Source organism: Littorina saxatilis, linkage group LG10, assembly GCF_037325665.1.
Source record: "Littorina saxatilis isolate snail1 linkage group LG10, US_GU_Lsax_2.0, whole genome shotgun sequence".
NCBI lineage: Eukaryota > Metazoa > Mollusca > Gastropoda > Littorinimorpha > Littorinidae > Littorina > Littorina saxatilis.
In genome coordinates this window covers 14370952-14483451 of record NC_090254.1, presented here as the reverse complement: position 1 = coordinate 14483451, position 112500 = coordinate 14370952, and the positions used below count along the sequence as shown (strand labels likewise).

The 112500-nt window shown below is 43.9% G+C and overlaps 2 protein-coding genes across 3 annotated transcripts; one reads left to right on the top strand and one right to left on the bottom strand.

Annotated features, from left to right (window-relative positions):
- Window positions 1–15979: 15979 nt before the first annotated feature.
- On the bottom strand, window positions 15980–93204 carry LOC138978223 (serine/threonine-protein kinase mTOR-like). 2 transcript variants are annotated; one of them, XM_070350885.1, is made up of 56 exons: window positions 93081–93204; window positions 91265–91534; window positions 90038–90273; window positions 83146–83247; window positions 81072–81170; window positions 79896–80030; window positions 79360–79422; window positions 78562–78750; window positions 77720–77832; window positions 76759–76938; window positions 75717–75845; window positions 75169–75314; window positions 74676–74750; window positions 72349–72467; window positions 70948–71044; window positions 65637–65842; window positions 63983–64105; window positions 63413–63589; window positions 62122–62256; window positions 60829–60949; window positions 60290–60540; window positions 58526–58612; window positions 56827–56994; window positions 56337–56449; window positions 53331–53586; window positions 52935–53084; window positions 52134–52276; window positions 49198–49360; window positions 47866–47999; window positions 46811–46889; window positions 45944–46083; window positions 45614–45714; window positions 43772–43887; window positions 42119–42304; window positions 41444–41569; window positions 39364–39510; window positions 37367–37500; window positions 36589–36706; window positions 35586–35750; window positions 35197–35294; window positions 34492–34588; window positions 33878–33976; window positions 32830–32952; window positions 30993–31175; window positions 30152–30286; window positions 29422–29596; window positions 27969–28104; window positions 26494–26641; window positions 25802–25924; window positions 25372–25454; window positions 24608–24755; window positions 23950–24085; window positions 22118–22177; window positions 21738–21812; window positions 20537–20720; window positions 15980–19905 (listed from the first exon to the last, which is right to left on the bottom strand). In XM_070350885.1, exons 2-56 carry the CDS (start codon window positions 91491–91493, stop codon window positions 19890–19892), a joined length of 7470 nt encoding a protein of 2489 aa, XP_070206986.1. In that variant the 5' UTR covers window positions 91494–91534; window positions 93081–93204; the 3' UTR covers window positions 15980–19889. The 2 variants fall into 2 exon arrangements, with proteins under 2 accessions (XP_070206986.1, XP_070206987.1); XM_070350886.1 differs by having other exon boundaries at window positions 78562–78732.
- A 201-nt stretch (window positions 93205–93405) lies between these two features.
- LOC138978222 (ubiA prenyltransferase domain-containing protein 1-like) lies at window positions 93406–95582 on the top strand. Its single transcript, XM_070350884.1, has one exon. The coding sequence runs from the start codon at window positions 93520–93522 to the stop codon at window positions 94594–94596; it is 1077 nt and encodes a 358-aa protein (XP_070206985.1). The 5' UTR covers window positions 93406–93519; the 3' UTR covers window positions 94597–95582.
- Window positions 95583–112500: the final 16918 nt, after the last annotated feature.

Here is a 112500-nt window from a genome sequence, read left to right as displayed (position 1 = left end):
CTCGGGAGACGTTCGACAGAGTAATCGTAGAAAATATCCTCCAGCGTCGATCGTTATTGATTGATGAATCCCTCCAAAGGTCACAGACGGTGTCCGTATCTTTTGAGCTATCGACGGGAGAATATAATGTTTTTGGATGGCGTCCGTCCATTGACATTGTTGGTCCGTCTGCACCAATAATCTCGTATTGTTGATTACGTAGGTCCGAGCGTAAAGATATCCTTTCTACGTGCACCATCTTGATCACTGCCACAGCAGTGTCCAGTCTTTCACATGATTTTTATTTGTGTGTGCATTTGAAGTCAACATTACGTTACTGAATAGGATCATGGGTTGATTTTGGCGTGTCTTAACTACGTTTTCACGGGCGGCACTTTTGCGTGCTAGAACATCAGTCAGTACAACGTACGGCCGTGACAAATTTTAACTTTCATTCACTATATAGCTGCTGTTTTTCTTTCATTCTTTCTTTCATTCTTTCTTTCTTTCTTTCTTTCTTTCTTTCTTTCTTGCTTTCTCCTTTTCTTTTTCTTTCCTGTTTTTTATATTTAGTCAAGTTTTGACTAAATATTTTAACATCGAGGGGGAATCGAAACGAGGGTCGTGGTGTATGTGCGTCTGTCTGTCTGTGTGTGTGTGTGTGTGTGTGTAGAGCGATTCAGACTAAACTACTGGACCGATCTTTATGAAATTTGACATGAGAGTTCCTGGGTATGAAATCCCCGAACGTTTTTTTCATTTTTTGGATAAATGTCTTTGATGACGTCATATCCGGCTTTTCGTGAAAGTTGAGGCGGCACTGTCACGCCCTCATTTTTCAACCAAATTGGTTCAAATTTTGGTCAAGTAATCTTCGACGAAGCCCGGGGTTCGGTATTGCATTTCAGCTTGGTGGCTTAAAAATTAATTAATGACTTTGGTCATTAAAAATCTGAAAATTGTAAAAAAAAATAAAAATTTTCAAAACGATCCAAATTTACGTTTATCTTATTCTCCATCATTTGCTGATTCCAAAAACATATAAATATGTTATATTCGGATTAAAAACAAGCTCTGAAAATTAAATATATAAAAATTATTATCAAAATTAAATTGTCCAAATCAATTTAAAAACACTTTCATCTTATTCCTTGTCGGTTCCTGATTCCAAAAACATATAGATATGATATGTTTGGATTAAAAACACGCTCAGAAAGTTAAAACAAAGAGAGGTACAGAAAAGCGTGCTATCCTTCTTAGCGCAACTGCTACCCCGCTCTTCTTGTCAATTTCACTGCCTTTGCCATGAGCGGTGGACTGACGATGCTACGAGTCTACGGTCTTGCTGAAAAATGGCATTGCGTTCAGTTTCATTCTGTGAGTTCGACAGCTACTTGACTAAATATTGTATTTTCGCCTTACGCGACTTGTTTTTCTTTCTTACTTCCTTCATGCTAACACCACCTCTCTCTCTCTCTCTCTCTCTCTCTCTCTCTCTCTCTCTCTCTCTCTCTCTCTCTCTCTCTCTCTCTCTTTCTCTCTCTCTCTCTCTCTCTCTTCTCTTAAAGGGCCCAAGGCCTACTCATTAAAACATTCAGACTTCAGACTTCAGACTTCTCTCTCTCTTCTCCCTGCCCTTCCAGTTCGATGTTCTATCTTGCGGCTCCTTTTTATATTTAGTCAAGTTTTGACTAAATATTTTAACATCGAGGGGGAATCGAAACGAGGGTCGTGGTGTATGTGCGTCTGTCTGTGTGTGTGTGTGTGTGTGTAGAGCGATTCAGACTAAACTACTGGACCGATCTTTATGAAATTTGACATGAGAGTTCCTGGGTATGAAATCCCCGAACGTTTTTTTCATTTTTTTGATAAATGTCTTTGATGACGTCATATCCGGCTTTTCGTGAAAGTTGAGGCGGCACTGTCACGCCCTCATTTTTCAACCAAATTGGTTGAAATTTTGGTCAAGTACTCTTCGACGAAGCCCGGGGTTCGGTATTGCATTTCAGCTTGGTGGCTTAAAAATTAATTAATGACTTTGGTCATTAAAAATCTGAAAATTGTAAAAAAAAATAAAAATTTATAAAACGATCCAAATTTACGTTTATCTTATTCTCCATCATTTGCTAATTCCAAAAACATATAAATATGTTATATTCGGATTAAAAACAAGCTCTGAAAATTAAATATATAAAAATTATTATCCAATTTTTTTTTTCGAAATCAATTTAAAAACACTTTCATCTTATTCCTTGTCGGTTCCTGATTCCAAAAATATATAAATATGATATGTTTGGATTAAAAACACGCTCAGAAAGTTAAAACGAAGAGAGGTACAGAAAAGCGTGCTATCCTTCTCAGCGCAACGAATACCCCGCTCTTCTTGTCAATTCCACGAGCACTGCCTTTGCCACGGGCGGTGGAGTGACGATGCTACGAGTATACGGTCTTGCTGCGTTGCGTTGCGTTCAGTTTCATTCTGTGAGTTCGACAGCTACTTGACTAAATATTGTATTTTCGCCTTACGCGACTTGTTATATTTAGTCAAGTTTTGACTAAATATTTTAACATCGAGGGGGAATCGAAACGAGGGTCGTGGTGTATGTGCGTGCGTGCGTGTGTGCGTGCGTGTGTGTGTGTGTGTGTGTAGAGCGATTCAGACTAAACTACTGGACCGATCTTTATGAAATTTGACATGAGAGTTCCTGGGTATGAAATCCCCGAACGTTTTTTTCATTTTTTGGATAAATGTCTTTGATGACGTCATATCCGGCTTTTCGTGAAAGTTGAGGCGGCACTGTCACGCCCTCATTTTTCAACCAAATTGGTTCAAATTTTGGTCAAGTAATCTTCGACGAAGCCCGGGGTTCGGTATTGCATTTCAGCTTGGTGGCTTAAAAATTAATTAATGACTTTGGTCATTAAAAATCTGAAAATTGTAAAAAAAAAATAAAAATTTATAAAACGATCCAAATTTACGTTTATCTTATTCTCCATCATTTGCTGATTCCAAAAACATATAAATATGTTATATTCGGATTAAAAACAAGCTCTAAAAATTAAATATCTAAAAATTATTATCAAAATTAAATTGTCCAAATCAATTTAAAAACACTTTCATCTTATTCCTTGTCGGTTCCTGATTCCAAAAACATATAGATATGATATGTTTGGATTAAAAACACGCTCAGAAAGTTAAAACAAAGAGAGGTACAGAAAAGCGTGCTATCCTTCTTAGCTCAACTACTACCCCGCTCTTCTTGTCAATTTCACTGCCTTTGCCATGAGCGGTGGCCTGACGATGCTACGAGTAAAATGGCATTGCGTTCAGTTTCATTCTGTGAGTTCGACAGCTACTTGACTAAATATTGTATTTTCGCCTTACGCGACTTGTTTTTTATATTTAGTCAAGTTTTGACTAAATATTTTAACATCGAGGGGGAATCGAAACGAGGGTGTGGTGTATGTGTGTGTGTCTGTGCGTGTGTGTGTGTGTGTGTGTGTGTGTGTGTGTGTAGAGCGATTCAGACTAAACTACTGGACCGATCTTTATGAAATTTGACATGAGAGTTCCTGGGTATGAAATCCCCGAACATTTTTTTCATTTTTTTGATAAATGTCTTTGATGACGTCATATCCGGCTTTTCGTGAAAGTTGAGGCGGCACTGTCACGCCCTCATTTTTCAACCAAATTGGTTCAAATTTTGGTCAAGTAATCTTCGACGAAGCCCGGACTTCGGTATTGCATTTCAGCTTGGTGGCTTAAAAATTAATTAATGACTTTGGTCATTAAAAATCTGAAAATTGTAAAAAAAAATAAAAATTTATAAAACGATCCAAATTTACGTTTATCTTATTCTCCATCATTTGCTGATTCCAAAAACATATAAATATGTTATATTCGGATTAAAAACAAGCTCTGAAAATTAAATATATAAAAATTATTATCAAAATTAAATTGTCGAAATCAATTTAAAAACACTTTCATCTTATTCCTTGTCGGTTCCTGATTCCAAAAACATATACATATGATATGTTTAGATTAAAAACACGCTCAGAAAGTTAAAACAAAGAGAGGTACAGAAAAGCGTGCTATCCTTCTTAGCACAACTACTACCCCGCTCTTCTTGTCAATTTCACTGCCTTTGCCATGAGCGGTGGACTGACGATGCTACGAGTATACGGTCTTGCTGAAAAATGGCATTGCGTTCAGTTTCATTCTGTGAGTTCGACAGCTACTTGACTAAATATTGTATTTTCGCCTTACGCGACTTGTTAATACTTGCGTGCAGTTACTGATCTTTTCTGAAAATCCCCATCCTGCGATTTGATAAAACCTATTGTGAAGCAAGTTTCCAGAAACACAATTTGCAGGCAGATTCTCCCCCCCCCCCCTTTACTTTGGAAGATTAAAAAGTGTTCTCTGTACTGAGGTGGTGTCAAATGTAATGATATGAATGTCGCTGAGCCCCAGGCATGCGAGCAGACGATGTCCCCATAGAGTCCGCGATGTTTTTTATTATGCAGTTTTATGAACAATGGTTTGAACAAGGCGAAAAGAAAAGCCCAGTGATGTGATGTTGTTAGTGTGTTAATCATCGCAAATGATCGAGCTTTTTGCGGAGTCTCATATAACTGAGTAATAGTGGTGTTGCACAGGTGTGGATTGTTAATGATTCTCATAACTCTCTCTCTCTCTCTCTCTCTTTATTTTTTTCTCTCTCTCTCGCTCTCTCTCCCTCTCACTCTCTCTCACTCTCTCTCTCCTCTTTCTCTCCTCTCTCTCTCTCTCTCTCTCTCTCTCTCCCCCCTCTCGAAGTCTCTCTCTCCCCCCTCCTATCTCTGCCTCTCTCTCTTTGCCTCTCTCTCTCTCTGTCTGTGTGTGTGTCTCTCTCTCTCTCTTGCTCTCTCTGTTTCTGTCTCTCTCTCTCTCTGTCTCTCTCTCTCTCTCTCTCTCTCTCTCTATCTCTCTCTATCTCTCTCTACCCTCTCTCTCTCTCTCTCTCTCTCTCTCTCTCTTGAACAAAAATGAACGGTTCTCGTGTGTTGTTGGTGTTGCTATTGTTGTTGTTGTTGTTGTTGTTGTTGTTGTTGTTGTTGTTGTTGTTGTTGTTGCTGCAACACTGTCAATGAGACACAGTCCTTCAACTTCTTTAAACGTAGCAGTTGCCGTAGGAAAACGCCGAATAAGGCTCCTTGTGCAGAACTGTTGCGTATTGACCTGCGTAAAGACGTGTCAAAGTTAACATCACACGTAGATTGCAAATGTCTTGAAATATAGTCCCAACATTCATTGTATGTATATCTATGTAGTTCGTGTGTTGACCTGCGTAAAGACGTGTCAATGTTAAAGGCACAGTCAGCCTCCCGTAAACCATCACTGACACTGTCAGGCTTTTACACACAGTTTGTTTGCTTAACGCCCAGCCGACCACGAAGGGCCATATCAGGGCGGTGCTGCTTTGACATATAACGTGCGCCACACACAAGACAGAAGTCGCAGCACAGGCTTCATGTCTCACCCAGTCATATTATTCTGACACCGGACCAACCAGTCCTAGCACTAACCCCATAATGCCAGACGCCAGGCGGAGCAGCCACTAGATTGCCAATTTTAAAGTCTTAGGTATGACCCGGCCGGGGTTCGAACCCACGACCTCCCGATCACGGGGCGGACGCCTTACCACCAGGTCAACCGTGCCGGTTTTACACACAGTACAAACACCCTTTCATTTAAACAATCACCGCTTGAGAACATCCCAGGTGCCCTCCGTAAATAAACGATTTTATCAAAAAATAACGTAAAGAGTGAGAAATTTTCAAAGAATTTATTTTTGCGTGGTTTATCGTACCCCTGAGCCATCGTGAACCCGTGTGATCCAGTTTCCTTTTTTTCACAATTTAGTCGTCAGTTTGTGATTTCAATGCGACTCGTTTATCTGCAATAGCACGTCATTGTGTACCTCTGAATCTGAAACGCAACAAACGGCTGCGAGTCACACGAACCAGAGCGGTGGCGGTTGCTGGGTGGCCGAGAGCTGGGTGGCCGAGTGGTAACGCACTTGCGCTCGGAAGCGAGAGGTTTCGAGTTCGACCCTGGGTCAGGGCGTTAGCAATTTTCTCCCCCCTTTCCTAACCTAGGTGGTGGGTTCAAGTGCTAGTCTTTCGGATGAGACGAAAAACCGAGGTCCCTTCGTGTACACTACATTGGGGTGTGCACGTTAAAGATCCCACGATTGACAAAAGGGTCTTTCCTGGCAAAATTGTATAGGCATAGATAAAAATGTCCACCAAAATACCCGTGTGACTTGGAATAATAGGCCGTGAAAAGTAGGATATGCGCCGAAATGGCTGCGATCTGCTGGCCGATGTGAATGCGTGATGTATTGTGTAAAAATGTTTTTATCTCACACGGCATAAATAAATCCCTGCGCCTTGAATATGTGCGCGATATAAATTGCATTAAAAAAAAATTAAAAAAATAAAAAAAATCCCTGCGCTTAGAACTGTACCCACGGAATACGCGCGATATAAGCCTCATATTGATTGATTGATTGATTGCCGTTCAGAGGAACTGGCGCTATGCAGAACCGTCGTCTGCTACGAGAATAACGTTTTGCGTGACACGTTTCCGGGCTTTTCTTTTTTCAAACTTTCAAAACTTCGAATTGTACTGATCTTGTCTTGATGAAAAAAGAATTCTTTTATGATGTAAGAATGTTTGTGTAACAAGCTGTCAATTTATTATTTAGATTTTAAAAGTAAGGTCTAGCGCCAAAACGAGGCGTCCGATTGTGATACTGAACAATCCGGATGGCCACGCAAAAAATAATTCTTTGAAAATTGCTCGCTCTTTACGTAGGCCACCTAGGATGTTCTCAAGCGGTGAGTGTTTAAACGAAAGGGTGTTTGTACTGTGTGTAAAAGCCTGACAGTATCTGTGATGGTTTACGGGAGGCTTAGTGTGTCTTTAACATTACACGTAGATTGCAAATGTCTTGAGATATATATTCACAACATTCATTGTCCATATCTGTGTAGTTTTGTTTTTAAAAGGCTGATTCAGTTTGTTGTGTCTCTGTCATTCAGTAATATGGAAGATCATATCAGGCTTGTTGAATCTGAAGGTGGTTGTCCGCTCATCGTTATTTCTCTTACGCACAAGTGAAAGGCTCAGTCCTTTAGCTTGCCGGAAAAAAACCCAGTTGGGCTCACCGTCTCAGTTGTGGCCAGGCTTTTACATGGGGTAAGAAGTCCCCTCCACTTGGACACATACCAAAGTTTGTTTGTTTGTTTGTTTGTTTGCTTAAAGCCCAGCCGACCACGAAGGGCCATATCAGGGCGGTGCTGTTTTGACATATAACGTGCGCCACACACAAGACAGAAGTCGCAGCACAGGCTTCATGTCTCACCCAGTCACATTATTCTGACACCGGACCAACCAGTCCTAGCACTAACCCCATAATGCCAGACGCCAGGCGGAGCAGCCACTAGATTGCCAATTTTAAAGTTTTAGGTATGACCCGGCCGGGGTTCGAACCCACGACCTCCCGATCACTGGGCGGACGCCTTACCACTAGGCCAACCGTGCCGGTGACATACCAAAGTGGCTTTTGAGAAAGGGATTCATGAAATTCCGCTCTGCACGAGAAGTAGTCAGGATGCTGATTTTTGGTATATACCCAAGCAGGGGCGGATCCAGGGGGGGGGGGGGGGGTCCGGGATTTCCGGAAACACCCCCTAGCCTAATAAAAAAAATTATAAACAGAATAAATAAATTTGAAAATAAAGAAAAACTGATTGCACCAGATTGCTCCATTTTTCTTGATTTTTATCCAAATGTTCCGGGGGGGGGGGGGGGGGGGCATGCCCCCGGATCCCCCTAGGTGCCGGCCTTTGTCTTCCGATTATGGAAGATAGTTTTGTAATTCGCTGGCTTAGGTTTCCTTGTTTTGGTCCAAATTTGTCTTTTTAAATTTACTTTTTTGAAGGTGTATTACTATTAGGGGATGTTTCTGGGCTAAGATTGCACCAGCTTGCTCCATTTTTGCACCCTAAAATAAACGCATCGCATCGTCGAATTTTCCCTGAAAGAAATTTGAACCCCCCCCCCCCCCCCCCCCTTAAAAATGATGTGATCCGCCCCTGCCAAGCGGAGAGGGTGGTCTTATCTCAGTTAAAAGCCTGGCTAGATCTGGCATGGTGAACCGAATCGCTCACACGGGAAGGACTGTGCCTTTAAAATTGTGACCCTCCACCACGGAATGAGTCGCATGTCACCTTTGCATGATTTTCATATTTTTACATTTTCTTAAAGAGTTTTTTATTCTCTATCCAGTGGTGAAAACCGTTTTAGAAAAGAGTGAACACTTTTCGAGTTATAAGCCTGTGACTATGGTGACCCTCACACTGTTACTAGATACCCCCCGGACTTATATTATGCCTAGCGCAGAACCGCGTGAGGTGACATGCGACTCATTTCGTGGTGGAGGGTCACAATTGTTCATTGACCGGTTGATATGATACATGTTGGGTGAGGTTGACCACCTACTGTTGGAACCTGAGGGAGAAGAAATAATAATTATGTGATTGTTCAACAAGGAGGAATTAGTTACTCGTTTGAATATTTTGATAACTTTTGTAATTTTATATTCTTCGTAGTGTGTGCATAAGAGAGTAAAACGATTGTCATATTCTGTGTTTGGTGTTTGTGATACTTGATCCGATAATTCACCTATGTTGACTGCACTTTGTATATTGTACTACCGGTACTGTCTCGTAATTGAAGTTTCTAAAATTGTTGATATTTTTGACGTAGCAAGTGTACTGCGTTTACGTTCGTCTTGATCGCTTGGGTCAAAGCCGGGGCCGAAACATAAACGCTATTAGTGGGTGCATGTACAAAGATATTGTGTTATCATTCACACGCGTGACATTTCACAGTTGATATGTCTGGATATTTGTTTTCGATTTCTTTTTCTTACTGAAATAAGTATAACCTTCTGTAGTTTGAACTGTATATAACACGATAGAGACCAAAGATGATCGTTGTGGGTTTTTTTCCACAGAAGTTTTGAAGCGATCGTTTTATTTGTTTGATTGTTTTCTTCTAGATACACGTATTAATTGTCGTTGTGAGCAGGAATCGACACAGTTTCTTCTACAGCTGTTATTTAACCGTCAATAGTTGTATCGCTTCAGCTTACAAGCTTTTGGTATAGGCTAAGGCCAAACAAAAATATATGTTGGTTTAGGGTAACCCGACAGACCCTATTTTTTCCCGCCGACCCAAAAACTTCTTTTTCATTTCTCAAAACACAAAAACTTTTGGCACATTTTGCGAAGTAACCTCCTTTAAAATCTACTAAATTAAAAAATTTTAAAAAGCCGACCTATCTTTTTTGGTCACGTTACCCTAAACCAACATATATTTTTGTTTGGCCTAACATTATTGTATTGACGTACAAAGTCAGTATTGCCGTAGTGGCAGCTAGTCTATGATCAAAGTTCGAGCAACGTTTTTAAGCAACAATCGGAGAGCCGCCGATAACGTCATTTGCTGTTAGATTATTGTTTTGTCTTCTATATATATATATGTATAGCAATGTGAATTTTGTACTGGAATTATGTATGAATTTTTATGCTGTTATTTCTATTTGTAACTGTTATTTTTATTTTAAGTGTAAGTCACCTTAAAGGTTGTACGCGCAATTTGGTTTTCAGCTAAAGCATGATTTGTTTAAATACGACGGTCTTTGGACTTCTTGTCGTATTGGTTTCTTATTTCAACAGTCCATGCCATTTTCTGTTCACATTGGCCATTGTGCTTCAAGAGTATGCTGTACATACAAACCAAGTCCCGTGTCGTTGCTGTAAATAATATGCTGGTTATATGTGACTGAATATAACAATGTGTGTCGCTACTGGTACAGTGTACATGTATTTGCATTTTTTTTTTATTAATACATTTTGTAAAGACTGGACAAGTTTTGACTAAATGATTTCAGATAGATGGGAATCGAGACGAGAGTGATGGTGCATGTGTGCAAAGCGATCCCCAGAAAACTACCGGACAGACCTTTATGAAACTTTACAGGCTAATTCTTTCAGATGATTTCCCCCAGAGGTTTTTCTCATTTTTGTCGACAAATGTCTTTGATGAAGTCATAAGCAATTTTTAAAAGAAGTTGAGACGGCACTCAAAATAAGGTAAAACAATCTTTGTCGCGGTACGGACTATGTGATTGCATTTCAGCTTGGAAGTTTCAAATTAATTCATTCACTCGTTTATTAAAATTCTAACAATTCTCATCAAAATTGAAATTTTAATAACACATGATTGCATTGGTTTCTTTATAATTTCCTGAATCCAAGAAATATATTGATATATTATGTTTACTGTGAAAATGTGCTCAAAAATAAAGAAAATCGGTCCTATGTTTGCATGCTGCGCATATACCTGCGTGACCTATCTCGGTCGGTGGGTTTCGGGCTAACCAATTCTACCCTCCTGATGATTAGTGATCCTGGGATTTCAGTGTTTATCTTTTAACTTCAGGGTGACATATTGACTCAATCTTTTGATATTGCTTCACGCGACTTGTTTGCATTTAAATTGTTGCCAAGAATTGAAAAAAACAAGAAAGCTAAGTTATTGGAACATCTAAATCATAAAAAACAAAAACAAAGCATTGACTAGTACGTTAACTTGCGAGAGTCGAAAAACAATGTAAAAGACTGCAGCCATGTTGAGATCGAACACGAATAACACTAAATTGATTACTTGTTTCTGCTGAATATCTCGTTATTTAGACGTTGAACATGAAACGTTCCAATAATTTTTTTTTTTTTTTTTTTTTTGAACGTTAAAGACAATCTTTCTGGTGAAAACGGTTCTGCTGACTCTCTCAGATCTGCCTAGGCATGGAATAAGACCATCCTTTCACTTGAACTCGTACAAAAAATCAACAGCCTACCAAACTTCCTCATAAAAACTACATACTCTGCAGAGAGAGCACTCGGGTCGTTGATGTTTGGTATACAGTGGTACCTGCGATGAACGGACACCCTTGGGACCAGTTAAAATTGTCCTTACATTGCAGGTGGCCTGTGATTACAGGTATATTTTGGTAGAGATAATAGACAAAGGGCCTCCAGAAAGTGTCCTTTCATGGGAGGTGTCCGCTGATCAGAGGGACCTCACATCGCAGGTATATAACCACTGTATGTCCAAGTAGAGGTATGACCTTATCCCATGTAAAAGACTGACCAGATTTGAGACGGTGAGTTGAATCGTTTACACGGGGAGGACTATGCCTTTAATACTGTCTGATTCACATTTGTTTTCTTCATATTTTCATGTTTCGTTTTGTATGATGTTGAAAGTCAATAAATTTTGTTGTTATGAATGGTTGGAGTTCTGCCCCACCCCTGTGTCTGTTGATGTCTGTCTATGTTTCTCTCTTTCTCACCCACCCACCCACACACACCCACACCCACACACCCACACCCACACACACCCACACACACACACACCCACGGCCACACACACACACACACCCACACACACCCACATACACACCCACCCACCCACACACACCCACACACACCCACCCACCCACACACACACACATACACACACACCCACATACACACACACACCCACCCACACACACACACATCAAACTATCAAATTTTGAGCCTCACTTTAAAGCACACACACACACACAACCACATGTAACAGAACAACCCTGTAATACAACTAAAAAACACCAACAACACGTACTATAACTGTACACAACTCCAGTTTAATGCAAATTAAAGAGTGACTGTACACTCTGGGTAACAATCATGTACAGTACATGTACAGACACTGGGAGGCAAAATGCTGATACATGCATAATCAAATATTGTAATTTAAAAATACGTCTCGCTTCATGAACTACATCAAAGGATAGGCCATTTACCGATAACGGTCAAAGGGAGCTAATCTACAACAGCCACAGTGATCATGATCGTGTACACGGTGAGAACGGTAGCTTTGTTGTCCGTGTAATGTGGTTGTTATAGCATACTTTGATAACGTAAGTTCAGTGTGGACCTCCTGGTGTATTGTTTTCTTATTTCTAATGTTCTTTTCTTTTTTATATTTAGTCAAGTTTTGACTAAATATTTTAACATCGAGGGGGAATCGAAACGAGGGTCGTGGTGTATGTGCGTGCGTGTGTGTGTGTGTGTGCGTGTGTGTGTGTGTGTGTGTGTGTAGAGCGATTCATACTAAACTACTGGACCGATCTTTATGAAATTTGACATGAGAGTTCCTGGGTATGAAATCCCCGAACGTTTTTTTCATTTTTTTAATAAATGTCTTTGATGACGTCATATCCGGCTTTTCGTGAAAGTTGAGGCGGCACTGTCACGCCCTCATTTTTCAACCAAATTGGTTGAAATTTTGGTCAAGTAATCTTCGACGAAGCCCGGGGTTCGGTATTGCATTTCAGCGTGGTGGCTTAAAAATTAATTAATGACTTTGGTCATTAAAAATCTGAAAATTGTAAAAAAAAAATAAAAATTTATAAAACGATCCAAATTTACGTTTATCTTATTCTCCATCATTTGCTGATTCCAAAAACATATAAATATGTTATATTCGGATTAAAAACAAGCTCTGAAAATTAAATATATAAAAATTATTATAAAATTTTTTTTTTCGAAATCAATTTAAAAACACTTTCATCTTATTCCTTGTCGGTTCCTGATTCCAAAAATATATATGTTTGGATTAAAAACACGCTCAGAAAGTTAAAACGAAGAGAGGTACAGAAAAGCGTGCTATCCTTCTCAGCGCAACGAATACCCCGCTCTTCTTGTCAATTCCACGGGCACTGCCTTAATTTGCCACGGGCGGTGGAGTGACGATGCTACGAGTATACGGTCTTGCTGCGTTCAGTTTCATTCTGTGAGTTCGACAGCTACTTGACTAAATATTATATTTTCGCCTTACGCGACTTGTTTCCTGATATTCTGTTCTCGGAATTGATTTGAATATTATTTGGATTGGTCATATAAATTCCCAACAATGTTAACTTTATAAACTATCCCTGCACGTCAAACTGATCGTACTTCAAACGGTGGGAAGACGGGGTTTGATTTTGGAAAAGTTGTGCAGTTTATATAATTGAGAAAAAATAGTTAAGTAGTACAGTACCGGCAACCGATTTAGATCGATATCTAGACCAACTTTTCTTTGTTTTAAAAAAATAAAAAAATGTTTTTCGTTGTTCTGTCTCACAACCTCTGAGCCCTTTTAAAATTGTTTGTCATGAGGGTGAGCAGGCCTGAAACACGGAACACGGCTGTTCATGTTACTTTACGTGTGTTCTTTTTCTCCACAAAGCCTTTAACCCAGACATTTTGTGAAAATTGTGGCACACTTATAATATGATGATACATATTATTATCAGTTTGCTTATTGTTATCTTTTGCAATCTATCCTTTTATATATATTTTCCTTGATTTAGTTATATATATATATATATATACTAGAGAAATACGTACCCGGCTTCGCCGGTTGAATCGCGAAACACAGACAAACAGCGTGGCGATTCGCCATCTTAGAGCACGTGTTGAACATTTTCATCCACCAGTTTGTGCCCACACAAAGGAAGGCAAGAACATACAGAGAGACAAAAGCCGCCAGACCCCATCACAAACAGAACTCTACAATCCACAGGTGTTGCCTGGCGAGCTAGCTATAAATAGCTCACAACTTGTAAGGCGAACAACTCTGCAGAGTCTGCTGTGAAGGGCGACGGTAGTCTCCCTGTCACACTCGACCCCCTTTGAATGAACTTTGTCCTTAAAGTTCCGAACCATGGACCCGCCAAGCTTAGGTCCCTCCCAGGTTGGTGGAATGGGAACAGCACGAAAATGATTCAGTGGCCATGCCATTCCTGAACATATCATGTCGAGTCCCATCCCTGTCGACGACGTCAAATGTATGCGAGTGCCGAAACACCACAATCACCTTTGAAGGCGAAGTCCACTCAAACGGGATTGAGAATTTTAGAGCTTATTTCTAAGCCCTATAATAACTGTTATGGCTTCTCAAAGGAAGGCCAGAACATACAGAGAGACAAAAGCCGCCAGAGCCCATCACAAACAAAACTGTACAATCCACAGGTGTTGCCTACACACACACACACACACACACACACACACACACAGAAGCCGTATATATCTATCTATATATATATAAATAATATAGAGATAGATGACAGTGGATTTTTCGATAAATAGATTCGACCTTTGCACTTTTACAGTGAGGACAACTTACGGGTACATGCAAGGAAAGTGTTCTGGACAGTGCAGTGACCTTCTAAAAATAGTAACGGGAATATCTGAAGCTGCTTGGAAGGAAGGGAGATAAACGCGCAAAACACTGGAGAAGATAAGGAAGAGTTACTGGGAATGGATGTACAGGAAAAACATAAAAACCAAAATCGGTTGAGCGCTGCGCGCTGAGAGCACGTGTTGAAAATTTTCATCGACCAGATTGTGTCCGGTGTGTACCTGAATATGCCCACCAAATTTGAAGCAGATCCATCGAGAACTTTGGCCGTGCATGGCGAACACACAGACAGACACAAGCCGTATATAGATATACTAGATGAATACCCGCTTCGCCGGGAAGAAGTAGAGCCGAATAGCCGGCTTTGCCGGGTGAGTGGCGCACCGTACGCCGGCTTCGCCGGGTACCCGGCAAAGAGAGTGGCGCACCGTACGCGATTGACGCCACACGAAGGAAAACTTCTAAAAATAGTAATGGGAATATGGATTGAGCGTTGTGGACAGTGACCTTCTAAAAATAGTAACGGGAATATGGATTGACGCCACACAAGGAAGGGAGATAAACGCAAAACATTGGAGAAGATAAGGAAGAGTTACTGGGAATGGATCTGGGAAGATGAACAGAAAAACTAAAATCGGTTCAGCGCTGCGCGCTGAGAGCACGTGTTGAAAATTCTCATCGACCAGGTTGTGTCCGGGGTTTACCTGAATATGCCCACCAAATTTGAAGCAGATCCATCGAGAACTTTGGCCGTGCATCGCGAACACACACACACACACACACACACACACACACACAGAGACACAAGTCGTATATATATATAGATAGATAGATATATAGATAGATAGATAGATAGATAGTTTTTCATAATTTTTATTTGATGGCTACGACCTATTGGGCTTCAAGGTTATGTCGTTTTATACAAACTGAGTTTCATTCAGACACTGTGAATAATGTTTTTGGTTCATTATTGAATATAAAAGTGTTGCTACTGGTACTGTGTGTTTATTGCTGGTTTTAGTTTACCGTTTTGAAAGTCAAAACATTCTGTTCAGTTACGAATGATTGGGAACCTGCCTCACCCAAAACTGTCTTGTCTGTCCGTCTTCCTCACTCTAAAACATACACACCAAATGTTCGTGGGCTGAAACTCCAACGTACACTCGTGTTTTTTGCACGAGTGGAATTTTACGTGTCTGACCGTTTTTTACCCCGCCATTTAGGCAGCCATACGCCGTTTTCGGAGGAAGCATGCTGGGTATTTTCGTGTTTCTATAACCCACCGAACTCTGATATGGATTACAGGATCTTTTTCGTGCGCACTTGGTCTTGTGCTTGCGTGTACACACGGGGGTGTTCGGACACCGAGGAGAGTCTGCACACAAAGTTTGACTCTGAAAAATAAATCTCTCACCGAACGTGGGGACGAACTCACGCTGACAGCGGCCAACTGGATACAAATCCAGCGCGCTACCGACTGAGCTACATCCCCACCCACCAAACAGTCAAATTGTGAGATTCCCATTAAAGCACGCACACACACACACACCATCACCACCACCATCATCCATCAAGTCTCAAACCTCATGTAACAGAACAAACCTGTAATATGACAATTAACAATTTAAAAAAAAAAACACACACTTCAACTGTACACAACTCGAGTTTACTGCAAATTAGACAGTGAAATCAATGTACATTCCAGTTACGGTAACAATCACATAGACTCGTACAGGGGAGGTGAAATGCTGGTACATGTATAATCAAAAACTGTAATTAAAAGGTACCATCCTGCTTGTATTTCTTGCCAGATCTGTCCAGGCTTTTACCTGGAATAAGAGCACCCTTTCACACAAGAATCTACAGCCCGATTGCCTTCTGTACAGAGTGGGAATTTTGCACTGAAATAATTGTTTAACCGACACTGCCAAAGAATTAAGCAACAGAATATCTCGCTCTCTTGCGGGCTGTAGAGTATAGGTGTATAGGTGTCCAAAAGGTAGGATGCTCTGATCCCATGTAAACGCCTGGACAGATACGTTGTTTACTGGAGGACAGTGTGAACAGAGGTCAACACAATAGAAATGAACAAATTCCTGATCATATGTGACCCTCCACCACGGAATGAGTCGCATATCACCTTTGCATGATTTTTACATTTTTACATTTTCTTAAAGAGATTTTGAAGCTCTATCCAGTGGTGAAAACCGTTTTAGAAAAGAGCGAAAAAATTTTGAGTTATAAGCCTGTGACTAAGGTGACCCTCACACTGTTACCAGACACCCCCCCGGACTTATATACCGTAATGCCTAGCGCAGAACCGCGTGAGGTGACATGCGACTCATTCTGTGGTGGAGGGTCACATATGGTGCACTCTGTTCATACCCCCTTTCCCACCTCACTCCTCTCCCTATCCATCCTCCTCCACTCTTCAAACTTAAGTCTTCATGACCATGACATTGGTATCGCTTTTCTAAAGTGTGTCTGGGATGGTTTTGATCCTATACGCACATATTTCTTGTAGAAACGGTCAGTGTAATTAGACCTTAAACCCATCACTGTAACTCTGTAAGACGAAGTTTGTGACCAAATGTATCGCAGACAAATAATACAGACAAACTTGTCACAGACAATCCTAGCATTTCGACCTGCTGTCTTTGTGCACGAGTGATTTGTGAAGGATTCGTTTTAGTAAATATAACTTCATCTCATTATTTTGTTTGTTTGTTTATTTGTTGCTTAACGTCCAGCCGACTACGCAGAGCCATATCAGGACGAGGAAGGGGGGGATGAAGGGGGCCACTTGTCAAGCGATTCCTGTTTACAAATGCACTAACCCATTGCTTGTGTCCCAGCAGGCTTTAGTAAAACTAAATTAATACCTACTGGAAGATTACCAGTTTCCAGTATGTTAAAATAGGCTTAACCTATCTACTGCTGGACTTACATCAGAACACTAACAGATTAAACTATACATGAATCGCGAGACAAGCGGAAAGAGAAGAGATTTTTGGAAAAAATACAGGTGAATGAGCAAGAAGGCAGAAAAAAGAAAAGAATTCACGAAGAAAAAGAGAGCATGACAGGAAAGAGGAACCAAAAATCTACCTAACAGCAAACTAGAAAGCTCCTGCGGTTCCAAAAACAGGAGGGGCCTTTAATTTCATAACCGCAGTGCCCCACTGCAGAAATCTCATTATTATTTCACCATCTTTCAAACAAAAGATCCTGACTATAACACTCTCACACATAGCCTTCATAGGTAAAGTAACTTCACACAAGCTCCAAGACCGCTAGGAAAAGATAAGGACATCAATTTCACGAAAATGTCAACAGTACATTTTAAGTTTATTTCACATAAAAGGGTATGCACAACACATAGAACGTTTTTACATGTAACCGGGAAGCATCAAAATTTGAATCTCAATTGAAACATTTGACATACATGAAACAATTCATACATCTGCTTTCAAACCATGTTTATGTACATACATTCTTTCTTTATTTGGTGTTTAACGTCGTTTTCAACCACGAAGGATGTACATACATTATCAACAAGGGAAAGAACAGTATATAAAAGCAACAAGACACGCAAAGAAAGAAGAAACATTTTAAAACAAATGTCTTGAAACATGGTCACATTCAATATTTAAAATCTGGAGACGCTTTTCAAACAACCTTTCATTGTCAAAATTAGCCAAAACCAAACCAACTGTCTGATGCGCAATAAATGCATGTAAATTCAACATTCATGACTCGCATGAATATTAATCACTCATTGCAAACATGAATCAACCTGATTATGCGCGTTAAACATCCCAACCGCTTGATTAAAATACTGGGTATAGTCTGTTCGAGGGACCAATATAGGACGTTCTAAATTAGTTAAAAATAGATAAATGATATTTTGGTATGTGTTCAAGAACCAAAGTTGTTACAGGCGAGTAGTACTATTTTGTGTTAAAAGTACTAGTTTCTATTTGTTGTGGTTTAAGCCCTGTACATGTAAAATTGACTGAAATTGAAAGAAATAAGTTGTTTGCACTTTGAAAGCACCCCCTATTGGCGACTGAGAAGTTCATTGGACAGAATCTGACCGAGGAATGCAATTTTACAGAATTGGTGTGAAAAAAATGCTCACGTGGCACACCTGGCTGGCTTAGGAGGTCAGCGTTATGCCGTCACTGAGGCTCCTCCGGGGTTAATATTTACCCATTTTTGGTGACATCGCTGAATGTTTACCTGGGTACAACAAAAACTATTGACAGTAGTGCTTAACCCTTTTAATACTTCTTCTTCTTCTTTGTTCATGGGCTTAGACTCCCACGTTCACTCATGTTTTTTTTAGCACGAGTGGATTTTTACGTGTATGACCGTTTTTACCCCGCCATTCAGGCAGCCATACGCCGATTTCGGGGGAGGCATGCTGGGTATTTTTGTGTTTCTATAACCCACCCAACTCTGACACGGATAACAGGATGTTTTCCGTGCGCACTTGGTCTTGTGCTTGCGTGTACACACGAAGGGGGTTAAGTCACTAGCAGGCCTGCACATAAGTTTACCTGGGAGATCGGAAAAATCTCCACTCTTAACCCACCAGGCGGCAGCGACCGGGATTCAAACTCACGACCTCCCGATAAGGAGGCCGATGTCTTACCAACACGCCACTGCGCCCGTCACCCTTTCAATAAAAGATAGTACTAATCGTCCTTAACAACTTTTATTCTCAGACACTATGCAAAAGTTGATTGGATTTTTAAAAATAGTTTATAACGTCCTCTCCAGTTCACCCGGACAGACTATACCTATCCTTCACATTCAGGTAAATATGTCACCGACAAAGGGGAACACAGGAAAATAATGCACGGGAGGTAACTCTCCCCCTTGGTGTACTCCAGAGTAAGCCAAGTTATCCACCCTAACAGAATACTGAACATGGGGCACTGCACTTACTTAAATTCACAGACTCCAGCCTTACGTCCACACGTTAACATTGAAAAATAAAATAACAAAATAAAAAACCAAAACATTTCCAGACCTTTTGAGGACATTTTAGTCACGAAACACAAAGAGGAGTTTACTTGGACAGTCATTGTGTGTGAACAGCCAGACAGTCAAATTCCTCATGAACATGCAAAAAAGAACATTTATTACCATCATCATTGGCTGAAAAGAAACAAGAGATCAACTCTACACCATGACTACTGCATGTAACGCCAAGATCCAAATCCCTGTGTTAGCTGTAAACTTGATCTTAATGTGAAATCAGCAAATTTTACGTACAATATGTCTGCATTTGACTGCAGTGGTGGTGAGCCCGTCATTGCAAGATAAACACAATCAAAGAGAAAATAAAAAGGTCCCGGGACTGGGTGGGAGTGCTCACTGCTGAGCCACGTAGGTCGCTCATCCTGGCAAGATCACCATGACTAGTTCACTACAATTTTCTTCTGCCTTTGCGGTCTACTGTCTCTCCCAGTCCTTTTGATTCTAGTGGTGGTGATAGTGGCGGTAGTGGTGGAGGTGATGTCAGATGACAGTTGTGGTTAACCGCATTTATTTACCAGAAGGGGCACCTGAAAAGACAACATTTGCTCTTGTGACCAACGGCATGAGTTTACCAAACTGAACTTTTACCTTACATATTTACATAAGGTCAAACGCCAAATAAATGAACATAATGTACACCATCCATTTCGACCAACAGCAAACACACTAATCAACAAAACTGTAAACAAGGCCTTCTAATGACCATCCAAAGTACCTCTAACAGAATTTTTCTGGACGTAGTTTGCAATTCCACCTGGTTCAGTAAGTCCAAGCAAACCAAATGACCAAACTACGAACTGATCACTTTAACCCAAAACATACAACGTGCAGAAGGCCTACTGACCATCCGATGTAGCACTGACAGAGGTTTTCGTGAGACACACACTGATTGAGCAACTCTACCTGTTTTGGTAAGTCCAAGCAAACCAAATGACCACCCTCCAACTAACCACTTTAAGGTGGAGGTTAAGTCAACTAATACCTACGAAAGTCACAGTTTCAATTGCATTGTGCGTCTTTGTTTCTTGACCAGTACCAGAGAATTGGTCAAGGAACAAGAAACACGAAGCAATTCAAAACTTTGACTTCAGTACGTATTAGCTGACTTAAAACCTCCACCTTAATCTAAAACACACAAAGCGCAAAAGGCATACTGACCATCCAATGTAGCACTGACAGAGGTTTTCGTGGGACGTTGCTTGCTGGATGAGCAACTCCACCTGCCTGGTTACGTCTACCGGCTCCTCCGTGGCAAAGTCTCGGCCCGTCAGCTTGTCTCTCACTCTCTGGATGATGTTCACCGCCTTCTTGTTCATCACCTCTGACGGAATGTTGATGCTCCCTGATAGACAGCAATTTAAGAAATGTACGCTTTTCATGCACATGCTGCTATGCTGACGTAAGATAAGATACAATAAGATAAAAAAAAAAATTAATCTAAGCGAGAGTAATAAAGAATAAAAAAACAAAAAAGGTAGGTTGTTGGAACGTTTGTTATTGACAAAACAATACATTCACAAAGATGTCGACCCAACCGTCTTTTAAGTGCACAGACAAAAAATTAATAACGAAAACTTATCTGGCTGATTTTTTCTTCCGCCTGCCATGAAGCCACAAGCGAATGAATCTAAACGAGAGTAGATGTAATAAGCAGTGATCTGCTTTTTTTTTTTTTACAACTGACCATTGCCTTAAAGAGAGACTAATCTACTGCGGCTAAAGTAAAAGCAAAACATGTTGCATAAAGCTAAATGAGGATGCTCTTTATATTTCTAAGCTGTACAATCTATGATAGATTTGAGCACTCAAGAACTTTTTGTTTTTCATTTCATTTACTCTATTATCCCAATGCTGTGAAATTCAGGTCGCTTCTTCCCAGTGGACAGCTAGCAGCAACCTTAGGATCACAAGTCCAGTGCTCAACGAACTGAGCCCCCCCCCCCCCACCCCCCCCCTCTCTAGTCCTAATACAGTGCAATTCAGGTCTGTTTCTAACATGAATGTGTGTTCGCCACCTGTTTCTTTCCTAATTTCTTCTTTCACCTGTCTAATAACCTGTACAGAATGAATCCCATACCTGCCCACCACCACCACCACCACCACCACCACCACCACCACCACCTCTCTCTCTCTCTCTATCTTCCTGCGTGGAAGCCATTTAGCCTTAAATGTAATCACAATAATTCAATCAAATAAACTTTATCATCTCAAACCTATGACATTGCAGTGGTGTTGTATAACCCAACAAAGACAATACAATGGGAGATCAAGAACGCATATAAGTATGCATTTTTGACCTCCCATGTGGGCAGCCATATAGCATCTTTGGGGGATCACTCTTTGATCCTGTGCTCCTTACCTAGCGGCATCTCAGGTCCCTCAGGCAGCTTCTTGCTGGCAGACTGGGCCTCCACGCTCTCCAACAGGTCTCCGCCTGAAATCACAAATACCTCCTGTCAACAACTCTGCTCTCTCGACTTAAAATAAAAACTTTAACAAAATATATTTAAAACAAAAAATTAAAATTAAAATTAAATGAAGAAAAGAAAAAAGAAAAATGAAAACAAATTAAAATAAACAAAAGAAGGATATTGAAAATATTATCTCTAAAACATAATATGGTCCAAAACTCCACCTTGTGGTCAATATTGTAATCACAGACCAAAATGTAATTGCTTCTGCAAAACGTAGTCACATTTCTACTTGCAAATGATGCTAGAGATACAAGACACTGCTCACCTCCTTCCTGACTTTCTCCGTACGATCCTGACCGCTTGCCTTTCTCCTTGGTCTTTCCAGCTGTGGCAAAAACCATACGCTTTAGTTATATGAAGCAGCAACATATTATAACTTCTTAGATAAATAAGTTGAAAGCTTAAGAAATGGTAATCAAAAAACAAAAAAGGTAGGTTGTTGGAACGTTTGTTATTGACAAAACAATACATTCACAAATATATTGACCCAACGGTCAAACAATTAATAACGAAAACTTATCTTGCTGATTTTTTCTTCCGCCTGCCACGAAGCCGCAAGTGAAGGAATCTTCTTTTTTTTTTATTCTGAATTTTGGAACATTGGCAGTCTCTTTGTTTTTGGATTTATTTTAAGAAATGGTAGCTATGGAAACGGTGAAGAGATCATTGATGTACATACATATTCTGCTTACTTGATGCAAAGACAGTTATTACAACACTGAAACGGTCCAGCAACAAACAATGGAACAAAATAGAAATCACATTTTCTGAGTCATTCACACACGCTCTTGGTGTTTACCTTACCTGATAGGAACTAATCACATTGTCTGAGTCATTCACACACGCTCTTGGTGTTTACCTTACCTGATAGGAACTAATCAAGTAAAGAGAAGCAACAAAGTGAGTCCTTGCAACCAGACTATTCACACACGCGTAAACACACACACACACACACGCACACACACACACAGAACACACCACACATACAAACACACACAGACCTGTTTACCCTAAACCCGAGGCAAGAGTACTTTCCCAAAAAGTTGAGTGTATTTTTCACACACACACAAACACACACATAAACACACCACACACGCACACACACACGCACAAACACACACACAAACACACACAGAACACACCACACACACAGACCTGTTTACCCTGAACCCGAGGCAAGAGTACTTTCCCAAAAAGTTGAGTGTATTTTTTAAAAAGTTGGTGTACTTTGCAAGCAAAGCCATATGGGGGTAGGGAAAATGTACGCGTGGGTGCAAACGTGTTTGTGTAAGAATAGCATGTCTTGTGAACACCTTAACTCCTTCCAATACAACAGGAATAAAACAATTTTATTTACCTGTCAGTTTATAGCACTATAACCAGTGTCTTCCAAACAGATTGATAATGAAAAGACGAAGTTCGTGAAATAACATCTGCGGTTGACAGTAGCAAGTTCATTTTTACAATCATCTCAGAAAACATTGCTTCAGCGCGGACTACAGCCTTTTCTTCTGGCAGGATTTGCTTTGCGGGAATGAACTTCATAATTCCTTGGCAGCTTTCAGCGAATTTCTTTGCAGCAACCTTGTCCAGGCGAGTTTTAGAACTGCAGTGTCGTTCGATGTCATATTTCCCAGCATGGGCAACGAAGAAATCTGATTTACAATACTAGCAGTGTGCTTGACTTTTTCCCATAGTAGACTCCACAATTCCTGGCTCTTTCTTATATTTCTCCAAGAAAATCTGCTGCTTCTGCTGTTTTGACTTGGTACAGTCATACGAAACTGGCACATTTTTCCGCTTCATTTTGCCACGATTGTCCAGACAATCGCACGTGCCAACAACTGAACAAGGTTTCCACAGCTGAAGACTCGCTGTCATGGTTATCTCCCTTCGACCGAAACCGGTATCAGTTGTACCATTCCGTAATCAGCACACCAACACCGAAAAACGTATTCTAGACTTTTTCTTTGGCGTATTTTGTGCGTGTGTCGCGTATTTGCGTACCGATAATAATTTGGCGTACAAAATACGCACAAATCGTACTGGTAAACAGGTCTGACACACACACACACACACACAGATAGTGTCCCCCACCTTCAACCAGCCTCCAGTTGAGCAGCGGGTCGTAGACGAAGGCCTCGAGGACGGCCATCAAGGACTCCTTGTTCTGTCGCAGCACCTCCATCACCTTCTCACACGTCATGCGGTAGTTGCCGTCAATCCCCGTTGCCTGGATACAACAACCATCGTCAGTATAAACACACAGAAATTCAAAACTACAGGCCATCAAGCACAGTTGAACCCGCCCTGGCGACCACCTGTTAATAACGACCACCTGCCCATAACGACCACCCCAAAGGATCCCCGATGAGTTTTGTTCTATTTAATTAATCTTTCCATGGCGACCACCTGTCAATAAAGATCCCTTCTGGTCGGCCCATTTTGTGGTTGATATTAACCGGCTCGACTGTACAAACACAGCTGACCGACTCCAGGGAATGACCAGCAAAACATCCCTGACCTTTACTGGCCTGACTTCTCTCATGATCATAGTGCTTGTCTTATGTGAAAATTATGAGTGTGAGCCTTTGCACAAACATGTATCTATGTATGATACATGTGCAATAAAAAGTTACATACGCGGCAGTCTTTAAACATGCGCATGTCAACAAGTATGCGTAAGACATGTAAACAACATGAGTAAGCGCGATCGCTGTTCCTTAACTCTTCCGAAAAGGTATTCATAACAAACCTCCATGGCGTTGATGAGCATGCGCGTGAGGCGGAAAGGGATTTTCTCTGGAAACTTCTCTCTGGTCATGGCCACCTCAAAGCAGTCGCCAAAGTCGATGTGGATGATCTTGCCGCTCACTCTGTCCAGCATCAGGTTGGAGGGGTGTCTGCACACAGTCAGTGGATGTATTAAATATGTGACCCTACACCACGGAATGAGTCGCATGTCACCTTTGCATGATTTTCATATTTTTACATTTTCCTAAAGAGTTTGTTATGCTCTATCCAGTGGTGCAAACCGTTTTAGAAAAGAGCAAACACTGTTTGAGTTATAAGCCTGTGACTAAGGTGACCCTCACACTGTTACCAGACACTCCCCGGACTTATATTAAGCCTAGCGCAGAACCGCGCGAGGTGACATGCAACTCATTTCGTGGTGGAGGGTCACATATTATTAAGTCTCATTTTCCAAGGACCAGGTATGGCAACTGTCAGACGATAGGCAATTTTTTAGAGGACGACGAGTCCAATTTCAAAAAATCTGAAAGGTTAATTCTCAGATAAAGTGAACATTCTGGTTAAAATAAAATGACAGTGGTTTGACATTGCACTCACTGGTATTGTTAAAATGTCAGAGCAGTTCTGTGGAAGCTACACAATGCCGTGCTGCTCTACGTCATGTCCCTCCTACAAGTCTACCTATGCAAAGAATAGATACGAGAAAGTTCATGTTGCTGTATGGTAAAGAAAAGATGAGAGAACCTACAGGGTTCCATCACTCACCTGTCACCCAGACCCAGGACATAGCCCACCATGGACATGACCGCCAGAGAGCGGGTGTAGTTGGTCCGACGGTCAAACCACTCCTGTAACATACACCCACCATCTTTACTGCAAGCATTGTTACCATCTCACTCTTCCTCCCTGCAAACTTCTCATATCTAGTGAATCTATAAATGAAATAAAAAACATTTTTATCCACTTTCTGCATGAACACTATGCAGCTGACATACTAAGCTTACTTCTTTGATTAAACTGAAGTGAAATGAAGCACGACTCAATTCAATCTAGTCCTAAATTCAGAAAAAAAGCAACTGTATTTGGTATGTATAACTGTCAATGGGAAGCAGTACAAACAACCCTGGAGGACAGAAAAGCTGATGCCTCCGACAAATATTCTATTACAAAACCATTGAATAGTGTGAGAGTGTACCTCTGAGCCAGGACTCTTGTACCAGAGTATCTTGGCGAGGTCATCGCCTTGCGTGTGTTCCAGGGCGTGTTCGAACACCTCCACCTTCTGCATCAGACACAGGTGGTCGTAGTCGGGCGCCATCTGCACAAACACGTCATGACTCAAAATGACACTTTGCTAAGTTAAGGTCACATCAATACTAAAACTGAATCTCAAGACTAATTTCACGTATAAAAATCGGCATGCAATAAAAATGATGGATATCAAACCATGCTTTCACTTGTGTGCTTCTACAGTTGCTTGTTCCTCATTCAAAACAAAGAACACCCATGCATATCTAACACACTGGTTATACCAATCATCAGCAGAGACACAACTTCTTCTCAATAGTTTAACCAAAGGGGTTTACAAAATGTTTGTGGAGAACCATCAACCTCTCTGCTGTCCAGATCGTTCTTTTACCTCTCAGTCTAAAATATTGCATATCTATCAAGAACACATATGCATTACGAGACTCAATCATATCATGCGTTGAGCTTTTTTAACACAGCTTTGTATAATCGTGTGTCCATGTACTGACAAACATCGACTGTCTATGTGTGTGTGTGCATATGTGTGCGTGTGTGTGCGTGTGCATGTGTGTGTGCGTGTGTGTGCGTGTGTGTGTGCGCGCGTGCATGCAGTCTTTCTACACGTCTTCTAGTGCTCACCCTAAGCATGAGGCGATGCTCGATGTTGAGGAGGATCTTCTTCCTCTCCCTGTAGTCGCGGATGAGTGAGTGGAGCGTGTCGCAGTGCGGCACCCAGCCGATCAGGCCCGAGTTGGTGGACAGGGGGATGGCAGCAAAACGAGTAATCCTGGAATGACATCACTTCACACATTAAAGACATACTGTACAATATCGATCAAAAAAAATCAAAGACGTCAAAGTCTTTTTGGCCCTCTCTTTTGAAGTGAAATCTCTGACGTCAAAAGCAAAACAAAGTTTGAGAAGACGTCATAACACGTACGAATAATTCTGTCACGTAAAGATTCTGTCACTTTCTTGCATGTCCACCAAGGAATTGAAACAGAAGTTTGAGAAGACGTCATAACACGTACGAATAATTCTGTCACGTAAAGATTCTGTCACTTTCTTGCATGTCTACCAAGGAATTGAAACACAAGTTTGAGAACACAGTTTGTCTCGGAGATTTCGCCAAATCAGCAGAAGAAAACGTTTTGTAAGGGCACTTCCAGGCTGTGCATGTATCGGATGTCATTAAAGGCACAATCCTCCATGTGTGAATGATTCCATTCACCATTTCAGAACTAGCCTGACTTTTGCATCCTTTCTTTCTTTCTTTATTTGGTGTTTAACGTCGTTTTCAACCTTTCAAGGTTATATCGCGACGGGAAAAGGGGGGGGATGGGATAGAGCCACTTGTTAATTGTTTCTTGTTCACAAAAGCACTAATAAAAAAATTGCTCCAGGGGCTTGCAACGTAGTACAATACATTACCTTACTGGGAGAATGCAAGTTTCCAGTACAAAGGACTTAACATTTCTTACATACTGCTTGACTAAAATCTTTACAAACATTGACTAAATTCTATACAAGAAACACTTAACAAGGGTAAAAGGAGAAACAGAATCCGTTAGTCGCCTCTTACGACATGCTGGGGAGCATCGGGTAAATTCTTCCCCCTAACCCGCGGGGGGCTGACTTTTGCATGGGAAAAGACCATCCCTTTACTTGGACACATACTGAAAATCAACATCCTGACTGCTTTTAGTGAAATGTGGAATTTCTTTGCTGAATTAATTCCTTAAAATGCTACCATACAACCAGACAAACATACGGACAAACAGAGAGAATCCAAAAATAGGAATTGTAGGTTATTGGAACGTTTAATTATTGAGAAAAGAAAACGTTACATTTACAATACGTCGACCCAGTGGTTTCTTTAAGTAGACAGACAGACAAACATTAATGATACAGGTAATGAATTCATCTCACAGTCGTCGATGAATCTTGTATGCAGTATGAAAGATATTGTTACATATTTATTTATACTGTATATATAACTTACATATCAAACATACATATAAAAAAAAAACCAAGCAGATTAAGATGGCATGAGTCCACTGAAGACAGCAAACATAAAAGAAAACAGTCTGTGGTTCAAGCCACACAGTACGTACGTGAGGTTTCTCCTGAAGGTGTCGGCGTTGTTACGTAGCAGGGAGTTGACGAGGCCGAAGAGCTGCATGACGCGCTCGTCCTGACGCAGGTCCTCGTGACCCTTCAGCAGGAACTGGTACTCCTTGCCGTCACTCCCTGCACAGGGGAGACAATCACTTAGTGTAACGCGTTACTCTGGAAATATGTGTGTCACTGTCTGTAGGCCAATACCGTGAACAGCAAGAAATACAGTGGACACTCCTACGTACACTCGTGTTTTTGCACGAGTGGATTTTTACGTGTATGACCGTTTTTACCCCGCCATTTAGGCAGCCATCACCACTTTCGGAGGAAGCAAGCTGGGTTTTTTCGTGTTTCTATAACCCATCGAACTCTGACACGGATTACAGGATCTTTTTCGTGCGCACTTGGTCTTGTGCTTGCGTGTACACACGAAGGGGGATAAGTCACTAGCAGGTCTGCACATAAGTTGACCTGGGAGATCGGAAAAACCTCCACCTTAACCCACCAGGCGCGCCCGGGATTCGAACCCGCGACCTTCCGCTTTGGAGGCCGGCGTCTTACCACCACGCCATTGCGCCGGTCTGGGTGCGTGTCGAATTGAAAGGATGCTCTCACTCCGCATGAAGGCAATTTGTTTGTTTGTTTGTTTGTTTGCTTAACGCCCAGCCGACCACGAAGGGCCATATCAGGGCGGTGCTGCTTTGACATATATAACGTGCGCCACCCAGTCACATTATTATTTATTATTATTATTATGGGGAGCTTATATAGCGCGAACCACAACTGTGCTCTCCGCGCTTTACATATTAATTTCTGCCGTTTGAAATGGATTTTTTTACAGACAGACAGACAAACAGACATTTTTTACACACAATATATAACGCATTCACATCGACCAGCAAACTTCAAGCCTATTAGGCGAACATTCACCTTTCACGGCCTATTATTCCAAGTCAAACGGGTATTTGGTGGACATTTTTATCTATGGCTATACAATTTTGCCTTTTGTCAATCGTGGGATCTTTAACGTGCACACCCCAATGTAGTGTAGATTATTCTGACATAGGACCAACCAGTCCTAGCACTAACCCCATAATGCCAGACACCAGGCGGAGCAGCCACTAGATTGCCAATTTTAAAGTCTTAGGTATGACCCGGCCGGGGTTCGAACCCATGACCTCCCGATCATGGGGCGGTCGCCTTACCACTAGGCCACCGTGCCGGTATGAAGGCAATATAGACAGAGCAATGACAGTCAAGGAGATCATCTACACACGAAAGGCAATATAGACAGAGCAATGACAGTCAAGGAGATCATCTACACACGAAAAGTATCTTCAAAATAATCATCTATAAAGTATTCCACTGAATTAGACTCCACTTCAACAACCAAATCCTCATTCTGCAATGACTGGCTAAGACAAAACCAATTCCTCAATAAACACTGACCGTAGATGCTGAGTTTGCGCGGTCGCTGTTTTGACGTGATGACCTGCAGCGAGGCCTGGACGCGCTGGATGCAGATGACGGGCTGGTTGGGTTCGTACGTCCCCGGCACCGCAAGCTCCAGATCCTTGCATGCCATCAGCTTGGGCGACACGTACTGCAGCTCTAGGGAGGTCAGCTGTCAATGCAGACATACATTAAGACATAAATTATGAACAATTTCAGTATCAAAGTCTTTGGTACAGCATATCAGCTTGGGTGACATGTACTGCAGTTCTAGGGAGGTCAGCTGTCCATATAGAACAGCCCGTCAGCATGGGGGTCATGTTCCATCACCAACATCTCTTGTCACATTCAAACCAAATAGCCACAACCAAGGCAGCTCAGTATATAGGGGGCCTGGTAGCTCAGTTGGTAGAGCACTGGACTTGTGATCCTAGGGTCACAGGTTGGAATACGGGCCGGGACTGATCAACTTTATGTGCAGACTCAGAGACACCGTATCCATGATCCTACCCCGTGTCATCACAGTGGCTGCCGTAAGTGCAGGTGGCTGATTATACCTAAACACGCAGACACCTGGGTAGCGCGACTCTGTTGCTGCTAGCTTTCCACTGGGAGGAAGCGGCCCGAGTTTCCCAGCAATGGGACTTCTTCTTATTCAGCGTTTGATGGCAATGGGACAATAAAGTTATGAAATTAAAAATGAAAATGAAAAGAAATATGGTTCTACCTGTGGCAGCTGTTTGGAGATGCGCCTGAAGACGTGGTAGTAGAGGTCCCAGGCCTGCGTCAGGTCCTTGACGTTGGACGAGCGCTGGTACTTACGACACCACTCCTGGGCCTCCATCAGGTCACGCCCGTACGCCTGACACACATCATCATTGCAAATCTCAATCACCTTCTACATGTACAACAAAAACGGGTCAATAGCATAACCAGACCTGCCAACCCACGTGAAGCCTCAAGTGTAGCAATGAAGACTTTTTTTTTGGAATTTTCAGTGTAGCAAATGGTGTTTTAAGTGTAGCATTTTCTAACCTTTATTCCAACATCTGCATTTGTGCCATCTTGCACAAGAATAGACATGTTTAATAAAGATTCATGAGAATGCAGGAACATGTAATGCTCATTAGAGAGACTATCTGCAGTGCCATTTTTCTGTGTAGACAATGTTTTATTACCAATTTTGTGACCGCTACACAGAGTGGGAAGCAGAAATGAGTACCAGGACTAAAAAAAAATTGTATTTTGCTAACAGAAAACAGAAAATAAAGATTGCACATTGGGTCTGTGTGGCCTGTCGGAGGATAAGCAACCAAGGGGTGTGTGAATGATTCAATAAGCACATGGGCTTCCCTACCAAAGTCATTCCTTTACTTTTACCATAGATACTAGTAGTTTACTTGTTTAAGATGGTGCTTTTTTCTCTTTAAAAAAGCTTTCACGGAAGCTAACAAACTGAAAAAATAACTATTTCCAGTCAGCGTGATAGAAGCTGACAAAGTGACAGACAATATCTGTAATCTGTTCAAACAGACTCATTACTGAGGAGAGATAGTTGCAAAACATACCTGGTTGAAAGCAGTTTCTTTCAGTGTCTGCGGCCCTCTCTCGATCATGGCGTGCAGGGGTTCAAGGGTCATGAACATGCCCTTGACATTGCGCTCGCCGAAGTAGAGTCTGGAAGCCTCTTCCAGCCCTTCGTGCCACAGTTCATGCCACAGGATGGCAACACGGATCAGCTCTTCAGACACCTGCAACGTACATCATGTCACAATTCATGTCACGGTTCATGTCACAGTTCATGCCACAGGATGGCAACACGGATCAGCTCTTCAGACACCTGCAACATACATCATGCCACAGTTCATGTCACGGTTCATGTCACAGTTCATGCCACAGGATGGCAACACGGATCAGCTCTTCAGACACCTGCAACGTACATCATGTCACAGTTCATGTCACAGTTCATGCCACAGTTCATGCCACAGGTCATGTCACAGTTCATGCCACAGTTCATCAATCAATGAGTCTTATATCACGCATATTCCGTGGGTACAGTTCTAGGCGCTCTGCAGTGATGCCGTGTGAGATGAAATTTTATACGGCCAGTAGATTGCAGCCATTTTGGCGCATATTTACCTTTCACGGCCTATTATTCCAAGTCACATGGGTATAGGTAGACAATTATTAACTGTGCCTAAGCAATTTTGCCAGGAAAGACCCTTTTGTCAATTGTGGGATCTTTAACGTGCACACCCAATGTAGTGTACACGGGGGGAGGTTCGGACACCGAAGAGAGTCTGCACACAAAGTTGACTCTGTGAAATAAATTTCCGCCGAACCTGGGATCGAACTCACGCTGACAGCGGCCAACTGAATACAAATCCAGCGCGCTACCAACTGAGCTATATCCCCACCCAGTTCATGTCACAGTTCATGCCACAGTTCATGTCACAGTTCATGCCACAGTTCATGCCACAGTTCATGCCACAGGATGGCAACACGGATCAGCTCTTCAGACACCTGCAACGTACATCATGCCACAGTTCATGTCACAGTTCATGTCACAGTTCATGTCACAGTTCATGCCACAGTTCATGCCACAGTTCATGCCACAGTTCATGCCACAGTTCATGTCACAGTTCATGTCACAGTTCATGCCACAAGATGGCCGCATGGATCAGCTTTTAACTCATTGTCTCCCAGGTACGGTACCCACCAAGGGCGGATCAATTAACTTTGGAGGGGGGGGTTACAAAATGACTGCGAAGATACAAGTTGACGGCGCCGAAGGCGCCTAAGCCTCTAGGGGGGTCCGAAGCAAAATAGAGCTATCTGGTGCATTCTGAGCCAATAAATTACCTCTTTTTTTGGGGGGTGGGGGGGGGGGGGGGGGGGTTACGTAACCCATGTAACCCCCCCCCCAGATCCGCCCTTGCCCACACGGATATATCAGCTCAAACTGTTAGCTTCAGTCGCTTCCTGTAACGTGGATCTAACGCTTGCATTCCAGCGTGTTGATACAGTTTCTACACAGTTACTACTATTCTAAATGACCTGCTGCAACACAGCTGGTCTCGACTAAAAAACACTTGGTCAACATAGGTGGGGTAGAAAGTGTTAAGACACCTGAAACAAGCAGTAAACTGTTCAGCACACTACCTGCCAAGTGCAGCAGACTACCTGCTCACAGTACAGTGGTACCTCATTTAACAACCACTCTACCTTCAGGTTCCCGCAATGTTATGACACACTTTTCTCCAAATAGATTAGTTCCCTTCTATTTCTTAGTATTTCTTAACTCTAGAATGCGCCTCTCTCTTGTTCTTGTTCTCTCTGCCCAGACTTACGACCGACCATCAGTGGACTTATAACGCCTTTGCAACAAAAAAGTGTTGCACTCACCAGCATGGCTTGCTGAACCAGGTTGGAGTTACGTTCACACATACTCTTTAGGATCTTGTTGGCGGCCGCCTGACGTGCTAGCACATTGGACTTGGAGGCCACAGTGAGCGGATAGATCAGAGCCTGCAGCAAATGAAACACAATCATTAACATTTTGTCATACTAAAATGCAGAGTAAAGTTGAGGTTATCCTTCAAATCTTTTGTGTTGAGAAAATTAAAAGCTGCATGAGAAGTAGATCAGATGCTAAATCTGTCTACAATACCACAAGGAAGACGTCAGTCCATTATTTCCTCCGTGATGGTATACTCTCTACCTACCTTTGTCTCAACTATTAGTAAGCATTAAGAGTGAAACTTCTTCTTAAAATCAATCGGACGACAATAAAACTTTTGGGAGGTAACCAAAGCAGAAAATTTTGGCATCCCTTACAAAATGAGTAATTTTTGACAGTATGGCAACAGGTACCATGAAAGGTGACGAAGCTCTAGATGAATTAGACAGGAACAAAGGAAAGGGCTACAGTGGAACGCCCCTTGTAAGACCTCCAAACATCTGAGAACATCAGGTCTGTAAAAGGAGGGAGTCTTAAAAGGGAGGAAGTAAATTGGGGGTTCTTCTTCTTCTTCTTCTGCGTTCGTGGGCTGAAACTCCCGCGTACACTCGTGTTTTTGCATGAGTGGAATTTTACGTGTATGATCGTTTTTACCCCGCCATTTAGGCAGCCATACGCCGGTTTCGGAGGAAGCATGCTGGGTATTTTCGTGTTTCTATAACCCACCGAACTCTGACATGGATTACAGATCTTTTTCGTGCACACTTTGTCTTGTGCTTGCGTGTGCACACGAAGGGGGATAAGCCACTGCACATAAGTTGACCTGGGAGATCGGAAAAATCTCCACACTTAACCCACCAGGCGGCCGCGGCCAGGATTCGAACCCTCGACCTTCCGATTAAGAGGCCGACGTCTTACCACCCCGCCACAGCGCCCGTCTATTGGGGGGTCTTAAAAGGGGGGTTCCACTGTGCACGGCAATGTGAGACGGACCTGAGGGTGGGCCTTGCCGATGTCCACCAGCAGCTGATGCACCAAGCGTCCAACCAGACTGCGCGGTGTGTCGATACGAGCGATTAGCTGGGGTATCACCTGCAACAACAACAGCAAACACTGACACCATCTCCTACGATAAAGATAAGATAAGCAAGACCTCATCTTCAATCAACATATCAATCACAAATTCATTCCTTATTCAGCGGCGTGTCGATACGAGCAATCAGCTGGGTTATCACCTGCAACAACAACAGCAAACACTGACACCATCTCCTACGATAACGCTGAGATGGGGAAGACAAAGAAGTAGTCTTTGCGGGAGGTGTGGAGTGACAGTGTAGTGTGTTTGTGTGCATGGAATGACACAGGCCTTATGTTGAATGACAGAATCAAGGTGCCTTTGATCTGTAGTGTGTGGGTGTGCATGGAACGCACAAGCCTGGATGGGGCGAATGATAACAGGGCAGTCCATGAAAGTGTGAAATAAACAATATGCAAGCATGTACACCAACACATTACATCAACATTACTGAAGCTCAAGAAACGGCCATATGTGGTAACCGTTCATACAACGGAGAGAAGAAATCAAGGACAGGAAACACAAACAGTACCTGCAGCCAGTTGTCGATCTGAATGCTCTTGATGCCCTCAGTCAGAGCCTCGTACACATCGGGCCACTGGCCGTAGTCAAACCACAGCGTCAGCAACCTGAAACCAACGTCATCAAAAGTTGTTCAGTCGACAGATTGAGTGGAATGTTATGACTAACTGCTAAGTGACAGTCACCTGCAGACTCAGTCAGTCTCTTCATTGACACATTCACACCCCAAAGATAAATACCACCTATCAGTCATTAAAAGTCCACAGAAAACAACAATCAACTCAGCTTCAATCAACGAACCAATCACAAATTCATTCCTTACTCAGCCAGTCCCACAAATACCAGTAAGCCGGTGAGCCAGTTAGTCCTGAAGCTGGGCAGACAGTCTATTTTAAACTGAGCTGCTTATTCAACAAGTTATAGGTCAGCTAGCCTGTAAGATCACCAGCCAATCAGTCAACATGTTGATGAAGAGATGTGAGCTGGTTCCCTCCCCCTTGTGTCCGTGTGGCAAGAATCAGACAGCAGAGCACATCCTGCAGGCTTGTCCATACCACAGTGCTCTGAGGGACACCATCTGGCCAGAGGAGACAGCGCTACAAAAGAAGCTATACGGACTTGGAGAGGACATCACGTTTCGCCCTGCACTCCGGACTGACGATCTAACAGCGAACGACAAGAAGAAGATGAAGAGATGTGAGAGCGAGGTACGTACCTGAGAGTGTCCTGCAGACTGTTTTCCACAGACAGAGAGATGGAGCGCACAAAGCCGTGCACTGAGGGAACACAGAACTTCTGCAACTTGCTGGAATACTGAAACACCACACAGCACACACTCAACATTTGCAATACTTTCATTTATCTCAAATGTGGCCATTTTTATGTCTAACATATAGGCAATCAGCACTGAATAAGTGTGTGTGTGGGTGTGTGAGCACATGCATGAGTGTGTATGGAGGTGTCTGTCTGCATGCGTGTCTATCTACATGTGTGTGTGTCTCGATCTTGTCTGCCTGTCCATCCATCTGTCTTGTACAGTGCACACTCACACAGACTATTGGATGTTTCAGGAACAAGAGACCGGTGTATTCAGTGCACACTCACAGACTCAGGTCTGGGCGACAGAGATGGAGCGTCTCCACGAGGGGCGGCGCTGTAGGCAAGCAGGTCCGCGGAGGAGGGGTGGGCAGAGGGGGGCAGGGTGGGGGCGCCTTGTTCCTTGTAGAACAGCACGGCTTCGTAGTTCATCAACGCCCATGCATGCCACGCCTGCAATCAAACGAGGCAAGCAGTCACACCTGATTGAACACTTCCTTGGGATAATGATACAAGGAGAGTTTTCACAGAGAGGTGATGACGACAGAGCATAAAACGAAATAGTAACACTCCCTCAAGCTCAGAGCAAGGTTGAGGAAATCCATGCAAGTTATCACTCAATCTAATCAAGCTTGCATCCCACATAAGGACTTCTGTAGTATTATCGAAGCAATTTCATTTCTTTACTTGTGTCAGCTAGTATCTCTTATACAACTCAGAGTTTGTGCACAGTTGAAGAAACACATTCTATCGTCCGTCATTTTCCTTAGTTTTCTTCTTCTTTTCTTCTTCTTTTCGATTGCCGATCACACTTGGAGTCCAGATCTTGAGATATAATTAGTGGTCCTCTGCAGCGCAGCCACTGGCCCGTACAGCTTGTTGTGCAGGGACTCCGGCAATGGCCAGATTTCCTCTCTCAGCACCTGGTGGTTCCTGCAGTCTCGTAGGATGTGGGCCGTGTCCTGCTCTGCTTCTCCAAGTTTTCATTGATATCTTGCATCATGACAGAAACCCTTGTCCTACAAGTCCACAAGAGCTTGAAAACTAACTCTTAATGGATAGACACAATGAAAATCAATTAACCTGGACTTATTTGTTTTTCCTTGTTTGTTGGAACTCTGTAAAGCTTCTGTGTTTCAGGATTAATGTTTTTCGGCAGAAAGAAAAGTGAACATAAAAGCTTTCATCCTCAGTTGATAAGCATGGAACAGACAGCTACAGGTTCCCACTGGATAGAAATGACCACACACACAACAGTACATTGAAGAACCTGCCAGCCAAGAGTTCTCACCTTGTAGAGGTTGCGGTCATACTGCGTGGCCAGGTGGTAATACTCCAGGACGGTGGGGATGGAGTTGTCCGTGATGCCCTTCAGGTCCTCCTCCCAGTGACCCAGGCGCAGGTAACACCTGGCACAGGTAACACACGGCTACAGGTGTCATTATGATACAAATGATCCCAGTATACAGACAAGAACAAGAACTTCAGTAAATTAACGAACACACACACAACACGACACCACACAACACAACACGACACAACAGGACAGGACACACCACACACACACCACACAACACAACACGACACGGCAGGACACATCACACCACACAACACAACACAACAGGACAGGACACACCACACACACACCACATGACACCACACAACACAACATGACACACCACACCATGCACATACACACCACACCACACCACACGACACCACACAACACAACAGGACAGGACACACCACACAACATGCACACACCACCACACAACACAACAGGACAGGACACACCACACGACACCACACCACACAACACGCACACACACATACACACACCACACCACACACACACACACACACACACACACCACACGCACGCACGCACACACACACGCACACGCACACACACACACACACACACACACACCACACACACGCACACACACACACACACGCACACACACACACACACACACACACACACACACACACACACACACACACACACAGACAGTTTCTCAGATTTGTGGAGGTCTTAAAGGGCGTGGTTCACTGTATCTACTGACCTGGCCATGAGTTGGCTGAGTTCCTTCTTCTGCTTGTTGTCATCAGGGGCCATGATCTGCAGGCTCTTTGTCTGTAGGGTGTGGCGCACAAAGTGCTGCAGCTGCTGGTACGTCTGGTGTGCTTCTGTCTGAGACTGTATCACACACAGGTCTATGGGGTGACACTTTTCTTTTAAAGTGTGAAGACTGAACCTAAACTAGGAAATACTATTGTGCCTCCACACAGAAACGTCAAGACACTTACATTAACATACTGTGAGGGAATAGCCTTACAGCCCACGTAATAATGTTCAGTGTGCGTGCGCGTGTTTGAGTGACTTCATTGGTACGCATGCACTTGACGCCATCTTTTATGTGACGTAATTTACGACGCACGATGCTAGCTTTTAGAACAGCTTAGCACTGACGCTTCAAGCAGACGTGACTTTGTTGCAGACGACCAGCTGCTAATCTGTTAGTATCGATGTGCGGGAGTTGTTTGATAAAATGATAAGTTTCTTTAGGATAATAGTCGCTTACGGACATGGTTGTTTAACGACGGTTAGCGGAAAATAGAGTAGTATAAATTGAGGAAGAACCGGATTATTTGCCGGAAGTAAGTGATTCAGGGTCAGAGTTCACTGTAGCGCATGATTATGCGAAATAGTCCAAAGATTTGAGGTCTATATAATGTTTTGGATTTCAAGTGCGCGGCACTCTTTGTTAATCGGGAGTCAGTAATTGTAACCAGACTCTTTGTTAATCGGGAGTCATTTAATTATAACCAAATTCCTTGTTAACCGGGAAAAGTAAACCTTAGCCGACTTCTTTGTTAATCGGAAGCCGGCCTTCATTTCTAACCGTAAGGATTTATTGCTTAGATCTGTTGTTAATCATTCTTTGTGAACTAGGAACCTTGCAGTATACACTAAATAGCTCCTTGTCGATCGGGAGTTCTGTTATAACGTTTGTATAAATTCCTTGCCAATCGGGAATCTGATAGTATCTCATGCACTAAATAGCTCCTTGTCAATCGGGAGTTCTGTTATAACGTTTGTATAAATTCCTTGCCAATCGGGAATCTGATAGTGATAGTATTTCATGCACTAAATAGCTCCTTGTCAATCGGGAGTTCTGTTATAAAGACTTTAAGTCTGAATAAGTTCCTTGTCAATCGGGAACCTGATAATCACCCCCCTTGTTTAAACGACAGTCAGCGACAGTACTGAGACACGACAGAAATAGTTGTGAAGTGACGAGGGAAGAAAGAAAACGAGTCTGCGTGAGAGAGTGACGATGTTTTGATTCCATGCACTTGTATAATAAAAAATGATGTTTTAAACTGTACAACCACGGTGTGGGCTACATTCGTTCGCAAGAGAGAGGCCGTTGGCCGTATGAGAGCTGAATACTAGATACTACTGCATCGGGGATAAGAGAGGGAAACGGGAAACATTCTTACACTCAAAACAAAACACAACGCGAGGTCAGACAAACAACATCACGAGTAAATAAGAAACATCCTGCACAATCCCCTGGCAGCCCCCGGTCTCAATCAAATCTGCCACAATACCTTAATAATATACACTACGTATGTACGCGCAGCATGCATGCACTGACACACGCACGTTTGCACGCATGCACGCACACACACAAACTCACATACACACACAAACACGCCCTTCTGTTGCAACCACACACCAACACCACACAAACACACACACAGGCACATGCACTTCTGTTGCAACCACACACAAACACACACAGGCACACGCACTTCTGTTGCAACCACACACAAACACACACACAGGCACACGCACAAACACACACACCAACACCACACAAACACACACACATGCACACGCCCTTCTGTTGCAACCACACACACCCTACTGTTGCATCTACTCCCTTCTGTCCGGAAAATAAAGTACTTGCGCCAACGCTCGCTCTCTCTCTCTCTGCACAACACCAACAAACACTGTCGTCATTAGAACAAGACAGAAGTGAACACTACTAACCTGCTGAGTGACTCTCTGGCGAGAGACGTGCCACCTGTGCTTGAGGTAGGCGTATGTGATGGAGGGGTGTGCGGTGGGGAGGGGGGTGCCAGGCTTCTTGGTGGGGTCGGTCTCCAGCAGCGTCACCAGTGTCTTGTGGGACAGGGCCTGCAACAGCAAATAAGTCATTTCCACAGAGGAACCCCCCTTTTGACACCTCCAAACATCTGAGAAGATCAGGTCTTAACAAGTCGCGTAAGGCGAAATTACTACATTTAGTCAAGCTGTGGAACTCACAGAATGAAACTGAACGCACTGCATTTTTTCACATTGACGGTAGTCCGCCGCTTCTGCAAAACGGAGTGAAACTGCCAGCCTGTTCAGCGCGGTAGTGGTTTCGCTGTGCTGCATAGCACGCTTTTCTGTACCTCTCTTCGTTTTAACTTTCTGAGCGTGTCTTTAATCCAAACATATCATATCTATATGTTTTTGGAATCAGGAACCGACAAGGAATAAGATGAAATTGTTTTTAAATCAAGTTTGGAAATTTAATTTTGATCATAATTTTTATATTTTTAATTTTCAGAGCTTGTTTTTAATCCAAATATAACATATTTATATGTTTTTGGAATCAGGAAATGATGTAGAATAAGATGAACGTAAATCGAAAATTTCTTAATAAATTTTCATTTAATTAATATACTTACCCAACTCACATAAATAGCATTAACTTCAGTTTGATGCGTAAGACAATGAAGTACTGACCCTGGAAACAATGGTAAAAAAAATATCAAGTAAATCCATCCATAAACAATGAAAATATGATTTTTTTATTGAACACACCCAAATTTTGTCTCTTTTTCCCAAATCCTTATGGGATTTTGCACTGGGACATGCAAAAAACGTTACAGGACGTTAAGAGTTAACTAACCCACATTTTATAAAGAATAAACTTAATAATTGAACACACAAAGCACTGTCCATGGTTAGCATTAACAGTCGTATAATGCACTGTCGAGTATTTCTAAACTCATTTTTTTTCAACACAGCCGACAAAATCAATCAAGACTTCAACCTGGCTTTTTTCCCCAATAACCATGTATTCCAACTGATCGGCATGTTTAGTGGCCAAAGGTGAGATTTCAACGACACACACCAAATAAACTTCAGGCCTGTCATTAATTGGGTGAAGTCAATTACGCGCAGTTTACTTTGCGAAGCTGGCCGCACCGAGCTTCAGCACTGAGTTTTCGGTAAAAAGACTTTGCAAAATCTTCGCTCAATTTAGGACCGCCTTAACACTCACCAACAGCACCTTCCACTGTCAAACTAATGAGACGTAGACCAAGTGATACTCACCAAGAGCACCTTCCACTGTCAAACTAATGAGACGTAGACCAAGTGATACTCACCAAGAGCACCTTCCACTGTCAAACTAATGAGACGTAGACCAAGTGATACTCACCAAGAGCACCTTCCACTGTCAAACTAATGAGACGCAGACCAGGTGATACTCACCAAGAGCACCTTCCACTGTCAAACTAATGAGACGTAGACGAAGTGATACTCACCAAGAGCACCTTCCACTGTCAAACTAATGAGACGTAGACGAAGTGATACTCACCAAGAGCACCTTCCACTGTCAAACTAATGAGACGTAGACCAGGTGATACTCACCAAGAGCACCTTCCACTGTCAAACTAATGAGACGTAGACCAAGTGATACTCACCAAGAGCACCTTCCACTGTCAAACTAATGAGACGTAGACCAAGTGATACTCCCCAAGAGCACCTTCCACTGTCAAACTAATGAGACGTAGACCAAGTGATACTCCCCAAGAGCACCTTCCACTGTCAAACTAATGAGACGTAGACCAAGTGATACTCCCCAAGAGCACCTTCCACTGTCAAACTAATGAGACGTAGACGAAGTAACACTCACCAACAGCCCCTTCCACTAGCAAACGAATGAGACGTAGACGAAGTAACACTCACCAAGAGCACCTTCCACTAGCAAACTAATGAGACATAGACGAAGTAACACTCACCAAGAGCACCTTCCACTGTCAAACTAATGAGACGTAGACCAAGTGATACTCACCAGACGACCACTCTTGCGACACAGACTGGCGTACTTGAGCCAGGCGTGAACGTCCTCTGCCGGGGTGATGACCAGAGAACGGACCTGCAGGACTCTCTGCCAGTCTTCCACATTGCGCTGACAGCCCTGCAAGAATTATGCATTTTGCACATCAAAAGTCAGTCTGGGGCAACTGATGATACCTGAAAAATTCACTGCTGTTCCCATAAAATACATCTTGCTAGTTTTTTCATTTTAAGTAAGAAAAGATAATTAATTAACATACAAAAAGAAAGATGAAAATTGAATCCATGACTTGATGACAGTGCACCTAGGGTCTCCAACACCCTTACATTCCCCACCCAGGTTCTAGCGCTCCCTTTCTCCTCTGTGTTCCTCATGGGTTGGTGCTCCCCACCCCCCTTACCTCCCCCATCACCATCACATTTGCATTCTGTACCACCAAATTTCCTCCACAGCTTGGCATCTCACACACTCACGGTTTTATTGAAGAATTTTTGTCCATTCCCCCGACCCATCCAACAGTAAGCTCCTTCCTCTACCCTTCCTATCTGCACTTCTACCCACATTTCCCGGACAGCATGGCATCATCGTTTCTCACACACCAAGTTGTACTGAAGAATGTTTTAAATGTCCTCCTGCCCTAATCACATCCACATCTTTGTCACTACCCACCCGGAGTCTCTCCCACCACATCTCCTTGATGGCCTGGCGTCTCTCGGGCACCAGCTTGTACTGGATGATCTCCTCCAGCTCAGACAGCATCTGGACATTGACCATCACAGCGTAGGCCCGGTTGTAGCTCTCCCCCGCCATGGCCGTCAGGTCCGTGTCCACGATGTCCCGCGCCTTGTCGATACACTGCAAGGGTCAGATACAGGTAAGGTGAGGTGAGGTAAGGTAAGGTAAGGTGTGATGCATGGACGTCAGTTCTGTGTCCAGGATGTCCCGCGCCTTGTCTATATACTGCAACACGTATGGTCAGATACAGGTGAGGTAAGGTATGGTAAGGTAAGGTCTGTGTCCACAATGTCCCGCGCCTTGTCTATACACTGCAACACGTATGGTCAGATACAGGTGAGGTAAGGTATGGTAAGGTAAGGTCTGTGTCCACGATGTCCCACGCCTTGTCTATACACTGCAACACGTATGGTCAGATACAGGTGAGGTAAGGTATGGTAAGGTAAGGTCTGTGTCCACGATGTCCCGCGCCTTGTCTATACACTGCAACACGTATGGTCACAGGGTCCCCACTGGTTTTCAGAAACAAAATTCCATGACTTTTCCTTGACTTTCCATGAGCCTCAATAACATTTTCCATGACTAGATCCACAGGTCGCCATTTCCGAACACGCAAACTTTTTACGTCCTGTCACTGCCAGTTTTGACACTGGCTTGCTTTGCACTGAATTTGAGTCAGTATCTACACAGTGTTTCTTCGACAAGCAAGTCAAGCATTTGCTACGCAGTCAGATTATCGGTAATGTTTGCTGGTCCTGTCATTTCACTAAACTGGACCAGCCACTGTTTGTATCCATCTGCACTTTCGTAAATTCCGTTTCGTAACCGTCACTGTGACTTGACGAACTGTCATTTTTTTCACCGCGATACACAGTTCATTGCAAAGATCTTCCTTGGTAATTCGTTCAAATTCCGCATACTTTTTGTTGTCAAGAAACAACTCGAAAGAAAGTTTCAAACTCATCATCCTCCATCTTGCTTGTCGAAGCGCTAAAGTACTTTATCGATGCAAAAACAAAAGCAGAAAACTTCGACGAAACCGACTCAAATGCAGCGCAGACGACACGACGAGATAATGGAAGGAAGTGAGCATCGCTTTGGCTCAAGTGCCGTTAAAAATACCGTTATTCTCGTGTGCAAATACGAACGAGAAGTTGGTCATACGAACAAGCCTTGTGCTGGCGACGCAAATCGCCGCTGGCTGGTAAAGGGGAGGAATGGCTGGGCGACAAAAATCGCCGCTGGCGTGCTAAAGGTTAATTTTTTTTCTTCTTATTTTTGTTTAATTCCATGACTTTCCATGGCTTGAATTGAAATTCCATGACTTTCCAGGCCTGGAAAATTAAAAATCAAATTCCATGACTTTCCAGGTTTTCCATGACCTGTACGAACCCTGTGGTCAGATACAGGTACGGTGAGGTAAGGTCTGTGTCCACGATGTCCCGCGCCTTGTCTATACACTGCAACACGAAAGGTCAGATACAGGTAAGATGAGGTGAGGTAAGGTAAGGTCTGTATCCACTATGTCCCACGCCTTGTCAATTTGCCAGCAATGGGATAACAACGTAAGCGAAATGAAATGCCAACCTGTTGAGCTTGCTGGTAGTTTTCCATGTGCAGGGCAAAGACGGCCCTGTAGAAGGTTCCCTCGTAGGTGACGCGTGGGATGTAGCAGATGTATTCCTCCATACTGTCCCACTGGCCTGCACACAACATCATCAGCACAGTGAAAGTGAATTGTAAATATAATATGATTATTAAAATTACCGTAAAGGAAGTTTTTTTGGGCGTATTTGAAAATTCACAAAGTTCCAAGGCACTAATAAGTTATGTGAATTATTTGATTGTGATAGCCAAAATGTGTGTTGGTATTTATAGATATGGCTCCCCTCTGGATATTGTATGCATTTTTGAGAGGGAATTGTTATATAGAAAAGTTGTTTAAAATACATTTAGATATAGTAATATTAATGTTATAGTAAAAACATTACTTAAAAAAAAATAAAAATAAAAAGATCAATGAAGAAGGATGCTCCCCGCCAACAACAACAACAAAAATCAAAAACAAAAAAATTGCAAAAAAGAAAGGGTTTGAAGCAGCCTGCATGCAACTGAGATAAAAAAAAAATAAATAAAAAAAAAAAAAAAAACATCATCAGCACAGTGAAACTCTGATCCACACACAGAATGCAGACAACACTCAAACTACGCTGATTGAATCTACAGTTCTCTGCCCTGTTCTATTGAACAATGGATTCAATTATCAGCACAGTTATCAGACGATCCAACACCTGCCCAATACCTTAATAATATACACCAAGCATGTACAAACACTCACATGCACGCACACCCGCATACCGCCCTGATATGGCCCTTCGTGGTCGGCTGGGCGTTAAGCAAACAAACAAACAAACAAGCACGCCCACATGCACGCACACTTCCCCAGTCAGGCCTCCCTGCTGTTTCCCTGCCTTGCAGTGCTGACAACACCAACTCTCAGCCACACTTACTAGGCCCACCCATAGACCATTTATCCTGGACCGCCAACTAGCTCTCTCTCCGCTCCTTCTCTCTATTCTTCTTCTGCGTTCGTGGGCTGAAACTCCCACGTACACTCGTGTTTTTGCACGAGTGGAATTTTACGTGTATGACCGTTTTTACCCCGCCATTTAGGCAGCCATACGCCGCTTTCGGAGGAAGCATGCTGGGTATTTTCGTGTTTCTATAACCCACCGAACTCTGACATGGATTACAGGATCTTTTACGTGCGCACTTGGTCTTGTGCTTGCGTGTACACACGAAGGGGGATAAGCCACTAGCAGGTCTGCACATAAGTTGACCTGGGAGATCGGAAAAATCTCCACACTTAACCCACCAGGCGGCCGCGGCCGGGATTCGAACCCTCGACCTTCCGATTAAGAGGCCGACGTCTTACCACCCCGCCACAACGCCCGTCTTCCTTCTCTCTATTACGAGGTAGCGTCTCTCACATTTAGGAACCTACGCTTACATGGCCTTTCAGAAATCAGGGGGATGTCATATCCGGTGTCGATTGTAAACATGGACGAAGTTGCCGAGGTAAGTTCTGAAAATCCTCAAATAAACTCAGCAAAAGTGCATATGGAACATGTTTTTTGATGAGTTTTGTTAAGTTTAGTTTGGAGTTTTGGAAAATCCAGTTCATTGTCACCTCCCATTGTCACAAATAACTGGAGCGTGCTTTCTTTTCACTGTCTTCGAATCGCTGGCCTTTCAAACCGGACGTGACGCGCCCCTGAAAGTCGAGAGTCGTAACCTCGAAGGGTCACGTGACGAGTTGGCGGTCCAGGCTATTTGGTCTATGGCCCACCCACCCACACACACAGGCACACACTTTCCCCTGTCAGGCTGCTGTTTCCCCGCCTTGTAGTGCTGACCACACACACTCACCCAGTCCCCAGGAGGCAGCGGAAGCCATGCGAGCCATCTTGGTGCGGACATCATTGTCGGCCGTCGACCACTTGTCAACCGCCAGCTGGTGGAGTTGTTGCCTTCAAACATACAGCGCACACAAACACAATGAAACTTGCATTGAAAAACCTCCACAAATCTGAGAAAAACATGTAGGTCTTAATTTAAAAAGGAGGCTGTCTTAAAAAGGACATAAATTCACAGAGATTAAGAAAAGATAATCTGAGAGAGCAAGGGGGAAATTCTTAAACCGGGGGTCTAAAACATGGCTAACTTGCACAAGTGCAGCTTTAGTAAAACACTACTGACCACTCGCCCATGGCCTCCAGACATCGCATCTTGCCCAGGGTCAGGCTGACCTCGTCCGGATTCTGCTCCAGCTTCTGTTCATACGCCATCAGCGCCCGGTCCCACTCGTGCAGCTTCTCAAACCAACTCTCCTGGATTTTCTGGAGACATACACACAAACATGGGCCATTAACTTTCACCGGATCTATCCAGTCCCGGGCTGAGATGCACGAGAAAGCTACCACCCAAACGGGAGCCACCCGCTGTGTTGGATTGGTTGAAACTGGGATTTGTTGTGATTTCAACCAATCAGAACCTGCGGTTTGTTCTCTCCCGTTTTGGTGGTACCCACTTTCGGTTCGTGCACCTCAGCCCAGATGACTGGGGTCGTGTACAACCCATACTTTCTTCACAAGGAGTCAACATGAAAAGTATGGGTCGTGTACAACCCATACTTTCTACACAAGGAGTCAACATGAAAAGTATGGGTCTTACACGACCCAAGCCATCCAATTTTACCACATCTTTGCAGAGTATGGGTCCTGCACAACCCACACTGTCTGATCAGGGATAGACACTGTAAAATTCCTTCTGATGATTCAGAGGAGTATATATGAGGGTAGACAACCTGACCCGCTAAAAACTGAACATCAGCTTTGTAACGGAAATATTGGCTTCAGAAGCACACTAACTATAAAAAGTAAATAAGTAAATAAGTTAACAAGAAATACATTTCAAAGCAATGTTTTTTACGTTAACTGGTGACGATTTGGCATAAAAATGGTACAGTACTCAGTAGAGTAACATTAGTGTTTCTGAATGAGTTTTCATCAAAACAACACAGCATCCAGACAAGAAGAAGCAAATGAAGTGAGAAGCGCTACTCACAAAGTCAGTGCGGTGATGACGCTGAGCATACTCCAACACACCAGCTGCTGCCTCTGACTGCTGCAGTTTGTTATTGATGCTGTCGACAAAAGAGGAAAATCAATACAAATCCCCACAAAAGACAGGCCAGGAACCAAAGAGAAAGAGACAAATAATCTTATCTGATGAGCTCATCCAAAGTGTCTGCAAAAAACAGAGAAATAGAGGTCATAGAAAGAGCCACAAACACCTTACCTTCTTCTTCTTCTGTGTTCCTACTTCAGGGCTACAACTCCCGCGTACACTCGTGTTGTTCACAATCAGGATTTTATGTGTATGACTCTTGTTTCCTCTGCCATACAAATCTAGGCAGCCATAGTCTGTTTTCAGCGGGTGCTAGGCGTTTTCCTGTTTCTATAACTAACCGAACTCTGACATGGGTAACAGGTTCTTCACCATGCATACTTGGTCTTGGTGTACACACACACACACACACACACAAAGGGGGATAAGGCACTATCAGGTCTTGGTGTACACACACACACAAAGGGGGATAAGGCACTATCAGGTCTTGGTGTACACACACACACACACACACAAAGGGGGATAAGGCACTATCAGGTCTTGGTGTACACACACACACACACACACAAAGGGGGATAAGGCACTATCAGGTCTTGGTGTACACACACACACACACAAAGGGGGATAAGGCACGATCAGGTCTTGGTGTACACACACACACACACACACACAAAGGGGGATAAGGCACGATCAGGTCTTGGTGTACACACACACACACACACACAAAGGGGGATAAGGCACTATCAGGTCTTGGTGTACACACACACACACACAAAGGGGGATAAGGCACGATCAGGTCTTGGTGTACACACACACACACACACACAAAGGGGGATAAGGCACGATCAGGTCTGCATGTAAGTTGACCTGGGAGATGGGAAAATGTCCCCCCTTAACCAACCAGTCGCGGCTGGGGTTCGAACCCCAAACCTTCCACATGGAAGGCCAACATCTTGACCACTTGGTCAATGTGCCCGACGACAACATGTTACCTGATAAGAGCCTCAAGGGTGTCAGCCGAAGGGGAGCGGTGGAACTGTTCCTCCTTGTAGTGCAGGGCCTTGGCGTAGGCTCGGCATCGCAGCGCCCTCTCTCCCAGCACACTGCTGTCCAGGGGCAGAGGACCCTGGAGGGAAGATAACACTATATATTACAGTGGAACCCACCTCTAAAGACCCCCTAATTTAAGACTTCCTCCCTTTTAAGACCCTGTTTTCTCAGACTTTTTATTCATAACCTCTGAAAATGTACCCCCATTTTAAGACTCCCTCTTTTTTAAGAGTCCCTATGTTCACTGAAATTCTTCTCTTCAAGCATACCTAAAAAACATCAAAATCTCGTCAAGGATCTTCTGGATCTAGATCTGGATGCCAACTCGGTGTATTTCGTGGGGATTTCGTCACAGGAGCCGACTTCGGCTATTACGTGATGGGTGGTGTGTGCATCTTTTTCAGGTTTGAACGAGATGTGGTCACCAGGGCAAGTTCGAGTTTATCTTTAAGCTGTAACAGGATAAATACTTAACCTCTTCACTGCCACAGAATAACAGCATTTTGGTATTGCTGTGTGCCAGGGCAAAATTTCGCTTTCTTCGGTAGGTTCACTAATCTGTTCACTGCTCGATCATTTATTGAGATATCTCTTAGATCTTTGGCATGTGTTTTGCTTATACCCTTGGCTATTATAGGATGACATGATCATTGGACTTTGTTTGTGATTGTTATAGTAACAATTGATATAATGACCATTTTCGTCAAAAATTACAGTTTCCGGACTTACACACACACAGTGACACACATTGCAGCACGTAAAACCACACAAAACACTGCTAAAACTGGTGTAAAACATCAGGTACTCACATTACAGCCCATAAAAGTATTCTTCTGTGTGGTAATCCATAAATCACTTCTTGTAGAGCTTCCAGAACACTGTATCGTTTGAAAACAGGTCTACGAGTTGAGGTCCGACTTTCAGCCGCCATTGTGAATGGCGAGAATGCTAACACAGTTTTCAACACGTGGTAGCAACTTTAGTAACTTATCCAAACGGTCTATGGGAAAGAACTGTGTTTAGAACCCCTACAAGTACTTGGACAGTGGTTACCTCCCATTTAGTTTTCAGAAATGTCCTGAAATGTTGGTGACACAAATCCCACGTATGAGATACGGTTATGGGCGTACGACAAACCAAAAATGACCACGTATTACATACGGGGTGGGCAGTGAAGGGGTTAAATGCTTATGCAATAAGTTGATCTTAGTCGTGTATTTATGTTCCATAAAGTTTTCTTATCTTATCTTATCTTAAAAAGAAAGCAAAAAGACCTTATCACAGTGCTCCATGAACTCGGCCAGTTTGAGGAGGGTCTGGATGATCTCCGGGATTTCCTGTGAGACCAGCGCTTGCTCCAGCATGCTGGCTAGCTCGTCTTGCTCCGCTTCCGCCATCTCCGTCCAGCACGACACGAAGGCTGCGTTGAACAGATCCCTGCCGGAGAACACATGGTGTTAAATAAAAAGACCCAAAATACTGTACTTATGTTTGAACGAAGAATACAATAACAATAATAACAATAACAGCCCTTTATTGTCCATTAAAATATTACATACAAGTACGAGCAAATACAAAACAAATATGAGTGACGTTTTAACAACTGGGGTCTTCCTCAGGCATGGTGTTAAAGTTCATGTTAGGTTTTCCTGTCAGTCCACGGACAACAAAGTTCCCAAAGGTTTTTCTCCTCACAATTCCCAAACCTTCTCTATTTTTCTCCTCACCATTACAAAAACCTTCTCCAATTATTAACTGGTTCACCCACAATGAAGTTTTGATTTAAGTACAAAACAGATCCCTGCTGAGAACACATGGTGTTAAAGTTCATGGTAGGTCTTCCTGTCAGTCCACAGACAACAAAGTTCCCATAGGTTTTTCTCCTCACATTTCCCAAACCTTCTCTTATCATTAACTGGCTTTCCCACAACGAAGTTTTGATTTAAGTACTGAACTGATCCCTGCGGAGAACACATGGTTTTAAAGTTCATGTTTGGTTTTCCTGCTAGTCCACACACATTAAAGTTCTCATAGGTTTTTCTCGTCATAATTCCCAAACCTTCTCCCATCATTAACTGGCTCTTGGACAGGCTGAGTTTCTCCACACCTAGCGTGAGTGATTCTCAGTGGGGCGACCATCCCCAGCAAAGTGCGTCCCCAGGTGGTGGACAGGGGAATAGCTGCGAAATAAGCTAGGCTTGCCTGGACGAATAAGCAGTCGCAGACCAACTGGTGGTGATCCTACCTGGAGAGGGGCAGGGCAACATGTAGCACTGTTTTCCTCCATGAAATACCCTATGTATCCTATGACAGGTTCATCATGTGGGCAAGAGGCGCGGCAAAACCTCTAGCTACGGGGTGGGATCCTCGGAGAAACAATCCCCCCTGTGCTCCCAGGGTAGGACATATGGGCCAGGAGCTAAGGGTGGGGCAACCCCTACAGAAAACCTAGAGGGCTGAAGACAGAGCCTGCATGGCGCTTCTCGAACAAATCACTGCATTATCTGCCATCATGACACTTGGAGACAGAACTGATTAACTGGCTTTCCCACAACGAAGTATTGATTAAGTACTGTTCCCAACATGTAAACGTTTCCCCATGTTGAATATGTCATTTAACTGTCAATAATTGCAACTCAGACTGAGCTACCTCCATATGGACTGTCAGGAGACAATGGTCATAGACCGCATGTACAGGGGCTCACATCCACGTCGGACATACACGTATATTTTTTCCAAATGTCCTATACATTTTTCATGCAAGAGGACATATGTCCTATTGTTTTTGTCACAAAGTGGTGATTGTCCGATTATGCTTTTATTTGATCTGGACATTGTCAGTACTTTCCAATTTACAGTACATGTACCGTATTTGACGGACTACAAGCCGCGACTTTAAAAAAAAAAAAATCGCATTGCTGCTTATAAAAAGATGCAACTAAAATGTTACCTAAACTTGAATAGCATTCACCTAATGAAAGTCACCGCGGATTTTCATTTCGCTCGAGTAGCGATTACCGGTACTTTATTAGCTCTCTACTCAAGACTCGGCGCTTTTCTCTTTCTTTCGCGAATCTTTGTTTGTCAACAAGTCGCCGTGACAAGATAGCGTACAGAGAAACACCGGATGTATCAGGATCTCGCGCGCGCGAGATCAGGATCTCGCGCGCGCGAGATTTCGGTTTTTTGTGTCTCGCGATAGTTGGAGGAGCGAGAGCCGCCATGTTGTGTTTTCGTCTGCTCGAAATGTGCGCAAAAGTCGTAAATCATCCCCAAAAAGCTTATTCCGGGCGGGGCTACATGTGTGTGTTGGTTACAAATTGTGTGTGTGTGTGATATTTTTCATCAAACTTTTTCACTTTTCTTCTTTGTTTCACTTGTTTATTCTCGGAGCCGATTTCGCCAAATACCGTACTTTCATTTGCCTGGTTGTTTTGATTGATTGACACGATCTGATTATATTTTTTTCGACTGCGGCTAATATAGTGACGCGGCCTATACGTGGCTCGTCCCAATTTTTTTTTTTAAAGTCTGGGTGCGGCTTATAAAACGGTGCGTCTTGTAATCCGTCAAATACGGTAGTTTGATTTGCTATTTTATCGATTTTTTGCGAAGCGATGTGTCTCTCCAAGCAGACAAAACATGGGGAGACTTTATGTGCTTTTTATAGAGAAGAGCTTGCAAGGGTCGCAATTCTGATTTCTCCAAGCCGGTTGACAGTTGCCTATTTATTCTGTTACCTTTGTGACAAGAAACTAGTCAAGTTTAATAAAATTTACGTTTTGTTGCTAAAAACAAATGTCCTATTGATTTATTTTTGTTCAGGACAAATGTCCAATCACTTTTGCATTGTCCAGGACATTTGTCCTATGCCACCTCTCATGGATGTATAATGTTGGTTCAAAATAGCGGCAGAATGCTTCACTGCTTTGACTCCTGTGAATGTCTTTTTCTTCACATACTTTTTAAGAAATGTAATTCACTAATTGTGACCAACATTATTTCTCAAATTCCAAACTTAATCCAACCTTTCCAACCTTAAAACCAATGGTTAAAAACATTCCTCCCAAGCTCTGGGAATTCTGTTTGTTCGTTTGCTTAACGCCCAGCCGACCACGAAGGGCCATATCAGGGCGGTCTGGGAATTCTGTTGACATAATGCAATTCTAGCAAATGCTAGGGAATTTCTGAGACAGGTAAACATTCTCACCTGGCCAGCTGATTGTAGCTCTGTGCCAAGGCCCAGCACGAGCGGAGTGCAGGGGAGGGGGACTCTTTCAGCAGCTCAATACTCAGTTTCCTCAGCCACTCGATCCAGTCCTCTTTGGACACACGCCGACCTGCGCTCAGCGACTGACACACACAAACCCAATGCAAATAAGGTCTTTTGTAACACACACAGACATGCATTCAACAAATGATGAACACCCACAAAGAAAAACACAAGTGAAAGTTCTTCAACTTCCTGTCACAAAATACATTAAGACAATCTTTGATTTTGAATGATTCCCAGTTGTTGTGGTTGTGTGTGTGTGTGTGTGTGTGTGTGTGTGTGTGTGTGTGTGTGTGTGTGTGTGTGTGTGTGTGTGTGTGTGTTAGTGTGTGTGTGTTAGTGTTAGTGTGTGTGTGTGTGTGTGTGCATGCATGCGTGCGCGTGTGTGTGTGTGTGTGTGTGTGTGTGTGTATGTGTGTGCCGTTGTGTGTTAGTGTGTGTGTTAGTGTGTGTGTTAGCCTCTGTGTGTGTGTGTGTGTGTGTGTGTGTGTGTGTGTGTGTTAGTGTTAGTGTGTGTGTGTGTGTGTGTGTGTGTGTGTGTGTGCGTGCGTGTGTGCGTGTGTGTGTGTGTGTGTGTGTGTTAGTGTGTGTGTTTGTGCGTGCGTGCGTGCGTACGTGCGTGTGCGTACGTGCGTGTGTGTGTGCATGCGTGCATGTGTACATGCGTGAGTATGTATGTTGGTGTGTTTGCAATGCTCTGCAAGAAACAAACAAAACACATGCAGGTACAACATTTACCTTGTGGAGGTTGGCGAGTTTTACGTTGAGTTTGGTGATGGTGGTGGAGTCAGCCTCTGACTGTTTTTCTCGTTCTCTCTCTGCGTGCCGTTTCTTTTTGGCCTGACGTAGAATTACTGGGATGTCTTCCTCCTCTGCTATTGTTGTGCCCTGAAAACACACAGAAATTATGTCTTTGACTTTTTGATTGGCTTAAGGAATGACATCAAGGATGTGTCCCTTCTCTAATCTTCTGGTCCTTGAAAACTTAAAGAAATCATAGCACTATTGAATATCTTTCTTGTGAGTACCCTCCGTCACTCCTTTTCCTTAAAATCCTCAAAACCCATGGAGATGAAGATGTAGCACATGCCACACACACACACACACACACACACACACTCTCTCTCTCAATACCTGCAGCAGACGCGTCATGAGGATCTCATAGCGGTGGTGGTGTATGCGGTGCCGCACAGTGACCCGGTGCACCATGGGGATGAAGATGTTGTAGCGGATGCCCAGCTGGGCGGCCATCGCTGCCAGGGCGTCCATGCACACCGTCTGCAGGCTGTGGCTCTGGTCCAGGACTCGAACCAGGGGGTGGATGATGAGGGAGGCATAGTCTGTCAGGTCCAGCACCTCTGTCAGGCGGTCGATGGTCTCTATGGCCGTCCTGACAAACGCAAATACGTGTATCAGGCCTGGGAATGAGTCAAAGTGGTTTGGGCGTATTGACGGGCAAATGTTGCGTTTTAAGCATTTTTAAGGGCACACGGAGGCTCTTTTCTTACATAATTAGAAAAGGACTTCTTCGTATTTCCGACGAAAGGCGTATCATTCCCAGGCCTAGTGTATTAATAATAATGATAATAATGACAGCTTATATAGCGCGAACCACAGTAATCTATGCTCTCCGTGCTTTACATATGTGACCCTCCACCACGAAATGAGTCGCATGTCACCTCGCGCGGTTCTGCGCTAGGCTCAATATAAGTCCGGGGAGTGTCTGGTAACAGTGTGAGGGTCACCTTAGTCACAGGCTTATAACTCAAACAGTTTTCGCTCTTTTCTAAAACGGGTTTCACCACTGGATAGAGCATAAAAAACTCTTTAGGAAAATGTAAAAATATGAAAATCATGCAAAGGTGACATGCGACTCATTTCGTGGTGGAAGGTCACATATTAAATATGAATAAGATCATACTATTTAACATAACATCAAATACATACACATTGGATCACTGTGTAGTGGAGGACAGTACAGTGGAACCCAAAATTGATGACCAACAAATATCTTTCTTTACTTCTTTATTTGGTGTTTAACGTCGTTTTCAACCACGAAGGTTATATCGCGACGAGGGAAAGGGGGGAGATGGGATAGGGGAAAGGGGGAAGATGGGATAGAGCCACTTGTTAAGTGTTTCTTGTTCACAAAAGCACTAATCAAAAAATTGCTCCAGGGGCTTGCAACGTAGTACAATATATGACCTTACTGGGAGAATGCAAGTTTCCAGTACAAAGGACTAAACATTTCTTATATACTGCTTGACTAAAATCTTTACAAACATTGACTACTAGAGGAATACCCGGCTTCGCCGGGGTGAATCGCGAGACAGAGACAGACAGCGTGGCGGTTCATCACAATCACCTCTGCAGGCGAAGTCCTGTCAAACGGGATTGAGAATTTTAGAGCTTATTTCTTAGCCCTATATTATCTGTTGTGGCTTCTCAAATGCCAGAACATACAGACAGACAAAAGCCGCTAGACCCCATCACAAACAGAACTCTACAATCCACAGGTTTTTGCCCACACACACACACACAAACACACACACAGAGAAGCCGTATATATATATATATGTATATCTATATCTATAAATATATAGAGATAGGTGAGAGTGTATTTTTCGCGTGGCTATAAATTGATTCGACCTTTTCACTTTGACAGTAAGAACAACTTACGGGTGCAAGGGAAGCGTTCTGGACAGCGCAGTGACATTCTAAAAATAGTTACTCAGAAACGGGAATTTGGGGTGAACGGCGCGAGACAGAGACAGACAGCGTGGCGGTTCACCACAATCACCTTTGAAGGCGAAGTCCTGTCAAACGGGATTGAGAATTTTAGAGCTTATTTCTTGGCCCTATATTATCTGCTGTGGCTTCTCACATGCCAGAACATACAGACAGACAAAAGCCGCTAGACCACATCACAAACAGAACTCTACAATACACAGGTTTTTGCCCACACACACACACAAACACCCACACACACAGAGAAGCCGTATATATATATGCATATCTGTATCTATAAATATATAGAGATAGGTGAGAGTGTATTTTTCGCGTGGCTATAAATTGATTCGACCTTTTCACTTTGACAGTAAGAACAACTTACGGGTGCAAGGGAAGCGTTGTGGACAGCGCAGTGGACAGCGCAGTGACATTCTAAAAATAGTAATAGTAACTTAGAACTGAACGGGAAAGCCACACGAAGGAAGGGAGATAAACGCCAAACACTGGAGAAGATAAGGAAGAGTTACTTATAATGGTGAAATGAACACAAAAACGAAAATGAGTTCAGCGCTGCGCGCTGAGAGCACGTGTTGAAATATCTCATCGATGATATTGTGTCCGGGGTGTAGCTGAATACGGTGTCCAAATTTGAAAAAGATCCACCGAGAACTTTGGCGTTGTGATGTGGTGTAGCGGCTATGGTGTGTCGGTATGGGGGCCCGGGTAGCTGAGGTGGAACCAAAATAGCTGAGGTGGAACCAAAATCGGTTCAGCGCTGCGCGCTGAGAGCACGTGTTGAAATATCGACCAGGTTGTGTCCTGTACCGGGTCAACCTGAATATGCCCACCAAATTTGAAGCAGATCCATCGAGAACTTTGGCCGTGCATCGCGCACAGACAGATACACAGACAGATACACAGACAGACACACAGACACTAGTCGTATATATATATAGATAGATATTCTATACAAGAACCACTTAACAAGGGTAATAAGTGAAGAATTTTATGGGTGAGAAAAGGAAAGTAAAAGGACTTTGGGGAGGCAGAAATAGAGAAGAAACAAGAAAAAGATCCTAATTAGGTTCACGGCATCGAGAGTGATGCGACCTTCTCTCAGAAGTTAGTAGAGAAGGCTCCCCCATCCACCACCCGGGGGACGCGCCTCTACGCCAATTAGGGGGCGCGAGGAACAAATATCTGAGAAAATCGGGTCTTAACAAGGAGGGAGTCTTGGAATGGAGGTAATTTAAAGGGATTATAAACAAAAAGTCTGAGAAATAAACCCTGCTACTGTAACATAATCAGCACCAAAAGTCAATGAGGAAAGCATACAATAAACAGTGAAAGAAAGTAAAGTTTGACTTTCTTTACGCACACACAGAGAAAAACTCAGATTATGGGACTCACTTCCTGACAGGGAAAGGGACCTCGCTGGAGTCAAAGAGCTTGACGATAGGGGGCAGCAGCATGTGCAGGTAGTCGTTCAGGTTGGCTCCAAACATCTGCAGTGCTGTCAGCATCTACACACACAATTCAACGTTCATACACTGAGAAAAAGCGCACACCGTATCAGTGAGAGAGAACTTTCACACTCTTAGTTCTTACAAAAGGACAATACAATCATGATTGCAGCATAAACCATTGTCGTTGCTAGCAGTGGAGACGGTCCTGATAACTCTGCATGATGCAACAAGCAAAACAAGCAAACAGAGTAATGCCCTATGGACGCCGCCGCCATTCTTTTACCATATAAACGCTGCAGGTACTCAGGTCTTTTTCAGATTTTTTGTTGACAGCCTCTGTAAATTTGCCTCTATTTTAAAGACTCGCTCCCTTTAAGACCTAATTTTCTCTGATTTGTAGAGATCTTAAATAGGGGGTTTCACTGTACACCCACCTTGGAAGTGATGACGCGTTCGTGTGAGGTGTCGTGCATGAAGACTCTCAGCAGCATGGGTACAATGTGTGGCAGGTACATCCTGAACTCGGTGCCCAGCGCGGTGGCGATGTTCTCCACCAGGAGAATGATGGTGTTCTGCATGGGGCTCTGGACTGTCCAGAATTCCTGTGCAAATGATGATAAAATCGTTTCTTTAACGTCACTCTGTAAAAACATTGTCAACACGTGTTTGCAAATGAAAATACAGCCAGCTATTAGTGTTATTCTCTATGCACATGTCACTAACACAGAAGGGAATCGAAAAAAGTGAAGGAGGGAATCGAAAAAAGTGAGGGAGGGAATTGAAAAAAGTGAGGGAGGGAATCGAAAAAAGGGAAGGAGGGAATCGAAAAAAGTGAAGAAGGGAATCGAAAAAAGTGAAGTGAAGGAGGGAATCGAAAAAAGTGAAGTGAAGGAGGGAATCGAAAAAAGTGAAGTGAAGGAGGGAATCGAAAAAAGTGAGGGAGGGAATCGAAAAAAGTGAAGGAGGGAATCGAAAAAAGTGAAGGAGGGAATCGAAAAAAGTGAGGGAGGGAATTGAAAAAAGTGAGGGAGGGAATCGAAAAAAGTGAAGGAGGGAATCGAAAAAAGTGAAGGAGGGAATCGAAAAAAGTGAAGGAGGGAATCGAAAAAAGTGAAGTGAAGGAGGGAATCGAAAAAAGTGAAGGAGGGAATCGAAAAAAGTGAAGGAGGGAATCGAAAAAAATGAAGGAGGGAATCGAAAAAAGTGAACGAGGGAATCGAAAAAAGTGAAAAAGGTGAAAAAGAAGGTAGAGGAGAAAATGTTGGGGTATATAATATTTGGTGAAGACATCACTTAACACTAGCAGCATCTGAAGCCGTGAATATCCGCACAACATGGAAGAATCCCAGTACTATGAATGCAAACTCTTTTTTGTGGTTTTCTCGTGGTAAATCCAGAAAGTTGTGCTTTCTTTGCGCTGAAAGAGACTGACTTAAAGAACTGTTGACAAGAGATCTATAGAGAAACCAGCCTCAAAACCAAACAAAATAAGAATCTTAATGAAACTGCCACAGCGGCAGTAGGACAACAATCATAGGTGAAGATGCTGTTTGGTCTTCTTCTTCTTTGTTCGTGGGCTGCATCACTATGTACATAGGGACGAGTGGGATTTCACGAGTATGTATGTTTTTTCCCGACCATTTGGGCAGTGACACTCCAAATCCAAGAGGACGCATGTTTGATTTTTTCTCGTTTTTATAACCCACTAAACTCCGACATGGATTACAGGATCTTTTTTGTGCGCACTTGGTTTTGTGTACACACAAAGAGGGGTAAGGCACTAGCAGGTCTGCACATAGTTGACCTGGGAGAATGGAAAAATTGTACAAGGCTGACGTCCTCAACTCAACTCAATTTTATTAATCCATATTGAAATTAAATTGTAACAATACTCATTTCCAATCAAAAGAATAAGAATGCATAATAAAAATAAAAACATCATAAGAAAATAAGTGAGTATGATTATTATGAGTATGATCATACTAGGCTGTGCGCCCCTCTACACAGTACTGTTCGGTCTATCACACAGAAGTCATAAAGCTTTTGAAAGCACATATTTTCTGTTTCGAGATTCTCTGTCTTACTCAAAACAGCACTGTGATGGAAGGAAGATGCACTGAAGGGTGTTTTTACCTTGATCAGAGCAAAAATATCCTCCAGGTAGTTCTTGATGTGATGTTTCACAATGGCGATGATGACTCCCAGTTGTTGGAACAGGAACTGAAACACAGGTAGGTTTTACCATTATTAAATAAACAAGCACTTCTCAAAGGTCAAGGTAAACATAACATTCAACAGAACATTACAATAAATAGATTAGAACAACAAAGATTACACCTTTAAAGTCGGAATCAGCAGAGAAAGTGATGGACATGTATACACTCAAAACAGATAGGTACGCAGGTATGAAAACCTGTCATGGACACAGACTAACCCCTTTTACAGTTTGAGTTCGGTGGAACGTATGCAGACACATGGGTGTTACTGGGAAAAATCAAAAAACCTGAAAGGTAGGGATCCAGGGGGCGCCGAGGCCCCGGCGGGGCACAGGGGCAGCGCCCCGTTGGGGTGTTGCCCCCCTGAAGCTGAAGCAAATTTGCCAAAATGAAAGCATATAGTGGCCATTTCCAGCATTCTCACAGTCAGAAACCATACAAGAAGAAAAGAAGCAGAAACAAAAAAAGTCCACAAAAATAATACAAATGGGATACTTTACTGTCCCAATCAACCAAGCAAAATCACCGTCAATAATTCAAAAAAAATTCTAGAGCATTCGAAAAATGTCTGACAAGAAACAAGGCATCCCGCGTTTTCTTGAGTTCAGTGGCATTATCAAAGCCACACACAAACACTGCTTCTGATCTGAGTCCTATAATGTATCCATGCGAGGCTTTTTGAAGAAGGAACGAATGTCTCCTGCACTCTGTAAAGCAGCACGTTTCCCCCCTTTCCCAACCATTCCCACCTCCACTTGTTTGTAACACCTTCCTCTAGTTTTTCAAGTTTAGAAGGATCGACATCATCACTGATGTAAGGCATTTTGATCGAGCAAAATGCTCAAGTTTGAAAGAAAGTTTCTGGACACCGACGAAACCAAATCATAATAAGCAAGATGGCGGCAAATCCAAGGGAGCGAACCGAGAAAGCACGCGAACCGGTGTCAAAAGTCGGATCGGAACCGCTGCTCGTTATTTCAACTTAGCGAAACGAAACGGAAAACCGGAATTTCCGGCTTATTTTTTCAAAAACCGGAAATCCGGCAAAAGCCGGAAGAGTAACACCCATGCAGACAGGTAAGCGGGGATGACCTGCTACATGTAGAGGATTTACTTCACCTGAACTCTACAACCACATCTACTTACCTCTTGAAAGTGTGGGTCAGCCAAATGAATCACAAATGCATACAGTTATAGCTGCTACAGGCTCAAACACTAATTTTCCAGTAACCTCAAAAGCGAACATTTCTCTAATAACCACCTCAAACTCACCTCTTTAAAGTTTGGGTCAGCCAAATGAATCACAAATGCATACAGTTATAGCTGCTACAGGCTCAAACACTAATTCTCCAGTAACCTCAAAAGCGAACATTACTCAAATAACCACCTGAAACTCACCTCTTTAAAGTTTGGGTCAACCAACTGAATCACAAATATTCATACAGGTATAGCTGCTGCGGGCTCAAACACACTTCTCTAGTGACCTCAAAAGCAAACATTTCTCCAATAACACCTCAAACTCACCTCTTTTTGACCTCAAAGGCCAACATTGCTGCAGAAACCACCTCAAACTCACCTCTTTTTGACCTCAAAGGCGAACATTGCTGCAGTAACCACCTCAAACTCACCTCTTTTTGACCTCAAAAGCAAACATTTATCTAATAACCGCCTCAAAACTCACCTCTTTAAAGTTGGGGTCAGCGGAGCGTATGACAGACAAGTAGGCAGGGATGACCTGCTGCACATAAGGGACGCACTTCATCTGGAGTGACTTGAAGATGAAGGTGATGGCCTGTACCACCATGGTGTGGTGCTGCGACAGGGAGGGGTCCCGGATGATGCGCATGAGAATGGCGATGGCCACCTGGGGGTAGAAGTCCTCCAGGCCGGTGTTGGCGCCCAGGTTGGCCAGCATCTCCAGCATGTTGAAGTCTGGGGGGAGACAAGAGAGTATGTTTGTACTACAAAGAATGCATGCAACAAGACATGTCAGCACTTACAAGAGCACCCACATATATGCACACATGCAAACATTCACACACATGCAAACATTCACACACATGCAAACATTCACACACATGCAAACACACACACGCCTGTACAACCAAAGACACACACACTCCCACACACACACCCACACACTATTACCCCATACCCCAAAACTCCCTAACTCTCTCCCTCCATCCGAATCCCAACTGCTTTAACAACAATTTCCCTCACCCCCTTCCTCAGGTTTCTTCTCGGACTTGCTGATGGCGGCCTCGCTAGCCTGGTCCTGGCCCATGTTCATGCGATGTTTGTGAGGGTCCAGTGCCCCCAGCAAACCCAGCACTCGGATCACCTGCACCACAAACACCACTGTCATCACTAAAGTCTGAGACAACTCTGGTGAAATGTTACCCTCATCAATGAGCCTGAGCAAACAATAACAAAACAAAAAGAAAGAACACCATGGGGAAGCAGCGCTGTCTGCCATGGCATGAAAAGTAACCGTCAATTTTTTTTAATTTTTTTTTTAAATCGTGCCAAAGTAACTACGGAAAGTTATCCACAACTGTTTTTATTATTCTCTTTATTTATATAGCGCCTTATCCGAAGTTCAAAGCGCTTTATTCATGCTCAAACCTTTGTGTATTTTAGTTTTCCCCCATCAACTTTGGAACGGTGAACATGTCTATATGCTATACATGTCTCAGTCAAGTCAAGTCAAGAAATGTAAACAGATATCATAGGTAGCATTGTGTATGTATAGCAGGTGTTTCAGTGTATGTATAGTGGGTGTTTCAGTGTATGTATAGCGGGTGTTTCAGTGTATGTATAGCGGGTGTTTCAGTGTATGTATAGCAGGTGTTTCAGTGATCTGCATATGGGAGCTCGAGTGGGCGATAATGGACGCTCTGGGTGAAAACAGGGCTAAGTTCAGCTACAGCAGCCGCCACAAACTTCAATACAGTGGAACCCCCCTTTTAAGACCTTGCTTTTTAAGATGCTCTCATCACAACCTGTGTAAAGTTACCCCCATTTTAAGACTCCTTGCTTTTTAAGATGCTCTCATCACAACCTGTGTAATTGTACCCCCATTTTAAGACCTTGCTTTTTAAGATGCTCTCATCACAACCTGTGTAATTGTACCCCCATTTTAAGACCTTGCTTTTTAAGATGCTCTCATCACAACCTGTGTAATTGTACCCCCATTTTAAGACCTTGCTTTTTAAGATGCTCTCATCACAACCTGTGTAATTGTACCCCCATTTTAAGACCTTACTTTTTAAGATGCTCTCATCACAACCTGTGTATATGTACCCCCATTTTAAGATCTTGCTTTTTAAGATGCTCTCATCACAACCTGTGTAAAGTTACCCCCATTTTAAGACTCCTTGCTTTTTAAGATGCTCTCATCACAACCTGTGTATATGTACCCCCATTTTAAGACTCCTTCCTTTTTAAGACCTGATTTGTTCAGATTTTGGGAGGTCTCAAAAGGGGGGTTCCACTGTACACTGTTGCCGTCACCTCTCTGCGGATGGTGGGTCCTTGCTCCGTCTTGAGGAAGTTGAGGAGGACCTCCAGCAGGGTGGGGTACTTGTGGTAGGGCTCCACCACACACCCCGTGCTCTCCACTAGCTGGCCCAGCGCCCACAGCGCTGTCTGCAACACACAGACAAACCAGCAAAATGGTCATGAATGTCAGATACAAATATACCGGCAAAGAAGCATTTTCAACTAAACTTCAGCAAAATGTTCATGAGTGTAAGATACATGTCAGATCTGATCTGCAGGCAAAAAAGATGTCACATACAGCGCTGTCTGGAACACACACACAATCTTCAGCAAAATGTTCCTCTTCTTCTTCTGCATTCCTAGTTCATGAATGTCAAATACAGATCTACAGGCAAAGAAGCATTTTCAACTCAGACTAAAGATATCACACACAGCGCTGTTTGGAACACACACACAAACTTCAGCAAAATGTTATGAGTGTGAGATACAGATCTACGGGCAAACAAGAAGAGCAAACGCTCGATCGAGTCACTTTCGCAGTTCTGAATATTATATGAGGCATCAGATGGACAGGAAGAAATTGCTATTCACAACACAATACAGATGTAAATAATTTGATGTAAAGAATAATCCTATAAAGTTTGAATCAAATCCGATGAATAGTTTCAGAGATATGATATTTCAATTTTTTTCCTTCAAGACATACCTGTGACCTTGAAAAAGGTCAAAGGTCACCAAAGCAGACGTCAAAGTGTAGAGGTCACTGGGAGTCACGTTCACATAAAATTTGAGCCCGGTCACTTTTATAGTTTCCGAGAAAAGCCCAACGTTAAGTTGTGTGTTGCCGAACAGAAAAGGCTAGTTATCTCCCTTGTTTTTCTGATAACGTTCGTAAAAGGCTACAGATGTAAATACTTTGATGTAAAGAATAATCCTACAAAGTTTCAATCACATCCGATGAACTTTGTCAAAGATATAAAATGTCTAATTTTTCCTTTGACGCTGACCTGTGACCTTGAAAAAGGTCAAAGGTCAACGAAACCATCGTTAAAGTGTAGAGGTCATTGGAGGTCACGACTAAACAAAATATGAGCCGGATCGCTTTGATAGTTTCCGAGAAAAGTCCAACGTTAAGGTGGTGTCTACGGACGGACGGCCGGACGGACGGCCGGCCGGACGGCCGGCCGGCCGGACAGACTAACACTGACCGATTACATAGAGTCACTTTTTCTCAAGTGACTCAAAAAGCATTTTCAACTCAGACCAAAGATGTCTGATATATAGAAAATTCTGACCTACTGACCTCTCGTTTTTGAATGGAGGAGGAGTCTTGCAGCATGTCGATGATGAGTGGCAGCAACTCGGGCGTGTAGTCACGCATGGCTACGCCGCTCACCTGGGCCAGCTCACCCAGACACGCCAACACGTTGATCGTCACGCCGGGGTTCGGATCTGGCTCTCTCAGCTTTGGAATCAACACCTGGAAGAAAAAAACAATCATTTTTGGTCTGTATTATTTTTCTCTCTGCAATGAAAATGCCAAGTAAAGAAATCTGCAAGGTACATGTATATTATGCTGCAAATTCAAGACCTCTCTACCACCGAGTCATTGACTCTTTTATGACAGGACGGAATCCATTCCTTGAGTGTCAAATTCCCGCGTTTGCTCTCTTCTCAGAATTGTGGGAGATGAAATGTTCATGTGATTTTGTTCACATTGTATACTTGCTCAGTTGTTAAACTTTCGAGGCAATAGGCATACAGAACACTTTTGTTCAATGGTAGCCATCTACATAAAGTTCTCCAAGCAAACTGTCCAACCCTTTCCCACCCCATGTAACCCATGTTTCCCTGACCTTGCAGCATGACTGACCTTGAGTATGGGTTCCATGTAGGGCCTGATGAGTCGTGCGGTGTTGGCCACCAGGTGTCCCAGCATCCTCGCTGCCTGCTCCTTGTTGCGCCCGATCCCACTGTGCTGCAGTTCTGTCAAGTTCTGCAATCATGTCCAAGCACTGCTGTCAAACTTAAAGCTTAAAAGCAACTGACACTGTAGTACCTCCCCAATTTAAGACTTCCTCCTTTTTTAAGACCCTGCTTTCTCAGATGTTCTGTTCATAGCCTCTGTTAATTTACCTCCATTGTAAGACTCCGTCCTTTTTAAGACCCTGCTTTCTCAGATGTTCTGTTCATAGCCTCTGTAAATTTACCTCCATTGTAAGACTCCGTCCATTTTAAGACCCTGCTTTCTCAGATGTTCTGTTCATAGCCTCTGTAAATTTACCTCCATTGTAAGACTCCGTCCTTTTTAAGACCCTGCTTTCTCAGATGTTCTGTTCATAGCCTCTGTAAATTTACCTCCATTGTAAGACTCCGTCCTTTTTTAAGACCCTGCTTTCTCAGATGTTCTGTTCATAGCCTCTGTTAATTTACCTCCATTGTAAGACTCCGTCCTTTTTTAAGACCCTGCTTTCTCAGATGTTCTGTTCATAGCCTCTGTTAATTTACCTTCATTGTAAGACTCCGTCCTTTTTAAGACCCTGCTTTCTCAGATGTTCTGTTCATAGCCTCTGTTAATTTACCTCCATTGTAAGACTCCGTCCTTTTTAAGACCCTGCTTTCTCAGATGTTCTGTTCATAGCCTCTGTTAATTTACCTCCATTGTAAGACTCCGCCCTTTTTAAGACCCTGCTTTCTCAGATGTTCTGTTCATAGCCTCTGTTAATTTACCTCCATTGTAAGACTCCGTCCTTTTTAAGACCCTGCTTTCTCAGATGTTCTGTTCATAGCCTCTGTTAATTTTCCTCCATTGTAAGACTCCGTCCTTTTTAAGACCCTGCTTTCTCAGATGTTCTGTTCATAGCCTCTGTTAATTTACCTCCATTGTAAGACTCCGTCCTTTTTAAGACCCTGCTTTCTCAGATGTTCTGTTCATAGCCTCTGTTAATTTTCCTCCATTGTAAGACTCCGTCCTTTTTAAGACCCTGCTTTCTCAGATGTTCTGTTCATAGCCTCTGTTAATTTACCTCCATTGTAAGACTCCGTCCTTTTTAAGACCCTGCTTTCTCAGATGTTCTGTTCATAGCCTCTGTTAATTTACCTCCATTGTAAGACTCCGTCCTTTTTAAGACCCTGCTTTCTCAGATGTTCTGTTCATAGCCTCTGTTAATTTACCTCCATTGTAAGACTCCGTCCTTTTTAAGACCCTGCTTTCTCAGATGTTCTGTTCATAGCCTCTGTTAATTTACCTCCATTGTAAGACTCCGTCCTTTTTAAGACCTGATTTTCTTAGAGTTTTGAAGGTTGTAAAAAGGGGGTTCCACTGTAGTGGCAGACTTATAATTTGTAACAAGAGCGTTACGTCTGCTTTGCTTCACAACTTGGATAGTCAACACCCCAATGTAATGCCAAGGTAATGCTAATGTCTGCAGACATTTCTGAAAATTGCCAAAACGTGTTTGTATATTCAACAAAATTGTTCAAAAATAAAACATACGCTAGCATAATGGTATGTATTGTTTTCTTACTTGTAGCAGGATCTGCCTGAGAGACGGCATGACGTAGGCAGGGTTTTTGCTGCTCAGTCTGCCGATCATGCAGATGGCTCGCTCGCGGATCTCAAAGGCCTCGTCGTACAGCGCGTGGAACAGGGAGTTGAGGTTCTCCGACTGTGCAAGGTGAGGGTCAAACCTTTCGTCCAGGCACGTCAGCACGCTGAAGCGAATGTCAGGGTCTGGAAAACAATAATTGAAGAGTAGTTAAATGTTCTTTCCTGATAAGCTCAGTTCAAAAGTATATCATAATCCATACAGGGTTCAGGTAAGGTCATGGGTGAAAGCTATGAAAATCAAATTGACTGAAAATTTTTTGAGGCAGGGGTCCAGGGGCCGCCCAGGCCCTGGCGGGGTACGGGGCAGGGCCCCGTTAGGGGGCCCAGGGGGGCAACGCCCCCCGGCCGAAAACGAATTTTTGCATTATACATTGTGATTTTGTGGCCTTTCCTGGCAAAAAAATACACTTTTTGTCACTATCATGCAGGTCAAAAAAATACCTTCAGATTCTAATGATATGGTAAAAAGGGTAAACAAAATCAAAACAATTCACAGAAGTAATCATTTTTCTTTTGTATCTTTTCACACTTGCATCTTCCAACACAACGACACAATGGATAACAATTAACATTGACAACAGCCAATTACTAAATGAAATAAAAACTGAACAACTGAACAACTGAAATAAAAGTTCGAAATATTTAATTATAAGAAGCAAACATTGCCAGACAGGCATTGAAATAAATGATGAAACAGAATGTCACACATGCAAACAGCATGATGTAGCACTGCACAAAGTAGCAACTAAGCAGTAGCATCTCTTTTAGTGCAAAGTTCTCAAGGAAAAGCACTTGAGTTTCAAGCACCAAACTTATCACACACAGTTTTAGTTTCATGAACTCCAACCTTGGCTAGACTTACTTACTTACTTAGGCCATTATGAACCCCCGGGGGAGCATAGGCCATCGACGACAATTCTCCATCCGACACGGTCCTGGGCTGCCCTTTCTATCTGGCTCCAGGTCTTCCCCTGCCTGTTGATCTCTGCTTCAGTGTCTCGTCTCCAGCTGTTGCGCGGCCGGCCTCTCTTCCTTTTCCCTTGTGGATTCCACTTCAGGGCTTGCCTCGTGATACTGGATGCTGGCTTTCTAAGGGTGTGCCCTATCCAGCCCCATTTCCTCCGAAGAATTTGCTGCGCCGCTGGTTTCTGGTCAGCTCTCTGCCAAAGGTCTTCATTTCGGATTCTGTCCGTCCATCTGATGTTTAGGATGCGCCTCAAGCAGGTGTTGACAAAGATTTGGATCTTTCCCAGCATGGTCTCTGTTGTCCTCCATGTCTCACACCCATAGAGAAGAACAGACTTGACGTTTGAATTGAAGATCCGAAGCTTCGTCCTTTGGCTAATCTCCTTGGAACTCCAGATCTTCTTTAGCATGACAAAGGCTCCCCGTGCTTTCCCAATCCTTGCTTTGACGTCCCTGTCCGAGCCTCCTTGTCCGTCAATGATGCTCCCCAGGTAAACAAAGGACTCCACTTCCTTGATGGGCTCCCCATTGATCATCACCGGATTGTCGGCTGTGGTGTTGGTCTTAATCAATTCGGTTTTCCTCTTGTTGATCTTGAGTCCTACACCGGCTGATATTGTCTCCAGGTGAGTAGTCTTGTCTTGCATTTGGGCATGGTTGTGGGAAAGGAGGGCAAGATCATCCGCAAATCGAGGTCTTCCAGTTGATCGAAGAGTGTCCATTGTATCCCATTTCTCCTGCCTGCTGTTGTGGTCTTCATGATCCAGTCGATAGCCAGAAGAAATAGGAATGGTGACAGTATACATCCTTGTCGTACACCCGTTTTCACCTCAAAACTGTCGGATAGCTGGCCAGCATGTGCGACTCTACACTTCATATCCTGGTAGGTGCCCCGGATGAGGGAGATGAATTTCTCTGGAATGCCGTAGTGCCGCATGAGTTTCCACAGTGACTCTCTGTCCACGCTGTCGAAGGCTTTCTCATAATCAATGAAGTTGATGTATAGAGGAGACTTCCACTCCAGCGACTGCTCCACTATGATGCGTAAACTGGCAATCTGGTCAGGACAGGATCTGTTCTTCCTGAAACCCGCCTGTTCATCCCTGAGCTTGGTGTCAACTGCCTCCTTCATTCTATCCAAAAGGATTCGGTTGAGAACCTTCCCTGGCACGGACAGCAGCATGATCCCTCGGTAGTTTCCACAGTCTCGAAGATCCCCTTTCTTTGGAATCTTGATGATGATGCCTTCTCTCCATTGAGGTGGCACCTCTTCCTCCTCCCAAATCTTGCCAAACAGACAGTGGAACAAACTAATAGATGTCTCCATGTCTGCTTTGATGGCTTCTGCCGGTATCTCATCTGGCCCCGACGCTTTTCCATTTTTTAGTGACATTATGGCTTTCTTGATTTCCTCCTTTGTGGGCTTGTCTGTGTTGATGGGCAGTTCTGTCTCTGCTGGTCTGATGTCCGGTGGTGCTGCAGGGGTGGGTCTGTTCAATAGCTCCTTGAAGTGTTCCGCCCATCGCTTCATCTGATCGTCTGTCGTTGTTATTGGATCCCCATTCTTGTCCCTCACTGGTTTGTCGGTCTGCTGAAATTTTCCTGCTAACTTCTTGGTCGTCATGTAGAGATCTTTCAGATTTCCCTGTCCTGCAGCTTCTTCTGCCTCCTTCGCCAGGTTGTCTATGTAGTCTTTCTTGTCCTTCTTTATTCCTTTCTTTACTTCTTTCTCCGCCGCTGTGTACTCTTTCTGTGCCTTTGCTTTGCCTGCTCTCGTTCTGCTCTCGTTCCTCGCTTTCTTCTTCTTCTTCCTATCTTCAATTTTCTGAATGGTGTCTGCAGAAATCCATTCCTTGTGCTGCGATTTTTTCTTGCCCACCACTTCCTCGCAGGTATCCTTCCACATCTTGCTGTAGTGTTCCCACTGGCTCTTTATGTCTGCCTCATCTTCGATCATCCCTTGAAGTGGCTGGAATCTGTTGGTGAGGCTTATCTGGAATCTTGTGCGTACTTCTTCATCTCTTAGCATTCCCACGTTGAACTTAACCCTAGCGTTGTTTGAGCTGTGGTGTTTCTTTAATCGCAGTCTGACTGTTGTGGTAACTAGCTGGTGGTCTGTGTACACATCTGCTCCCCTCATCACCCGTACATCCATCCAGGATCGTCTGAACTTTTTGTTGATGCAGATGTGGTCAATCTGGTTCTCTGTGACGTGGTCAGGTGAAATCCAGGTGGCCTTGTGTATTCGCTTGTGGGGGAAGACGCTTCCTCCTATCACCAGTTGGTTCAAGGCACACATCTCTGCAAAACGTTCTCCGTTGTCGTTCATCTGTCCCAGTCCATGCTTCCCCATGATGTCCTCGTATCCTGCGTTGTCCCCTCCAACTTTGGCATTGAAATCTCCCATCACCAGCGTTATATCTCTGTCCTTTATCCCGTCCAGGACTGCTTGTAACTGCCGGTAGTAGTTGTCCTTCTTTTCCACGTCTGGCTCTTCGTTTGTTGGGGCATAGCACTGGATGATGTTCAGGTTGATGTTCTTCTTCTTGGTGGCAAACTTTGCTGTGATGATGCGGGGGCTGATAGCTTCATAGCCGATGAGTGCTCTCTGTGCCTCCGGCGCCAGCATCAGCGCTACGCCTAACGTGTGTGGGGCTCCTTCTTCTTGGTGTCCCGAATACAAAACTTCTTCTCCTGATGAGAGTCTCACCCTTCCAGATGTCGTCCACCTTGCTTCGCTTATTCCCAGTACTTGGATCTTGTACTTCTTCATCTCTCTTGCTACCTGCAGTGTCTTCCCAGCTTGGTACATGGTCTGCACGTTCCAGGTGGCTATTCTCGTTGTTCGCCTGGTGGTCAGAAGGGGGGTCGGTCTCGCAGCTTCCTTTCGGCTTTCACTGTTGGACGTCATAGATCTCCTTGATGGAGACCCTTCCTCCTCCAGGCATGTGTCTTGGATATTTGTCGTTGATGCTTCTGTAACGTAGTCTTTTTCTAGGCAGGGGTGTTGACCCTACGCAAACCATTTTAAACTCATGGGGGAGCTGGTCTAGCTTAGTCTGACCTCTATCCTTTGACCTGTCCAGCATGGGTGGCCCTACCAGGAACATTTGCTCCGGCTGGCATAGCTCTCCGGGTTATCGAGATACTCAAGCCCCCACCCCACGACAAGGAGTAGACCGTGTGGGGGAACCTTGGCTAGACCAGCATCAATAAGATCTGTCCATGCGTTTTCCGCAGAAATCATGTCACCACTTCGTAATGCCTGCCAAAACGCGAGAACTTTTTTTTTTATCGTGATGCAGAGCGAATCCGAAAGCGAAGAAACCTCACCTACGGGGTTTACCGCATAGCAGTTCGAAAACGCGTTCCGCTTAAAAAAAAAAAAAAAAATTTTTTTTTTTTTTTTTTTTTTTAAATAAAAATTGCGGATTGACGGAATTTCCGTCAGACTTATTTTCAGATTGACGGATTTCAGTCAATTGACGGGCTACTTTCACCCATGTAAGGTTGTCAGTCACCTGTCATTGACACATCAAAATTTGGTAGGGTGCATGGACTGAAACTCCCTTTAGGTTTTTACGTGTACTTCCGTTTTTACCCCGCCATTTGGGCAGTCATACGTGTTTCTATAACCCACCAAACTCTGACACGGATTACAAGATCTTTTCCGTGCGCACTTGGTCTTGTGCTTGCGTTTACACACGAAGGGAGATAAGGCACTAGCGGGTCTGCAGTTGACCTGGGAGATCGAAAAAATCTCCACCCTTTAGGCAGGGATTCGCACCCAGGACCTGTTTTTCATTTTCATTTTCATTTTCATTACTTTATTGTCCCATCGCTGAGAAATTTGGGTCGCTTCCTCCCAGTGGAAAGCTAGCAGCAACGGAGTCGCGCTACCCAGGTGTCTGCGTGTTTAGGTGTATTCAGCCACCTGCACTTATGGCAGAATGACCAAGGTCTTTTACGTGCCATTGTGATGACACGGGGGTGGGACATGGCTTCCGTCTCTGGGTCTGCACATAAAGTTGACCCGTGTCCGTCCCGGCCCGAATTCGAACCTGCGACCTTCCGATCACAAGTCCAGTGCTCTACCAACTGAGCTACCGGGCCAGGCAGTGTCTCCTGATTGTAACAAATTCAAACCCTTCAAGGCCCGGTCAGGCCCTTCTCTCAACCTATCCGAACATTTGCAACCAGCCACTCCCGGGGGAATAATTCCTCAACTTTCTATGCAAGCAGCAACCTTCCTTCACACTCACCAGAATCCGTGATGCCGACCACGAGAAGTTTGCCCAGCACATCGGCCACAGTGGTAATGGCCGCCACGCTGATCTGGTTCTGGTTGGTCGCAAGCAGCTGTACAAGAGAGCATAGAGTGTCGGATCCTTTACAACTTGTTAAAGTGGAACCCCCCTTTTAAGAATTCCTCATTTTTAAGACCCTGTTTTCTTTGACTTTCTGTTCATAACCTGTGTAAATGTACCCCCATTTTAAGACTCCCTCCTTTTTAAAACCTGATTTTGTCAGATTTTGGGCGGTCTTAAAAGGGGGGTTCAACCTGTGTTCCTTTCCTGCACTAGATCAGCTATACCATTTCAAAATCGAAACTGCCTACATCATAACAAGAAATCTAGCAAACAAATGAGAGCAGGTCATTGCTTGAGAACAGCCACGTATTACACTGTATTACACAATCAAATTTATTTCAGCAGGGCAGTGCAGTACATACAATACTGCTTTCAGCCCAAACGAAAACAAAGCAGTTACCCGAGCACAGATCAAGAAAGGCAGCGTATACAGCATCCAACATTACAAGGAAAATTTCAGCCAATCTTTAAAATAACTTGATTTTCAATGAAGATACATGGTTTTGGTTTTGTCACCCCTATTTGCTCCCTTTATACCATCCCAAATCTCCATGCAATCTGACAATGTCAATGTAGGCACACACAAAAAGCAAGATCAGGCCTCATGTGCGACTAAACCATCATATGGCCACAAAGCTGAAGCTAGTTCCCTCCCCCCTATGTCCGTGTGGCAAGAATCAGACAGCAGAGCACATCCTGCAGGCTTGTCCATACCACAGTGCTCTGAGGGACACCACCTGGCCAGAGGAGACAGCGCTACAAAAGAAGCTATACGGCCCCAGAGAGGACTTGGAGAGGACAGCACGTTTCGCCCTGCAGTCCGGACTGACGATCTAACAGCGAACGACAAGAAGAAGAAGGCCTCATGTGCATACAATAATGGAGGGATGGAAGGATGAATGATTCGATGGATGGTACGGTAAATTCCATCAAGGCCATAGCCACCATAGAGGTGTGAACAAGAAAAACTATATTTCTTCTTATTCTTCTGCGTTCATGGTCTGAAACTCCCATGTACGCTCGTGTTTTTTGCACGAGTGGGAATTTACAGATCTTTTCTGTGCGCACTTGGTCTTGTGCTTGTGTCGCAGGTCTACACATAAGTTGACCCGGGATATCAACAAAAATTCCACCGTTAACCCCCAGGCGCGGCCGGGATTCAAACCCACGACCTTTCGCTTGTGAGGCCGGTGTCTTATAAGACATAAGACATAAGACTTTATTTCAACCATGTGCAGTACACTAGGGACATGGGCCACTGCGCCTGTCAAAAAACAATATACAAATGCTTACAGTGAGCAATGGTGTGAGCAGTCTGGCACAGGTCTGTACTGCCTCCAGTCGTATCTCCTTGTGTTCTGATCCCAGGTAGTGCTCCGCGCAGTACTTCACAAACTGGGTCAGGGAGTGACCTAATTCAATAAAAAGAGCGAGAGCATGTCACGTTGAAAAAGACAATCAAACAACCAACCAAACAAAAACACAACAGTAACCAGGTTTGGTACATTCTTAATCGAAAATTTCAATAATAAATTTTCATTTGATTAATATACTTACCCGAATCACATATAGCATTGACGCAGTCTGAGATGCAAAGGTCTGAAAAATGCTACCCGTCTTAAAAAATTTAAAGGGAAGCAACCCCACCACAAAAAGTGTAAACGGATGCGTTGGTAAGGACGCCAGACCATGGGAGTTATCTCCCATTGGTATGTGTGACGTCACTACCGCTCCCGAACACGTGGTCTAAGTCATACGACTTTTATAGAATACCAAGAAACTATAATGCGGGGTTGGCGGGAGGGCATTAACTATGTGATTCGGGTAAGTATATTAATCGAATGAAAATTTATTATTGAAATTTTCTATTAAATTACATATTCTTACTCCGAATCACATATAGCAGATAGCTTCAACAAGGCGGTGGGAAAGAAAAATCAAACTCCCTTTTAAGTCCTAGAAAGGAACTGGCAACCAAGGCAGGAAGGGACCGAGAACCATCCTGTCGGACCCCGGCGATGTCTCTTAAGTAGAAGTTAATAAAGACATAAGCCGAGCGCCAGTAAGCAGTGCCAAGCACTTCATCCAATCTCCGAGACCGTAAAACGGCCAAGGAAGAGACCCAAGCCCTGGATCCATGGACCCGAGCCGAGTCAAGGGGAGAGACAGGCTGCGCCCAAAGTAATCCAGTTAGGCTCAAACCACTGAGTAGTCAAGTGTTAAACCAGCTCTGAATTGGAAAGATTTGAACCGGTCTTGAGAGAGTGAATCCCAAAGCGGCTTAAGCGCTAGCAGGAAAGGTTTATCGTAATTGTCACTAGCCAGTAGCTATGAATTCCAATTAACCTAGGATGGAAGCAAGCGCCCTAGTGGGAGCTTGCTGTTGTGCCGAACAAGGAACGATCAGTGCCTAAGGTTGTCCACTCGGAGCTGAGTATTCACACAGTATCAAGGAACAACAGGAGACCACAACACATTCACACAGTATCCAGAAACAACAGGAGACCACAACACATTCACACAGTATCCAGAAACAACAGGAGACCACAACACATTCACACAGTATCCAGAAACAACAAGTGATCACAACACATTCACACAGTATCAAGGAACAACAGGAGACCACAACACATTCACACAGTATCCAGAAACAACAGGAGAACACAACACATTCACACAGTATCTAAGAACAACAGGAGACCACAACACATTCAAACAGTATCCAGAAACAACAGGAGACCACAACACATTCAAACAGTATCCAGAAACAACAGGAGACCACAGCACATTCACAGTCACACAGTGTCCAGAAACAACAGGAGACCACAACACATTCAAACAGTATCCAGAAACAACAGGAGACCACAACACATTCACAGTCACACAGTGTCCAGAAACAACAGGAGACCACAACACATTCACAGTCACACAGTGTCCAGAAACAACAGGAGACCACAACACATTCACACAGTGTCCAGAAACAACAGGAGAACACAACACATTCACACAGTGTCCAGAAACAACAGGAGACCACAACACATTCACACATTATCAAGGAACAACAGGAGACCACAACACATTCACACAGTGTCCAGAAACAACAGGAGACCACAACACATTCACACAGTATCCAGAAACAACAGGAGACCACAACACATTCACACAGTATCAAGGAACAACAGGAGACCACAACACATTCACACAGTATCCAGAAACAACAGGAGAACACAACACATTCACACAGTATCCAGAAACAACAGGTGACCACAACAAATTCACACAGTATCCAGAAACAACAGGTGACCACAACACATTCACACAGTATCCAGAAACAACAGGTGACCACAACACATTCAAACAGTATCCAGAAACAACAGGAGACCACAACACATTCACACAGTGTCCAGAAACAACAGGAGAACACAACACATTCACACAGTATCCAGAAACAACAGGAGACAACACATTCACACAGTATCCAGAAACAACAGGAGACAACACATTCACACAGTGTCCAGAAACAACAGGAGAACACAACACATTCACACAGTATCCAGAAACAACAGGAGACAACACATTCACACAGTATCCAGAAACAACAGGAGCAGTGAGAACTGTACCTTCAAAGTCGAAGCTGCCCAGGGTACGCAGGGCAAGAGTGATGCTGGTCACGTCGTGTGGCTCTGGTGCCAGCGCTGCAAACACATCACAAAGCAAACTTGAGATACTTATGCAGCTAACAGCAAGTGTTCAAGACAAGAGTGTCCTTGCACTGCATGGCAGTACAGTGCCAAGAGAGGTTTTTTAAGGTAGGATGTGTGGGTGGTGGGGGGTGTTCTATTATACTTGGCTTAGTGGCTCCCTTCAAAAACTTTCCCAATGCCAATCACATAGTAAACATTGGTGTTGTAAGGCCACACTGATGTGGCAAAGGCACTTCTCACGCATTAGTAAATGTATTGCAAGTTGACCAAAAAGCTATATTTTTGAGGATTCTAATTCTGAGGATGGAGCACAAAAACACCTCTGAAATTATGTCTTGGAGCTCACAAGAAAATCTGATTTCAGCCAAAGTCTGAAGATTCTCGTGTGTGCACATTTACTGCCACGTACCTATGGAAGCCCCGGTGGCCCCGGGATGCTGGAGTCGCTGTCCCATCAGCATGTGGCTGAGCATCTTGAGCAGGCCGTCCTGGATGTCCTTCTTAAGCTGAGGGATCTGAGTTGCCAGTTCACGCAGCGCTGCAGTCAGGGCTGGGCTGTGTACAGGTTGAAAGTGTATCATGCATGCGTCTGGTTTTATCAGTGAATTACACTGAAATTCACCTACAATGGACTATGCACAAGATAAATGGTTAACAAGTGTCTGAAGTGTCAGGCTTTGTGTAATAGCCCCCTCCCTCGAAACAGGCGTATGGCTGCCTGAATGGCAGGGTAAAAACGTCCATACACGTAAAAACCCACTTGTGCAAAACATGAGTGAACGTGGGAGTTTCAGCCCATGAATGAAGAAGAAGAAGTAATAGCCCTATGTCTGTAGGATCACCAAATGTCCTCCACCCTGAAGTATCAGTAAACAACTCTTCCAGCGGAAGTACACAGATCCATAACTAAACTTTAACAATGACACCAAACAAGCATATAGGACAAGGTGCAATTACCTGAGCCCGGTGGCGAACATAGAGTCCAGGAGCTCCTTAACGTTGGCAGTCATCTCGGGACCCATCGCTCTGGCCAGCATGCTGATACAGGTGAACACCGAGGGGTCCACCACCCAGCCACGCGTCTTCCTGTAGCAAGAACACTCACTGAACACCTGCTGTTAACACTCAAACTTTGTGACATCATGGACAAATTGTCATGGAGTTGGGTGTTTAGGGCACCCTAGTCCAACCTTGAGTTTCATGAATAAAGGCCGACTTGACTGCACTCCTGAAGCAAGAACACTCACTGAACACCTGCTGTTAACACTCAAACTTTGGGAGATATCATGTGACATCATGGACAAATCGTAATGGAGGTGAGTGTTTTGGGGACCCTAGTACAACCTTGGGTTTAATGATCTAATAAACAAAGGGAAGTAAGCTCTATAAATGCATACAACATGTGTAATACTATGGAGTAAGTGAGAATTATGCCGAACTAGTCTCATGGCACCTGAGAAAATAACAAGTATTGAAATGAACAAGCGACTTTCATCCTCTTGAGTTTCATTTGTTTGTTTGTTTGTTTGTTTGTTTGCTTAACGCCCAGCCGACCACGAAGGGCCATATCAGGGCGGTGCTGCTTTGACATATAACGTGCGCCACACACAAGCCAGAAGTCGCAGCACAGGCTTCATGTCTCACCCAGTCACATTATTCTGACACCGGACCAACCAGTCCTAGCACTAACCCCATAATGCCAGACGCCAGGCGGCGCAGCCACTAGATTGCCAATTTTAAAGTCTTAGGTATGACCCGGCCGGGGTTCGAACCCACGACCTCCCGATCACGGGGCGGACGCCTTACCACTAGGCCAACCGTCTTGAGTTTCATGAATAAAGGCAGACTTTACTGCATTCCTGAAGGATTGAAGACTGTCAAGAACATATCAATTCCACTTTATCACAAGCACTTGAGGTAAGCAGTTCCTCTTTTTCTTAATTTTCTATTGTAGGATTTTAGCTTTTATAAATGACGATACGAGGTAAGCAGTTCTCACTTTGAAGAGTAGTCTTTCGGGGGCAGTGAAGCACGAATGATCTCCATGACGCGGGGCAAGTGACGGAACATCTCGCCCTGGATGGAGATGGCCAGGTAACCAATGGCCTGGAACGCCTGTGTGCGGTCACGTTCACGCTTCAATGACGCCAGAAGAAAATTGATGGTCTCACCCAGGTAGCTAGAAAAAGAGGAAAAATTGCAGGTAAAGAAATAAAAATAACAGCGTTAATTGTAAGGTTAGTGAAAGTGCCTTGCCCCACTATCTGGGCATGAGTAATCTCTATCTCTCTCTGTATGCGTAATACACACACACAAACACGCACACGGTTGTGCACTGATATACGATAGTGCAAGTATGTCTTCATGTGCATCCGCTTCAAGAGTACCGCAACAGTCAAAGACAGAAAACATCTCAGTAGACAAGAATTGTAGCTTTAAGCATGATATTATGGACATCACCTTTTCACACCTTCTGATTTCAGCTAACGACAAGAAGAGGACACCTTCTGATTTAAGACTTTCCCCTTAAAACCTTGCTTTTTCAGACATTGTGTTCATAACTTCAGTAAATTTACCTCCCTTTGAAGACTCCCTCTCTGTAAAGACCTGATTTTCTTGTATATTCGGTGGTCTTCAATAAGGGTTCTACTGTTTTGATAATGGGATTACTATGAGTGCATGTGGGGTACATAAACTCGACCCACAACTTTTGTAAGAAGTACCAATACCATTGGATGACTTTTACTCTTCCTCCTTTCCGTTGCTGTTTCATAGTGTTCACCATACCTGCCACAAATAGCCAAAAGTATATCCTTACTATCCTGATAATTTAATACAGAACTTACCCAAACTGTTAACTGTTGTGTTTTATTTTTGTTTTGACGAATAGCCAAATTCCGGCTTCAGTCATAGCACAGCCCCATGCACAAATGGATCACAAAAGACACACGCATGCTTACGCTCGAGAGAAGATGGCGGGGTTGAAAGCGGCCAGGCGCGGCAGTGTGGACAGCAGGGCCTGCTGGACGAAGAATGACCGGCTAGCCTTGCACCTCAGCATGATGTTGCACACCTGGCGAAAACACTACTAGGTCAACACATCAGTGGCCATCGTCTTCACAACATTCTTGATTTTATTTCATACTTTAATATCCTATCACACCTGGCGAAAACACAACTAGGTCAACACATCAGTGGCCATCGTCTTCACAACATTCTTGATTTTATTTCATACTTTAATATCCTATCACACCTGGCGAAAACACAACTAGGTCAACACATCAGTGGCCATCGTCTTCACAACATTCTTGATTTTATTTCATACTTTAATATCCTATCACACATGGCGAAAACACTACTAGGTCAACACATCAGTGGCCATCGTCTTCACAACGTACTTCTTGATTTTATTTCCTACTTTATTGTCCAATTAAGTTCATCCACACTGTTGAACAGGATGCACAGGTGAGCCTTGTTGGTGCTGGGTGATGCAATTTCTTTTTTGAGATAATAAAGTATCATTGTATTGTATTGTATCCTATTCCTGGGAAGTTTGGGTCGCTTCCTCCTACTGGAAATTCAGCTAGTAGCAATACGAGTTGAGAAAAAAAAATATATAAGAAAATCAATATATATAATAGTAAATATTTTTCAAGTTTATACAATGTGCAGCTCAATGATCAGGGATGTTTATTTGTTAACCAAGAAACGTAAATTTTGACCTAAAAAAACCAAACTGACAGAATAAATGATCTACAAAAAAAAGTTAACCCGCAGAAATGTTGCTCCAAGTGCACCGTACCTTGTCAAAATTGTTACTCATCAAATCCTTGCAGCTTTTGCTCTCGGTCACAGGCGCCTTTTGGTGAATGTTCCTTCCTCCTTGACTGAAGATCACCAAGGGAGATGATTTCTGCTGCAGCTGCTGCAGGGCAGACACCGTTCCATTGGCCCTCATTTTGGATCCCATCTCCTGCGAACACGCCTCCAGCTTCAGAAAAACACATTCTGGCATGTTAAGTAGGGGGTATTTTAAATAAATATCAAATCTTTGCCCTCAACCTCTGAACAGAAGCCAAAATCCATGCAAGAGCGCCCCCATGCTCTGTGTGTTTCAGGCATGCACAAGCTGCAAAACAAACGCAAGTGGCAAAAATCTGGCAAAAAAAAAATGGGGAGGAAGAATAAGAAGAATGGAATGATGATGACGGTGATGATGATACAAGAAAGATGAAGAAAAAGCAAAAACAAAAAAAATAAAAAAATAAAGATTACCAAAGAGAGAAAAAAAGGGAAATAAAATTTGTAGAAACCCACGTAAGTCTACTTATCATTTATTAAGCAGCAAAATCTCTCGCTTGGAAACAAAGCAACCAAACACTCCATACAAACATGCAATGCGCCCCCCCCCCTCCCCTCCCCCCCTCACATAATATGCAAAAAAAATACAGATGCGTGCAGATATGTACTCTCTCTCTCCCACACACACCAATTTAATCTCAATTGACTAAACCTCCCAATCTGCTCACCCAACAAGAGATACAACAACCTGTTAACAGCATGCACCAACCGTGAGGGCAAGAGCAAATTCCTCTCTCACCTTAGTGACTCTTTCATGCTGGTTCTGCTGTGCTGTCACCTCTTCTATCTCCTGTCGCAGTCTCTGTGAAAAGTCAACAAATAATAATAAATAACATAATGCTCTTCTGTAGCACTTTTCGCTGTTTAATATTCTGCCTTACAGAGCAATCATACATTTAATACAATTGCAATTACTGTTTTGAGCCACAACCAAAAGTTTCACAGTTTAATAACGGTACACGAACATCTCATCACTGAAGTACGACAATAATTATGACTGGGAACTATCAAAGTAGTTCCTTTTTGCCGAATACATTTGGCAGTTACAAATGCTTGTTCTTTCTTTCATCACATGCTTATTACATTTTCATGCAAGACCCAAATTGTACACACAATAAAAACAGTGCTGCTTTACAAAATGCTTCACACATCACAAGAACACTTCTTAAAAACCGAAAGAAAAGAATTGTACCAAAGGTCAACAATCACAATGTTTCTGCCCCTCATACAGTAAATGTAAGAATTGTATGTATTTTGTCACCGACGGTCTCTTACCTCCCCCTCCACATTGCTACACCTGAGTAACTCATTGAATATGAGCAGTGAACCGTGAATCCATTCGTCCCTGGTCATCTTCCTTTCCTTCAGTTGAGCGTCATCCACATGTTCTTCTGCCTTGTCAAAGCATTGCTGAAACATCATTAGAATGCTGACGTAAGTGCAATACAATTCTTCTTCTTCTTCTGTCTTGTCAAAGCAGGTCTACGCATAAGTTGACCTGGGAGATCGGAAAAAATCTCCACCCTGAACCCACAAGGCGGCAGCGACCGGGATTTGAACTCACGACCTTCCGATTCGGAGGCCGATGTCTTACCACTACGCTCGTCTGTGCAATACAATGAAAACATTACTGACATGAACAAAACTTTGCCGAGACATCACAACACTCCTCAATAAAATATTGCTGTAACTCGAACAGATATTGCTGCAATATCAGTAAAAATGTTTTCCAAGAGAAACAAGAAACATATCACCTTGGAATGTGTCCTGAATTTTTTTGTAATAGATCTAGTTTATCATAGCTTGCTGCGGAAATAAGAATTTTAGTCACTGATGCAAAAGAAACACAGGCAGAAATGTCCTTTAAAATACTCCACACTACCACATCTCTCACCCCATTTGAATCTACACCATTAAGACTTGTTTTGGCCTTTCATAATCCGTATTCATACTAAGTAGGACTGTCTTGGTTGATTTTCAACATTTCCCCATGGGCAGTGTGATGCACAACATATAGCTCTTTCTTCTTTCTTTATCCTCAGTGTGAAACATATTCATATGTGACCCTCCACCACGGAATGAGTCGCATGTCACCTATGCATGATTTTCATATTTTTACATTTTCCTAAAGAGTTTTTTTATGCTCTATCCAGTGGTGAAACCCGTTTTAGAAAAGAGCGAAAACTTTTGGAGTTACAAGCCTGTGACTAAGGTGACCCTCACACTGTTACCAGACATCCCCCAGACTTATATTAAGCCAAGCGCAAAACCGCGCGAGGTGACATGCGACTCATTCCGTGGTGGAGGGTCACATATGAATTGATCATTAAATGACAGCAAAAATGACATTTGACCCCTCAGTGCACAGTCTGCACATAATAATCTGTGCCTCCTGCTTATCCACACAAGTTTTGTGAAGCTGACTAGAAAGAGAACCCCAACACAACTGACCTTGTACCACTGCGACCGCTGGGAGTTTTTGGTTTCTCTCTGGGAGGTAACGGCAAGAGCAGCCCTCAGTGCTTCTACTGCACTCTCACGCACAATGAGCTGAAACACACAGGGAAAAGTTTCACTGTTAAAACTGTTAAAGCAGTTGCTGACATTTTCTCAGCACTTTCAGCCACAGTCTGAAACAATAAAACACATGGTGACATTATTGCACAGTGATTTGTGTACAGTAAAACCTGAGTCTAGCGGACCCTTGTTGTAACGGCCACCTGCTACATACGGACAGTTTATCATGGCACGAACACGATTTCAACAATAACTAACCTTTAACGGGCGGACACCTGCCACTTACGGACGCGGACACGATTTTAAGGACCGTAGGAAGTGTAAACACTGTCACAAACGGACACAACGTACATAAAAACGCAACTTCGAAAACTCGACTGTTATGCAGTCAGTGCTCGGCAGCCGTAGCCGTAGCACAAATGGTTGTTGATTGGTTGTCCTGTCCCTTTTCTGACCAATCAGTGGCTTGTTTAGATGGAGACCCACTTTCGCTCACTCACTTTCGCTTCGCTCACTTTCGCTTTTCCGCATTGTGGATACAGTCACAACCAAAAGCAACAGTAGACTACTGTGTTTGAAAATGGAATCTCCAGCAGGAAAAAGAAAAGCGTTGACTTTAGAGCAGCATGTCGCTGCCTTGAAAAAACTAGATAGCGGCCAATCATGCCGAGATGTGGCGAAGGAGATGGGATGTGGTAAAACACAGATCGCGAGGATCAAATCGGAAAAAGAAGACGTGATGAAGGAGTGGGAGTCAGGTGCGCGAATCGACCAAAAAACTGTGAAACGTCGGAAAACGCAATATGAAGACCTGAACAACGTGGTATGGGAGTGGTTTTGTACCACAAGATCGAAGAATCTGCCTGTCAGTGGACCACTTATACAGGTAAGAAAATGCAACCATTTATCATTTACCACTCCCCCCTTCCCCCCTCCTACTAATCTCTCTCTCGATCTCTCTCTCTTTGTAAGCAATCGTTCGAAGGAAACAATAGTTAACACAGCTAAATTTCTGTTCCATGCATTTATGCTGAGACTAGAAAAACTGAATGAAACAAGAGCTGACCCAATTTGGTCGAGACACACTGCGGAATTTCCCGTTGAATGACTGATGAAGAGTCAGCTATTTTTAGCTTTGTGACGTCCGACTTGCGTAAGTTTGAATGCACAGTGTGTGTAGGGAACGGGGTAGGTGGGGGGGGGGGGGGGGGGGGATGTTGTTGTTGTTTGCTACATGTATCATTTGTTTACTCACATTTTCAGTGAGTCTCATGTTCAATCCAATAAATACATACTACAGGACTGACAAAAAGTGTCTTGTTCATTTTACGTGCTCTTTGTAAAATATTGCCCCGGCCCCTCCACCTGTGAAGAAGGGACACCTGTCTAATAGGGACACTATTACCATTCCCCAAGGGTGTCCGTTAGAGACAGGTTTTACTGTATTGAAAAAAACCCCACCACATTTTCATAAAATACCAAGTGGCCCACTAATAGTCTCCCTCTCAGTCTCAACACTCATGCGCGCACACATACATGTACAGACCCACAATCACACACACATACATGTACGGATGTACAGTCACAACTCGCACACGCTGTACTCTTGGCCAAACATGATCAATGCTTTGATTTGTTTGAAAAGACCCACATATCAATAAGAATACATGTATACAACCTCACAACATTATCAAAAGAGAAATCATGCCTTTAATTTAAAACTAAAAACCAACCTACATGTATAAATCAACAACAAAAAAAAACTGCCAATGTTCCAAAATTCAGAATAAAAAAAACAAGAAAGGTGTGTTATTGGTACGCTATTATCTCACTTGTGTCTTTCAAGCGAGCTTCTAGAAAATGGTGTCAGTCAAGTTTATTTTGTGTATTATATGTGTTTGTCTGTCTGTCCACTTAAAAGACCGCTGGGTAGAAGATAACGTGACGTAACGTTTTGCTTTGTTATACATATAACCTTCCATTGTTTTCTACCGGTAGAAAAACTTACCTTGATGTCTCTGATGGCATTGAAGATACAGTCAAAGAACTGCTGGACTTGTTGAAAAAAGAAGGTTGGTGTGTTCACTGCTAGCTCCTTCAACATCAGGACCTGAAGAACAAAATAGCTGAATAAACTACTATACTCCCAAGAATAAGTGAAACTTAACACTTAAGAAAGAAATCGCAACACAAAAGAAGAACAACAGGCACAGCAATCAAGGCTCGCATATGAAATCACCAGTCCATCGATCCATTTCATCCCTAACGTACTTCAATGTTGGACTACGGGACAATGATTTGTCTGTTTTCCACTACATTATCTGTGTTGTGGTATAAACAGGCACAAGTAATGTTTGCTTCGTAGATTCGGCATACCCATGTTTACTTTGAGATTGATACAATTACAAATCATGATCAGCCCAACGTCAACACTCACCATCATATCTAAATGTTACGTCATTATTTTATGTGCAAGGAATCTGGGGATCTCGATAATTGGCATGGTGCAAAAATCGAAAATTTTATTGTAAATTTTCATTTAATAAATATACCTACCCGAATCACATGTAGCAGTTGACTCAGTCTAAAGTGCTAGGTCTGAAAAGGCTACCCGTCTAAGGGGAGCAACCCCAACTAAAAAAGTGTAAACGTAGCTATGGTAATGACGACGCACCCAGGGAGTTACCTCCCCTCCTGCGTACTACGTCACTACTGCTACTGACCACGTGACCCCTATCATTCGACTCGAAGAATAAAATCTCCAAATCATAAGCGGGGTAGGTGGGAGGGACTACGATATGTGATTCGGGTAGGTATATTTATTAAATGAAAATTTACAATAAAATTTTCGATTAAATTACATATTCCTACTCCGAATCACATGTAGCAGATTGAAACAACAAGGCGGTGGGCAAGAAAAAAGTTCAAACTCACTCTCAAATCCTTGTCAAGAGCTGACCCCCTGCCACCATGGCAGGCAAAGCTCTAGATCCATCCTGGCGAAGAGCCGAGATGTCACGCAGGTAAAAATTCATGAAGACATCCTCGGAACGCCAGTATGCGGTGTGTAGCACCTCCTCCAGTCTTCTTGATCGTAACACGGCCAAGGAGGAAGCCCAAGCTCGCGTCTCGTGAGCCCGAGCTGATTCCAGAGGAAGGACAGGCTGTGTCCCCCCTTCATTGCGGCGGCTCCACTCGTAAGCATGCTTAATGAGCGCCGACACCCACCGGGCCAGAGTCGTCTTAGTGATATCCTTATGTCTCTCCGTATTGAGAGAAATAAACAAAAGCTTTTGAGCTGCGGATCTAAGAGACTGAGCACGAGCAAGGTAGATGTGAAGGGCTCTAACAGGGCAATTTACTAAGTCTGGGTCATTCGGAGCCAGAATAGTGGACAACGGCCTGACATGAACCAAAGGAGAAGCTCGCTCGGGAGCCTGGTTTTTCGCAAGAAACTCAGGCCGAAACCGCAAGGTAACGGACCCATCTGATTCAAAGGAAATGTCGTCCGAATTACCGGAAAGAGCGTGGATCTCACTGCCCCTCCTTGCCGATGCTAGCAGCAAAAGGAAAAGGGACTTGCGTGTAAGATTCGCAAAACTGGCATCTCTGAGAGGTTCGAAATCCGCTGAACGCAGAAACTCCATGACCAATAAGAGATCCCACTTAGGAACGGGCGTACGGGACTTGACGTCAGAAAGGGAAGCGCCCTTGATGACTCCCGCGATCACGCCACTGACATCTATAGAGCGACCTATCTGGCGTAGGGTCGCCGAGATGGCCGATCTTCTTACTTTCAACGAGGCAGCGGAAGCTCCCTGAGAGGACATGAAAGCAAGATGGTTCGCCACGTGCATCGTGCGGGGCGCCGTAGCATCCAGCCGATGCTCGTGACACCAGGTAACCCAGGCCCTCCAGTGTGACTCGTAAACGGACGAGGTAGATGCTCTGTGCGAGCGTCCTACCAGGTCCATGGTCAGATCTGATGCCCCTTTGCGCCTCAGAGAAGACCGCACAACCTCCACGCGTGAAGATTCAGCATCTGAGGCTCTGCGTGGAGGCTGCCGGTGTGAGGCTGTACCAGTTCTCCTCGCGTGAGAGCGAGAGGAATGGGAGGGCCCTGGGCGAGTCTCAGCAGGTCCGGGAACCACGGCTGAGACGGCCAAAGAGGAGCGATCAGCAGGAGGGACGGGCCCTCCTGCTCCGCCTTCCTGAGAACTCGCGTGAGCAACTGGAATGGCGGGAACGCGTAAGCCTCCAGGCCGGACCAGGAAATGTCCATCGCGTTCGTCTCCCACGCCTCGGGATCCGGGAATGGTGAGACGAACACTGGTAGTCTCTTCGAGAACCTGGTGGCAAACAGGTCCACCTGAGGTTTCTGCACAAGAGACCAGAGACGATCCAGCGCTCCGTGAGTGATGGTCCACTCTGTTTGAAGCACTCTGTCGGAGCGGCTGAGCGCGTCCGCCAGAGTGTTCAAGCTTCCGGGCAGGTACCTGGCCGAAAGCCTGATTTGATGCTCTGAACACCAAATCAGGATCTCGCAGGCCCTGGCCGAAAGCGACGGAGACCGCGACCCTCCCTGCTTGTTGATGTAAGCTGCCACTGTCGTGTTGTCTGTAAACAGACGAACATGCTTGGCCTGAAGGGAGGGCCGGAACTTGTCCAGAGCTAGAGCCACGGCTTCTAGCTCCAGCAAGTTGATGTGCTGCATCCTCTGATCTGCCGACCACAGACCTGACGCAGTCAGCTGGTCTGTGTGAGCCCCCCACCCCACCAAGGACGCGTCCGTGAACAGGTCCAAGTCTGGGGCAGGAAGGGCTATCGGCACGCCCCTGCACACCCACTCCGTGTCCAGCCACGGAAGGGTAGCGGATTGGAACCATCCCCGGAGAGGGATGAGGGCATTCCAATCCACCGTGGGAGAGTCCACGAACGGCTTCAGCGCCAGCTGAAAGGGACGTTTGTGGACCCTCCCCAAGGGGACCAGGAGAGCCATGGACTCCATCTGCCCTAAGATGGAGGCCAAAGTCCGCAGGGAGGCCCTCGGGAGAGGCAAAGTGGAGCGTATGCACGCCTGGAGCTTGTCCACCCTCTTCTGAGAGGGCTGAACAGTCCAAGCCACCGTGTCGAAAGACATTCCCAAGTAGGTGAACGTCTGACACGGCGTCAGCTCCGACTTTGATCGGTTGATCGAGAAGCCAAACAAGTTGGCCTCCCGAAGAACCGATTGGGTATCCTGCTCGCACCCCGCCTGACTCTGACTCAGGATGAGCCAATCGTCCAGGTAGGCACGTAGCCGGACACCCCGCGACCTCACCAGCGCGCAGACCTGTCTCACGACCATGGTGAAGACCCAAGGGGCGAGAGACAGGCCGAAAGGAAGGGCGCGAAACTGGTAAACCTGACTTGCCCACCGGAAACGAAGCCATTTCCGGTCGGCTGGATGCATAAGAATATGGAAGTATGCATCCGTCAGGTCGATGGAAGTCGCCCAATCTCCCGGGCGGAGAGAGTCCCTGACCGACGCTGGCGTCTCCATCTTGAACCTTATCTCCCTCAAAAAGGTATTGAGGAACGACAGGTCCAAGACAGGACGCCATGCCCCTGAGGCTTTGGGGACGGCGAAAAGCCGTCCGTAAAACCCAGGGGAACTGTGGTCGAGGACTTTCTCCACTGCGCCCTTCTGCACCAGGGAGTCTATTTCCGACCGAAGGACGGAAATGGCTTCCTGCGAGGAGGGAGGCCTGAACGCCGGCGGACGCCTGACCAGAGGTGCCTTGCCATCTTTCCAGAGAAGACGGAAGCCCGACCTCACGACCCCCACGATCCATTGACTCTGTATGGACACGAGCCAATGGGAAAGTGCCCTGGAAGGGCCCCCCGCCATCACCAGAGTGGAGGGCGGGGTGGGGGGGAGATCGGGAGCACTTCATTGGGGGTGAGGCTTGCTTCCAGAGCCGCCTCTCCCCCTGCCGGAAGACGGTCGTCTTCTCGAGCCCCGAGAAGAGGAACGTCCACGACCCTTGTCTGCCGGTTTGGGAGGGCCAGCAACCTTAGCCTGCTTAGGCTGAGAAGGCTGAGACTGCTTGGACTGCTTAAGGCTGTGCAGGGAAAAGTCAGAGAACTGCTGGTCCCTGTTAGCCTGAATTTCCTGTCTTCGGGCATCAAAAACGAGATGCCCAAAGAGGGAACCCTCCAAGACCGGTGAGGCACGCAAAGTGTCCTTGGTCGCCTGATCCGAAAACTGAGAGTGTGACAGGAAGAGATCCCGACGACACATAACAGAGTGCGCATAGTGCACCGCGGAAAGTCTCATCTGTTCTTCATTGACCCTCGCAAGAGCGGCCAACAAAGTGGAGACGTCATCCGCATCCTGATCCTCGCTGAGAGAGAACGGATTCAGTGAATCAGTGAGGGCACGAGAGAGAGCCCGAATGAGAGTCTCAGCAATGGAGGCAAGCTCCAGCTGCTGACGCCCTGCCTCTTCAGAAGCAATCAGAGTGTTCTCAGAAAAGAGCACGCCGTCATCCTTCTTGATAGGCTTGGCCAACAAGGCCAGCATCTCCGGAGGAACTGTCAAAGATGAACGCGGGAGAGCGAACGCATCCAACAAGTTCCTAGGAGACTTCTGCAAGACCAACCGCTTGTGAGACGACAGAGCGAATGCAGAAGCCTGAGAAGGCGAAGCCATCCACTGCTGAGCCAGCTCCGGAACTGAGCCGTGAGGCACGAGCAGCGGAACCGGAAGTGAAGGAATTCCGCTTCCGGAAGGAGATGGCTTGGCCAACACCTGAGAAAGCTGAAAAGCTATGGATGGAGACTCCAAAAACCGGAAGTATGAGTCATCCTCCTTCCCAGAGCGAAAATCGGCCATCGCGGACGGTGCCGTCGAAGCGGCAGCCGAAGAGACCGAAGCCCCCTCCGCGAAATATCTCGAAGTGACCTCAGCAGCGGCCTCAAGGGCCACTTTGAGTCTCTCCGGATAACCAACACGTGCAGCCTCGCTGGCGACGGACTGAATGTCCGAAACATCCGGCGAAGGACCGAAGTCCACGTTGCTGGTAGAAGGGCGGTGAACACCGTAACCGGAAACCGGAAACCCGTCCACTCCAATACCATCCGAACTCATGCCCTGACTAGGGAAAGAGTAAGAGGACGGCATGCCCGCAGCCGCCGGAACCGGAACCGCAGTCGAAGCAACAACCGAAGACGGAAGCGCTGACTGCCCCGGCCAGGGCTGAGACACCTGCCCAAAGGGCTGGTGATGCCCCCCCGCGACCGCCACCTGAGAGGAAGCGGAAGCGGAAGAAGCAGCAGATCCGGTCTGAGCCGGAAAAGTATCAGACGCGACCGCGAAAAGCGGAAGCGCAGACACTGTGGACGGCGGCCGGAAGGCCGAATGCCCAGAGGGCCACGTCCGGTCAACCCCGGAAACGACCCCAGCGGGTGCGTACATCGGGGGACCTATGCTTCCGGCGAGTGCCGGAAGCGCAGCAGACGGAACCGGCTGGTCGACTCCGGAAACGACCCCAGCGGGTGCGTACGTCGGAGGACCTACGCTTCCGGCGAGTGCCGGAAGCGTCGAAGCCTGAACCAAATGCCGCCATTGCTCATCGACACGATGGTCTTCCGTGAAACCAAAGTGAGAACGAACAGGGGTTTGCGGGTCGTGAACCCGCCGAAAAGGGCTGCTTCCCAGCAGGGAGCGTCCAGCGGCCTCACGAGGGCCTACGGACCAGCCCAACTTACTTGCGTCGCCAACCACAGCGGTAGAAGGCACAGAAGCAACCGCCTCGGTCAAGGACAGCGTCACAGCCGGAAGCGGAAAGGAAGCCATCGACGGGACAACGGAAGTCGGCGGCTGAGAACGCACCAACTCCTCTCTCACCAGCGTGCGAAGCTCGGGAACCAGCGAAGAAAGCAACGATGAAACCAGCGACGTCGAATCTGCAAGCGGCAGAGAAGACGAGCGAGAAACACAGGTACGCGTAGGTTGATTAGACTGCCCCACAACCGGCTGGTCATTTGGGGCAGAAATAGGGACCGTCATAACAGTATTGTTAGCAGCGTCAGAAACCACAACCAAAATAGGCTTAGGGACAGAAGTGGAAGACTTGGGTTTAATTTTCCCTTTCACATCAGCCTTGCCGCGCTCGCGCTTTTTGTCTCCGTCAGACATGCTGACAACAAAATGGAGACACAAAATTCCAAAATGGCTACCACAAAATACGTGACCAACACGTGGCCGAAAATTTCAAGTAGCAACTGAAAATTACGTTCGATACAAGTAAAGGAACGAGCTCACCAACTACCAGTGCAGCGGGTGAAGAGACGGGTGTGGGTGCCGGTGGGTGTCTAAGCAAACACCAAACAGCGAACTTCCACTAGAGCCAAAAAATTCACGACCTGCTCCCTAGAAAGCTGAAGTGTCGAATGATAGGGGTCACGTGGTCAGTAGCAGTAGTGACGTAGTACGCAGGAGGGGAGGTAACTCCCTGGGTGCGTCGTCATTACCATAGCTACGTTTACACTTTTTTAGTTGGGGTTGCTCCCCTTAGACGGGTAGCCTTTTCAGACCTAGCACTTTAGACTGAGTCAACTGCTACATGTGATTCGGAGTAGGAATATGTAATTTAATTACCAGTTCTAATGTGTGTCATTGACAAGATGGTATGGGAAGTTCTGAAGATGAACATACTGAGCTAGAAAGGTCTTGCCCTTGTTTATTATCATAGCAAATATATGGTTCATCAGAATTGTATAGTTTCTAAAATATCCTCAATTGTGAGACTTTCTCATGATATACAACAAAATGCATACAAAAACGCACTCACGTCAGAGAGAATGTACAAATCTAATAGCACACGTAAACAAAATGAAAGAGCACCATTACTTACAGCAGCATGTCTTCTTCCTTCACTTTTGTCTGTTGCCAGCCACTCCAGCGCCCGACGAACCTCAAACTCTACATATTCTGCCGCAAAAGTGCCGGAAGAAAGAGCAAGCACCCCCACTGCTTTGGCTGCCATCTCCATGACAACAGCATCGTTGCACGGCAACAGGTTCCTCAGGTAGTTGGCAAAACGACTCATGCGCGTAGACACATTCCCCACATCCACTGAAATCAGGGCCACTGCGAAAAGAACATTTAGTTTCTTTGTTATCACAAAATGAACAAGCAGGACATTTGATTTGCAGACCACAGAAGGGAAGCTACTCTTCTCTGGCATCTAGGGGACACAACTCAATGTCAAGGCTAACACCCCAAAAAAGTGAAAAACCTAAAAGGCCAGGGTCCACAGTGCCCCCAGAAGCTGAGGCTTTTTTATTATTATTATTTATCTTCTTCTTCTGCGTTCGTGGGCTGAAACTCCCACGTACACTCGTGTTTTTTGCACGAGTGGAATTTTACGTGTACGACCGTTTTTTTACCCCGCCATTTAGGCAGCCATACGCCGTTTTCGGAGGAAGCATGCTGGGTATTTTCGTGTTTCTATAACCCACCGAACTCTGACATGGATTACAGGATCTTTTTCGTGCTCACTTGGTCTTGTGTGTACACACGGGGTGTTCGGACACCGAGGAGAGTCTGCACACAAAGTTGACTCTGAGAAATAAATCTCTCGCCGAACGTGGGGACGAACTCACGCTGACAGCGGCCAACTGGATACAAATCCAGCGCGCTACCGACTGAGCTACATCCCCGCCCCATTATTATTTATCTTATAAGAACAAAGAACAGCACCTCCTAGTACCAAAATGTAAGTTAATAAATTATAAAATAATACACATTTTGCCTCCATCAGCCATACAAACTAAAAAACAACAACTTTTACCTTAAGAAACAATTTTCCGGTTTTAAAAGTTTTCAAAAACCGGATTTCCAGCAAGAACCGGAAAGGTGTTAGCCCTGCAATGTAGGTCCCACCAATGGAAAGTTACATGCCCTTGGGTACAAAAAAGACTTTCAAACTAACAGTGAGTAAGAACAAAATTTACCTCCCTCCTTACCTTAATTCTTTTGGTTTTTTTTTGTTGCCTTGTCAGTCACTAAAGACAAACAAATTTTTTTCCTCATACATTTTGAGTATGGCGCTATATTCTTTGAATAAAAATGTACAAACCTATGGTCAATATTCCTCCTTTTCTCTCATTCATGTCCGAGCTGGACACCATCTCAAACACATGGTGGTTGAAATCGTCCAAGAAGAGAGTGATCTCTGCCTGAGGGAGCTCTCTCAGCTCGTTAATGACAAAGTGATACAGATCGTTGGCCGTCTTTAGTCGCACGTCCTCGTTCCTGTTCTTCAAACCAGTGATGAACTGGTTCATAATCTGCTGTGTTGATGCCATTTTGACGTTCCTCTTCACCACCTCCTCTCAATGCCCAAACCCTGAAACCCGATGCACAATTATAAAGTATCAAGTAATGAAAATATTTAGAGTACATTGATTTGCAAAGTTCTATATCACATATCAAACCGAGCATTCGTGAAAATTCTCAAGTAGGTGCGATCTGATAGTGGAGGAAAAATGTGACTGGGTGCAACTGCAAGTCAGTGGAGATGCTCGATTGTGTAAGACCGCATGTTGGCAGGCTGGAGCAGGCTAGGTTAGGCCAAAAAGAAAAATATGTCTGTTTCCGGTAACATCGCCGAAAAAATAGGGTTGGTCGGTCGGTCGTTTTTGTGTGTTTTTTTTTACCTTTTTCTTACGTTTTGTTAACGTCCTTTAACGTGTATTTTTTTAATTTTTAAACGCTTCCTTAGTTTACTTACAATTATTTAGCACATGTTTTTGACCTGTTGTATTTTCGCCTTACGCGACTTTTTTTTTTCTTGCGAAAAGCGAAAAAAACCTTAAGGATCGGCGCTTAAAAATAGGGTTGGTCGAGTTACCGGAAACAGACACATTTTTCTTTTTGGCCTTATTGGGGCTTTCAAGTCTCTGTTAGCCTTGTGCCCACACAGGCACCAGAAGAAAAAGGAAAGAGCATTTTTACCTTGCGTAACGTAAAATAAAAAAAAGTACTTGAAAGATAACCAAACGAGTGTCCCCTTTACTACGATTTCAGAGGTCAATATTTTGTTACCAAAAATACACTAGAGATAAAAAAAAAAATCCTCTTTAACTTTCAGCATGCATGTGCCGAGTTCAATATCGGGTGCCTTTGAAATCTCTGCACAAAAAGTTGCAGGCTGCAACAGCAGTCCCTCTTTCATGGTCTTTTTCTTGTGTTCGTTCTCAGTCACTGACCAACAAGCCAGCTAACCAAGTCCAGGTAAGCTGACGCATCATTACATATTTTATAATCACAATAACTGACAGCCGCTACATGGTTATATGCCTATGAAGGAATCGGGTGAATATATATACATTTATGAGTAAAAAATTGTTTGTTTTTTGTTTGTTTTGTTTTGAGCATTTGTTGTGAAACTGACTTTGTGTGGCTAATTACTCTGGAAAGATCTAGCAACCACATCTTCAGGGATGGCCAAATCTCAAAATTTAAACTCGCCAGCCGGTGAGTAACTTCAAGAAAGTCACTAGTCCGCCAGAAATTTCGCTGGCCCGGTACATACCACAGTTGATCTGCAGTGTTTATATGGCTTTAAAACCCGATAATACAACCAAAAGGTTCGCATTTGGGTTGCCAGAATTTTCATTATAAATAATGCACAATGATGAGGCATCCCGACTGCCCATTCCTTCCATTTTACCCTTCCGGTGCAAATACAATACCGATGGAAACTTAAAATTAAGACAACATTGCGCAAACAGCACTCTGCAACATGTCACTATTGTCAGACTTGATTCAAGTTCATCACGATAGCAGACGAACAAGATACACCCATCTATTTGCCACTTGTTTTTCAACAGTGCCACTCTATGCATTTCACATGCAATTTCAACTTCAATCCTTTAGCAAAGACAACTTACTCAGATTGGTTTGTCAGGTATTCCCAAGTACCCGTACGTGGCTGCTTGCGTTGATCTCCGCTGTCATTTGAAATACATTTCACAGCAAGGTGGTCTTCGTGTTTTTGCTCTTCCACAGGAAGTCTCGTCGGTGTGTCTCGTGGTGTTATTATTAGCCTTTATTCAATTTTATTTTACTTGACCAAGGCAAACTATTTGAATTTGCAGAGAAAGTTGGACACATGATAAAATTCTATCAAATCTAAGGCAATTAGTTTGTTTTTAGAGATGTAGAAAAAAAGCACGTCCCGGAAGTTTTCGTATGTTTACTTCCGGTACACATCGATTGGAAAACCATGCGCCGGTGTAGGGCTGGCAATGATTTGGAATCTTACGTCAGTTATACACCTTTCACAGTGTAGACAAGTCACGCGTCTATCACTCTCGCAAGACCTTTGAAATGGCTGAAGAGGATGCGCGTCAGACTAAGGGCCCGATCATCAACGGGAAAATAAGCACAGAATCACGAACCCAACAAAAAGACCTTGAGGGGAACTTATGCACGGAGAGAACAGATGATGATTTCCGACAAGGTGAAAGAACCGCACCACGATCTGTGTTAACTTCTTATCTTTTCGCTCTTCGACCATGGTCGTTCACAGCGTCCATCACACCTGTAGCCCTCGGCTCTACATTGGCTTACAAATCGACGGGCTCTTTCGATGCTTTGATCTTTTGTACAACAGTGTTTACAGCGCTGTGTGTTCATGCAGCCGGTAACCTGGTCAACACCTATTACGACTACATGCGAGGCATTGACAACAAGAAGAGCGATGACCGAACTCTTGTGGACAAGCATCTGTTGCCAAATGATGTGGCATGGTTTGGAGGACTGTTTTACATCTGTGGTTGTGTGGGATTCATGGTGTTGACGCTACTGTCACCAGCCAAAATGGAGCACCTGGCACTGGTATACTTCTGTGGTCTGTCTAGCAGTTTCCTGTACACCGGAGGTCTGGGACTGAAGTATGTTGCGCTGGGTGACCTGCTCATTGTGTTCACGTTTGGACCGCTCACTGTTGTCTTCTCGTTCTTGACCCAAGCTGGTCAGTTGACGCTTTTCCCGTTTCTGTACGCCATCCCCATCGCACTCAACACAGAAGCCATTCTGCACAGCAACAATGCTCGTGACATGGACACAGACAGACACGCTGGTATCGTCACTCTGGCCATTCTGTTGGGCCACTCAGGATCCTACGCTCTGTTTTGTGCCCTCATGTTTGTGCCGTACATCATCTTTATCATGCTGGGGCTTCATCTGACGCCATGGATGTTTCTCCCTGTGCTGTCCATATGTGTGGCGTTCAGGCTGGAGAAGGAGTTCCGGAGGAAAGAGCTGAAGTCCATGCCACAGAAAGTGGCAAAGTTGAACTTGCTGATGGGATGTCTGTATACAGTGGCGTGCGTTGTGTCGGACAGTGCCAGTCTCCCTTCGTTATCAATAGACACTACAGGCTCTACTCATGCTAGAGTGTAGTGTGCTTACTTTGAGAGAAAGATAGCATTCAGTGGATGCCTAATTTGTAGAAATTGATTTCTCTAGCTACTCTTGTTTTAAAGTTGGAGAGTTTGTGGTCATGCCTGTATTATTCCTCATACATTTCATTTGACTATTGTTTCACTGCAGTCAAAGTACAGATGCATAGTGTGTTTGGGAGAGGTGGACAGCTGATAGAACTTTATACTGTGTAATGTGTGTGTGTGTTACTGTTAGTGTGTGTAAGTTAGTCAAGTGCTGTAAGATCTATCATTCTATGACACTGAGACTGGTTCCATGAGCAATTTCTCCACAAAATTCTATAAAGTTGGAACCTGAAAATGAGATCAAGCTCCCGCCAGAGCTACAGTGGTACCAACTACCATGGTTTATGATCACACAAACTGAAAGCGAGGGAGTCTGAAAATTAGAGTAAATTTACATTAATTACAGAGGTTATGAACTAAAAATCTGTGGAAACTAGATCTTGAAAGGGTTACTTTACTCTGTCGGCTCTACTTGTGCAACTATTATTTATAGGCAACATGGATGTGTTCATGTCTGAATGCGTAAGAACAATGCAAGGAATGTCCAGAGAGGTATGTGGAAGGTGTTTCTATAACCTGCCCTGTTATATAGTGCTATATGTTTTATGTAAAATCAATGTCTTGTTTGTACTATTGTTATGTACCACGCCTGAATTTCTCTATGAGATAATAAAGTATTCTTATTCTTATTCTTATTTTACTTTAAAACCCTCTTTTTCTGTTCATAAGGTTGTTATTGACCGCCATTGTAAGACCTGATTTTCACAGATTGTTCACAGTCTTAAAAGGGTGGGTTGCACTGTACTAGCAAGTCAGTGTTACCATATGAGGATTTGGATGGCAGTATGTTTGCCTGATTTCAACTCGCAGAGCGTTAACAGTAGCGTTTAAAAAATTAAAAAAAACTCGCAGAGCGTTGTGATTTACCAGTTGATGCTATTCTTGTGCATGCCGATGTGGCATGCATTCACCTACTTTTTGTTGTAATTACGTTTGCTCAAGTCATTGCACGATGTAAAAAGAAGTAAACCGTGTTTTTATTGTGGCACCTTGTTGTGACCCGTTTTGTGGAGCGTTAATATTTTTACGTGAAATTCACGTGCTCCTTGTTCAGTTGTTGTGACCTGGTTTTGGTCGGAGCGTCACAAACTGCGTCGTTTAGTTCTAGAACACCGTGAGATTCACGTGCTTTTTTTCGTGTCTTGATTTTGAGGTGAGCCCTGCGAATCTGCGTTGCAAGTTTTAGAATACGTGTGACTCACGTGTTTTTAGCTTTGTGATGTCAGCTAGTTCCTTGGCCTTCTTTCTGTTAAATATACCGTTTTAAGTTTTGAGCATGCACGGAGTGCGTGATCGGTTACTGATTGGTTGTAAAATAGTAGTTTCACCCGATTCTGTCTTAGGAATGTTGTTGGTTGGTCAATCCGGTGACCTTTGACTTTTGAATAACTATTCCATGTTAGGTTTTTGTTTCCATAAATACCGCTGCTTGACTCCTGTCTCGTCAGTCGATCTGAGGGTTTTAGGAAGCGTTTGGTTTTGATGTAAACGTATGAAGGTTATCAAGTGAACCAACGGAGTGTTTCTTATGTTTTAACGTCAACGTAATGTTCTTGGAGACAGTTGTTTCTCAAGTGTGAATCGTTTTGTGCCCTTCGTTTGTGAGGCAACACGTTTTGGTACTGCTGGTCAACCCACACAGCGCATAAGGTAATTTTGTTGTTACTTGTTTGTGTTGTGTTTTGGTCGCCATTTTGTAATGACTTTGTGAGTTGTTTATGTATAACGTGAGTTGAAAGTCTGACTTGTTGTAGTGTTTCTTTATTGTGTGTTCAACTGTTCTAGTGTTGTGAACGTACAGCAATGTTTTGTAGACGCTAGAAAGTCGCTAATGTTTATAATGATAACTTGTGTGTTCTGTGGTTAACGAAGTTCGAAGTGAAACGTTTTCTCTGACTTTTTCAGCCTTACGTTAAAAGAATTTAGGTAAAAGAAGCTTGCGGTCTGTGGTGATCGTTTGTAAACGGGCTTATTTCTTGTAACGTTATTGAGGGAAAGTGGATGAGTAAATATCTTGTTTGTGACTTTGATTAACGCAGGAACGTTGTCGTTAGACTTTTTTGGTATGACAGTTTGCTTTGTATTCCTGGCCTGATGAGTCAACGTTTTGTATTTTTCTGAAAGTAGCCATTTTGGTTTTAAACGTATGTATGCTAAGTTTCTTGAGTATTCTTAGTGCTTATGGTATTGTTGAACGTACGGAACGTAATTCTTTATTGTTGAACGTACAGAACGTAACTCTTTATTGTTGTTGAAGGACTAACCAACGAGTGTTTGGTAATTGTAACTTTCTTGTCTGTTTGTCTTCGCCTGTCTTGTGATTGTTTATTTTTCTTGTATTTACTTCTCGTGTCTTGTTAATGCTTTTGATACTTTTGCCATGTCTAATAATTTGTTTTCTTTTCTCTTTTTCTTTCTGTCCATAAGTTTTTTACCGCAATACGTAGTATCGCATTACGTGGTACTGTAACTATATATCTATACATTACTGATACCTTAGTGTCAGATGTAAAATAATAAACCAGTACTTTTGCGCGTTATCGCTTGTAACCTGTGTTTGTCATTTCGTATGAACAATATGTAGTACCAGCCTCGCTCACGAAGGCGCGCACAGTAAAAAACTTAGCTGCTGATGCCCAGTGAAAGAACTTTAGCTGAAGTAAACAACTTAGCTGCTGATGCCTAGTACAGAACTTTAGCTGAAGTCCAGCCAAGTGAATGTAAAGAACTTTTGTTATTGACGCTCAATGAACGTAAACGTAGCTGTTGATAACCAGCAAAAGACTTTATTGTTACCTGTCACTGTGTTAGTGAACCATAGTTTGACACAGATCAACTTGTCGGTTAGAGATCTTCCTACTCCATATCCGGCGCATCTTTTGTGACTTTTGTGTATTATCCCAAACGACCCTCAGATCGATTCATTTTACTTTATAAACAGATAAACCTTATGTAGGTTTTTAGTGCTTTTGAATAAGCGAACATTGTAATGGAAGAGATTCCAGCAGATAAACCATTGGAAGCTTCAGGTTATGACATTAACGGCGATGAAGATGAACATTCTCAAAGGCCTAGGCGTGACATTAAGCCTACTGAAAAAGGTAGAGAGTACCAGATTGAGATCAAAACTAGAAACTTTGCAAGACAACGAACATTCTTGGAACGAGCAATCGGTGAGGTAGTAACAGAGCTTAACCAAGAAACTCCTAATCAAGAGTCGTTAACCAGTCAAAAACAAATTGTTTTGAGCATGTACAAGGATCTTGGTGACATAGAGAAAGGTCTTCGTAGTATTGGTAGCGGTGAAACCATTCAGGAAAGTTGGGATGATGTTCAGAGAACAGTTCAGAACATTATGTTTGACATTGATCGAGCTCTTGACAGACAAACGACTAGTGTGCAGGTGGCTAAGGAGCCTACTTCCAGGCATAGCAGTGTTACACCTAGCGTTGGGTCATCCACCCACAAGTCAGCCAGTGTTAAGTCTGCCATTCATAAAGTAGCTAGCATTACTTCAGCCATCCACAAGTCAGCTAGCCACAAGTCAGGTATCAGGAGATCAGGTAGCCAAGTAGCTTCTCGCGCCGAGTCTCTCCGCTCTAAAAGTGTTAGCTCTGAAGACACTAAATTGGCTCTTAAACTAGAGGCTGCATCCCTGGCCATAAAAGTGGAAGGTGACGCAATAAAGGAAGCTCAGTTTAGTGAACTGGATCTCTTACAACAACAATATGCTGAGAGAACAGCAGCTAGGCAGACTGAGGAAGCTGAGAGAACTGCAGCTAGGCAGACTGAGGAAGCTGAGAGAACTGCAGCTAGGCAGACTGAGGAAGCTGAGAGAACAGCAGCTAGGCAGACTGAGGAAGCTGAGAGAAATGCAGCTAGGCTGATCGAAGAAACTGCTAGGCAGGCTAAGGAAGCTGAAAAAGAAGCAGCTAGGCAGGCCGAAGAAGCAGCTAGGCAGGCTAAGGAAGCTAAGAGAACAGCAGCTAGGCAGGCCGAAGAAGCAGCTAGGCAGGCTAAGGAAGCTGAAAGAACAGCAGCTAGGCAGGCCGAAGACACAGCTAGGCAGGCTAAGGAAGCTGAGAGAATAGCAGCTAGACAGGCCGAGGACGCAGCTGAAGCAGCTCTTGAAGATATTAAACAGAAAAAGGCTTTGAGACAAATTCAGTCCACCGAATTGAAAATTAGCTTAAGAGAACAACAAGCTATGTTACAAGTATTGGAACAAGGTGAATCCGTTCAGCAGGATCTCCCTGATCTACCGTCAGTTGATTTGTTGAACACTAGGTTCCACCCTCGTCCTTTCGTTCCCTTGTACAGTCTTGTAGCCCCTCCTCTAAACAATGAGCAAACAGCGATAGGAATAGGGACAGGTGCTGCCGTCATTGCTGACCAAAGGACACACCAGCCAGCCATGGACTTCACGTCTGTTCCTGTCTGCCAAGCCGCCAGCACCCATGACATCTCGACTGTCAACGTCAACGCTGCTGTCACCAACTTCGTCGCAGGAACCACAACGACTGAGCCACGACAGCACGCGTTACCTGTCGTGGACCTCGTCGTTGGAGTCAGCGCCTCTACAAGCGCCGCTACTACCAACAACGCCGCCTACGAGGCGTACGGACCTCAACGTAGAGAGGATGTCAACGCCCCCCATCACGCCGGAACGAGCGCTCCTTTCATCCATCGGGAGCCCTCCACACCCAACTACACGACGGCTGCAACTACATCCTCCATGCGGCCTACAGCGCTGCTGACCACACTGCAGCACCCTCTCGGTGCATACACTGGTCAGCCGCCTCTGCACAACGTTGGACACTCAACGACAAGCGTCACAGGCCCTCGCCCGCCTGATCTCGACCACACAGGTTGGTCCTATCACCTACCAGAGACAAGGGAAGGTGATGAGACGCAAGAACGACACACCTACTTCCCAGAAGAACGTCACCAACGCATGGACCACAGACGTTTTCAAGTTACCCCACCCTGTTTCCCCTATGATACCCACCTACATCCCAAACCAGAGCCTTTCGTGCCCACATTCCTGGACCCACATCAGACCACCCCCAAAGTTATTTGGGGAAACGAAAACGCAAGGCCCCCTGCGTACATGAACTTTGACAAGGAATGTCATGCAGATCGTCCATTTGCCTCCTACCCCCCGTCTGCGTACTACCAACGTCCACTTGCTACTCCTGCCAAGCAGGACACTCCTATGGACTCTCTCGCCAAAACCCTATCAGACGCTCTGATGATCAACCGTTTGCCGATGCAGGAGCCGTGCATTTTTGTTGGTGACCCTCTCCAATATCCAATTTGGAGGTCGTCGTTTTCGTTCCTCATCGAGAGACAAAACATAACCAGCAGTGAGAAGTTATTGTATCTGCAACGGTACATCGGAGGTCAAGCAAGGGAGGCCGTGACCGGCTTCTTTCTGCTGAGAGAAGGTGATGCCTACGAGAGAGCCATGGAAGTGCTGGAAAATCGGTTCGGCAACTCATACGTCGTTTCGCAAGCTTTCCGGACCAAGCTGGACGAATGGACCCCAGTCAAAAGCAAGGATCCCAAGGGACTCAGAAGTCTGGCCGATTTCTTGCAGCAATGTTCCGTTGCTGCCCAGGAAGTTGGTGGACTGAGCATCCTGGATGATGCCCAATACCTACGGAAGATCGTCGGAAAGCTCCCAGACTGGATGAGTCACAGATGGTCTAGAACAGTTGCTCGAACCAAGGTTGAAAAGAAGAGGTATCCTCTGTTCAATGAACTCGTGTCGTTCGTTACCCTCGAAGCAGACATTTCTAACGACCCTGTTTTCGGCTTGACAAGTGCATCGGGGACACCAAGAAAGTTCACAACGAACCTGTCAACCCTGACAGAGGATGTCACCGCATGTCTGCACTGTCAACTTCCGGACCATGACGCTGGGACATGTAAGGAACTCATAGAGAAGCCTCTGGTTGAGATACGAGATTTTCTGTTCAAGAACCGTATCTGCTACGGATGTCTCAGAAGTAAGGATCACCAGAGCCGTCAATGTAAGCAGAAACAGACGTGCAAGAAGTGCAAGAAGGCTCACCCCACTTGTCTTCATGATGACAATTTCAAGTATCAGAACAGTATGAGTGAAAACAAAGGGGCGAGTGAACACAAGAACAATTACCGTACCTCTGCTGCTGACGTTCAAGAGCCACTGTCATCGTCGACCCCTACGGTGTCTGCTCTTAAGGCCAGCGAGGAAAACAGCATCGGTTTCACGTCTATGATCGTTCCCGTTCTCGTTTCCAGTGACTCTAACCCCAACGTAGAAGTGCTGACGTACGCACTACTGGACACTATGTCCAACGCCACTTTTGTAGTGCAATCAGTGGCTGAAGAAGTTAAAGCCAAATCACAGCCAACTACACTCAGGATCTCCACACTGACTGAGGACAATGCTGTGGTCTCCGGCAGGAAGTACTCTGGATTGCGTGTCCGCTCTCCTACCTCCAGTGAGTTTGTCAGGCTCCCTTCTGCCATCTCACGACCTTATCTGACCGTTGACCCCACTCATATCCCCACCTCAGAGACTGTCAAAGCTTGCCCACATCTCCAACACCTGTCTCCTAAACTGCCCCCCTTGTACCCTGACTGCGAAGCAGGCCTCCTCATTGGCTACGACTGCGCTGAGGCCCTCATGCCCCTAAACGTTGTCCAAGGACTGCCATTTGCAGTAGAGACTAAGTTAGGTTGGAGCATCGTCGGCAAGTCACCGCATTCCGTCGCCTTTGATGGCATAGCCTCGTCCATGCGCGTCATCGTCAAGCCAGGATCGAGGGAAGAACGTGTAGCTCACGTCTACAAGGTACAGGTGGACGAAGTCTCGTGTACTGACCCATTACATGTTATGGAAAGAGACTTTGCAAGTGACTCAGGATCCATGTCCCAGGACGATGTAAAGTTTGTGAAGATCGTGAAGGAAAACGTGAAGATCAACGAAGCTGGTCACTACGAGATGCCCTTACCATTTCGACCAGAGAAACCGTCTCTTCCTGACAACAGAGGTGCCGCAGTCAAGCATCTGAAGGGCCTGAAACGCCAGAGAAAACGAGGGTACCGTGATGACTGCGTCAAGTTCATGACATTAATCTGGTACGGACTGATCGTGACGTGTTTTGCCTCTAGGGCAATCCACATTGAAACCCTGGATGACATGTCAAGTGATTCCTTCATCAACGCCCTACGCATTGTTGTCTCCATGCGAGGAAACATATCACGCATTTGGTGTGACAAAGGAACGAACTTTGTAGGTGCATGCAATGAGTTCAAACTGGCATGGAAGGAGATGGACTCTGAACGACTGACATCAAAGATGCTGGAAAGCAAATGTGAGTTCAAGTTCAACCCCCCTGCAGCTAGTCACATGGGTGGCGTTTGGGAGCGTCAGATCCGAACGATACGCAGCATCCTGAATGGTCTTCTCAGAAGATCAGGCCAGCGTCTCACTACTTCATCACTTCGTACGTTCCTATACGAGGTGATGGCCATCGTGAACAGTCGACCACTGTCTGTCGAGTCATTGGAATCGGCAGATGGACCACGCCCTTTGACCCCCAACCACGTCCTCACCATGAAGTCAGGTGCCATCCTTCCGCCCCCTGGTGTGTTTGAAGATCCAGACCTGTACGCCAGGAAACGTTGGCGCTGTGTCCAGCGGATGGCAGACGAATTCTGGCTGCTATGGAAGAGCCAGTACCTTTCACTTTTGCAGAAACGTCGTGTCTGGCAACGTCCCCAGGCAAACGTACAGGTGGGAGATGTTGTTGTCTTGCATGACCAGAACTTGTGCAGATCAGAGTGGTGCATGGCTCGTGTAGTCGAAGTGATGCCGGGATCTGATGGACTGGTCAGACGAGTGAAAGTGCATGTTGGAACAAAGGATCTAGACAATCACGGCCGTCCCACTGGTGATAGTCGCATATTAGAGCGACCTATTCACAAAATGACTGTGTTAGTAGATCGTGAAAATCACAAAGACAAAGCTGTGTAGGCAAACTGAAAGAACATTGAACTTTGGAGTGTTTTTCCAATTTGACAGTTGTTGATTGTTGCGGTTTGTTTTTATACCAGATGATGTAACGGACATTTATGGTTTAAGTGGTGCGTTCTTGTTATGCCGTCGAGTAAATGACTAGTGGCATTTAGTTGAAACGAGATGTGTTGAAACACTGAAAACGATTGAACCATAATATTGTTGTGTAAATGTTTTGCAACACAATGGTTTTGAGTTGTAAATTTGAAATGTCTAAATCTGCGTTTGTCTTCTTTTGATATAAGGAATATGTTTGTACAAAGGTTTTTGAAGGAAATTATATTAATATAATTTCCGGTGGGAGTGTGCATGCCGATGTGGCATGCATTCACCTACTTTTTGTTGTAATTACGTTTGCTCAAGTCATTGCACGATGTAAAAAGAAGTAAACCGTGTTTTTATTGTGGCACCTTGTTGTGACCCGTTTTGTGGAGCGTTAATATTTTTACGTGAAATTCACGTGCTCCTTGTTCAGTTGTTGTGACCTGGTTTTGGTCGGAGCGTCACAAACTGCGTCGTTTAGTTCTAGAACACCGTGAGATTCACGTGCTTTTTTTCGTGTCTTGATTTTGAGGTGAGCCCTGCGAATCTGCGTTGCAAGTTTTAGAATACGTGTGACTCACGTGTTTTTAGCTTTGTGATGTCAGCTAGTTCCTTGGCCTTCTTTCTGTTAAATATACCGTTTTAAGTTTTGAGCATGCACGGAGTGCGTGATCGGTTACTGATTGGTTGTAAAATAGTAGTTTCACCCGATTCTGTCTTAGGAATGTTGTTGGTTGGTCAATCCGGTGACCTTTGACTTTTGAATAACTATTCCATGTTAGGTTTTTGTTTCCATAAATACCGCTGCTTGACTCCTGTCTCGTCAGTCGATCTGAGGGTTTTAGGAAGCGTTTGGTTTTGATGTAAACGTATGAAGGTTATCAAGTGAACCAACGGAGTGTTTCTTATGTTTTAACGTCAACGTAATGTTCTTGGAGACAGTTGTTTCTCAAGTGTGAATCGTTTTGTGCCCTTCGTTTGTGAGGCAACACGTTTTGGTACTGCTGGTCAACCCACACAGCGCATAAGGTAATTTTGTTGTTACTTGTTTGTGTTGTGTTTTGGTCGCCATTTTGTAATGACTTTGTGAGTTGTTTATGTATAACGTGAGTTGAAAGTCTGACTTGTTGTAGTGTTTCTTTATTGTGTGTTCAACTGTTCTAGTGTTGTGAACGTACAGCAATGTTTTGTAGACGCTAGAAAGTCGCTAATGTTTATAATGATAACTTGTGTGTTCTGTGGTTAACGAAGTTCGAAGTGAAACGTTTTCTCTGACTTTTTCAGCCTTACGTTAAAAGAATTTAGGTAAAAGAAGCTTGCGGTCTGTGGTGATCGTTTGTAAACGGGCTTATTTCTTGTAACGTTATTGAGGGAAAGTGGATGAGTAAATATCTTGTTTGTGACTTTGATTAACGCAGGAACGTTGTCGTTAGACTTTTTTGGTATGACAGTTTGCTTTGTATTCCTGGCCTGATGAGTCAACGTTTTGTATTTTTCTGAAAGTAGCCATTTTGGTTTTAAACGTATGTATGCTAAGTTTCTTGAGTATTCTTAGTGCTTATGGTATTGTTGAACGTACGGAACGTAATTCTTTATTGTTGAACGTACAGAACGTAACTCTTTATTGTTGTTGAAGGACTAACCAACGAGTTTTTGGTAATTGTAACTTTCTTGTCTGTTTGTCTTCGCCTGTCTTGTGATTGTTTATTTTTCTTGTATTTACTTCTCGTGTCTTGTTAATGCTTTTGATACTTTTGCCATGTCTAATAATTTGTTTTCTTTTCTCTTTTTCTTTCTGTCCATAAGTTTTTTACCGCAATACGTAGTATCGCATTACGTGGTACTGTAACTATATATCTATACATTACTGATACCTTAGTGTCAGATGTAAAATAATAAACCAGTACTTTTGCGCGTTATCGCTTGTAACCTGTGTTTGTCATTTCGTATGAACAATATGTAGTACCAGCCTCGCTCACGAAGGCGCGCACAATTCTTGCAGCTTTGTACACTAGTTACTATAGTATAAATTATAGGCATTAGAATAAATTAGATAGCATTGCCAGTAGCTTTACAAAAATAAGCCCAGGTTTCTGCGACAGTGTTAATTGCATGTGTTTGTTTGGAAAAATACAGTGGTACCTGTCATTTGGGGCCCCTCCAATGAGAGAACACCTGGAACTACAGGATATATAGTCTGTTGTCCCTTGTCTATTATCATTCATCGAATCGTCCTAGAATAGAGCTCTGTAGTATAACTGCAATTATCTTTGTGGCAAAAATCATTGTTGAAGCAAGAAAAAGGCAGCAGTTCTATCAATTTGATAAATTATACAAAAAGAGGGTGTGACAGTGCCGCCTCAACTTTGACAAAAAGCCTGATATGATGTCATCAAAGACATCAAACGAAAAATTGAACAAAAGAACTTGTGTGGTGATATCATTTGCAGGAACTCTGTAAAGTTTCATGAAGATCAGTCCAGTAATTTGATCTGAATCGCTCTACATACACAGACAGACACACGTACACATACACCACCACCCTCGTCTCAATTCCCCGTCTATGTTAACCTTCACCGTGCTTTCTGGGTTGTGGACGACCCAGAGCATCACAGACGCGTCTGTATCTCTAAAACTATTGTGAATTTTTGATTGAGACTTCACGTAATCCTCAAGCACTATATAACTTTCATATCAACCAATTTTTAAAGGATTATCTTTGTAAACAAACAAATAGACAATGACGTCATTTGAACTACACAGTCTGGATGTTGTGGTTCGTGAATTGGATAGGATTGGATTGGATTGGATAAGATTTACAGTCCAGTGAGGTTACCCTCATGGAAATTCGGGCTGCTTTCTCCCCGGGGAAAGCGAGCTGCCATACATACGGCGCTACCCATATTTTTTTTTCCTGCATGCGTGTATTCATGTTTCCTGAGACTTAATGCCGTGTGAGATGGAATTTTTTTACTTTATTCCAAGTCCCACGGGTATTTGATGGACATTTTTATCTATGCCTATACAATTTTGCCAGGAAAGACCCTTTTGTCAATCGTGGGATCTTTAACGTGCACACCCCAATGTAGTGTACACGAAGGGACCTCGGTTTTTCGTCTCATCCGAAAGACTAGCACTTGAACCCACCACCTAGGTTAGGAAAGGGGGGAGAAAATTGCGGCCTGACCCAGGCCTGAACACGCAACCTCTCGCTTCCGAGCGCAAGTGCGTTACCACTTGGCCACCCAGTCCCGCATGACCCATAAATATGGAAGTAAAGAAGGCATTTTACAGTGTTTATCCCTATTCGGATGGCGTGGATCGTGTACGACCCATACTCTGCAAAGAGGCGGTAAAGAGTTTATCCCTATTCGGATGGCGTGGGTCGTTTACGACCCATACTTTTTACGTTGAATCCTTCTACAGAAAGTATTGGTTATACACAACCCACATCATCCGGACTGTGTAGTCCAAAGCGTGATCCGGTGAACTAGAACATTTACTATGATTTAGTCAAAACTTGGCTAAATCAATGTAAACAGTATGCATCATTGAGTTTGACAGAAGACCCAGGCCAGAGAACAAAACTGTATGAGTGTATCACACTGGTTATTTGTGTTGGAGAGAGGAGATTTAGACATACATATATGCAGGTGTGTGTGTGTGTGACTGTGCAGCTGTAAGGGTTGGGTTGGGTTGTGAAAAAAATGTTTTGTTCAGTGTTATTTTATTGTACACCATTTCAAACATCATTGTGCAATAGAGGACTCAGGAGCGTGTTCCTAGATTTATCAGTAGATATATTATTTATGTGACAGTAATTTATGGACATGTGATGATGTATACAACGGTATATTGCTTTGGTTGGAATCATGTATTTCATGTGTGAAAGAATTTTTGCAGGTTGTTTATTAATTTTATTAGTTTAAGCTATGCATAAATGTGAATGTATACATATACATGTGATGTGTTTGTGTTTTATGTACAATGACTGTACATGTGGTTGATCTGTTGTGGTTTCCTCCCGCGGGTTAGGGGGAAGAATTTACCCGATGCTCCCCAGCATGTCGTAAGAGGCGACTAACGGATTCTGTTTCTCCTTTTACCCTTGTATAGAATATAGTCAATGTTTGTAAAGATTTTAGTCAAGCAGTATGTAAGAAATGTTAAGTCCTTTGTACTGGAAACTTGCATTCTCCCAGTAAGGTCATATATTGTACTACGTTGCAAGCCCCTGGAGCAAATTTTTGATTAGTGCATTTGTGAACAAGAAACAATTGACAAGTGGCTCTATCCCATCTCCCCCCTTTCCCCGTCGCGATATAACCTTCGTGGTTGAAAACGACGTTAAACACCAAATAAAGAAAGAAAGAGATTTATGTTTTGTAATAATTCAATACTGTTATCCTAAAAGTCTCAGTGGTGCTGTTTTGTATCTAGATCTGTAGTTTATGTGTGTGTATATATATTATGGAACTCTAAACAGAGTTGTGACGTCTCAAATCTGGTCAATTAAAACTGAAATGTGATTAAAAGTAATGTATACACCTTTGGAAAACTGCTTTTTGTGTAAATGTGTTTGTGTGTGACCGTGTGTTACATCTCTCTCTCTCTCTCTCTCTCTCTCTCTCTCTCTCTCTCTCTCTCTCAGTCTCTCTCTCTCTCTCTCTCTCTCTCTCTCTCTCTCTCTCTCTCTCTCTCTCTCTCTCTCTCTCTCTCTCTCTCTCTTTTGTTGTTGAGTTTCTAAAAACGAGAACGAGAGTTTTGTGACAGCCTGTGCCGGGCAGACATCTACCACACCCATCACACTAAAACCTGATTACTACGCCGTGCTAAACAGTCACGGATCAGTCCATTACCTTCAGAAGAACCGCAACACGGTGGCCTAGTGGTAAGGCGTCCGCCCAGTGAGCGGGAGGTCGAGTGGGTTCGAACCCCGGCCGGGTCATGCCTAGCCTAAGACTTTAAAATTGGCAATCTAGTGGCTGCTCCGCCTGGCGTCTGGCATTATGGGGTTAGTGCTAGGACTGGTTGGTCCGCCGGGTGTCAGAATAATGTGACTGGGTGAGACATGAAGCCTGTGCTGCGACTTCTGTCTTGTGTGTGGCGCACGTTAAATGTCAAAGCAGCACCGCCCTGATATCACCCTTCGTGGTGGACTGTGCGTTAAACAAACAAACCTTCAGTAGTCTGTAGAGGAATAAAATATTCAGTACTAAATCCTTTGAGTTTGTTTGAATCTCGATTACAACCCACAACTACTTTCAATGGACGTTAATATGCCCATTTGGGACAGCTGCTGCAGCTACTTGAATCTGCCTAAAGCTACACCGCAGCGCGCAGTATCCTAGCTAACAATTACTGTAATAATATCCCCAGGCCACTAATCCATCAGTGCATCACATATCACACTATACGCCGCCATGTAAAGTACAGACATGTCTGCTTGAAAGTGCACCGCGTTAGTGCAATATTATTCAAACAAAAGCCGCTATACCATCAAGGTGTCATGCCACAATAGTGTCCCTGTGTGAAAATACAGCTGCAGCACTGATAAGGGATAACTTCTTCTTCTTCGTCGTTCGCTCAGTTCCATTGTTGTCTGTCATGTGAGCGTAGATGCGTTGTGCTGCCGTTACGCGCCTGACAAGTCAGCCGGCCCAGCACATCATAGTCCGACTTCAGCTTGTTTTTATATCAGAGTGTTCGCTCTCCTAGATTGATTGCTTTACCGGGCTGCCGAGTTCAATCTACCCGTATAAGGGATAACCATAACACCAATGTGATCAAATCACGTATCCATTGTTTGCATGTCTGTCCGTAATGGGTGTTGTCCTAATAAGAAGGAAGAAAACATATTCATGTCCCACAGGCCATTGAGAGAAGGAGAAAACAAGTCGCGTAAGGCAAAAATACAACATTTAGTCAAGCTCAGTCGAACTCACAGAATGAAACTGAACGCACTGCATTTTTTCCGCAAGACCGTACACTCGTAGCATCGTCTGTCCACCGCTCGTGGCAAAGGCAGTGAAATTGACAATCCAGAAAAGCGCAGTAACGGTTGCGCTGAGGAGGATAGCACGCTTTTCTGTATCTCTATTCTTTTTAATTTTCTGAGAGTGTTTTAAATCCAAACATAATTATCATATCTATATGTTTTTTGAATCAGGAACGGACAAGGAATAAGATGAAATTGTTTTTAAATCGATTTCAGAAATTTAATTTTAATCATCATTTTTATATTTTTAATTTTCAGGGCTTGTTTTTAATCCGAATATAACATATTTGTATGTTTTTGGAATCAGAAATAGATGACGAATAAGATGAAATTGTAAGTTTGGATTGTTTTATAAAAACAATAATGTTAACTACAATTTTCAGATTTTTCATGACCAAAGTCATCAATTAATTTGTAAGCCTCCAAGCTGAACTGCAATACCAAAGTCCGGTCTTCGTCGAAGATTGCTTGGCCAAAATTTCAATCAATTTCATTGAAAAATGAGGGTGTGTCAGTGCCGCCTCAACTTTTACAAAAAGCCGGATATGACGTCATCAAAGACATTTATCGAAAAAATGAAAAAATATCTGGGGATATCATGCCCAGGAACTCTCATGTAAAATGTCAAAGATCGGTCCAGTAGTTTACTCTGAATAGCGGCTCTACACACACACACACACACACACACACACACACACACACACACACACACACACACATCAGTACAGACAACATACACCACGACCCTCGTCTCGAAAGGTGTCTTTCCATGCCGCATATCCAATTTACCTGTCACAAGATAGGCCAGCTGTTCCTGGCCTAAACTCCAATTGTCAGCCAGTCAGTTTGCATGAAGGCTGCTAAACTGAAACTGAAAAATGTGCAAAGTGGTTGTGCAAAAACAGCAAAACTTCATTTGTACTTAAGATCTCAGGACCCGTCTGTCCTTTTCGCGTGGACTATTCTGTGGATCCCCCTAAATGTGTAGGGTTTTACCCTTGGTTAGTTGTATCCTATTTCATCATGCAAAGCCGCCACTGAGTATAGGCTGTTAACTTTTAGCCGGTTTGTCAGTGCTGAGTGGAAGGATATCTCTTCATCCACATTAAAAAAAACCATGAACAGATTTTATGTTGACCGGAGCCGGGAAAGTAGCCTTGGCCGGCACATAGAAATCATTAATAATATTATTATTGATATCGTGGTACAGTGGAACTTCCATTTTAAGGCCCCCTAATTTAAGTCCACTACCCGCGCTCCCCCTCCCTACCCCATTCCCTGCTATTTACATTTAGTCAAGTTTTGACTAAATGTTTTAAGGTGTTACGAGTGTGTTCGGGTTGCGGTTCTTGCTCATGTTTATACTCACTGAGTTACTTCCCTTGGATCTGGATCTGGATCTGGATCTGGATAAACCGCCTGGGTTGGTGGTTTGCGGGTGCGAATGCGTATACGCACGGTTCAGTGTGCTTTCGCGAAAGGGTGTGTCATATGCACGGCTAGAACTAAGATACTTCTTGATTTCAGTAAATAGTTTCATTACATGTCAACTAGTTCGTTTTTAAATGATTTTTTAGAGATCGCCAAGTGGTATTGTGTGAATAACATCATTCGATCGATTGTACGCACGGCGCCGTGCTTCTAGTAGCTCAGTCCATTCCTTCTTTCCGGTGTAGAAACAGACGTGTTTCTGGCGAAAGAATCGGCGTTTTCAACTCGCCATATCTTCATATTCATTCGGACTAGAACAACGAAATATAAATTTCTTGTAAAAAAAATCCCGAGCCTTGCGACTCTGGTAGTCATTTTCTTACGCGAAGCGGCCTTCGGTAGGTACGACAGTTTTAGTCCCAAGTATATCTAAAACGCACGTGGACGAGTTTTCAATGGCGTATTTGAAGTCTGTGAATGTTGTGATTACAAATCATTTCGGGGCACCCCTCAGTCTATACGCACAGACAAACAAATTGCATGGAACGAAAGTTGAGAGGCTGGACTGTAAGTTGTTGTTTTGACTTCTACAAATCTCGCAGGTCTTTTATGCAAAACAGACTCAAAATTGCATTGTTCACGCAAGTGTAGATGACGAGACTATCGAAGGAATGGAATACACTTGCCTACAGATATAATAGACAGACACTGTCTATTTATATCTATGACTTACCCTAGCCCATATGTTAGAATAAAGAACATACTTTGCTCTTTTGAATGATGTATGATTTGGCACTGTACACAGGATTTTAGACCTGCCCCCGAAGTGATTTTTCCATAAACCCGTCAAAAAGCTCACTCTGTTTTGGCCGTAAAAAGCGCCCAAATGAAGTCAATTTCTAACCTGTGTCGTGTGTTCGAAGGAGTACATCTCAGCGATCCCATTGCCTTGCAACCTCAAAGAAATATATTTTAATAACCCGCTAAATGAACGTTTTTTTAGTGTGAAATAGTCTAAAAGCCGGAGATTTGCTTCGTTTCTTTGCTGCGACACAAAACCAAAACCAACTATAGATCTGCGGTGACATTATGAGTTCGTTTTCGACATTGCAGTGAAGTTGCGTGGATCTTCGACGATTCCCGTTCGGTTTAATGTGGATAGAGCTTTGATTGAATGTAACTGCTTTGAAAAGTTACAACATGAGTCCTTGGGATCGATGTTTTTCGGTAAACTTCTTCGTATCCTTGACTTTACTTTTGACTTGAACAGATCCAGATCGGCTGGGGCTGTTGATCGCACACAGATCTATATGAAGTTGACTCGACACGGCGAACCGCCGAATCCGTGCCCTCTCGTCGGTCCTACCCCCAAATCCCTTACCAGCCTCAGACCCCACCTCACCATTCTAACCTCACTGGCGTACTATGTGTGATTATCCCTTCCTCATGAAAGAGAAAGTGGAGAAAGGGGAAAAATGAAGATTTTTTCTTACTACACAAGTCAGGGATTGTTGACATGTACATTGTCAAGAGGTCAAAACAAATTTTAAAAGCTGTTGGACACTGCACTAGTGTTGCTCTAATCAAGGCGAGTCTGGAACAATAGGTTCACCCCACCAAAAAGTCAACATGGAATTAGTTATGATTTTTTTTGCCTTTTTGCTTGGGTACGGCCAAGTCAAAAAGGTGAATAGTCATAACAAGTTCAGTTTGGGGTCTTTTTCAAATCTGTTTGCTGCATCTTTTCTGTGACCATTCTGGCTATGCACTGACAAAAAAGTGAAGAAGGGGGAAAATGAAGATTTTGGGTGTTGGTTTTTTTGGGACAAATTTTGAAGAAGGGAAAAAGGAAGATTTTGGGTGTTGTTTTTTTCTAAGTCCAAAAAAGATTAGAAATATTCATAACAAATTCAGTTTTGGGTCTTTTTCAAATCTGTTTGATGCATCTTTTCTGTGACCATTGTGGCTATGCACTGACACACAAATAAGTGGAGAAAAGGGAGAAATGAAGATTTTTTCTCACTGCACAACAGTCAGGGATTAGGGTTACATGTTTACATGTACATTGTCAAGAGGTCAAAACAAATTTTAAAAGCTGTTGAACACTGCACTAGTGTTGCTCTAATCAAGGCGAGTCTGGAACAATAGGTCCACCCCACCAAAAAGTGAACATGGAATTAGTTATGATTTTTTTTTAGACTTTTGGCTTGGGTACGGCCAAGTGAACAAGGTAGGAAAGGTTAGAAATAGTCATAACA

Bases quoted from the DNA above. Each gene is read 5' to 3' on its own strand.
- LOC138978222 (XM_070350884.1), top strand. From the start codon at position 93,520: ATGGCTGAAGAGGATGCGCGTCAGACTAAGGGCCCGATCATCAACGGG.
- LOC138978223 (XM_070350885.1), bottom strand. From the start codon at position 91,493: ATGGCATCAACACAGCAGATTATGAACCAGTTCATCACTGGTTTGAAG. The intron at 32,953-33,877 runs GTCCGTCTCACA...CATTTGCTGCAG, and splicing joins TCGGCAAGGCCCACCCTCAG to GCTCTGATCTATCCGCTCAC. The intron at 20,721-21,737 runs GTAAGGAGCACA...GCTGTCTATCAG, and splicing joins GGGACCTGAGATGCCGCTAG to GGAGCATCAACATTCCGTCA.